At 43.7% G+C, this 141,312-nt stretch overlaps 5 protein-coding genes across 11 annotated transcripts; 4 read left to right on the plus strand and 1 right to left on the minus strand.

The window, feature by feature from the left end:
- The first annotated feature begins 5,047 nt into the window (after positions 1–5,047).
- LAPTM4A (lysosomal protein transmembrane 4 alpha) lies at positions 5,048–20,138 on the plus strand. Its single transcript, XM_051615982.1, has 7 exons — positions 5,048–5,244; positions 12,674–12,794; positions 15,316–15,392; positions 15,486–15,608; positions 16,736–16,831; positions 18,157–18,255; positions 19,348–20,138. Exons 1-7 carry the CDS (start codon positions 5,146–5,148, stop codon positions 19,420–19,422), a joined length of 690 nt encoding a protein of 229 aa, XP_051471942.1. The 5' UTR covers positions 5,048–5,145; the 3' UTR covers positions 19,423–20,138.
- Positions 20,139–21,214: 1,076 nt separating this feature from the next.
- Positions 21,215–30,885, plus strand: MATN3 (matrilin 3). The gene is made up of 6 exons (XM_051615076.1): positions 21,215–21,350; positions 22,327–22,449; positions 23,698–23,820; positions 24,983–25,102; positions 28,639–28,746; positions 30,712–30,885. The coding sequence occupies exons 1-6, from the start codon at positions 21,215–21,217 to the stop codon at positions 30,765–30,767; spliced, it is 666 nt and encodes a 221-aa protein (XP_051471036.1). The 3' UTR covers positions 30,768–30,885.
- Positions 30,886–34,834: 3,949 nt separating this feature from the next.
- On the plus strand, positions 34,835–79,208 carry WDR35 (WD repeat domain 35). Of its 3 annotated transcripts, XM_051615950.1 has the most exons (28): positions 34,835–34,951; positions 35,543–35,660; positions 36,473–36,544; positions 38,338–38,430; positions 40,123–40,251; positions 40,365–40,498; positions 41,392–41,557; positions 41,654–41,799; positions 43,735–43,860; positions 46,911–47,096; positions 48,070–48,102; positions 50,211–50,271; positions 60,162–60,306; positions 61,481–61,550; positions 62,800–62,853; positions 64,579–64,688; positions 65,547–65,757; positions 66,314–66,394; positions 66,526–66,662; positions 67,655–67,858; positions 70,413–70,559; positions 71,667–71,799; positions 72,638–72,748; positions 74,334–74,498; positions 75,498–75,638; positions 76,878–77,034; positions 77,637–77,877; positions 78,979–79,208. In XM_051615950.1, exons 1-28 carry the CDS (start codon positions 34,928–34,930, stop codon positions 79,127–79,129), a joined length of 3,546 nt encoding a protein of 1,181 aa, XP_051471910.1. In that variant the 5' UTR covers positions 34,835–34,927; the 3' UTR covers positions 79,130–79,208. The 3 variants fall into 3 exon arrangements, with proteins under 3 accessions (XP_051471910.1, XP_051471911.1, XP_051471912.1); XM_051615951.1 differs by lacking the exon at positions 48,070–48,102; XM_051615952.1 differs by lacking the exon at positions 38,338–38,430.
- Positions 79,209–80,609: 1,401 nt separating this feature from the next.
- TTC32 (tetratricopeptide repeat domain 32) lies at positions 80,610–83,152 on the plus strand. Its single transcript, XM_051615991.1, has 3 exons — positions 80,610–80,819; positions 80,914–81,074; positions 82,670–83,152. The coding sequence occupies exons 1-3, from the start codon at positions 80,713–80,715 to the stop codon at positions 82,795–82,797; spliced, it is 396 nt and encodes a 131-aa protein (XP_051471951.1). The 5' UTR covers positions 80,610–80,712; the 3' UTR covers positions 82,798–83,152.
- Positions 83,153–87,227: 4,075 nt separating this feature from the next.
- On the minus strand, positions 87,228–105,638 carry LOC127383295 (uncharacterized). 5 transcript variants are annotated; one of them, XM_051615959.1, is made up of 23 exons: positions 105,183–105,637; positions 105,028–105,086; positions 104,800–104,892; positions 102,994–103,121; positions 100,440–100,586; positions 99,212–99,283; positions 98,086–98,253; positions 97,898–97,994; positions 96,840–97,057; positions 95,558–95,711; positions 94,006–94,214; positions 92,672–92,789; positions 91,594–91,799; positions 90,880–90,997; positions 90,632–90,798; positions 90,421–90,521; positions 90,206–90,327; positions 90,037–90,087; positions 89,758–89,941; positions 89,552–89,675; positions 88,446–88,542; positions 88,133–88,225; positions 87,228–87,634 (listed from the first exon to the last, which is right to left on the minus strand). In XM_051615959.1, the coding sequence occupies exons 1-22, from the start codon at positions 105,554–105,556 to the stop codon at positions 88,152–88,154; spliced, it is 3,081 nt and encodes a 1,026-aa protein (XP_051471919.1). In that variant the 5' UTR covers positions 105,557–105,637; the 3' UTR covers positions 87,228–87,634; positions 88,133–88,151. The 5 variants fall into 5 exon arrangements, with proteins under 5 accessions (XP_051471919.1, XP_051471917.1, XP_051471920.1 ...); XM_051615957.1 differs by having other exon boundaries at positions 88,133–88,234; positions 105,183–105,636; XM_051615958.1 differs by lacking the exon at positions 87,228–87,634 and adding an exon at positions 87,749–87,846 and having other exon boundaries at positions 88,133–88,234; positions 105,183–105,635.
- Between the last annotated feature and the right edge of the window lie 35,674 nt (positions 105,639–141,312).

Here is a 141,312-nt window from a genome sequence, read left to right on the forward strand (position 1 = left end):
TGAGGGACTACTTTAAACTTGGTGAACTTCTGTTTCTGTCAAACTTGGATGTCTGTGTCCATGTTCTGTTTTCCTTTGGTGGTGGTGGCGAGTGCTGTAAGTTGCAGAGACTTGATGAAGCACTTCTGGCCCCATCAGCTGCCTGTCACTACGTTCCTCCTGGAAACCTCTGCTGACGTCCCACGCTGCAAACCCACTCAAAGAGCTAATGTGTACAGAAATAACAATTACCAGAAGGTAATTCCTCCTTCTTCCCTGAGCTGGGGGTGTTTAGGTCCTCAGGCTCCTTCTCTTCACCCTGCCAAGGTTCATGGAGAGGCAAGGGCTGGTAGAGAGCTGGGAGGGGAAGACTACCAGTAAGTGCAGGACATGTCCCATTTCCAGCACTCACTTTCAGTCATGTGAAAGTACTGAGATATCTGACCTTGAAAAGTACCATTTTAGCTGGAGGAAAATGCTCTGTGTAATTCTTGAGATGTTTTCATGGCTCTCCAGCTGAATGAAGGCTGATACCAGTGAACCAGGGCCCTTTTTAGTTGAGCAGATTTTGATTCTCTAAATGAATGCAAGAATTTTTATTCAGTGCTTGATATTCAGGAAGCCTGACCATCCAGCAAGTAACCCAGAAACACAGTTTTGTGCTAATACAAGTTTTATGTCATGCTGTCATATTTTAGCTGCTTTTCTAACCCTGACTTTCTGATCCATCTGGTACAAGTTAAAAGGTTTGGAATGGGGTTAAAATGACTGTTGCTGGTAAAGGATCATTGTTAACAGAAATCAGCTAGAACAAAAAGTACAGAAGCTTGGAATGTTACATTAGGAATCTCAAAGTGATGCTGATTACCACAAATAACCACAAAATTAATCATGATACATTCCTATTACTTTCTTATCTCTTTTACAAGATAGCCCTGAATCTCTGGATTAGCTTGTTATCTTCTAACAGAATCCATTTTGGAGGGAAAGGCTGGTGAAATTCATTACTGCTGACTGAGGATATCTAGGATTTCACTGTATGAGTCACCAACAGGAAAGTTTCCCTCCTGACTAATTTATTTTAGGTTTTTCCCTCCCTCATTCATATGTTAATGCTTTGCTTTTACTGAGTACATTCTTACCTTTTTAAGGAAGCAAAAAGCCAATCCATGCTCTCAGCCCAGATATTTTTCACATTTTCTGTACCAGTTCTATTGATTTTTCTAAATTCTGTTGAAGGGATCTGGTGTTACATATTGCAGTATCTATGTAAAGACATTTGTTTCTCTGGGATGCTGAAAAAAACCTTTCTTTTTTTGTTGTTTGTTTTTAATTTAAAAATAATTGTTCAGTGTGGAAAATAACCAAGTCTGAGAAGCAAGGTCACTTTTCCTTTTAAATTTTATAATGCAGAGTAGCATGGGGTGAAGTTACAGAAAAAAATTACAGAGGTAGCTTGTTACTGCCCTCATAGTCAAGAGCCTTCCATTTGGGATGGAAGAGCTCCAACATGTCCTGCATGGCACTGTTTATTCCCTGGCAAAGAAGGAACTGGACAGGAGACTTGCTTGATGTTCCTGTCACTTTCACCAGCCTTTGTGGGGTTGGTCAAATCAGCTCACCTGACTGTGCCTCAGTTTTCCCAAGCCCAAACAAGACAGTGTTTTCATGATCAAGGGGTAGGAACCCTGCCCATGGAGGGTGTGTACAACGCTCAGGTCAGCAGATGCTGAAGCAGGAAAGCACCTCATCTTCCATGAGCACCCTGGCAACAGCTCAGCACATGCAGAGAAGGAATGATTACAGCAGTTAAGTCTAAACCAACACCTTTTGGCCGAGGATAGACTGAAGAATGGCACAAAAGGGAGAGCCTGTGGAATTGGAGAGATCAGTGTAAATCAGTCTTAGCCTGAATTGTTTTGACAACTTACAAGTGTTGAATGTACCTTTCGGATGAAGTGGAAGGAGAATGCAACCTGGCCTGTTGTTTCCATGATCCTAGCTGTTCTGCTTTCACATGTGTTTTTATATTATTCTCAAAGACGATTATTCAAAAATAGTAATTTGCCTTTGGTAAAACAACGCCGTGCTCTCTCAAGACAGAGATTCAAATCTCCTGTCTAGACACAGAGTTTGAAAACCCTAATGAGGAACATCATGATACTGAAACTCCTTCCCTCCCTACCTGCTGAGAGGGAAGGAGTTAAGTGTCTTGCCGGTAAAGGAATCTGAATCATTCTTTTGCAGCTGCTTCTGACTTGCAGATATGAGTGGGGCTTTCTGCTCTGGAAGTGGATGATTTGCTTCCAAGATGTCAAGGTTGTTTTCCTATTTGGGAAGAAAAGTTTATCACCAGTGCTCTCTGTCTCTCTGGTGGTTTGCCTTGGCTGCCGTAACTGTAAGCTGAGCTCTTCAGAAATTTTCATATATTTAGCCTTACAAATCCTCTCTGAACTAGGAAAAAGGAGAGAATTAAGGCTCAGAGAGAATGAAGTGTCTTGCCTGAGGTCACCTGGGCTACTTATGGCATGGAAGAACTGGAATCTTTCACAGAGTAAGGACTAAAATCATTAACCTAGCCTCTCTTCCCCCAAGTACAGAAACCAATGCAATCATTCTCAAAGTACTCATTTAACTTTTTTTTTTTTCTTTTCTTTTTTCTTTTTTTGAAGGGAAGAGAAAGTGAAGAAGTTTGTTATGCCCGCTCAATAGTTCCACATCAGTCTCTCCTGCTGTGGAAAGCTGCTTTGTGATATTAAATGACACTCCCATTATTCTTCCTAGTATCTTTGTTGTCTGCAGCTCAAGGGAATTGCCTCAATTTATATTCTCAGCCTGGCTGGCGAAGATATGAACACTTAATTAAGATTTCTCTCATTTCATGAAAATAGCCCTGACCCTGAAGATCGGAGCCTGACTTGAGAGCTGCCAGTGACCCTGGTGAAAGCCAAGTGTCCAACTTGACCTTAGTTGGAACACTCTCCCTCACAAACCATTTCAGCTGAGAATGGCATCTAGGTGTTTCCAAGTGGGTGTCCCAACTCAAGTGAGAGGAGGCTCTTGCTCTCTCTTCTGACCCACTCCAGTCCTGTGAACTCCTCTTTCACACAGGGATAGACCAACAGCCTCTCAGCTCCCCAGGAACTGCACCAATCCAGGAAACAGTTGGACTAGGCTTCCCAACGTGCCATCTGTGAGAAAACTCATCTTTTAAATGACTGATTACAACAAAACACGCCTCCCGTCTCTATTTATTTCCATGCCCGCATGTATATTGATTAAAATTAGTCTGGTTTTGCTACATTAAATCAGAGTGTTGGTAATTAAGCATCTGTGCACAGGGCTGAGAACACTAGGAGCACTGAAGGAGCAAACAATAGTTCATAATAGGATCATTAGAGCAGTCTGAGCAGCACTTACAGCATGTTTATTCAAAAATGAAATATGCCCTAAGGAAAAAAAAAAATCACCAATTATGGAACACACGGGACTTAAAAAGGTCAGATTTAAAGCCTTTGAGGAAATAATTTCAAACAACTCAGCAGCAGCTCGTGTTTAAAAATAGACTAAGTAGCTAATAGAATAAAATGTGTTAATTGCAGGATCTGGAATAAATCAAGAGGACGAGGACAGTCATTACCTCCTCACAGTTCAGAGTGAAAAAAAATAATAAATCAGTGTTAATACTGACATACATCCTCGTGTGTGTATTTGCACAGCAAAGACTGATGGTTCTGTGATTGTCTCGAACTGGCGGTCGGCAGCCAAGAAGGAAATACTTGCAGCTGCCCCGGGGACAAAATAAACGCTGTCTCTCCGGATCAACAGCTGGGCTGCCCTTTGGGGCCAGGGAAAGGTGACGGGCCCTGCTCCAGAGGGGAGCGGATCTCAGGTCTCCGCGGTGGAGCAGCCTCTTGTCACATGCAGACCCCAGAGCCACGCGGGGATTTACACGCGCTGCTCGCCCATCATAGAATCATAGAATCATAAAATCATAGAATCCTAGGGGTTGGAAGGGACCTCGAAAGATCATCTAGTCCAACCCCCCTGCCAGAGCAGGGTCACCCAGAGCACATCACACAGGAAGGCATCCAGGCGGGTTTTAAATGTCTCCAGAGAAGGAGACTCCACAACCTCCCTGGGCAGCCTGTCCCAGGGCTCTGTCACTCTCACAGTAAAACAGATTTTACCTGATATTCACATTGAACCTCCTATGCTCCAATTTGATCCCATTACCCCTTGTCCTATCACTGGTCATCACTGAGAAGAGCCTAACTCCATCTTCTTGACACTCACCCTTTACGTATTTGTAACCATGGATGAGGTCACCCCTCAGTCTCCTTTTCTCCAAGCTCAAGAGACCCAGCTCCCTCAGCCTTTCCTCATAAGGGAGATGTTCCACTCCCTTCATCATCTTTGTGGCTCTGCGCTGGACTCTCTCAAGCAGTTCCCTGTCCTTCTTGAACTGAGGGGCCCAGAACTGGACACAATACTCCAGATGCAGCCTCACCAAGGCAGAACAGAGGGGGAGGAGAACCTCTCTTGACCTACTAACCACCCCCTTTCTAATGCACCCCAGGAGGCCACTGGCCTTCTTGGCCACAAGGGCCCATTGCTGGCTCATGGCCATCCTCCTGCCCACCAGGACCCTTAACACGCGTTTTCCGGCAGCTGCCCGCGGGACCGATGGAGCGTGGCTCCCCGCCCGCCGACAGGGACCCTGGCGCACGAACCAGAAACAGCGGCAACCGCTGCGGGCTCCAACCTCTTCCGTTTACCCTCTCACCTCACCCCCTCTCAGCACCAAGCGCGAAACATTAACGCTTGCACCCGAGGAAGGGCTGCGGAGGAGCCGCGCCGAGGGCTTCAGCCGCACCTGAGGGGCGGGGCACGGCGCGCCGCGGCGCTCTGATTGGCCGCCGCCGCCGCCAATCTCCCGTTGCCGCGGCAACGCGCCCGCCCCGCCCTCCCGCCGACACCCCCCCCCCCTTCCCTCCCCCCTCTCCCCCCGCTGCCGGGCTCTGATTGGTCAGAGCGGCGGTGACGCGCGCGCGGGGGTTGGGCAGCCCGGCGCTGGAGGAGAAGCGGCTGCAGAGGGCGGGCGGCGGGCCTGGGGGCGGGAGCTGCGCGTCGCCGCCGCCGCCGAGTCGTACCGCCACCAGCACCATGACGTTCAAGCGGAGTCGGGACCGCTTCTACAGTACCCGCTGTTGCGGCTGCTGCCATGTGCGGACCGGCACCATTATCCTGGGCACCTGGTACATGGTGAGAGCCCGGCGCGGGGGGCAGCCGGCGGCGCTGAGGGGGCGGCGATTGGGGCGTGTGCGCGGCGCGCATGCGCGGGAGCTGGGCCGTTGCCCGGGGGGGGCTCTTGAAGGGGCCGGGGGGGGCTCTTGAGGGGGCCTGGGGGGGCTGCTGAGGGGGCCTGTGGCGCTTCAAGGGGCCTGGGGGGCACTTGAGGCGGCCTGGGGGGCTGCTGAAGGGGCCTGGGGGGCTGCTGAGGCGGCCTGAGGGCTCTTGAGGGGGCCTGGGGGGCTGCTGAGGCGGCCTGAGGGCTCTTGAGGGGGTCTGGGGGTGCTGCTGAGGGGGCCTGTGGCTCTTCAGGGGACCTGTGGGGCTGCTGAGGGGGCCTGGGGGGCTCTTGAGGGGGCCTGGGGGGCTGCTGAGGGGGCCTGAGGGCTCTTGAGGGGGCCTGGGGGGGCTGCTGAGGGGGCCTGTGGCTCTTCAGGGGACCTGGGGGGCTGCTGAGGGGGCCTGGGAGGCACTTGAGGCGGCCTGGGGGGCTGCTGAGGCGGCCTGAGGGCTCTTGAGGGGGCCTGGGGGGGCTGCTGAGGGGGCCTGGGGGGGGCTGCTGAGGGGGCCTGAGGGCTCTTGAGGGGGCCTGGAGCTGCTGAGGGGGCCGCGGACCCAGCCCCCTCTCCCCGCCGGCCGAGTTGGTGTCCTTCGGGAGGCAGCTGTCGTCGTGCCAGCCGTCGCCACTGCTCCCTGTGCTCCGGGCAGGAGTTCTCTGGAGTCACCCACCCTCCTTCCTTCCCTGTTTCGGCCTCCCCAAACCCTTGGCGGCCTCCCTTCTTCTGGTTAAAAAAATAAAACGATGGGAGACTTTGGGGCACTTTAACTTGCGTCTCTGAGGGTTTCTGTGCCTGTTCCTTTTCTTAGGTAGGAGGAGTAGCGATTTTCCTGTGTTTCAAACAGTACTGAGTGTGTCCTTGGTAGGAGACGAGCTGCCAACATTTGGGGAGACTGGACTTTGGGGTGTGTCGAGGACAGGATGATAAGATGTGGTTGCTCTGAGTAGTATGTAACCTCTGGGGGGAAGGTTAAGATCTTAAAAACGAACATGGCTTCAGCTTGTTGAAGAGCTGTGTGGAAAGGGAAGTTCCTGGTTATTTGGGTACTCTGTGTTCTCAACGCAGTGCTGGAGGAGCGATAGAAACAGGTCTTGTTTCCAAAACACCTCTTGTTTTCTGACTGGTGGATGTTTTTGCTCAGAGCGCTGTGGTGATGAAGCTGAAATGTTAAAAGATAGTTTTGAACTGGAGTAAAGTGGAAATGTGAAAACAGTATTAGCAAATTGAGGCCTGAAGCCATAACTTCTCTTAGTTCCCTTAAAGGGAGGGGAGCTGAGTTCCCCTTTATTGAAGTCACTTCCTGATCTTTCCTTCCCTTTACCCTGATGGGCAGTAAAAATGTGAGGATAGTTTAGAAGCATTGCATTGTAGCTCCCTGAAGCTGTAACCAAAGTCAATATTCTTCCTTCACCCTTCCCCAGATTGTAAAAATAGAATTTTTATGACTTGATGTAAAGGAGCCATGCAGAGAAACTGCTTTTATGGGCACAGGGTTACAAGTTGGGAGAGTTTATCTTAAGCAAGTAAGGGGGGACCCTTTTTATCTTTTCTTTTTTTTTTTCCTTCTTCTATTTTCATCTTGGTCCTTCCATTGTCCAAAAAAAAATCTCTGGAGAGAGGAATGGGAGAAAAAGCAAGGTATGGGGGTGGGAAGTGTAACTCTAGGAAAAGGATTATTTTTTTTCTTTTTCAAAAAGAAATTGGAGAAAAATGTCTTGGCTTTGATGAAGTTCTGCTGTTAGGTCATGTAAAATAGAAAAGTCTTCTGCAGTATTGAACATCAGACTTTTTCTGGAAACCTGCAAAACTTAAAGAAGTTTTACCCTGTGCTGATGGAAGGAGATCACGAATATGCTTCTGATACCTCAAGTAAAAGCATCAATTGTTAACAGTAAGGAGACAATCACCCCTGTTACAGAACAAATGCACCTTCCTGCCTTCCCCACTTTCGTTTCCTGTTAGCTAGGAGTATCTAGAAATCCAGGAACTGGGTGGGGGCAGTGGGCAGGGATGTGCTTTCCCTGGCCACAAACTGTGCTCCTTGCAGCTTCTGCCTCGTGCTGTGCTTGTGTTTCATCTTGTTGCCTGGATGCAGCATCTCTTCCTCCTTTCTTTGTGCAAATATCTGAAGCTCTTCTGGCTGGTGAAAAGTTGGAGGGTGATGGATGAGGCTGCTGGCTTCAGAGCTGGTCTCCTTTAACTGAATGGATTCAGGCTGCTCGAGGGGGGAAATATACTTGAATTCAGGGTGAGCGGGTGCATGCAAAGTACATCATAGCTGCGTTTTTCTATAGACTGTATCAAACACTTTGTTAAACTATTACGCATTGAACATCTTTATCCAGTTCTCAGCTGTCAGCTGGAAAAATGTGTTAGCTCTTGAGTCTGACAGCTGTGAGCTGTTTGAGCTGAAATAAGGTCTTACCATGAAGTCTTAAGTGGTCTTGCCTCATGCTTCAAATGAGAATTCAACTATAATTCCTACCCTCTGAAGGCAAAGTACAATTTGGACAGTGAAAATGAAACCTATCTTTCTACTGACAAACTTTAAAAAAAAATATTAAACAGCCTAGGGCATGTCAGGTTGTTTAATCACATTAATTAACACACTGTTTAAGTATATCACTAACTTCAGATACTAGCTTGTGATACATATTTCTAAGTGAATTTAATAATCTGCACTTGTAAGTTACAGTGGAAAAAATAATAATAACTTGGTGGTGCTTGTTTGTTTGTTTGTAGTTGTTTTTGTTTGGTGTTGGGGTTTTTATTTTCGAGGGAGGTACCTTTTTGGTGAGGAGGAATGCTTTGTTCAACAATTGTGTGACTGAGTCTTGGTCAGCCTGTATTTACACTGTGTTCTTGCGCTGTGCAGTCGTGAAGGAATTTGATACCAAACAAAATGGAGTCTTGTAGCAATCTACTCCAGATGTTTTAGTAAGATAAGAGCTTTGGCTATTGAATACATGTGCATTACTCTTATGTAACTGTTTCTTTAGGCATTCTCCTGTTCCTTTCTTATTTGTATACACTTAAATTTTGCATCTAATTAACTTATCTCCTTACTAAAGCAGTTACATCACTATCCTTGTGTACTTAAGGAGAGAACAAGGACGAGATCTTCTAAAATATCTGATGCTGTCTGATCAAACTGCCTCTTTCAGGCATGGTTCAGTCAGCATGCTGCTGATAAAGAGATAAAACTGTATTTGCCAGAAGATGAATTAAGAACACTTCTAGGGGACTTGTACTCGAGTTCCAGGACTAATGTAGTTTGGCTTACTCTGCAACACCCACTACTGTTCTGTGTAGGAAGGAAAAAGAAACCTATTCCTAGCTCCGTAATTGCAAACGTGTGGCTTTGAAGTTTGTTTCTTCTTGTAACTTTTGTATTGGGCACAGCTAACCAGAAGCACCAACACTGCACTGGCAAAAAGCAGAGCAGGGTTCAGTAAACAGTCTAAAAGTAATAGCATTGTTTTGGAGGGAGTGGCTGTTCGGTGCTAGCAGCAAACTTCAGTAATGGAGGCAAAATGATGCAACTGCTCCTGGTTAGCAGGGGGGTGAGGATCATCTCTGAAGTTGTTCATTCACTGCACAAGACTTCCAGAAATGAAGGAATATAACTGGTCTCAATCTAATCTTGACAGTGCTGGAAGCTCTGAAATATGCTGTTTAAAATTATTATTTTTAGTTTTTTATTATTGCTGTATAATAATAATTAAACAAAGAATGAAAACCCCATCTTGGTTTGTTTCTTCGGGAATGTGTTTAAGGAAAAACACTGAAAGTTAGAGGAAGATGAGCAAGTGTAGTAGTTCAAGGCAATTTCCCTCTCCTTTCCCACTCATAAAAATAAGGAAATGATGAGTAGGAATTCTTGTTTCTTTCCACGATTTGTAGTCACTCAGTGCTTGAGGAAACGTAGACTTCATGTTCAGGCCTCCAGAGACATGAAGCACTTAGATGATTAGCTATTAAATGTATACCATGGAGATAAACCTCACTAATTAAAAAGCTAATGCTTGTTATAGTCCCACAGTCTTTTGAGTTCTGGTTGTATGGGGAGGCAGTATTTCTGTTACCAGTTTGTAATAAAGGCTGATTTGAGTACCAGCTATTGGATTTTTTTAATTTATATAAGCTGCACCAAACTTCTGTTAAGCTCAGTTATCCCAACTATAAAATTAAAATACACTTCTTAAACTACTACAGAACTTTTTTATCTTAATGGAACTATCTTTTGAATAGGAGTTTGCATATGCAGTTTGTAATTTTTGTATGTTTTTTCTTTTTTTTACTTCCTAGTAAAAAGACTAGGATGGGGACTGCTGAGATTTCTGAGCTGTTACCTCTGAGTGGTGCAGTATCCACCGAGTGCTGTCTTTTCAGGGTTGCTGGGGTATTTTTGTTTGGTTGGTTTTGTTTTTTTGGAGGGGGTTGTTACCATCTTTAGATTACACTGGGACTTACCTGTCCTATGCTTTTCCTGACTTTCCTATGGACAATTTATGACATACATTTTATTTGCAGTGAGTATATTTTTTTAAGCTGTGTCTCTGCCTTGCTGTCCAAACCATACTCTTGCTGTCAGTCTCATTGACTGTCAGGTTGAAAAAAGCCTTGTGGTCTTGCTGCTATCAAGCTTCTGTCTAAGAAGAATGGCAGTAGTTAAAATACAGGCCCTGGCTTTGTGCTTAGAAAGAATCCTAATTTGGAGCTCTTGGTAGCTCTTAATTGAAAACCATATGTTGAATATGATGAATTGCTCAGTGGTGTGATACGATTCACAAATAGTAGTAATGGAGTACTGGAAACCCTGGCGTGGTAATTGGCAGAGGTTTGGGTTTGTTATTGTTTGGGTGATTTTTTTTTTTTTTTTAATTAGCATTTTTATTCTGTCTCACTGATCCTAATAGATTGGATTTTGAATTACTCCTAATTTCCTGTTTTCTTTGTGTGCCATTTCAGGTTGAGGAAATGGAGCTCTAATGCTTTGAACTGTGCTTAGTAACTAATGAAATTACTAAGGACTTTTGTATGCTAAATATTAGGACTGTGGATAGGATGAAAATTTTAAAAAGTGACAGATATGGGACCACAGTCTCACAATTCCAAGGCACTGGAGTTCTTCAGTACTTCTGTATTAACACAAGTGCTGCTTGCTCTTTATCTTGAGGTAGATAGCCTATCATGGCAATTAAACTTAGCATTGAAGTAATGCAGTCTTTTGTCCTGAACTTTATCACTATTTAAGTTAAAATGATGACTGTGTATAAACAATGCATGACTTAGCTATATTTGAACGTATATCTGTCTTTTATGAAGTAGAAATCTGTGTTTCAGCTGCCAGATATCTGAACCTTGACCATAGGCCTTTTAAAACCAGTATAGAGCAGGAAGTTATTTTACAAATTGTGGGTTGATACCCCTGATCCCCTCACAGAGGAGGAAACGGGCTTGAAAATACTTTGAGAGCAGAAAGCCAGAGGAGAGAAGGATGAAACAGTAGCAGTGAGAGAATAGTGTTCTATACATACGAACGATGGTGAAGCAAAACAAAAAGATTTTTATCCTAAGTGACAGATGAGCAACTTGGTTGCCCTGTAAGAAGTGTCTTGTGAGGGGTAAAATATGTTCTTTTCCAGGTTAAAGATACTGGTGGCTAAACTTGGTTCTTTATTGCCAGCAGTACTAGTTATTTTATTTTTACATTGGAAGGCATCAAATGGAGGATACAAGTGGCTGAAAGTAGCTGGAGTTTCTACAAAGTTTGCATAATACCTGACAATATGATAATTTTGCTACAGAAAAATCAGCTTTGATTTCACTAAAGGGTTCTTTTTAGCAGAAAGTGTAAGCAAATCTATTGCCCAGGGCATCTCTAAGCCCTAGGTGCGGGGGAACCAAACAAACCAAAAAACCACCCAACAAAACCCTTTATAAAGGCAAAAAAAATAATAACTTGGTAGGAACTGTGAGCCTTAAAAGCCAGCTCTCCTTTTAAATGTTCAAAAGCTTTTTTTCCGTACTGAAAACTTCAGCAATTGTGCATATACTTGTCACTATTACTATCATTGACTCCTGGAACTAGGCCAGCAGAAGAAAAAATACTTGGCAAATACTCTTTAAGTTGTGAGTGAGTTGCAAACCAATTTGTTTTGGTGTTTTTTTGTTCTGGGGTGTTTTTGGGAGGTTGGTTTGTTTGTTTTTTATTTTTCTTTTGAGGCTAATGGTGAAAGGTCCTGCTGGTGGTGATGACCGTACTGAATACTGATTGGAAAATGACTACAGCTTGAAAGTACCCTCATGTTTGGCTTTTTTTTCCCTTTTTGCTGTGCAGCCTTGTTCTTTGGCCGTGTCTCTCCAGATATTAGTAACAGGAACTATGCCCCTGTAAGTCTTGAATACGTTGTAAGTGCCGTGAGGGCAGTTTTGCAGAAGCTTAAACTACTTTTGACTCCTTGAGCTCTTAGTGTTTCTGAAAGCATTTCTGGTATGTACCAAAATGGGTCAACAGAAAGAGTTTTCAGTGGCAGTGTAACTGAGGAGAAAGCCTGATAAGTACACAGCTAGTGCTGGGTGCTTACAAATATGGGGGTTCAACCTTTGCGTGAGATTTCTTTGACTTTACCGAAGCTTGTGTAGCCTTTCCGACAGGGACTGATGAGGTTTTAATGAATGATCTAGGAAGGGGAGGGAGCCTGTTCTCCCTTGCTTGTATTCAATCTACAGCACAGGGGGAAACCACGAAGCTACATCTGAGGAGTAAGAGCTGTACTGGAAGTTTTCCCTCACACTCAGTATTTACTGAGCGATGCTCACACATCCCCTTGCACTGCTTGGCCCCCAGCACCCTTGAAAAGAGTAGGGTGAGTGCCTTACCTGTAGAATGAGTTAACTCTGCCTTTCTATTTGTTGTGGAAAGTGCAAACTCTTTCCACATGTTCCTCATTGTCTCTGTTGCACCTTTTCCTTTCTGACCTCTTAACTTCCCAGTTTTCTGGTTCACAAATTGTTTATTCATCATGTTGCATCAGTTTAATTATGTCATTTGAATCCTTACTAGCCCTCTCCATCCTCCTAATTTGCAGTTATTTAGTTGTGATTTGTTAAAACTAGCAAGCATCCAGTGCTCTTCTGGTTTTTTTGGTAGTGGTTTAGCAAAATCAACTTGAAATTGAATTGTAAAGTGGGTTGGGGGGTGATGTTGGGGTTTTTTTACTTCCATGTATAGGCAAAGCAAAGACTTGACCTGAACTAAAAGATTTCCTGGTGTGTCCTTAAAAAGATCCTAGCTGTTGCACTGTAAATAACCTTTAGGTAACTGTGATCTTTCTCAGGTGGTGAACTTGCTGATGGGCATCTTGTTGACAGTAGAAGTGACTCATCCAAATATGGTGCCAACTGTTGATATCCAGTATGAAGTCATCGGAAATTACTACGCTTCTGAGAGAATGGCTGGTAGGTGGAGAACTGCTGCCTGAGGAGGAAACCAAGCATGCAGTGTCACGGTGTGCTTGCCTTGCACTAGTGTGTAGGATGTGCAGACAGCTTTGAAGTATGGTCAGCTTGTTTCCTGAATTTCTCTTAATTATTCTGGGTTTGAGGTTTTCTACAAGAATTAAAACAACCCTGTAAGCGGAATATTTTATTTCATAGTGCTCCTAAGCATCTTAGTAAGATTTCTAAAGATTTCTTGGCCTTTTATTGTTTGAGAGTTAAAGTATGTGTGAAACATGTCTTAATGCACTTTCTCCATAAACATTTACTACCCTTGATGTGTCAGAAAAACAAAAAGCAGAAAACTATTTTTAAAGGGTTGGTTGTTCGTTGTTGTTTTTGTTTTTTCATTTTTGGTGATCCTTCTAGATTTAAGCAAAGACCTTAAAGCTATTGTGTGGTAGTTTACTAAGAGGAAAACCATACTATTTTTCCAAGAACACTGGAAGAATTGGGATGCCAAGTACTTGAGTGAAACCTAAGTACTTATCTAAGAAGCTTGACATGCAGAAGAAACAGGAGAGGAAGCACATTGACAGGAATTGAACCCCCTTCCACTCTTGTTATAAATGAACTTCTGTCTGTAATGACCAAGTTTCTGAGCTGCTGTATAACTGTAAGCTTAGTGGTTTTAAACACAAGAAATATGTTGTGGGTGGCACTTCTGATGTTTCTCACTGAAGTCTGTTGTATGACACTAAAATTTAGGGAGGGTCAAATCCAGTTCGGAGCAAAGATTAATAGTACAGCACAAATCTGGATTCTGAGACAGTTCTGGCTTACAACCTTCATGCTTGTTCATGACCTGAGTTGAGGATCTGTCAGTTGTGACCTGTGATTCTAAGTCATGCTTGTTAGTAATGAAATAAAAGAGTGGGGACAAGGACCAAATAGTTCATAAAGCCAAGATGCCAAGTAAAATGACAGCAGATACCTGTAAAATGTCCTATGTTTTGTAACAAAAGTTGGTATATCGAGTAGCCTTAAGCTTGTATGACTGAGAGATGCCTCTGAAGATGCTTTCTCCACTCTTAAGCATAAAATGGCTATCACATGCTTTTGACTTCAGTTCTTGTTTCCCATGTTGGAATATGGGCTAGAGGAAGAGGAGACTCGGAGGACCTTTTCACTCTCTACAACTACCTGAAGGGAGGTTGTAGCCAGGTGGGGGCTGGGCTCTTCTCCCAAGCAACTAGTCACAGGACAAGAGGGCCTGGCCTGAAGCTGTTCCAGGGGAGGTTTAGGTTGGATATCAGGAAGCACTTCCTCTTGGAAAGGGTGATCAGACATTGGAATGGCCTGCCCAGGGAAGTGGTGGAGTCACCATCCCTGGAGGTTTTTAAGGAAACACTGGATGTGGCACTTAGTGCCATGGTCTGGCTGATGTGGTGGTGTTGGTCATAGGTTGGACTTGATGGTCTCGGAAGTCTTTTCTAGCTTCAGTAATTCTGGAATTCTATGTGCATGAAGTAATATTACACTTTTAGATTGTGCATGTGGGTATTGTGAGTAACAAATCCTCAGAAGAAAGCAGACCACATGTGTTGGTTATTGCTGAGCCCTTGGGGCTCCTGATCTGTGTAGTGCATTTTGGACATGAGAGGTCCTCCTGCTTCATCCCATCTGTGTGTGGAGATGGTATCTGGTACTGAATTGGGGACGTAAGTGCTTCTAGTGTAGCTTTGCAAATCAGTTGCAGACTAGAAAATTGTGATTCTGGTATCATCTGTTTCAAGCATGGGAACCACAACAGTTTAGCTTCAGTATGACTAAAAACACCAGCTTACCACGCCTGTTAGACTCTCAAGTTGCTTGCTTTCTCTGTGTTTTAAAATGTGCTTGCTGTAATAGAATTAATGTAATCTAACTTGTGGAAAGCAGCTGTTCCTGTGGGATGCGCAAGGGGAATCTTTATCATTCGGTTGCCATGAGTGTCCTGGATTCTGCTACCACTTGGCTTCTGTTCAGCTGCTTTTTATTGTAAATAAGGGGACACCTTCCATGCACTGGCTTCCTGTTTTCTGCAGCGTTACTGAAGGAGCAGTGCTGCTCCTGCTGCCAGTGCCCAACTTACATCATCAAACCGTTTTCAAGTGTACAGGGTTGACACTGAGCTGGCTTCACTTCCCCTTCTTTCCAGTTGTAAGCTTAATCACCCACATACTTCTGGCACTGACACATACTGCAAATCAGCATCATTATATTGCATTACTATCAAATGATGTCAGACGTCTAATTGCTGTGTCTGAGCTTTATCCAGCCTTTTGATTAAGGCAGAGGGATTTTTCCAAACGCCTGCTGGTTTTCTTGAACCAGACCCTTTTCCATTAGAACAGGCCTGAGTTACTCAATTCTGCTGCTGCACAAATGAAACGGTTGAGTGAGAACAGATCATAGTAATAGGTAGAGCTCCTGTACCTGTCAGCTGCAGTGTAACAACTTCAGGAAATGACTGATGCTTTTTGGTTTTCTTTTAATGCAGAAAATGCCTGTGTGCTGTTTGCCATCTCCCTCCTCATGTTCACAATCAGTGCAATGGTGGTGTACGGTGCAATCGCTGTAAGTGTATTTATAGGATGTGGTTTTAAACTTGCTACTTGAATTTTTAACAAAACACCTTACAGGCTGCTGCTTTTATTTTTGTCTTCTTAGCATCGTGTAGGCTGGCTCATCCCATTTTTTTGTTACCAACTCTTTGACTTTGTGCTCAGTTGTCTGGTTGCCATCAGTTCTCTAACCTACTTGCCCAGAATCAAGGATTACCTGGATCAGTTGGTAAGTGTTTGTTCAGCTCGAGTTGATACTTGACATTTGAAATGAAACTGGGGTTTAACTGGATAAGTGACAGAGCTGTAGTTACCTTCTGTGCATAAGGAAGAGGAATTCAGGCTGCAGCAGCCATAGGGGATGACTGCTAGGGTGGTTGTGAGCACGAGAGCTTCTCAGAGGTGGAAGAGCCAAAGGTGTTAATTGCTCCCTAAAAGGAAAACCAGGGAGAGTCAGGAAAGGATTGTGACAGGACCTGTTGGTTTGAACTGTCTGCTATATTTGCACTCCAGACAATCAGGTTGTCCTTTATTTGACCCTTATTTGGTGGAGGAGGGCAAGAAGAATATAGGAAAGGATTAATATGATGTCGGGTCCTACAGCATTATGGGATGGCATCTGAGATTCTGAAGAGTTTCTTTTGATGTTCTTGATGGCTGCTCTTATTTTGCAACAATACCTTCTAAAGAAACTGTAATGGGGTTATCATTAACTGCTTGTGTTTTAATTGCAATGGAAAGAATACACTCAGCAGGGATCACAAGCTCTTTCTGGCTGGTGTTTAGATCTGTTCAAGTAGATGTAAAAAAACAGTCCTTTAAAACAGACAAGGTTGTTGTAGAGAGAGGCTTTGTTACTGTGGTCAGGGAAAGAAAAGAGTCAGAAATTTGCAGAAGCTCTGTTTTGGCTCTTCTGAAGTTCGGGAGCAACTTTTTTTGCTTTCTCCTTTGCACAGATGTACACTGCTGGTTGGACTGACAGGAGGTAATTAATGCTAAGTCCCTGAGGAGTTATCAGGTAGATGACCATAAGTACAAATGCTGTATAAGTACAAAATCTGTATTAGCCTGAGTTTGAGGAAGTGACTAGGGACATAGACAGTATAAGGCTTCTGTGTAGGTAGCCCTCTTCTGAGGAGACCTGTTCTTGCAGGACAGAGGCAGGATACTGTGTTCTGTGGGAGGACAGAGAAGAAACTAGTAGGAAATGGAACTTTTTTGCCTCTGGGGGAGTAGTTGTTGCCAGGGTTTGTTTCATTTGTTGTGAAGTTTGGATGTCCTTCTGTCAGACTTGTGACCATGCAGTGTTTGTGCTCATCTCCTCCCTTTCTCTCCTTTCCCTGTTTTTTTAACTAGCCGGATTTCCCTTACAAAGATGACCTCCTTGCCTTGGACTCCAGCTGTCTCTTGTTTATTGTTCTGGTGTTCTTTGCTTTAGTTATCATCTTAAAGGTAAGTTAAAACTTCAAGTTACGTCTTTTTAATAATTTACTACATTAAGATGTTATCAATCTGAATTAATTCTCAATTCTGATTTAAGCACTCAGCTGACTTCTTTACACTGAGTTCAGAACTTCTTTGAGCAGAGTTGCTCAGTTATGGTATGACTTGAGATTTGCATTCTGAGTACTGGTGTCTTCAACAAAGTTGTTTGTATGCAGGGGGGCATGTTCGTGCAGCTCTGCCCTTCCTGGGTAGGGAGCAGGAATGCACAGACTTCAAATTCCATATTTTTGCATGTGTGGAGATAAATCTGGTATTTGTAATTAGGCTTGTAGTGAAACAACATTGAGTTTTTACATACAAGTTTTCTGAATTTTTAAAATCACTGTGCTTAACAAGCCAGGGTGCACGTTTTGAAAGGAAGATGATGGCAGGAGGAAATGCACAGGTTAATTTAGAGCTGCATCTTTCTTCCTACTGAGGGTGATATTACCAGTTACCTTCTTTTTGATGATCTAAATACAGAAGCATTCATTTAAATTACAAAAACTTGTGCAGACAAAGTATATTAGCGAAATGAGTTGATAATATACATTGGCCATTACAATATTCCTTTATTGCATTCAGACTGAATTTAAGAAAAAAATAATTCATGCAGGTGTTTCACTATTTTTCTGTACTTTCTCTAAGAGGATAGTCTGACTTGAGGGAGTGGAAGCGTGGTACAGTAGAGGATATTTATGTATTGATTGAGAAGCTCAGTACCTTGCAAACTTGCCAACAAAAACTTCAGAGAGCTTAATGTTATACAGATTCATAATAAAAAAAATCTAATCCCCATCAGAACATGATAGTATGTCTTTCTACAGCAGTTAATGTTAATTTAAAGTCCAGGCTACTTTGCTCTACTGCCTTCTCCTCATCACCTTCACACTGTTAGTTGGACAAGTAGTAATTTCAACTCGGGGATGAGTGGGATTGGGCTGTTGGCCTGTCCTCTTCCTGGCATGTGTGGACTGAGACCCACAGAAATATAAGCCAGCTGGGAATTAATTTGATGAGCAGTGCTGAGGGAGATAGAGAGGTTAGTTGGGTGGATCTGTGAATTCTTTTGCTAAAACCTGTGTTGAACCTCTGAGTCACTGTGGAAGCAAAGCTGAACGTGGAACAAGAGGGATGTGGCTACATCTGTGAAGCAGCAACGATTCCTCAGTTATTTATCAACTACATTGATTTATGCTGCTTTTTGTTATATGAATGTAATCCAGCATCTGATTTCTGAATCAGCTAAGGCATATGAGGTCTTTAAAAAGAGAAATCTTGCTTTTTTTCAGGCATATCTAATTAATTGTGTATGGAACTGCTATAAATACATCACCAACAGAAATTTGCCAGAGATAGCTGTGTACCCTGCTTTTGAAGCTCCTCCACAGGTAAAACCTTTTTTTGAGATAACAGAAACTAGCATCATTGAATTTTGAAGTAGAAAACCACCATATCCATATATGTTTACAAGTTTTATCCAATTTTCTGAACAAAGACTGGAAAGATGAAAAAAGCTAAAGCAGCTAATGTTAGGGTAGGCTATTTCTTATAGTGCATGAAATAGGAGGCTTTGTTGGGAAAAGTGACAGAATTGCAGGATGGTGGGGGTTGGAAGGGACCTCTGGAGATCATCTAGTCCAACCCCCCTGCCAGGGCAGGATCCCCTAGAGCAGATCCCACAGGAACACGTTCAGGAGGGTTTGGAATGTCTCCAGGGAAGGAGACCCCACAACCTCCCTGGGCAGCCTGTCCCAGGGCTCTGGTACCCTCAGTAAAGAAGGATTTTCTCATAGTCATGTGAAACCTCCTGTGCTCCAGTTTGTGCCCATTGCCCCTTGTCCTGTCCCTGGACACCCCTGAGCAGAGTCTGGCCCCATCCTCCTGACACCCCTGTAGATACTGATCAGCACTGATCAGATCCCCCCTCAGCCTCCTTGTCTCTCAGCTGAACAGCCTCCCAGCTCCAGCCCCTTCAGCATCTCAGTGCCCTGTGCTGGACTCTCCAGTACCTCCTTGTCCTTCTGGAACTGGGGATTCCAGACCTGCACACAGGGCTCCAGGTGAGGCCTCCCCAGGGCAGAGCAGAGGGGGAGAAGAACCTTGACCTGCTGGCCACGCTCTTCCTAATGCCTCCTAGGATGGCATTGGCCCTCTTGGCTGCAGGAGCACATTGCTGGCTCATGGATGGAAGTCTTTGAATGTTGTTCTTGTAGTAAAATGAAGCTTTCTGATTCCACCAGTCAAAACTTTCCTTGCCACTTTGCAAGAGACACGGTGGAGTGAAGGACCCAGGGTGAAGTTCAGCAGAGCAGCCAACTGCTGCCTTTCACTTCTTCACTAGCTTACTAGAAAAAACAGCACATTCTTAAAAACATTTGCCTGCACCAGAGACTTAAGTTGCTGAAGAGGCCTCTGTTTGTTTTCTGTTTCTTTTTGCTAAATGTTCTGCATTAATCTCATCAAAATGTCTTCTTTTTTAGTATGTTCTGCCAACCTATGAAATGGCAGTGAAGATGCCTGAGAAGGAACCTCCACCTCCCTACATACCTGCCTGAAGCAATTTTCATATTAATAAACATCTGTACCAGCTTCCTGGGGGTTTTGTCTTTTAATCTTGCAAAACTGCTTAAGTAATAGAAATATTCAGGGCTTTAGGAGCAAACTGTTCTGTTTAAAATACGTTTGATATAAACTTACTAAGCAAAACACATCTGGGAGTGATTTTGTTTGCTTTAATTTTTGTTCTCCTTAATGATCTTTCTTTTATTGCCTTAGGGCCTTATACTGCAAGAACTTATGCATGTGACTAACTTGTGGCTTTTAATAATACCAACTGAGCCAATCTGTGATTAAAGTTAGCTACAATTATAAGTGTCTGCAGGATCGTGCCCTTAATTTATATTAATTTTTTTGTAAAGTAGTTCCTAAGGACAATCTGATCGTGCAGCAAAATGACAGTTTGCCTTTTATCCATTTTTTGGGGGAGGGAGAGGGAGTTTGAATGTGGTATAAACGTGACTTTTTTTACTTTGCACTTTTCTCATATGTTACCTTAACCTTTATTGTGTAGGTTTGTTTTTGGTTATCCGGCGTCTTGAAACATGGTATTTGTGGGGAAGAAGTGAGGGTGGCACAGGAGTTGTATCACAGTGTGCTGCAAATGCAAGAAAAATGAATAGAAATGTGGAAGATGGTTGCATGCTTCTAATCTCCTATGTATTTTTGTCTTTGTGATAAATGATACTTCAATAAATCTTTTACAAAATGTTTACCAGTGGCTGTGGTTGTTCTGGTCTGTTGGTGGTTATTTCTAAGTGCTTCAGTGGTCCCATGTCCATGCAGCTTAGTGAACTCTGGCTTCCTACTGATCTCGCCCTGGCTGCGGTGACCCTGGGACGTGGGGCTTGTAATCAGCAGCGCCAACTACTTATTTTTATTTCTATTTTTTAATGGCAAGCTGGCCTTGCTGATCGCTGCATCAACAGAAGTGTGGGCAGCAGGGCCAGGGAGGGGATTGTCCCCTCTGCTCTGGTCAGACGCCACCTGGAGAGCTGTGTCCTGCTCTGGAGCCCCCAGCACAGGAGAGACATGGAGCTGTTGGAGAGGGGCCAGAGAAGGGCCAGGAAGATGATCCAAGGGCTGGAGCAGCTCTGCTCTGGAGACAGGCTGGGAGAGTTGGGGTGTTCAGCCTGGAGAGGAAAAGGCTCCAGGGAGACCTTAGAGCACCTTCCAGTGCCTGAAGGGGCTCCAGGAAAGCTGGGGAGGGGCTTTGTGCAAGGGCTTGTGGTGAGAGGACAAGGGGGAATGGATTAAAACTGGAAGAGGGGAGATGTAGGTGAGACATTAGGAAGAAATTCTTTGCTGTGAGGGTGGTGAGACCCTGGCCCAGGTTGCCCAGGGAAGCTGTGGCTGCCCCATCCCTGGCAGTGTTGAAGGGCAGGTTGGATGGGGCTTGGAGCAACCTGGGCTGGTGGGAGGTGTCCCTGCCCGTGCAGGGGGTTGGTGGATCTAGATGATCTTTAAGGTCCCTTCCAACCTTAACCATTCCATGATTCTATGGTACTAAATGCTTGAAATCTCTCCCTCTTGCCCCCTTTTCACTTAATCTTGTATTTCTGCCACCTCAGGTGGTGAGTTATTTCAGAGCAGTTGTTCCAGTGTCCTTTAGGACCTCTTTCTTCTGGCTGCAGAATGCTGCAAAGGGTGCCTGCAAGTTCTGTGACCGTGACACAGCACTGACAGTTGCCCCTACAGCTCCAGCAACCAGAGCAAGATGTACTTTTGTAAGAGTAAATAATTCATGGCAGTTTCTGTCCTTTGGGATGACTGAAAATGCCTTTTCTGGAGATGCCCTCTGTAGCTGTGAGTGTGTGTGCACTGGGGACCCGCTCCTGCCAGCAGGTCTGCGTGAGCAACAGCAGGTCCTACCTTTGTGATTGCTATGAGGGCTACACTCTCAGTCCAGATAAGAGAACCTGCTCAGGTATTGCTCCTTGGGTAAATGTGTTCAACTAGAAAAAAAAAGTAATGACTTTTTCACACCATAATTTGATTAGAAAAGCTACTTGTGAGCTTGTGTTGAAACAGCAAGCTTATGCATCCTGGGGGGGCATTAAGAAGAGTGTGGCCAGCAGGTCAGGGAGGTTCTCCTTCCCCTCTGCTCTGCCCTGGTGAGGCCTCACCTGGAGCCCTGTGTGCAGTTCTGGAATCCCCAGTTCCAGAAGGACAAGGAGCTACTGGAGAGTCCAGCACAGGGCACTGAGATGCTGAAGGGGCTGGAGCATCTGTCTGTGAGGAAAGGCTGGGAGAGCTGGGGCTGCTCAGCTGAGAGACAAGGAGGCTGAGGGGGGATCTGATCAGTGCTGATCAATATCTACAGGGGTGTCAGGAGGATGGGGCCAGACTCTGCTCAGGGGTGTCCAGGGACAGGACAAGGGGCAATGGGCACAAACTGGAGCACAGGAGGTTTCACCTGACTATGAGAAAATCCTTCTTTACTCTGAGGGTACCAGAGCCCTGGGACAGGCTGCCCAGGGAGGTTGTGGGGTCTCCATCCCTGGAGACATTCCAAACCCTCCTGAACGTGTTCCTGTGGGATCTGCAGTTGGACTAGATGATCTCCAGAGGTCCCTTCCAACCCCAACCATTCTGTGGTTGTGTGATTATGCATCCCCTTCAACAATAATAAATAATTAATACAAGTCTTCTGCAGGTAATACTGAGAACTAGTTTGATTCCATCCCAACCTATTATGCCAACCAGCCCATTCATTTGGGCCAGATGCCAAAACAAGCTCTTCAGATGTAAACACTGTAGATGTATTTTTCTCCCCTATCTTTTATCCTAATTCCCTCAATTACTATTGCCATTTCCGAGCTGATTCCAAAGAGAAATATATTTTAAAATGTCAATATACACCCCATCCCAAACTACTTCTTTCTCTACCATGTGTCTGGCAGCTGTGGACACGTGTGCCTCTGGCAGGCACCAGTGTGACCAGGTCTGTGTGAGTAACAACAGGTCCTATGCCTGTGAATGCTATGAAGGCTACACTCTGAATCCAGACAAGAAAACCTGCTCAGGTAAGAATTAAAGGCTACTTTAATATATGAAACTCGTGGAGACATGGACATGTTTTCTGTGAGATACCTTTGTTGTTTCTAATAGAAAAATTGCTTACAGACATCAACACTTAATTGAGAGTTCACCTGTACACGTTCCCCTTGGCTCCAGTAACAGTAAAATTGCATTTTCCTTTAAACATGTTGACTACAAAAATGCAATTTGGCACTTTCCTACCACTTTATGGTCTTCGTGGTACTTCATAAAGATCACTTAGTCTCTGGGACAGAATGAACTTGTTCCAGAGATGCCCACCAGCACCGTGTCTCCATCGGGCAGTGAGTGCCACTAGTCCATAAATAACTTAAAACCTTATGATGCTCCCCTGTCCTCTCCATCTCTCCTGTCAAAACTCTTTTTTTCTCTTTACAGCTTGATGCTTCTGCTTCCAAGCTGTGCAGGGATCTGCAACATAGCAACCCCAGCCTTACACCAGCACCAGCACCAGCTTCTTGAATTATCACCCTGAAAATTTAGCCTATTCTATAAACTTCCCCTCCTCCCCCCAGCACTTCTCTGGAGTTGAGTCTTTAAACCCAGACATTGTGAGCAGCATCAGCCTCAGGGTAGCATTTTTATACCAGGTGAGTGCATCCCTCCCTCTGAGAGCACGTCAGCTTTCTTCTTTCTGAAGTTCTCACTCTTCTTGTCTCTGGAGAGAGAACACAATCTTCTGGCGCTCCTGCCTTTTTGGGTTTTTTTTGTCTCTTTGCTTCTCATCTCCCTGGGCTTCACACCTCCTTGCCATTGAATAGCACTTCTATCTCTCATGCCTGCCTTTCTGTGCCTGCCTTCAGCTCATGGATGAGACTAGGGAGTTCAGTTTCAAAATCCCCACAGTTCATGCTGATGTGGCAGGAAAACAACTTCTGCCTTGACAACGTGGCAGGTTACTGCTTATCTCAGTTTGGTGGTTTAGCTTCATTCTTCCTGGGAATATTTGGAGCTGCCAGAATTGCTGGTGAAAATCAGATTGCATGAGATGTGCTATAGTAATGTCTTGGAGTCCAGTTATCTGCCTCCTCCATTAAATAATTAGCAACTGAATTCAGTTGTCTGCAGCCTAATAATATGATGTAATAGAGCACTGCTTGAATCTTAATTTGAATTCTAACTGAATTGGGCTAATAAACATGAATGCATTTAAAATGCTTGAGTGTCTGGGAGGGGTTAAATAGGTTGCTTCTCTGAAACCTGGTTCACCACAGCCATGGACATGTGCACACCTGGAAGGCACGACTGTGCACAAGTCTGTCTGAGCAATGATGGATCCTACAGCTGTGGCTGCTTTGAAGGATACACTCTGAACCCAGATCAGAAGACTTGCTCAGGTAAGACCTGCTCAATGAAATACTGTGTTTGGCTAAAAACAAGTAGTTTTTAAAAAGTAGGTTAATTGATGTTATTTTTCTGACAAATTGTCCAAGAGTTTCTCTACAACTGCTGAAAACACAGTGCAACTTTTTTTTTTCTTCTGTGTTCCCAGCAATAATTTGAGACCTGTGCATCACAGGTGTGATCACTTCCTGGTGCATGTGTATGGACTTAAAAAATACTCCAGCCTAAGAGCTCTAGAGGTTGGAGGAAAATGTTCTTCCCCAGGGCTGGTCTCTTGTGGGGAACAGAAGCTCAGATGTAGCTGGTATTAAAGGATGTACATATAAGTATATTATACCTACAATGAATATGTATTCTATAGTATCTTGATTAGGATTTGAATCTTTCCTTCCTTCCTTCCTTCCTTCCTTCCTTCCTTCCTTCCTTCCTTCCTTCCTTCCTTCCTTCCTTCCTTCCTTCCTTCCTTCCTTCCTTCCTTCCTTCCTTCCTTCCTTCCTTCCTTCCTTCCTTCCTTCCTTCCTTTCCTTCCCTCTATCTCTCTCTCTCTCCCTCTCTCTTTCCCTGTGATTTTCTGCACCTCTGTACTGCAAAGATACCCAAATATAGGAACTCCTCATCTTGCCCTTCAGAGATGACATGTTACATTTGGCAGCAAACATGAGCCTCACACATCAAGTACCCACTCTGTAACTGGCAGTGGATGCCACGTTTCTCATAATTTTTCTAGCAGCCACGTATACTCTTCTGTTTATGGTCTTTTCACCCCATAAAACAGTGTCTTATCCAACTCATTTAGAGCTGAAATAAAGCCAAATGCTCTCTTAAAACCTAGATATTTGTTCTCTGAAATTCCTTTGGATAATTATATTGTAACTGGGTCACTGCTAGTTCAGTTCCTGTTGCAATCTGTTACAACTGCAAAAAAAAAAGTGTTGCCAGTGTTCCAGAAATCATATTAATTTAGTCATGTTGATAGCCAGAAACAAACACACTCTGTATATCCTACCACAGCTAATCGTGTGCTGACGTGCAATAAAAACACCCTGGTTTGGATCCAAATGAAGAGATATTTGCAAACGGGAATTACTAACATCAACTAAAGTGAAGTTTGGGTATTGATTAGTATTCTTCTGTCTCCTCAAATGGCTTCCTCAGCTGTGAACATGTGTTCCCCTGGAAGGCACGAGTGTGAGCAGCTCTGCCTGAGGGATGATCTGTTCTGTGCCTGCGGCTGCTACCAAGGCTACACCCTCAATCCAGACAAGACTTGCTCAAGTAAGAGCAGATTGCTGTTGCCTGTCCCCTGCATACCCTCCCCAGCTAAGCATGTGTCTTGAAACAGCTCTCACGAGCAGGATAATGTATTTGGATCTGTTTGAGAAACTTTCCTTACATGATAGAATCATAGAATGGTGAAGGTTGGAAGGGATCTTAAGGGTCCCAACTTCCCTGCCATGAGCAGGGACACCTCCCACCAGACCAAGTTGTTCTGAGCCCCATCCAGCCTGGCCTTCAACACCTCCAGGGATGGGGCAGCCACAACCTCCCTGGGCAACCCGTTCCAAATCCTCACCACCCTTATAGTAAAGAATTTCTTCCTGATGTCCAAGCTAAATCTCCCCTCTCTCAGTTTAAAACCATCACCCCTTGTCCTCTCGCTCCCTGCCCTTGTCCCAGGCCCCTCCCCAGCTTTCCCGTAGCCCCTTCAGGCACTGGAAGGTGCTCTAAGGTCTCCCCAGAGTGAGAGGGGAACAGAACTCTGTTAGAAGAACTGCTGCAGTGCTAAACCAGACCTTCTTGTCCACTCCTCTGAGCTGAGTGGAGCAGGCATTAACTCACCAGCTGCTGTCCCTTCACATGGGCATTAGTGGCATCACCTGTTGGCAGAACCTCTGCACCATTTGATGTAGAGTCATAAGTAAAGTCGGGCTGGAAGGGACCTCAAGAAGTACCTAGTGTGATCTCTGGTTCAGAGCAGGAATAACTTGCCACTGCACCAAGTGGCTAAGAACCCTATGGAAGAGCAAAGTTATAAACTAGGTGGATACAGCTGAACACCATCTGCAAACCCAGTAGTGTTTGTAGGTTTGGACTTAAACATAAATGCAGTGTAAAAACACAAGCCTAGCATGTTTTGTGTGACTTGCTAAGCATCCCAGTGAAAATGGGAGTACCCAAGATTTTGAATACCAAATATTGGAAGACTCTGAATTTCACAGAAGGACTGTAGAAGGCTTCAGGATACCCTCTGGCAGTTGCCAAAGTTGGTTGGAAAAGTAATTTCACTAAACCAGACATAATCCAATGAGGATCTGTATCCATCATTGGAGAACTGAAATGCAAACATGAGAACTTAACTGGAGTTGGTTGGAAACCAGTTGTGTTGGTGTGATATTTTGAACTGGCCTTCCTCCAGCTGAACCCTGAACAGCTCCTCTTTGTACATCAACCATGAAGCCAGCAGGATGTTGCAGAGAAGGGAGCTGAACAAATACAGATTCAGTGGAATCAAGCAGACATCAGCTTCAACATTGGCTCTACGACCAAAAAAAATCTGCACTGCTAGAAGTGAATCTGTTCATAGCTGTTTTTTTTTCAGTGAAACACTGAGTGAACAGCCTTCTGAAACTGATATATTTTGCTCATTTTTCTGTAATTCAAGCAGCCATCAGTACCCTTGAGGAATGGAAATATCAAAGATGTGATTGATAAGGAAAAAGAGAAACCAAAGCAATTCAGAAAAAAAAAAAAAAAGAAATTGAATCCAAGTATAATGTTCCTATTGTTTTACTGTTTTATGCTCACATCATTTGTTTGGCATTGATCATGTCTGCATTTATATAGCTACAGAAATAATTTAATAATCTGCTGTTGGTGCATTTGCAAGTAATACAGGAGCACATGTATGAAGTGACAGGTATTACATACAAGTAGTCCTTCCTGGTGACTTACTGAAAGAGTATTTTGCAAAGGTGCATGCCCTCTTAAGGAGGCTCTGCCTTTGGAAGCTTCTTCTTCTGGTCTCAGCCCTAGATGTTAACCTCACTGCAGTGGCAGTGCTTCAGGAGGTGGTGAGATGTTTGTTCTTAGCCTGCAGCAAGCCTGCAGCTTGCATCAACTCCTGTTGTCTTCATGGGGCTGGTGAGGTTAACTTGCCTTTCATGCAGCTCAGGACTCACAGCCACCAGCTGATGCCTGACATGTTGTTGTACAACCATTCAATGATCCTCTTTCTGAGCCCTTTGTGATCATCCCTGGTTTTGTGGTGCATTGTGGAGAAAAAGGAATTCTTGTGGACAGCTGAGCTCGTCCCTGGTATGTCTGGGAGAGGGAGGGCAAGACCTAGAACAGGTCTTGTGATTCAGTTGAATCACTGCAGAGTTTGGCAATGCTTGTTTCCTCTTTCCTAAGAGACAGATGAGTTCTACCAGATTCAAATTCATCTGGGCCCATTTGAACATTATTTCTCCCTTCATCCATATTCATACATTGGAATGGCCTTGAGTTCACACCTCTGGATGAATCAAAAATGACACTCCCTGTGCATGCACATTACCAAAGTTCAAACCCAGAGGACTTGTGAGGTGATACACATTGACAATTCAGCTGAACCTTTGTTGCTTAGTATTTAACATGAATACACATGTTCCTGCTTTCATTCCTGTTTCATTTACCTAGTGGTAAATTCGATTCTTCTAAGTCCTTCCCAAGCTAAGACTCAGGTATCTAAATTCCACCCACATCTCAGAAACTGATGCAAACTGACCAATATCTGATACTGACTGTCTTTTTATGTGTCTAAAATTGGCTTCCAAAACTACTGGATGCTGAACTTCAGATTAATGAATTCTCAGCTGTGTGTTTGGGAGTGAAGGGTACTCCAAATGCCATCACAAGCCAGCTTTGACAGGGCAGCAACCTTGGTTTTGTATAAATATATAGATTTAGAGTCTATTTAGATACATTTATATATAAGGACGAAATTCTTTACTGTGAGGGTGGTGAGACCCTGGCCCAGGTTGCCCAGGGAAGCTTTGGATGCCCCATCCCTGGAAGCGTTCAAGGTCAGGTTGGATGTGGCCTGGAGCAACCTGGTCTGGTGTCCGTGGCATGGGGGGGTTGCAACTAGATGATCTTTAAAGGTCCCTTGCAACCAAAACGTTGTTATGATTCTATCATTCTTCTGAAGAGAAGCTCAACTCGTCAGTCATTGCCTTCGATACAGCTTATTGAACAGGCTCTGCTGGCAGCCATGCCCGTGGCCTTCCCGTGTGGACAGTCTGGTGGTGGAAGCACTGCTTGTGAGGTGGAGAGCTGGGCTGCAGGTCCTTCTCAGTCTGCAGCACTTGAACACACTCATTTTACTTCTCAGGGTGGGCGACATTTTGGGGTGGGGGATATTCTGGATGAGAGGGAAGGGGAAGATTTACTGTGGTCTAATGATTAGAGTTGGTGGGGGAGGCTGGTTGGTCCCCGTGCCCAGGCCTCTTTTCATATATTGCTCAATAACAGTCTCATTTGAAGAGCCCAGAAGGTCCAGGTAGGCAGGTGAGGAGCCCCCTGCTTGGCCTCCTCCCCAGTTGGAGCCAAGCCTTCCCTTGGCTGTCCTGTTTCTGGGCTGTGACACTCGTGTCTCAGCCTGAACACCAGCCCCTGCTCACTCCATCCCTCCCTCCTGACTGCCCTGGGTTGCAGTGCTTGCTGCAGCCTCACAGCACAGGTTCAACTCCTGTTGCAGAACCAAGCCTTTTCCTGGGATTCAAATGTTCAACAGTTGGCATAAATACTCTAAATGCTGGTTTCTCTCTTAGGAGCCATCACGAGCAGTCTCACCACAAGTGAAGAATCCTGCAAGTGTGAAGCCATCGCTGCCCTGCAGGACTCGGTCACCTCACGCCTGGAAGCTCTGTCCACAAAACATATCCTTTTTCTTACATGATCTTCTGCATCCAGCTCTTTACTGGTACTTCAGAGGTAGCTGTTTGGACAAAAGCCAAGGAAGGGACATCCCTCCCAACAGAAAGTATTTTCATGTTGATTTTAGAAACATTAAGAAGCAAAACTTTGGTTGTTGCAAGTACCATTATGCTTCCGCATGCCACTGGAGGGCTTCAGTGTCACGACACAGACCCCCTAGGTTATATCTGCTAGGGGCATAATTCATAACTCTTCCAGATGGCTTTTGCTCTTACAGAAAAAGCTCAGCCTTCCTGTTATGTCCCCAGATTTTCGTGACAGCTTCCCAGGCAGTGTGACAACAGGCTGTTAGCTGCGGTGTCCCTCTGCATCCTCTGCATCAGGCACTGTCCTGTGGAGCAACTTTCATGCATCATTCTTCTTCCCCCTGCAGATGTGCTAGGCTATCGATATCCAGCTGCTGGGATGGAGCTGTGAGGCAGGGTGCTGAGGCTGGAGGCACAGGGCAAGCTGGAGGGCTGTGGGACATCCAAGGTGGCAGCTATTCCCGCTGGAATGTGGTGGCTTCATTTGCTGCAGAGCTGTGCCTGTGGCAGGGAAGAGAAGTGTGGTTGACACTTGGGTTGGACATTGCACAAACATGTGGAAGAGAAATAAACAAAGAAAAGAGAAAGTGGTGAACTCTGTGGTACCACAGCAAACCTGGAGGCTGGAATAAATGCCCACAGATGGCTCAGCAGGAGCTAATGACTCCAAGTTAAAGCTGGACAAGCTGTGATTCAGCAGAAGGCACCATTTTTAGAAGTGAGAGTGGCTGATCACTGGGACAATTTACCAAGATTTTAATCACTGGAAATGTTTGAGACTGCATACTTTATTTCTCCTGTAAAAGGTGCTCCTGTTCAAACAGGAATTAATCTGGGGGAGCACTTTGTCTGTGGTTGTCATATTACTGGATATTAGAAAAAAATGTCTTCACAGCAAGAGTGGTGAGGCCTTGGAACAGGCTGCCCAGGGAGGTGCTGGAGGCACCATCCCTGGAGGTGTTCCAAAAAGGGGTAGACATGGTGTTTCCTAAGATGGTTTAGTGGTTAGGGGTTGCAGGGTGGATGGTTGGACTTGATGATCTTGAAGGTCTTTTCTCACCTCGAAGATTCTATGATTCTATGAAGAACAGGATATTTAGGATTAATCAAAGAAGGAGAGCAAAGTAGGAGATAAGTAAGTTCTATATTTTAACTCATCATTTTTACAGAAAAAGCATGTTTTCAGTTCACCAAAGTTTCTGAAAGCTTCTTTCAAGGACACATGACTTTCCTAATTAGTGAATAAATTCAAAATTATTTTTAGAAGGTCTAATTGCAAATCTCTCTTCTAACTGAGTGCCTGGAGTTCAGTTTATCTGCCCGGGAAAGGTGAAAAGAAGATTCTCATTTTTCCTTGGACTATAATATATAATTCCAGGAAATCTAAGTTGTTAAAACTGAACACAAAATATAATTAAACCTGTCATGTCATCTTAATAGTAGCATGTCCTTCAGGGAACCATCTTTCTGCCTGAAAGAGCAAATGTTAAGCAAGAAAATGTGGTGGTTTCCAGTTAAAAATGTACTTTATTACAAAGAACTGAGGCTTTCTTTCGAAGTTATTCTTTGGTTTGCAATTTTTTGCAAATTTGGTTTCCCTACCATCCTTTCCAGACAAGCTGGAAAAAGCAGTGGATTCAATCACCTGCTGCTCCTCAGCCCTGAATGTCACTTGGTCTAAGTCCTTCTAAGAAAGCAGGGTTGTTGAGATCATTTGGGAAGTTGCCAGACCTTGAAGTTTCCAAGACATTTCAAAATCTCTGCTCCAAGCACCTACTGACCTATTTAGAGCAGAGTTTGTTGAAAATGCAGCAATGAGAAAGGCTATCAATAAACCAAACACAACAGCCACTGGTTTTAGTGTCCTTAACAACTGACCACTAGATGAAGTGTCTGAGAAGCTGCAGGGGTTCCAAGGCAGACACCAGGTGGTCTGAGCTACCACTCCACTTAATTCTAACAGAATCTTTCAGAAGCAATCCTCTTTGCTGTGCTCAGCAAGCTTTGTTTTGGTGCACAGCTTACAAAACAGCAGCTGGCTTGTCACTATTGACAAATGTCATGGAGATTTCAGGAGGACAACAGTCTTGAAAAGACAGGGACCCTGAGGATCTTCATGTACTGTCACTTTACAACCATAAAGCCACCTATGCCTGCTGTGCTTCAGTTTGTGCTACAGGTTGTACAGCAGGTACTGCTTTGCTGCTGTAATTGCATTTTTATACTCTTATTTAAAAGTAAATACCCCTCCCAAAAATGAATGGATGCAGTGTGTCACATGATACAAAGCTGTGAAATGGCAAGGCAGAGTAAAAAATGTGCCCATGCCCTCTGCCCATGAAATGGGAAAGTGATCTGGAGTCTTGTAACTTATTTTAATAAACTACAGTATGATGTGCACACTGATGTTTTGGGTTTGTTTTTTTTATTGTATGCAACTTAAAGGATGTGTGTTATGAAATAAAAGGTTTAACACAAACAGGAAAACAAGACCTTGAAGATAGAGGAGGCATAATTGGAAGAAATCTACACAATTAAAAAGGGTACTAGCCCCAAGTCACCTAGTTGGGAAAAGTTGCTTTTAAAACCTACAAGTCCTTTTAAATATAGATAAAATGTTTACTAGTAAATTCAAGGATTAATAATGTTGTTTAACATGCCAAAGGATGACAGACGTCCTCCAATTTAAGGTCTTTATCCTGCAAAATTTACTTATGGCATTAGCAAGTCATTCCTCTTGTCATACCACAGATTTACTGAGTCTATTTGTGTCACTTGGGCTTGTAGGATAAAACACACAAGCTAACAACTCAAAAATTTGTTAAAGGAATCCACTTGTTTTGCACACGTGGCATTTATAATCATCCACATGCTTTGGAAACCATATTTAAATAGATTTGAAGATGTAATAAAATTAATTCATTTTAAAAAATCATTGAAATATCCAACCTACTTGAGCTTTGCAATATAATTACAAAAAATAGGATGTTGAGGACATAGTACAGTGACACCTGTGCTTGTGTCATACCCTGCAAATAAAAGGTGCAGGTGGTTGCATGGGAAGTTGGTGGGAGGAAGTTCAGTTCTCGTGCTCACTGCACAGCTGGTGAGACTGCAGATGTGACTATACAGTGATGGACAGTGGGACTGGGTGTATCCTCAGCAAGTTTGCTGACCAGAAGAGATATAGACCTGTTGGAGAGGGTCCAGAGAAGGGCCACAAACATGATCCAAGGGCTGGAGCAGCTCTACTCTGGAGACAGGATGAGAGAGTTGGGGTGTTCAGCCTAGAGAAGGCTCCAGGGAGACCTTAGAGCACCTTCCAGTGCCTGAAGGGGCACCAGGAAAGCTGGGGAGGGGCTTTTCACCAGAGAGGGCAGTGATAGGAAAAGGGGTGATGGTTTTAAACTGAAAGAGTGCAGATTTAGGTTAGACATCAGGAAGAAATTCTTCCCCATGAGGGTGGTGAGACCCTGGCCCAGGCTCCCCAGGGAGGGTGTGGCTGCCCCATCCCTGGCAGTGTTGAAGGGCAGGTTGGATGGGGCTTGGAGCAGCCTGGGCTGGTGGGAGGTGTCCCTGCCCATGCAGGGGGGTTGGAACTGGATGATCTTTAAGGTCCCTTCCAACCTTCACCATTCTGTGATTCTATCATTCTATGATTCTATTATTAGGACATTAAATAGCCCAGGTAAACATGGGACACAGCTTCACCAAGGGCTAAAAATGAGAGTATAAACTCTCCAAGACAGCTGGATTGATCTGTGGTTGATATTTTGTGCTATGTACGCACTGGTATTACTTTGTTGCAGTTCAATCAAAGTTAGCATGGGCCAACCTAGCTGTGCTACACTTGCTCCCTCAAAGTGCTGTGCATGCATTCTTTTTTCTCTAAGCCATAGAGCTTTATATCCAGCACTTTACTTTGCTTACTTTCGTGTCCTCTGCTTAGACATGGGTATTACACAAGGATTTACAGGACCAGAGTATGCTTTGGCCTCCAAAATGGTAAGAATAAACAAGTTGTAAATCTGATACAAGCCTTTTCAACTTCTTGGCAATAGGGAGTGGATTTCCCATTTACACCAAGGCCAGCTGCCAGATGAGATGGATCATTTTATATGATAGTAGAAAATTGTCCTGGAGGCCAGATGTCTCTTGCAAGCTGTCAAGGCTTTGTTTCATGTGTTGGTATCCATACTCCATTTTATGTTACAAATGACAGCATTTACATTCAGTTCTTCTGAGCAATTATCTTGCTGCTCCTTGTGGGCACCAGGTAAAAGAACACCATGACTTACGGATTGAGTCTTTTTATTAAATATAGATGTACTTGTTAATTATTGGGACAGCAGAACTTTAATGTGAAGAATTGTTATGAAAATAACTATATTTGGATGGTCTTTTAAAATTATCTTGTTCTGCATAGAGTATTTGAGTTGGATGGGGCCTACAGTGATCCTCTGGTCTAACTGCATGACCACAGGCATTTTCTAAATTACTTTCAGCTATCTTCTTTAGCTCTAAAATGCTTCCAGGGGTTCAGCCAGCTTTGCTTTGTAGCTCTGTCTTACTTATGTGCTTTTAAGTTGGCATCAGTCAAAAACCTGGATGCCCAGTCCTCCTCACTGTTCCATCTTCATGTACCTTCAGTTAAATGATGGGCTGATAACCTGTGGCTGTTGTTTCTCTGCATTTCCAGACAGCCTCTCTGAGAAAAGGGGGAACAAGCTAAACTTGACAAAACGCAGGTTTGAGAACTTGGCTAGGTCATGATCCTCCTTTGACACTGAACAAATTGCTCATATTTCAGTGTCTGTGTTGTGGATAATTGCCTGGGGGAGGGCTTAGCTGCTCTGCAAGTGAGGGGGGGGCCCTGAGAAACCGTCAGGGTTTAGGGCTGGGCTGGCAATTAAACCAGTGACAGATGCTCCTCATTAACCCCTCTCCCTTCCCCTGTAGGGAAAGGAGAGAGAATAAGGGGGAGAGACTTAGAGGCTGGAAATGGAACTAGACAGCTTTAATCCAGCAATAATGATGAAAAAGAAAAGAACGAAATATATACAAATAATACCAATATATACAAAAGTGGTATCACCTTCTCCCCCCCAGCAACGCTCACATCATCCCTGAGGCTGCAGGGCAGGCCCTGGGAAAGCCATGGATGGGGCTACTGGAGCCAGTGGCAGATGGGAGCTGGATACTGGAATGCATGGATTCAGGAAGGTGCAGATCAGGATTGAAGGCAGAAGAAAGGACCAAGTCCTCTCAGGACCCTGGCCATAGAGGAAGAGAGCTTGACCAGGGGAGGTTCAGACTGGACATTATGAACCATTTCTTCACAGCAAGAGTGGTCAGACCCTGGAACAGGCTGCCCAGGGAGGTGGTGGAGTCCCCATCCCTGGAGGTGTGTAAGGGTTGTTTGGATGTTGTGTTGGTGGATCTGGTTTAGGGGAGAACTTTGTAGAGTAGGGGTGATGGTTGGACTGGGTGATCCCGAGGGGCTTTTCCAACCTGAACGGTTCTGTGATTCTATGATCCTGCAACGCTCCCAGGCCCTTTCCCTCTGGACAGCCTCCCAGCCACTCCCCCCCACGCCTGCAGCGTTACCTGCGATCCAACACGGCAAGCACCGCGCGGAAAACACTCTTGCGACTCACAAGCTCTTCCGATTCCCCTCCCTCTAGAAGCGGAGCCACCTCCACCCATAAACCACGGCTGCTTTCTACACGAGCCCCACCGCCCAGGGCGGTGCCGGGGCGGGCAAGGCCCCTAGGCCCGCCTCCCCGCGCAGGGGCCCGGTCCGCCCGCCTCGGAGGCGGGCAGGGAAGCGGGGAGAGAGCCGGGGAGGCGGGCAGGGGATAGGGAGAGAGCCGGGGAGGCGGGCAGGGAGGCAGGCAGGGCAAGAGGCAGAGGAGGGAGCCCCGCGGCCTGACGCCAGCAGCAATGGCGGCCCTTCCGCCTTCCCCCGGAAGTGGCGGCCGGAAGCGGCGGTTGCCATGGTGAGGCGGTTGCCAGGGCGCGGCAGTTGCCAGGGAGGCCGCGCTGGGCCTGAGGCAGCGCTGCGGGCCCGGGAGCCTGGCCCGCCTGCTCCTCCGGGATGTTCATCTACCTGTGCAAGAAGGTGCTGCTGGGGCACGGCGGGGGGGGGGAGTCGGGGCGGCCGGGGGCAGGCGGAGATCCCGTTTCCAGCCGGCGGGACGGGGAGCGCGGAGGCCTCGGGCGCTGCGGGGAGCCTCGGGGCACTCGCTGCGGCCTCTGCGGCTTCTCTGCTCCTTGCTGGGCTGCCCTGCGCCGTCCTGCCCGCTCCCTCCCGGCCCGGGCTTGGGGTCACTTGGGGCTGCAGCTGGGGGCTGGGCAGCCCCTCGCCCCGGAGCCCTGGGGCAGACGCAGCTCCTCAGCTGGAGCCCAGCTCCTGGCTAGGCCCGCTTCGCTGGGGTTTCTCTCACCTGCTTTCTTGCTCATGGCACCTTCTCTGCGCGCCTTTGAAGATGTCACGCGGTTATAATTTACTCCGTGCGTTAAAGAGTCCTCTCAAGTGTTGTGTTAAAACTTCCACTAGTGATTGTACTTCTTTTACATGCACTGAGCTGTTGGTAGAAATAAGTTTACCTTCTTTGCTGTGATAGGTGCCTCTGAGACCTTCAAATACACTGTTGTAAAATGAAACACGATCCGTACAACTGTGTGGAGACACAAAATGTTTCTGTTTCAGATTGCCATTCCTGGTAACATTCAATTAAGATGTCTTTCCTGGAATAAGGATCAAGGTTACATAGCCTGTGGTGGAGAGGATGGGTTACTGAAAGTTTTAAAATTGGAAACACAGACAGGTAAATGAGTCTTTTAATTTGTTTTCAAAAGAAAAAAAAAATCCACAATTCTGAAAGCATAGCTCCTTTTACAGGTGACCTGGTGACATTGCTTGTGTTCACAGTCTGGGCATAGTTGTGCATTTGCATAAACACTGAACATGCTGCCACTTTCTTTTGAACATACTTTTCCTCCAGGTTGTCCTACATGGGACACATGAAATTCAACCATCTGTAACATCTGCTGAAGTTCTTTTCAGTGCTGCTTTTTGGTTGTGTTTGGGTTTTTTTGGTTTTTTTTTTGTTTTTTTTTCAGGGCACATGTTTAATTCTTGTTCTTTGTGTATAGACTTTCAGTTTATTTTTGAATGTATTTCATCATTCCTTGATTTTGTTTGCATGTTCTCTACCATCTTCATTACTTTAGGGACAAATCTGTGTGTTTGTGTTTTTTTTAATTAATATGTTCCAAGAAAAGCCAAATTCATATATTTTCAAATCCTTTTAAACCTTGTCCTGCACATAACAAAATGTGATAACCATGTTGTTTTTTTTTTTCATTGTTGCTGTTGTGGGTTTGTTGGTTTTGTTGTTGGGTTTTTTTCCCCCAAAACCTGCTAGGCCATAAAAAAACCACACAGATTTGAGTGACAGGTGTGAATTGCAAACAGGTTGAACTGAGGGGTGGGAAATTTAAAATTTGCAGTTAAAATTGACATACTTTTAGGGGAATAATTTTATGCAAATAGTGATTAGAACTGCAGCATTGATAGAGAGACAGTAATGTGTGTGCTTTCTTAGGTTTATTTTATAGCTGTTTTTCTTATTTTTAGATGAAGCAAAAATAAAGGGACTTGCAGCTCCCAGCAATCTCTCTGTGAATCAAACTCTTGAAGGTCATAGTGGTAAGTGTCACTGGGCATTGAAAGTACTTTTGATTTGAATAAAAAAATACAGCAGTTTCCTAAGTTGGTAAGAGTAATTTTGCTGTAACTGGTCATTATAAGCTTGAAATAAAGGGTCAGTATTTGGACCAGTGCTGTTCAACACCTTTGTTGGAGACATGGACAGTGGGATTGAGTGTCTCCTCAGCAGGTTTGCTGATGACACCAAGCTGTGTGGAGTAGCTGACACCCTAGGGGGAAGGGATGCCATCCAGAGGGACCTTGACAGGCTGGAGAGGAGGGCCAGTGCCAACCTCATGAAGTTCAACCAGGCCAAGTGCAAGGTCCTGCACCCGGGTTAGCACAGTCCCAGGCACAAATCCAGGCTGTGGGGAGAAGGGCTGGAGAGCAGCCCTGAGGAGAAAGACTTGAGGGTGGGAGGAGATGAGAAGCTGGACATGAGCCCCCAGTGAGCACTGGAGCCCAGAGGGGCAACTGTGTCCTGGGCTGCATCAACAGAAGTGTGGGCAGCAGGGCCAGGGAGGGGATTCTGCCCCTCTGCTCTGGTCAGACCCCACCTGGAGAGCTGTGTCCAGCTCTGGAGCCCTGAGCACAGGAGAGACATGGAGCTGTTGGAGAGGGTCCAGAGAAGGGCCACGAAGATGATGGGAGGGCTGGAGCAGCTCTGCTCTGGAGACAGGCTGGGAGAGTTGGGGTGTTCAGCCTGGAGAAGAGAAGGCTCCAGGGAGACCTTAGAGCACCTTCCAGTGCCTGAAGGGGCTCCAGGAAAGCTGGGGGGGGATGTTTTTTTGCAAGGGCTTGTAGTGAGAGGACAAGGGGAAATGGATTAAAACTGGAAGAAAGGAGATTCAGGTTAGACATCTGGAAGAAATTCTTCACTATGAGGGTAGGAAGGCACTGGAATAGATTGCCCAGGGAGGTTGTGGCTGCCCCATCCCTGGCAGTGTTGAAGGGCAGGTTGGATGGGGCTTGGAGCAACCTGGTCTGGTGGGAGGTGTCCCTGCCCATGCAGGGGTGTTGGAATTAGATGATCATCTTTAAGGTCCCTTCCAACCCAAAGCATCTGATGATAGGATATTTTGAATGGATGACTGTATTTTCGGAATAGATTCCTGTTGCCTGCAAAAATCCCTGACAGGTAGAATATCTTTGATTGCATCTGTTCAGAGAAATTTTCATGTCTGAAATGCTGAAAAATGGAAAGAACACAGAGGAAATGAATGACTAGCAGTGAGGGCATGAAAGAGTGTGATGCTTCACTTGGCCAAGTTCACATCCAGTGCTGAAGTGCTGAAGTAAGATGCTGCTTAGAGATTGTTTCAAGATTTTTCAAGTAACATTAATGAGTAGGATCCCATATGAGGCTGAAGGGCCTGAAGGAGTTGTGTGTAGAGTGCTCTCCTTGGTAATCATGAGGGAGATTTTCTTTTACAACTGCAGCCCTACTGAGGATCAAACTGCTAAGAGGAATTAAAAAACACAACTCCTTGTTTGGTCAGTTTTCTGGACTAACATGTCAGAGGCCATCAGAAACCTCAAGACTGTGATCTGGGTTGTGTGTATTGAAGCAAAGTGCTGAGGAGAATTTGGAGAGGATGTTACTCAAGTGATTGAATACAGAAGCAGAAGGAACCATGTAGTGGAATTTTGAAAGAGGAAAGAAGTGATACAGAAAGGATGTCTAAAAACTAAATCCAAGTCAGCAGGGCAAATTTCTGAAAAGGTCCAGGTAGATAAAGTTGGATGGGGTGGTTTTTATTCATTACACGGTGTAAAAATGTGAATCATTCTAGGTTCTGTGCAAGTGGTGACATGGAATGAACAGTTTGAAAAACTGACCACGAGTGATCAAAATGGACTCATCATTGTGTGGATGCTGTATAAAGGTATTCTACAGGACAAATTTGAGAGGGGATGGTAGTCCATCCTGTGAGAAATCTTTCTGTTTTTTGTTTTTTTTTTTCCCCAGCAATTTCTATGATTCTCTTCCAGACTTCTTACCTTGCAGACTGTCAAGCTCAAAATAGATTTAAAACATTTTTCAAGATTTTATTCTAATGATTGTCTACGTTTTTTGTAGCACAGTCACATATAAAAAGGCATTTGTCCTGCAGAGCTCCCTTGGGAGAAGATACCAGTTCTTAGCCAAATGCTTGGTAAACTGCCCTAAATTTCTTATTTTCTGACCTCTGTTACTCTGTTCCCTTGGAGGAAAATAGTACATTAAATAACAACAACAACAGGAAGCAAGCAGTGCTTCTTTGTGTAGGTTCTGTTTTGGGTTTCATTGTAATATTTAAATAGTTCTGCAAAATGCATCCAGCACAGACATACTGGTAGAACTACAGGAATGTAGCAACCCTACTTAGAACATCAATGAAATACTTTTATAAAAACAATCTTTAAAAATGTTTAATTAAGTCCATGATGTAATATGACTAACCAGTGAATTGCCTGTAATTGGCTTTTATTCTTGATTTTTTCACACGAACATGGACTTCTTTGGTACACTGAAATTCAATTGCAAGTCAGCAAACCTCTTAGTCAAAATAACCACCTTCTGACACGTGCAGGAAAGGAAAAGAAAATAAAGGGTTTTCTTTTTGACATATTTGCTTAATGAAAGATGGAAAAATAATCTCAGCTCAGCTTCTTAGTTCAGGAGTGAAGAGTATCACTTGATTAGTCTTTCTGACTGATATGTGGTGGCTTCCTTCACATAAATCATCTCTTAGTTTTGGAAAAGAACCAGTGAGTTACTTCATACATATTCCTATCAAAGACAGTTGTTCCCTCTGTGTTTCCTAGTTTATTGTCAGTTCTGAAATGAGGTAAGCACAGATCTCTTCCTTTAGAGCCCCTCTCAGACTTTGTCTCCCGTCTTAATTCCTCATGCATCAGGTTCTTTTTGGAAAGAAGTAGCTCACATCTGAGCACTGGATTTGACAGTAGTTATCTCTGTGTATTCTGGGGGACTCTACAACATAGTCTTGCTGGGGTTTTCCTGAAAGGGCAGAACACCTTTGTTTTTAATTCCTTTCCAAGATTTCTGTGGCTTTTTGTTGTGTATGTAACCTACTGTGTCCTGTTTAATTATAAGCAGACCATTCCCAGGTTTCTCCATTTCACTGGACACCTAATTTGATTGCTTGATAACTTTATAAACTATTTTGTGTGTCTGTATTGGATTTGTTTGTTTTTAACAGCTTCAGGAACTCATATTGCTAAGAAATGTTATTATAAGCCTAATTGCATATATTTTTAATTAAGAGTAATTTTACTCTGAATTCAGTGATTAGTGTGTATCTAGAATGCACTAGAGGATTAGGAAAAATTTCTTCCCTGAAAGAGTTGTCAGGCACTGGGACAGGCTGCCCAGGAACTGGTGGAGTCCCCATCCCTGGAGGGATTTAAAAACTGTAGATGTGGTGCTGAGGGACTTGGTTTAGTGGTGGCCTTGGCAGTGCTGGGTTAACAGTTGGACTCTGTGATATTAAAGGTCTTTTCCAACCTAAATGATGCCATGAATCTATGATCAAATCAGAAGTATAACTCAGTTTTTCATTCACTACCACTAGGCACTTGGTGTGAAGAGATGATTAACAACAGAAATAAATCTGTTGTTCGAAGTATGAGCTGGAATGCAGATGGACAGAAGATCTGCATTGTGTATGAAGATGGAGCTGTGATTGTTGGATCCGTGGATGGTAAAGTTTTAAGCCCTACTAGTTACATAGCTTTTCTTTTCAGTATTATGTACATAGTGGCTCTGGTAGGTTCTGTGGTAGGTTTATTAAGCTCAATCCATGTTCTGTTACAGGCAATCGCATCTGGGGCAAGGACTTGAAAGGCACCCACCTGTGCCATGTGGCCTGGTCCTCTGATAGCCAAGTTCTACTTTTTGGGATGGCAAATGGAGAAATTCACATTTATGACAACCAGGGAAATTTTATTGTAAGTTCATGGTGGTATAATAAAGGTATTAACTTCAACAGGCATCAGAACTTACTTCCTCTTAATTTATTTCATGTTTGTTTGTTTAGTTGGAGGACTTCAGTACTGAGAACTGGATAAGGTCTTGAGCACAGTTTTTTTTTAAGATTATGCAATTGCAGCTTTTTAATACTAATTTAGCTACCAAGGAAGAAAGATTTATATTACATATAAAACTAGTCATGGTGTTTCTAGCATGTGCTGTTAATCATTGAAATTCTTTAAAGTATGTTGTTGTCACTCCCCCTGCCCTCCACAGACATGTATAAACAATATGTGTGTTTGTGTGCTTCCGTTCTATCCCTCCTCTCTCCCATCCATAAGTTGCCTAGTAGCCCTCCTGGGACTGATCCAGCTCCACTCTTACCTTCCAGAACAAGCCCTTACCTGTGTTACTAGATGTTCAGGGCTAATTATTACAAAAGCAAACTTACCTTAATTGGTGTTCTTATTTGGACACTTACTTTTTCCAATTACTTGTATTTATTATTAAAGAGACTTTTGTCAAGAAGAAGCTAACAAACTGGTTATTTAAAAAATAAAATAAAATCTTGGTGCCAGGAATGATTTGAATTTATTTTTATTTTTTGCAAACTTCCAGTGCTATTCCTAGTGTGTGTGCACATGTGTGTTTGTGTGGTGTTTTGGTTTTAAGTTACTTTTCAAAGAATGAAAAGAGCAACATTAAAGTACTTCTTTATAGCCCAAATCTGTGTTTTAATCTATCTGATCTGGCTTGGAATAAGGAAGTTTTTCAAACTTCAACATTTTGAGAACGTGAAAATTTTCCTTTTGCAAAGTATCTTGTAAACAGTATTGTATAAAACTTGAAATAATGAACCATTCTTGTCTAGGTGCAAATGAAACTGAGTTGTTTGGTGAATGTAACTGGAGCATTCAGTATTGCTGGGATACATTGGTACCATGGGACAGAAGGCTACATTGAACCAGATTGTCCTTGCCTTGCTGTCTGTTATGACAATGGAAGATGCCAGATAATGAGAGATGAGAACGACCACAGTAAGTACAAAAAGTGTGGTGCTAATTACTGAGCTGCTCTTCACCCAAAACATACACTTGTGTTTACATTCTTAATGTTCGTTTCTTAAAAACTAGATCCTGTTTTGATTGACACTGGTATGAATGTGGTGTGTATTCAGTGGAACCACTGTGGAAGCATCTTGGCTGTGGCAGGCTCCCTGAAAGCAGCTTCTCCAGATAAAGATGTAAACATTGTGCAGTTCTATACTCCATTTGGTGAGGTAAAAATATCTCATATGCTTACATGGGGTTTTTTTATCTTCATATGTTTTATCTGTGTGGTCACTGCTGCTGCAATTTGGGTGCCAAAATGTAGGTGTTTAGTGTGTTTAACATGGCATGAGGTATCTAAGGATATCCATCTAGATCTGGAAACATGACACAGGACCAGGCACCCTTTTAAAACAGCCAGTTAGTGGCTTGCATGAAAATCTGAGTGCGTGTCATTAAATCATAGGATCATAGAATGGTTTTGGTTGGAAGGGACCTTCAAGATCATCTAGTTCCAAACCCCCTGCATGGGCAGGGACACCTCCCACCAGCCCAGGCTGCTCCAAGCCCCATCCAACCTGCCCTTCAACACTTCCAGGGATAGGGTGTCTGCAGCTTCCCTGGGCAACCTAGTCCAGTGTCTCACCACCCTCACACTAAAGAATTTCTTCCTAATGTCTCGTCTAAATCTCCCCTCTTCCAGTTTAAATCACAGAAGTCACAGAAACATCATGGTTGGAAAGGACTTCTGAGATCACTCAGTCCAACCACCAAAAAAAAACCACCCACAAAAAAACCCCTAAAAACCCATGACCTCAGACACAAGAGCATGCCCTCAAGTACCACATTTCACTTTATCTCCTGGAATTCAGAAAATTAGTGTTGGGAGTCAACACAGAAGGAAGTTTTTTCCTTGTACAGAGGAAACAGTTACCAGTCCTGAGGGTAACTGTGCTAAGGGTAGAGTTGTGAGAGGGGCTAAGATCCCACATCCTAGGGGTTTCCGTGGTTGAAAGTGTTAAATGGAACCAAAGGTTTTGGCAGTGCTATGTCCCTGGTTGCTAATGCCCTTCAGATTAACTGAAACAGGTGTTCCAGATTCTGTATCTAGTAAATGCTTCAGATTTTAGAATTGCTTTGTGGTAGTTTTGATATACAAACTTCACCTTACTTCATTTGGACTTGGTATTTGCATCTGATCGAAGGCCCAAAATGGGTACTAAACTGTGTGAGTTCATTGATAATGGTTTATTTAAGCCCAAAGTTATGCCCTCAACAGGAAAGTTAGATCTAGGCATAAGTATGAGTGTTCTGCTCAGTAAAAAGTGATTTTTTTTTTAAAGCCTAAGGTTATTCAAAATCTTACACTATGTAGTAGATTAATGTATCCTTTACTACATACATCTATATTATTTGCAAACAAAAGCTTCTCACAAGCAAGTGCTCTGAGGGATTAAGGTTATAGTTTTTGAAAACATTATTTTTTCCATTTGTTTCCCTTGTTCACTTTCAAACTCCACAACGAAATAAAGATATTTTTTTGCTAGCTCTTAAGTTGCAAATGGGTGTCTCACTGCCTTTCTTAGACTTTTTTTGAAAAGGGGATAGAGAAATGGAAAATATCCTTTGCTCCATGGCAAATTGTGTACCTCTGTAGCTGCTTCATTGTATGCTCTTGACATAGGGTTAGCTATGTGTTTTTATTTGCTTTAACTATTAGCTGTAGTTAAAGGTGTTGTACATCAACTAACTAATCGATTTCCTGGATAAATGGAACTGCTGAGGCATGTCAGGAATCAGCCCTGTTGTGTTTATTTTAGTGGCAACTGAAATGAGGGGTGATTCAAATGACCAACCAAAGGAAGAAATGTTTATACTGTCATTCTCCAACCATTCTTTATAAGTTTGAAATGCCACCAAGTCCTGTTTTTTTCCTTTCTCTCTGACAAAAAAAGATCTGAGACAAGTGAACGATTTTCACGGTAATGCATGTTAAATACCTCCCCCTTTGTTAGCATTTGTTTTGTAACTTAGTAGTCATTATGGATAGTGTAAAGAAGATCCATGTTTGGTTTTCATCAACTATCAGAGCTGTTGTTTCTGTATTTTATAGTGTTTTTCCTAGAATCAATGCAGAATCTTTTTCTTTCCTTGTTTCAAACAAGCATTTACGCACACTGAAGGTTCCTGGCAAACAGATCTCTGCCTTGTCTTGGGAGGGAAGTGGATTGAAAATTGCACTGGCTGTTGATTCTTACATATATTTTGCAAACATTCGTCCAGATTACAAGGTATGTAGTAATGTGGCAGTTCACTGTGTAAGTTTCCTGTTATTTATTCTCTTTCTGGGTTGAAAAAGTAGCTCTCTCTAATATATGAATCAATGCTTATTTTACAATGACTGGACAACACTGCTGATGTGAAGTTATAGTGGAGTGTGAGTGTCTGCTTTGGTGATGCAGTGACTTAGCCATTGCTTTTCCAATGAACTGGGATTTTGTTTTCATAATGAGGAAATGTGTGCTTTGATAATATTAAAAGAATTGGGCGTGATTCTAAATTTGGTAGTAAAAGAGGCTGTTGTGCAGGTGAGGCTCCAGTGTTTTCATTGCTGTTTGGTGAAACTGAGTGGGCTAAAGGATACAGTGGGAATTGCTGGAGCCTGAATTTTTCTGGCATTGTTTTGGTGGTGAATTATTAGTTTGAACCAGGAGAGCTGTGCAGAAACCTGAACAACAGAAATGAATGCAACCTGATAGGCAAGCATCTTACTTATATTTCAATTCCTAATACACTTCTTAGAAGTGTGGATTCAGCTAATTCTAAATAATGTTTTTATCTACTATATGTTTGTTGTGTTTTTTTTTTTAAAGACTTAAAACTATGTCACTTGAATTTACAGTTTAATAACAAATAGTGATGACTGTCCAGTATACAGTATTCTACACTTTTTTCCTCAGTGTAGGATATGTTCTTTAATCATCACTGTGTAACCACTGTGATTAATGAGAGAGACAGGGACTGTAATTTGAGGACCATGCTGCAGCTATATTGAAATGTATTCTTCCACTCAGTTGTGAAAAATCATTGGTCAGGGAGTTATAAACACAGATCTGCTAGGAAGCATTCTCAGATAGTTTGTTGTAAATCTGCTGGAAAAGACTCTGGAAATTTGAGCTGGAAATTAGTCTTGCAGGAAATGCTACCTAATGTTTATTCTGCAAAATGTGTAACAGCTGGAACACAGGCCTATTGCTTTTTCTTAAACTCCTCAGTGTCTGTGAGACCATGAACATTTCAAGATCTGGCACAGATTGCAAATGAATAATGTTTTGAAATCCTAGTTTTAGAAACTGCATGTGTAAGTTCTCTCTCTTTTATTTTTCCTTTCACATAGTTAGAGTGGAAGAAAGCTGTGCTCAAATCAAGTTATTTCTGCAGCAAATAAAATCTTATCTTGTAGTTTTCTGTGTTAAATATTTTAATGGTGAATGATAATACACATTACTACTACCATATTCCTTCTGATTATATCAGCTACTCCCTTTCAGGAACTAGATATTCCAAAAGGTGACAGCCATTAAATAGCAGTGATTCAAAGCTGTCATTAATTTAGGCTGGATTGGAATTAATGACTTGGAGATGAAATGTTGGTATCCATTACCAGTCTACTAAATAATCAGGTTTTTTGTGTTTTTCAATTATTTCCATAGTAAGAGAAAGGGGGATTTGAATTGATGGGACAGTAAAAACTATCAGTTGAGCAGATCTGTTTTTAAAGTAGTCATAGTCTACATGGTATCTTTTTGGAGTTGTAATACTAATTTATACTTACATATAGTTGTAATACTAATCTATAGCTCTAGTAGGATTTCTTCTGGTGTTTAAATCTATTTTGGATTTCAGTTTAAATCCTCCTTGTCCAGCATCCTGTGGTCCTTTGCCACTTACTGAAATCAGTTTTAGAGTTGGAAAACATGATTTATAGTTTACTGACTTGCCACCTCATAACTTACTGCTTTCATATCAATTTTGAATATTCAGAATAGTATAAGCTCCAGTTTGCATCTCTGAGGAGGATCCTGTGGGAAGTGCTCTCGGTTGTCAAAACCTGCCTTTTTCCCAATCCTTTTATTTTTATTTATTTTATCCAAAATAGGTTTGATTTTCTTGAAAATCCAAGTAGGCCACATCAGTTGGGTCATCTTCATTCACATGCCTCTTTCCTCTCTGAAATATAGTAATAAAAAATAATAAATGAATGAGATACAACTTCCAGGGCTAAAAACATGACTATCCAGTGTGTTGATTTATCCATGTCCATCTAACTCCATTATTTATTTTATATATATTTTTTACATATCTACCTTGTGTGAAAGCTGGCTGTGCTGATTTGTGATCTGCAGAATCATAGCAGGTTTTACATCTTCCCCCTCCTGTTCCTCTGGCTGTGCTCCACAGCACTGTGTTGGAATTCCCATGGAACTGCAGTTCCATCGAAACCGTTGGGTTTTGACAGTTAATTACCGTTCAGTTTATAGATTTATAGAGTTTTTTTTACTGATGTTTTAGGTTATCATCTTGGTTTCATTCCATCTGGTGTGGCAACCCTTCTGGCCAGCTCTCCAATGAGCTCTCTCTTCTCTCTCTAGGAAAGGCTGATGCATGGAATTCTGTTAGTTCTTCTACAGTTGCATCATCATCCTTAAGTGGTTTAGTTTAGATCTCAGCTGTCTGTCAGTGTCACCTCCTTTCTGAGATATTTTCTGCTTTATTCTACTTGCTGCATGAATAATTACTTTCTTCTGGGGGGAGGGGAGGTTTTTTCTCATGTTACTAATATGGAAGAAGTGATGTGAGTCATTGTGGTGCTCTAATATAATGGCTTATTTTTGTCTGCTTGAGGAATTGCACAGTTTGATGTGTTGATTATACTTCCCTTGAGAAGTGATCTTTGGGTTTCCAAATCAGTAGTCACAGAGCAAGCATTCTCATGGCAAAACCCGTCATCACAGTGGGTATTTCTATGCTCCTGCTGAACAAGGAAGAAACAAGGGGAAATGAGATCCTGTCACATTTTGAGGTTGATGCTCCAATTCTGGTTTGATAGGTTACTCTATGTGATGGGAAAGCTGCTCTTGCCAGTTTAATGTCATGCAAATAGCTTACTACCCAAGCTGTGTTCACATTCTTTTAATGAACAGGCACATCACTTGGCAGGTAAAGAATATTGAAGACTGATTGTGTGTGTGAAATTAACTCTTTCATAGCTGTGAACAATTGATTATTGATTTCTTATGATTTCTGATAACAAAATTAACGAAATTGTCTCTCTTGGCAGTGGGGTTACTGCTCCAATACGGTTGTTTATGCGTATACCCGACCCGATCGTCCAGAATACTGTGTGGTCTTTTGGGACACAAAAAACAATGAGAAGTATGTGAAATATGTCAAGGGCTTGATCTCCATAACAACTTATGGGGACTTCTGTGTTTTAGCAACTAAAGCAGATGAAAATCAACCTCAGGTAAAGTCTTAATTTTCACTTGAAGCGCTCGGTTCCACGGGTCAGTGCTTTACAGGCAGAATAAGATGAAATGTAAAATACTGAATCTGTTTCAGAGAGTGTTGCTCAGTTGTTATTTGACAGAATGGCACTTGAATAGGCTCAGTGTTTACAAACAAAGAACCCCAACAAACTACAAAAGTAGTAAGAAAAATGTGCAGAATGAAGTAACTGCCTCCATTTTACCTTCTAGGAGCTATTAGTAATTTAATGAAAACTGCAGCCTGCAAGATTAACATTTCTTTAGAAATATTTAGAACAGGTCTGCAAAGAAGAGCTGAAAAGCAGGAGAAGATGAGAGTGGTAACAAATACTTAATCAGTCAGAAGTGGAAAAAAAAAAGAAAAAAGAAGGAATTTTTTAGGTGTTATAAATCCCATGTTACTCCAAACTGCTCAGTTTGTTTATTTACTTATTTTAAATATAGTGCCAAATGATATGATAAATCATAGAATCATAAAGATTGGAAAAGACTTTCAAGATCATGAAGTCCAACCATCAGCCTAAACACTAAACCACTAAAACATCTCCCGAAGCACCAAATCCACCTGTTTTTTGAACACCTCCAGGGATGGTGCCTCCAGCACCTCCCTGGGCAGCCTGTTCCAATGCCTCACCACTCTTTCTGTGAAGAAGTTTTTCCTAATATCCCATCTGAACTTCCCCTGGCACAGCTTGACCCAAATACTTCTGTTCCTTTCATAATTTAATTGGGAGAAGAGGCCAACACCCACCTCACTACAGCCTCCTTTCAGGGAGTTGTAGAGAGCGAGGTCTTCCCTCAGCCTCCTCTTCTCCAGGCTGAACAGCCCCAGCTCCCTCAGCCTCTGAGTGTATGTACAGTTAGGATGATGGTGATAACTGTTACCCATTCTTTTCTTCCTGTGTTCACCTCTGAATTCTCCTCTGTATCACATGTATGTTGCTTCCAAAGGAGGAGCATGAGACGGAGTCAGTTGGTGCGACGGTAACAAAAATGCTTTAGTGCTGTTATGCTTGATTGTGCAATAAATAATGTCCTGTCCCATGGGCTGAAAATGGGGGGTACATGGCCAAAACCATGTGGTGAAATTGAGTGCAATAAAGTGAGATTTTTCTGGGTTGTATTTTTGAAAAAGGAAACAAACACTGGGACTTAGTGGAACTTTCTTGAGCATTGAAAAGTGATTTAATTTTAGCATCAGGAAAGTACAGAGAATAAGCATCTTTCAGTCTCCTTTTGAAATGGCTCTGGTGTAATTATTAACACCGTGGGTGGGAAGCTTTTAGGAGGTGAAGTGAGCAAGCTTATCCTTTGGGTAGCAGTTTGAGTTGCTTTCTGAAAAACAGGTTTGTTTTGCAATAGATTTTGGTCATTGGAATTGTGATTTCAAGGCAGCAAAATGTGCAGCAATAACTGGTGGGGCAAAAAAAGACCAATTTCAGCAGGAACTGTTTAAAGGTGTTGCAAGCAGATGTGAATGTCAGTAAGTTACAGAAGATTTAAGCTTGATACTCATAGCAAGGCTTGAGCTTTCTGCTTGGATTAAATAAGACCATCCAAACCCCTTTGCCCTGTGTAGCTCATACAGCCTCTCTCTTGGACACGGTTGCTCCATCACCCCTTGGCAGTCTCTGATCTACTGATTTAGAGTCTCAGAAATTAGTACAAAGGGCATAAAAGAGAAAATTATTAGAGAGTGAGCGTTGGGACAATTTACCAGAGAAAAATTAATACAAACATTATGGAAACAAATAACAAGTAGTTTAAAAACCCAGGTCTGGTTTTCTACAGAGAGATTGAGGCTTAACATGTTTTTTGGAAGGGATATTTGAGATTGCTGGTGGAGAGTTTAACTCATGAACAAAGTAATACAAATACTATTTTTGAGAGGTATTTATTGTTGGCAGAAGCAGAAAAAATATTTCATTAAAAGAAATCCTTGTTCAGATCTTTTTCTTTGAAAGAAAAATTGTGTTCATATAGTAGCTGAAAACCTAAATTCTGCCATTCTCCTGCAATTAATAAGCCACCAGTCAGGTTAAAGGGATAGTTGCTGTTCCCTGCTACCACAATTACATGAATTGTTCAGGAGGTGAAAGAGCTATAAAAAAGAATTATCTTCCACTTCCTGGAGAGTCAGGATATACCAGCTCTTAGGTGATTCAAGTTTTGGCAACCCTGTATTTTTTTTTATTTTCTCAATCTAAAGACTTTACTGTAAAGTTGCTACTTAATTTCCACACATGGTGTTCAGGTCATCCTTATTTCCCTGTGCAATCATCAAAAAGCTGTTTAATTCTCAATTTAGATCTGAAAAAAAAAAAAATAGATCAGCAGCAACAACGAAGCAGTGGTGTCTAGGCCAATTTTAATTGCATCTTCCTGAGATCAACAGACCAGTCTGAGGTATTTGTGCTATCAGAGCCTTCCCCAGCAGGATCACAAGAAGGGCAAAACTAACAGAGCTCATCAGTTTTGTAGTATTTGTGATACTGCAAGGTGGAGGGATTGTCTTAGTTACAGTTCTCCCCACATGGTACCCCTCTTGGATGTTCAAGATGGAGGCTGCAAAGGCTAGAACAAGGGAGCTACTACCTTCTGGGAGCTACTGAGGGGGTCTGGTGTGGTTCATTAGATCATCCTTTGCACAAACAGCGAGGTCAGACTTGAGTCACTGAGAAATTGCTGGTGTGTTACAGAATCACAGAATGATGCTAGTAAATAATCCCTGTACACGGGGTGCCCCACAGAGCAGAGGGTGAGACACTGTCTTGCTTGTCTACCCTGCTGGTAGGACATCCTGCCCGTTGCATTTTGTCTGGTAGATTTGCTCCTTCATGTAAAGCAGCCAGTCGTGTTCCTGGTTTGTGCTTGGCTTTGTTCATGGTGCTAATGGGCAAAATACCTCATTACTCTCATGCTTATGCTCTTTTATATTCACTGTAGTCATGGTCCCTCTGTGTTCTGTTGCTGACCAGCACTACATGGTGTGAAATGTGGATCATGTGATGCACTTTCACAGCAAACCTTGTATATTTTCCTAATTTAAAAAAAATGTGGTAGTGATGACATTTACTTTTATTTCCATGCAGTATGTGCTGGTTCTCTGCAATTCCATTGGCACTCCCTTGGACCCAAAATATATTGATATTGGTAAGCAACTTGCAATAGTCTTATTCTGTTGTGTTTTCTTTGTAATGAGTTTCTTCTGCAAGTCTGTTGTTCAGTGAAACAGTGTGGTAACACCCCTTGCATCCAAATGTTGTGACCTCCTGTTCTGTGCGTGATTATAACTGATCTTATATTGGCTTCTCACTTTTACTTGGAATCTCCTTAAATGTCATAAACATGTGATCAGGGTTTCCCATGGTGTGAACTGTAATTTCTGTTGGAAATGACCTATTAATTACTCCCTTAACAAAAGCAGTGGCTTATAAAACCAGCCCTATTCCTTGTAAAAATTGAAACTTAAACTGATTATTCCAGTGAATACAAAATATTTACAGTATATGTATTTCTTTAATAAAAATTAGTTTTCCTTTTTTTTTTTTTTTAAATGGATGTTCTTGGTGATTCATATTTTCCTTCACAACAGTGGGAACTCACCTCTTTTTTAAGAAAATATTCTTTTTTGAAGAGGGTCCTGCTTCTCAGAGCACTTGAAATAGTTTGATCTAGGGTTTCATTTAAAAATAACACGTTGCTGCTTCCCAGATCTCTTAAAGATCAATTTCTCATATTTCAGTGTTGATATTATCTTTTCCTTACAATCTTCTTCACAGTTGTTTTATCTAAATAGTTTCAGGTTATAAATTAAAAAACAAATTAAGAAAATAGCCAGTGGATTCTAAGAGAAGGGCAAAAATACCCCCAAATCTTAAACAGACTTGAATTCCAGGCTCTCCCTACTGCTTGTTTACTGCAGGTGTGGTGCAGAACATGGCCAAGTAATTGCAAACCACTGTCTTCTGGGATTTTTACTAGAGCAGAAAAATTGATTTTTCCATTCCAACAGATGAGGGAAGTGCAGAAAAACTGACCAGCTTTTTGATTAATTAGTTCCCTTCTGTTTGTTCTGGTTTTTGCTTTATTTTTTGTTCATTACCCAAATAGATCTAATTTGGATCCCGAAGAGGCACCAACAACCCCATTAGCAGTTGTCTCTTTGAAGCTTGATTCTTTGAGTAGCTTTTCAGTTTTGTTGAAAGTCTAAATTACTTGTATAGCTATTTAAATGGAAGCTCCATACTTATTTTTAGAACCTCCTAGCTGGAAGGATGGTCATATGTAGCAGTAGACATCTAATGTGATCCCCCTGCGTTAGAAAGGTGGGATACACTACAACACTGCTGTGCTCAGTGCTGTAGTAGTTTCTGAGCACACTAAAATACTTACAGGAAAAAAATAATCTGGGCATGGTTGATACAGCAGAGGAGAATAGCCATATTGGAACAGGTTATGGATAAAACCAGATTGTTAATTATAAACCTGAAAAAATTCCTCCCCATTACTAATTGAAAGGTGTCTGCTTAATACGTCTCTATAGCTTTGGAACTTAGATGCTCTTGTTCTGCAGAAATTAGGTTTAATTTTGAATCAAACCAAACCAAATCTTTTCCTTACCTTTGCCAAAAAGAGCTACTATGACAAGAAACCTCATGAGCTTTTTTTTTGTTGTTTTTGTAAATTGCCTCCTAGAGCCAGGGGTTCATGGTTTGGTTTCATCCTCTCTGCAAAAACTAACTTCAATCTAAACTAATCTCATTAGAGTAGTTCCAAGCCACAGTATTAATACTTGGTGTTAATATTAAATGATAAACAAACAGCCATCTGTCTGATAAAATAGATGGAAAAAGTGTCTAGCAAAGTTTTGGTAAGGTAGAAATGATGAGGAAAGTAAGGTGGAGAACTGTAAGACAAGGAGGTAACAACAATTCACAGAAGAACACAGGCAGGAAAAAAATCAGCCAAAGAGCTGAAATATTTGAGATCATAAAGATTATTCTTTTCCTCAACCAGTGCTACTAAACAGTTTTATTATAAATTGTCTAAGTTAGTAGGTGTCATTTCCTAACATTGTTCAGTTTTTCTGTGATAGTCAGACATTAGGAGGAAATTCTTCAGTATGGGGCTGGTGAGACCCTGGCCCAGGTTGCCCAGGGAAGCTGTGGCTGCCCCATCCCTGGAATTGTTGAAGGGCAGGTTGGATGGGGCTCTGAGCAACCTGGTCCGGTGGGAGGTGTCCCTGCCCATGCAGAGGGTTGGGACTGGATGATCTTAAGGTCCCTTGCAACCCAGACCATTCTATGATTCTATGAAATTCATGCCATACATAGTAGATCATAATTAAAATGAAGAGTATCCTGCTCTGATGAATGAGTTTAACTTCTTTGTCCTAGGGAATATGTGTGAAATGTTGTGGTACGTTTTAGTCTGGTACTTTCTGTTCATGTCAGTTGGATGCCCTGTCCCCACCTTTCACGACAGGGGTGGCACATCAGAACCTTAAGGAATAAGGTACCCAGAGAATTCAATACCAAGAATTCTGCAGTGGCCAGAGGGATAAAAAAAAAAAGTCTGCAAAACCTGAGCACTGAAGATGTGGTGGGTGGTAGTGGCGTGGGTGGGATATCTTCTGTGTGCCCCCCTGTCCTGCTCCCCTCCTGATCAGATGTCTCTGCTGTATCTGCCTACTAGTCTCGTGGACTTGACAGGTGGGATTGGGGCGGTAAGAGCACGGATTTGGGGAGTTATAGGGAATAATTAATCTCATTGCTACGGTAGAGATCTAAAATAAGTTCAGTGAATCATTCCTGAAAGGGATCTTTTTGCTCTCCACTGGCTACAAAGAAGCCCAGGGCAACCAGCTCATCTCAGTCAGAAACGTCTAAAATTAGGTGAGACCAGTCCCACTCAAATGGTCAAAATTAGCTGTGCATGTACACCTCTAACTCTGCATTCAAACTCTTCTTTGCATTTTCCAGTGTTCTGTTTATGTGAGCTTTCTAAATCCATCTGTGACAGTTTCATTTAATTGTGTCATAAACAAAGGTATCAGTTGCTTTATCATCCTGCATTACTGCCCATCTCCTGCAGAGGGAAAGAATCTTCTCTAGTGACTGCAAACAGTTAAAGAGAGATGCTGTTTAACTGACAAAGGCTGCTGTTCCAACTGTGTTTGAATTGTGCTGAAGAGATTAAACAATGTAGAAAAAGCTTCTCTTCCTTTAGCTTAACTAAGCTTTCTGCAGCCTATTTCTGTTCCCTCCAGGGTCAGAGGATCAGTTTAGTGCATAGATTTACAATCATCATTCCCAGTGTGAGTTCATTGGTGAAACTGCTGGGCATTATAGCCTCAAACCTCACAGGCAGGCAAATATTTGAGGTTACAAATATTTGCATTTTTGAGTCTTGAAAAATTTCTGAAGTCTCAGTAGTTCAAACACAACAAGCAAGTCTTTCATTGCTGTTTAGTAAACACAAAGATTCAAGCTTGTTTTTAACGTACGCATCTGTAAGACTCCCTTTAAAGTTAGCCCACCAAACTTGCAGAAGGGATTGAGGATGAAAGTGGAAAAGCAAACCCCTATGAATGCAACATTTTTGGAACACATCGTGCTGGTTTTATCATAGTTGCTTTCCTTTTGGGTAACCTTTGAAGATACAACTCTATAGAGCAAGTCGAAATATTTATAACATAAGGTCAGTTTGTATGAGGTGTAGACACTTGTACATAGTCAAGGTCTTAATATACAGCACATCATGCTGTTTAGCCCAGCTGGAGCTTCTTGGCAGTAGAAAGTAGAATTGTTCCAGTTTGACAGGGTGCTGATCTTAAGCAGCTGGCTATCCTTGCTGAGAGAAGACCTTGTAAAACCTTAAAGACGACCTTTCTCTAAGTTCTTTTTAGTTTCCAGTTGGTGCAGCATTTCTAGCAAGATCACTGGCCTTTTGTCCTGTTTATAAAGGAAAACAATCAGCTTTAAATCCATTATCAGGTGAGAGGAATAATCCATAGTTTTAAGATATGAGCAGTACAAAAGTTAAATTACCTCTTACCGAAGGTAAATGGGGGGGTGTTATTGTCTTATGAAAAATATATTACCTGTCTGTGAAATTCTTTTTCTTTCTCTTTGTTTCTACCAAAACAGTTTTTCAGGCTATTGTCTTTTTAGTAATTGTTGCATTGAGTTCTGTCCAGAAAATAAGTTGCTTAGGTAGTTTTTGTTTTGAACTCAGATTTTTGTTCTTGTTTCAGACTTCTATGTGTCCTAGTGGTTTAAAAACACCTAGGTTGTTACTTTATTTGATTTTCATAAAATCTTACCAAAAATGCCTTCTCATACAGTAGGATGTTCCTCAACAGAGCACCTGGTATCTGTGTGCTCCTAACTGCTCTTGACTGCCACTGAGTCTGAACTGTGTTTTTTGACTGGTTGTAATTACTGCAAATTGAATCATAGCATCCCAGGGTTGGAAGAGACCTCTGAAGATCATCAAGTCCAACCCCCCTGTCAGAGCAGGATCACCTAGAGCACATCACACTGGAACGTGTCCAGAAGGGTCTGGAAAGTCTCCAGAGAAGGAGACTCTCTGGGCCTATCCCAGGGCTCCATCACCCTCACAGTAAAGTTTTTCCTCATGTTGAGGTGGAACTTCCTGTGTTGTCACTTGGTGCCATTTCCCCTTGTCCTATCAGAGGGCACCACTGAAAAGAGACTGGCCCATTCTTGACACCCCCCCTGCTGATAGACTGTAATAAGATCCCCTCTCAGTCTTCTTTTCTCCAGACTAAACAGCCCCAGGTCTCTCAGCCTTTCCTTGTTTGACAGATGTTTCAGTCCCTTAATCATCCTTGTAGCCTCTCTTGGACTCCTTCCAGTGTATCCCTGTCCCTCTTGAACTGGGGAGCCCAGAACTGGACATAGTACTCCAGGTGGGGTCTTACTGGGGCAGAGTAGAGGGGAAAAGAATGTCTCTTGACCTGCTGGACACACTGTTCTTAATGCATCCCAGGAGCCTATTTACTCTATAGAACTTGCACTATCTTTGTTCTTTACCAGACTGCCCCTTGTTGGAATGGCAGTCATCTCTGTCTTCACTAAGGATAAAGATCTTACTCCTCCTTGAGACTTTGGTGCCCTGCAGGTTTGTTGGGCTTTTACCTGGCAGGAAATTGATAGAGGAGAAAAAAGATGCTCAGCATCTAGGGATGCTGAGTAGCTGATGAAGCATCTGAACAATGCATCTGAGAATATGTGCAAAGCACAATTTGTACCAATTGTCAATGCATAACATTTTATAAAGTTGCTTCAGCAAAGTGCTATTCATCTCCAAATGACAAAGTGATTGTGACAATGTGCAGTGTTTGATTCACTCCCAAGAGATGTTGGTCTTATGTAGTTGGGCTCTAAGCCAATAGTTCAAAAAGGTCATTAGCTTTCTAATGCTTGCTTCTGCTAATGATGGCAGAAAAGGATTCATCAGTCATTATCTGGTGAAAGGCAATCCCTTCAACTTTCTTTAGATATTGATGGATAGTTACACCTTAAAGCTCTTCCTCACTGTCCCGGTTTGAGCCAGGATTAAGCCAATTTTTCTTTTCACTGATTTTTTTTTTCCTTCAGTAAGCTTTCTTTTAACTCTTTATTTTATCCAAGATCATTTTTCTTCCTGTTTTTCCTGTTCCTTGTTTTTAGGGTCCTTCAAAATAGCTAGTGTTTGCCAGCCCATAAATTAGTCTTCTCCCCATTGTCTAGCATTATTGTGTTCCATCCTAGGAGGGTACAAAAAGTATTGTACACAGTTCAGTCTGTTGTTGTTTGACAGGCTCCAAGGCTTGCTGTCCAAGTCCCTTCTTGAATAACTCCGAACTACAGAAGGTTAAATGTCTTGTTATATAATACCTTTTAATGGAAACACAACAGATGGTATCTGCTAAGAAAATGTCACTCAGGCCGGATTATATCATCTTCTTCCATGTGCTTAGGAGCAGTGACACAGTGAAGTGTTGAGTTATCTTTCACACGTGTGTCTTCACGCCCAGCGAAGTGCATCCAACAGCCTGATCAGCCTCCAGTTGGATTAAAAGCAGAGTGCTGGAGTCATGCCCAGGTGTCTCACCTCCCTTCTGGACACCTTAACAAGGATGACTGAACTACATCTGAAACAGCACTTGGATTGCTTAAAATTGGACCATTTGAAGTAAACTGTAGCTGATTTTTTAGTATTTCTTTGTATTCTGTCAACTGTGGTCATTCATGAGTTGTCCCATGTGATGTTCAGTTGTCCCTGCTGCTGTCTGATTTTTTTCTCCTATTTATGAGCTAACACTTCTAGAGACATTTGAATCAAGCTTTAAAATTCAGTAGATGTTATTGATCAGACTAAGTTCATCCCAGTTTCTCAGGAGCAGCCTGTAACTTGCTTGTATGAAAGCAACAGTTTAGTTGTGTGTCTGTGTCAGACTGCTTCCTTTCCATTGGATTTAGGTGGGATTACTTCTCTGGTGCTTCTATCTCCTATTTCATATATTAGAAACTGTCTCAGCTTTTTCATGCTGTGAAGTATTAAAGTCATGCATTATTTTTTTTATTTTTCCATCCACTATTTTTTAAAGATTAGACATGAGAGCAGGTGTTTTCTATCTGTGTTGAAGCGAGATAGAGTGAGTGTGGATGGAATACAGACATGGCAGAAGGTTATTCCAGATTTCTGGAATTACAAGAAATAAAGTTTCTCTCCTTCAGGGAGGAGGTTTTATGAAGGAACAGTGAAGAGAAATGAGGTGAGGAAAGAAGGGCCAGTGAAGACTTTAAGGGCAGTTGTTTCACATGTTAGCATGTTTGATGGGATGGAGTGTTTAATCCTTTTCAGTATTTGATCACTGAAAAGCAAGTCACCTGTTTAAATTTCTTCCATACGTATTTTCAAGGTCTGAAAATTAAGTATTGAGGTGTTAATACTGCAGTTAGATAGCTGCAAAATCAGTGAGAGGAGCTAGGCACTCTTAAGAAGTCCACGTTTAGTATGGAAAGTTGCTGTGCAGTGGAAATGCTGAGCAGAGGAGGGTCCAAATCTCCTGTCTCCTTCTGACTTACAGTGCTTTTCTGTCTGCTTCATAGTCAGAGCCTGAATTCTCTGCAGGGCACTGATGCCCAGTGGGCAGCACTTATTGCTAAAATAAAGTCCACTGTATAAGATAGGGATTCTAGATCTTCCTCAGCACTTTTCCTAGGAAAGGAAAGGATAAATCCCTTCCTGCTCTGCCTCATCAACAGCCCAAACTTGGAGTGGCTGGGACATCCTTGCCTGGTGTTGAAGCTATGCTTTTATGTAGCCAAGACTGAAAGCATTTTAGGAGCAGAGTGTAGCCCCATGATGAGGGCTCTGAGGTGAGAAAGGGGAACAGAATAGAATGGAATAGTTTGGTTGGAAGGGACCTACAACCATCATCTAGTCCAATGGCCTGACAACTTCAAGGCTGACCAGAAGTTAAAGCATGTTATTAAGGGCATTGTCCAAATGCCTCGTAAACACTGGCAGCCTTGGGGCATCAGCCACCTCTCCAGGAAGCCTGTTCCAGTGTCTGATCACCCTCTCAATAAAGAAATATTTCCTAATGTCCAGTCTAGACTTGGATTTTAGTTTCTTTTTCCGCTGATTTTTCAGTTTGTTTTTGATTGGTGTGTGTTTCCTTGTTTAATGACTGTCCAGTATAAAATGCTGAAGCAATTCTGGAAGAAATCCCATGAGTCCTACCTTTAGGCAGTTGTTAAGCTATACAGGCAATTTTGTGAAAGCATCAGTCCCCACATATGGATACTGCTCTTCCAGATGAGTTATTGAATCCATCTGATCCTGAGGATTGTGCCTTTGTGCTGTGTATCCCTTTCCCTGCAATTTTGCATTTGGCTTAAAATACAATCATAGTTTAGCCAAGTGTTGCAAAAATGGGAATAGTCCATGCTGGCTGCTCCTTCCTGCCCTCTCCAACATTTGTGATTTTTCTCTTTAATCTAACTTTAATTAATCATTTATTTAATTTTCAGGTCAGTTAGATGAGTGAACTGATTCAACTTTCTCTGTGGCCAAGCTACTGCTAGAGCTGATAAACAAGAAGTGGCAGGGAAATGTCTTGGGGTTGGTGTGTGTGTGTTTTTGACAGCAATGACTAGTTTAAGTCTTAGACATGGTCAAAAAATGCCTAATTGGTTGTATGCCTCTGGATGAAGCATAGATGTGTTGCCATCTTGTTGCTGGATCACAACAGAGCTAATGTGAGCATCATTTTTCTCAGATTGGGGTCCTTTGATGAGTGCACCCATTAGTAAGTTTAGGCTCCATGGAAGGTGGGGTCAGATGTGGAGTCAGCTGGTCAGCCTGAGGAATGCCCATGGCTTTAAGCTGTGGATTTGTTTAGCACTGTCTTGGAGTAAAGCGTTTTAAGGTTTAGTACTAAAATGTTGTTATTTTAGCAAGAGGAAACCCTATTCCCTCACAGGTCAGCAGATTCTCATCTTTGATTTTTTCAGGGATAAAAACGTTACTTCTTATGGCATGTAGAGCTGCAAGGTAGTGAAAGAACAGAACAAATACATAGAATTTATTAATTCTGTTAATGAAGCAGAGGAGACTGGATCCCTCAGTTGTCTGTGAATAATTATTGGAATGAATGTGTTATAAGGATGTGAAATGCACTGAGCTGCATATAATGTAAACAACTGTACTGCTCACATGTTAAGCATTATCACTGAGCCTTCCTATCCAGTATTTACATTTATATGAAAAAGTATTCTGCAGCTGTCAGGTAGCTGATATAATCCTCTTGGTTTCAAAGAAAGAAAATCTGTTCAACCCATCTTCCCCCAGCTGTCTCTTGTAGCCCTGCTGTTCTGTATAGCGGGCTTAGAGCTCCCTCCAGAGTTCTGTTCTGTGTTAAATGACAGAAAAGAAATGAGATTCATGATAAAAGAATCAGATTTTTGTGCTCACAGCATCTTAATCTGTATGACTCATTATTTCAGTAACAGTCTGGGCTACAAAATTCTTCTACTTTGCCTGTTTCGTCTGGTGTCATACTGATTTACTTCTAGAATTTGAAGACACTGAGGGATGTATTTAATAGGTTTCTACATTTTTTATGCCTTTTTATTTACATTGACTGGTTTTCAGAAAGATGAATAAAAAGGATTGCAAAAGGGAAAAAAAAATGCACAATACAGTCAAGACAGTGTATGATAAAGAATAGTGTAGTAGTTTTAAGTGCAGATACATTTTTTTTCTTTGTCCACTGAACATTGACAGGAGGAATGAGGTACTCAAGTTCTCCACATATTCCATGTAGGCTTAGGGCTAAACTAAATAAAATGCCCTGCCTTCCTATCTGGTGGTCTTTGGATGCAATAAAGTTTGCTAAATATTTAATTTGCTGCCATGCAGATAAAGAATTATTTGGCCCAGCTATTAAGATACAAACAGTATTTCCAGGTCTTGTCTAAAGTTTGTATACTCTTTTAAGTGGTGCTCATCAAGGAATCTTTTCTATATTGTAAACTTTTGAGTCATCTTCCTTTTCTTTATCTTTGAATAATGACAAAGATGTCAGATATGCAGGTATTACAGACCTTGTTAGAGATTGGAGATATTCCTGAACCCATCATGAACCTGAAAGTTTATCTCAATGTATTTGTCTTCTGCATCAGTGCACAGAAATTTTGCTGAAGGAGAGAAAAGGGAGAAAAGTGTTTATTTTAGAACCAGAACTTAGAAAGAGTTTATCTGTTCTTCTGAACAAGGCCCAACTGAAATTTCATAGTGATTAATGAAAACTGCTGCTGGGTTGTATGTGGTGTAGTTTTTGTTCTGTTGTTTCAGGTTTGTTTGGGTTGTTTTTTTTTTTTTTTCTTCCTTTTTTTCTTTTTTTTTTTTTTTTCTTTTACCCGTGGAGTTATTGTTTCATCCATCTGGGAAAAAGTTGACGAATTATCATCTTGTCCAGTTCTTCCCTCACTAATTTTGCCACCGTTCGGGTTCCACGACAGGGCCGTTGTTTGTCACGATGACCAAAACACACGTGATAGCAGCTTCCAAAGAAGCCTTTTACATCTGGCAGTATCGTGTGGCCAAGAAGCTCACAGCAATGGAGATTAATCAGGTAGCACGGACCAGAAAAGAAGGCAGGGAAAGGTTTGTCTTCAGACTTTGCTGTATTTTTTTCCCTTTCCATTAGTATCGTTCCCGGGGTGATATGTATCCACATGAAAAGGGACTATCAAACCCTGTCAGTGTCCCCAGTGCCTAAAATATGACCTTCTGTCTTCTCCTTTTTCTACTCACTTTCCAGGCCTGTAAGATTAAATACTAAAGAATACTGTTTAGAAATGTGTTTGTTATCCAAACCTCCTAGATGTTTTTGGATCAGTCCCTGGTCAGTGTCTCCATTTGATGACATCGTGCTTCCCTTACAGAGCTCTGTGTCTTTTTTCCCCTCCCCTTTTTCTCTGTCATACTCTTAATTTCTAGGCAGCTCTGTTCCCTCTGATAACTTTAACTGTTTCTTGTGTTTGATTATGTTTTTGACATCTACTCCTGTATGGACTTTTATCCTCTCAGACTAAACAAACCAAAATCAACATTATTTTGCCTCCAAACTGTTTCCTTCCCAGGTGTTCATTAGTGGCATTATCTGTAACCTTCACAAGCTTGCAACTTTGCTATGATTTTCTTTTGTGTTATGTTTTCTTCCATAGAGATGCTTTATCATCTTTCTATAAATCTACCATCTCCTGTCACCATATATCCATAATAATGAGTAATTATTTGTACATTCTGTAATAACTTAGGTTGTTCTAGTACCTGCATGTTCAGGCCTTGGACAAGACTGTAAATCTGATAAAAATACTGGAAAAGTAGATAGTTGTAATTCAGCATAAACTGTGAGTTTAGCATTCTAAAATATTTCCTACTTGGTAAGACAAAAAAGTTATGATGAAGTATTGAACAGAGAATACTTAAGTTTTGAGGACATGAAATTGAAGCTCTTTGTAAATATGGAGAGAGCCTGAGGCAATGTGGAAGTGCATGTTTGAAAAGAGGCAATTGGGGTGGTTGATGGTTTGCAGGAACTTCTTGTTGCAGAATGAAAGATGATATGGGAATAGACCATCAGGGACTGTGATAGTGAAAGCAAGTGCCATACCTCTACATCAGCCCAAAGCAGGGTTATCAAAGGGGATACTGTTGGAACATAAGATCAAGCATAACCTTTGTTCTCTTTTCTAATTGCAATGGTTTCTTCTCCAAGGACTGAAGATACCTATATGCCATAAAAAAATGTTCTTCTAACTTTGCTTTTCTGTAGGATTTATCATATTGATGATAACCCTTCAGGATCTGCAGATGGACACTTGGATTACAGCAGAGCTCTTGAAGTGAGTGGTATTTTCATCTAGTGGTGTCACTGGTAGCTTGAAAGAGAAGTAGCATGGCTGTATTTATTTTCATAGCTTTTCATAAGTAGAAGTGGTCATACTTAAATTTTCTTTTACTTGTACCTTTTTTAGAGGTAATATACATAAAACTGTAGGGAACATAAAAAAGTGTATTCTGGGGCCCAGTATGTAGACACACCTGCTGTCCTCTAAGTGAGAAGCAGCCCTTCTTACTTCAGCATAAGCTTGTTGAAACTCAATTACCTGTGTAATCTTTCTAGTAGTTACAGCCTTTTTAACTCTGTGTGTGTGTTCACATGTGTGTGCCCACTTCTGTACTTTCCAATCTATGTGAAATTAATGACAGGCCTGATGAGTCAGGGACAGTTGGCACCTTGTGTTTTCTGTTCAACACCTGTTACATTTGGGGTTTCTTATTTTTCTGGAGGAGGGGCAAGATTAAAAAGGAAGCTGTTAAGATTATTATTGTTGTGATTCCTGTAACAAAGGTTACTACTACCATAAACCAGCCATTTACTGTATACTGACAGGGTTTGATAGTCCCTTTTCGTGTGGATACATAACACCATTCTTGTATATTTAAAGAAAACTTCTTTCTTTAGCAGCGTATTGTTACTGTTGTATTAAAACTGATGCTGGTATCTCGTGTGGCCAGCAGGAGCAGGGATGTGATTCTCCCCTGTACTCAGCACTGGGGAGGCTTCACCTCCAGTCCTGGGTGCAGCTCTGGGCCCCTCACTGCAAGAAGGGTCTGGAGGTGCTGGGGCAGGGCCAGAGGAGACAACGAGGCTGGGGAAGGGACTGGAGGGAAAGTCTCATAGGGATGGGCTGAGGGAGCTCGGGTTGTTTAGCCTGGAGAAGAGGAGACTCGGGGGGACCTTCTCACTCTCTTCAACCACCTGAAGGGAGGGTGTAGCCAGGTGGGGACTGGGCTTTTTTACCAGGCAACCAGTGACAGGACAAGAGGGCCTGAAGCTGCTCCAGGGGAGGTTTAGGTTGGATATCAGGAAACACTTCCTCATGGAAAGGGTGATCAGACATTGGGAGGGACTGCCCAGGGAAGTGGTGGAGTCACCATCCCTGGAGGTGTTTAAGGAAAGACTGGATGTGGCACTTAGTGCCATGGTCTGGAGATGTGGTGGTGTTGGTCACAGGCTGGACTTGATGATCTCAGAGGTCTTTTCCAGCCTCAATAATTCTGGGATTCTGTGTGATTCTATCCTTTCAGGCAACAAGAGATCCAATTTGTGCAATAACAGCATCGGATAAGGTACTTCTTGTGGTAAGTTACGTGATTAAAGTAGCTTCTAATTGCCTCTTCTAATTGTGCTTGAAGGCAGGAGATTCTTCTGCCATGTATTTGTAAGCAGTCATAATTTGTAGGCATTTCTGAAGTTAGAGTTTATACAGATAAAATCTCTTTCTGGACATTTTCAAAGATAACATTAACAGGTTCTTCTGTTAACTTGGACTCTTTCTTCAGGAGGGCTAATTTACTCAGTGCTTACAATTTAAGTAGAGACTAGTTGCTTGAAATAGTATTGATATGTAGGGTTTGATAAAGTCCAGGTCAGGACTTAATTCTGTAATCTGAGTTCTGGGAAATCTCTTCTAGGCTGTAGATAAATGCAGAAAGATTTACAAAGTTTTTCTGTTTACTTATTAATGGTATAATGCATGATGGTAGATGATACCACATATATGTAGTATCTCATATCCATATCAATATGTTTATAGATCAGACATATGTATAAGGTCTTATGCCAAACAGCTGGTGCATTTTTTTTTCCAATCTGAAAAGAGTGATCTCATCTGATGAACATACAGGTGGGCTTCAAAATAAACTAAGCAAGCAGAACAAAGGCAGAAAAAGAACATGTTTCTTCATTTTATCCATCTTCTCAAGATCTTGATGTTTACTCCAGTGTTTTTTAATTTTTTTGTTACATCCTTTGACTGGATTTTACAAAATCAGTGGGTCACAGGAAAAAACATGAATGAAAAAACTGTGACTAATTAATCAGTGAATCTGATTAAAAGGAAGGGAATGAGAGAAAATGCCTCTGAGCCTGGATAACTGTGCTGAAGCTGAATTCATATTGCAGTGGTTAGATTTTCTAACACTTCTGACCAAACCTGCTTTTCAGTTTATAGGGTAATACAGATGTAAAATGTCCAAGATGAAAGGTGATCTTAGGAGTTGCTCTGGGGGGAGAGGAGGAAAGGAATGAAGTCTGAACTACCTTAAAGTTTAATATTTGACTCATTTCCAGCGTCAGGGTTAAACAGTAGGTAAAATAAGCTGGATATGTTGTTTGGTCTACAGAAACACCACAAGGAGGTTGTGGCAGTGATCATTTCAGTCCAGGGATGTCAAACTCATTTTAGACTGCTGGCCTGGTAGTGTCTTGACACAGGGCATGGTGTGTCATTTGGCAAAAGAAAGAGAAACCACAGTGGTACTTGGATTTGTTTGCTGTTAGTCAAGCCTTTAAATAACTAGTATACTTTAGAGCATTTACTTTTCAAGCTAGCTCAGGTCTTGAAATAACTAGTGAGACTTGTCAGTGTGCAGGGAGCAGTACCTGAACACATCTGTACTAGTTCAGACCTGAGCTGGTGCTGTCACATGGCCCTGTTTGGGTGTGTTTACCAGCATAGGACAGGGATCTTTCCACTCATCTTTTTGGTTATGTGGATCATGTCTGAAGGTTCATTGGGGAACTGTCAGGCTCCTCAAACTGTTCTGTGGGCTGCATATGGACTATGGCTTTTCATTTTAACACGCCTGATCTAAGCAGACCTGTAAATTGCAGCATCCTAAAAGCATCTTGTTCAAGTAGCAGAATTTGGACCTTTGAGGGTGATGACATCTCCCCTTCTCCACTTCGGCTCTGTCACTTACCTAAAAAACACTTCTTGTCTAGGAAAGCATATGAACAAAACCTTTCTAAAGAGCTGATTGATGGAAAAATTCTTTGAATAAGCAAGCATTGCTCTTCTCTAGGGAAGAGAATCTGGCACTATCCAGAGGTACAGTCTTCCCAGCGTTGGAATAGTACAGAGGTACTCACTGAACTGTCGTGCACATCAGCTGTCTTTGAACTGCAACTCCAGGTAAGTTACAGATCTGCTTCTAATCCAGGTGTGTGATTTTATAACAAAACACTACAAGTAGAGGAATTCTATGATTCTATGTACTAATTTGACTTTAATATAAACTATGTATTAATTTTAGTCATTATTAATGGTTGCTCAACCATTTGTTTATTACTAGTTACTTCTATTTGGTCAGTCATCAGAGATTGCTCTGAGAGAATGTGTTAGTAATGCTCTCTTATGTTTTCAACATAAGAAAAGTTTTGGCCAGGGGCAGAACCTGCAGTGTATTCAACTTGATGTCTGAAGCACTGAGGATCTTCAAAATGCTGGATGAAAAATAGGCATATTTCTGAACTTTATGAACTGTAGGAGAAGATGAAAAACTGCTTCCTAGAGAATCACCATCGAATCATAGAATGGTTCGGGTTGCAAGGGACCTTAAAGATCATCTAGTTCCCACCCCCCTGCATGGGTAGGGACACCTCCCACCAGACCAGGCTGCTCCAAGCCCCATCCAGCCTGCCCTTCAACACTGCCAGGGATGGGGCAGCCACAGCTTCTCTGGGCAACCTGGGCCAGTGTCTCATCACCCTCACACTAAAGAATTTTCTCCTAATGTCTGACCTAAATCTCCCCTCTTCCAGTTTTAATCCATTTCCCCTTGTCCTCTCACTACAACCTCTTGTAAAAAGTCCCATGTCTCTGGTCTCTGCTGTGCAGATAAATGAAAATCTCTGAATCAATGGAATGACACTGCTATTAGATTAGAGGGAAATTTGGCCTGAGTGTGCCAGTTTAGGGAACTGTTTCAGATTTACAACTTTGAATGTTATTATTTAGCTGTCTTATTTTTCTCCCTTTGTTTCTTTGCAGTCGTGTTGCTATCATAGACCTTTCAGGTATTTTGACTGTCTTTGACTTGGATGCCCGGGCAGTGGACAGTACAGGACAGCAAGTCATGGGAGAGCAGCTGAAACTGGAACGCAAAGACGTCTGGGATATGAAATGGGCCAAAGATAACCCAGATTTGTTTGCAATGATGGAGAAAACAAGAATGTATGTTTTCAGAAACTTGGATCCGGAGGTAAATATTAACGTACAGAAACTACTCATTTTACAAATTCACTAGTAAGTTAATGGCTCTATGTTGAGTAGTATTATTCTTGTGGTTACTGTTCAATTAGGTGAGTCTTTACAGAAATAAGCAAGCTCCTGGAAATCTCAAAATCTTGTCAGCTCTAATGTGGGAGTATTGTTTAGGAACAAGTAAAATTAACTCTTAGTCCTGGAAAGAGAAAAATGCTGTCATACTTTTCTTAAAGGTATGAGATGTTTTCCAGAGCATATTTTTTGTATGCTTTGGACAATATAAACACAATTTATTGAAGATATTTATAAAACTCCATTCAGTTTAACCTAATATTGGTGTTCCTTTATCACTTTTTCATAATTTAGTTATAGAAAACATGAATATTTTTAATTATGTCTCTGTATATGGAATTATCAATGTTAATGATTTTAGTATTTGTTTCCTGTTGGAAATGCAATTAAATCCTAGTTTGGAGAAGAATAAAGTCTCTTTATGTATACTTAATAGACAGAGTACAAGTTAATTCCTTTGTAATTTATTTAACTTGAAGGAGCCTATACAAACTTCTGGATATATTTGCCACTTTGAAGATTTAGAAATCAAATCTGTTCTTCTGGATGAAATATTGAAGGTAAGTATAATTAATTTTACTTTGTAGGAAAAGCTGGTGTCTGTCTTAATGATTTGAACAGTAGATACCTATGTTGGATGAAAATAAAGGTGACATGGAATAAAAATATGGGTTTTTATCCATTCTTTTAGAATCCTGAACATCCTAACAAAGATTACATCATCAATTTTGAGATTCGGTCATTACGAGACAGTCGAGCATTGATTGAAAAAGTTGGCATTGAGGAATCTTCCCAGTTTATAGAAGACAATCCACATCCTAGACTTTGGTAAAATCTCCATACAAGCCAACTGTGTTGAAAATTCTTTTGTATTCTTTTCCTGTAATTTATGTTACTTTGTATTTTCTTCCTGTTCAGATCTAATATTAAAGGACAAAGCTTCAAATCAGTATACACTTGAAACAGAATCATTTAAGGAAAAAAAAAGGTCACAGTACTTTCCTGCAATCAGAAGGGCTGCTATTCTGAGCAGGTCTCTTCCTTGGGCTGAAGCACCTCCCAAGAGTATCCCAGCATTGAGGAAATGCTCAAAGAGAGCCTTGCACTCCCCTGCTAGCCTGGCTCCCCTACCTCTTTTGCAACTGGTTTGTTTGGGCAGTTTCAAGCTGTGTGGCTTTATGGTTTCTCAGAAGGCAAGAAAGTGAGGGTTTTGGAATTCATGTTTCATTCATGCTGAGCCAGTGTTCAAGCAGCCACCTTAAAAAAAGGATTTGGGGTTAGTGCTTCCACAGGCTCCTACCCTTATTTTTGCAAAAACTTCTAGCACTCATTCAAGCATCTGATGGACTTAGGTTGGCCTGAAGGTAGAAACTCTCTTATTTGTAGAGTTAACCAGTGGGTCAGTGCCAGTATGAGGTTTCCCAAGCTGCCCTGCTCTCCCAGACTGCTGTCCTAACTGGACTAGGAACATCCAGATGGATTTGAAGGATAGCTTACTCTTCATGGCCTTCAGACTGAGGCTGCCATCAACCTCAAAGTTATTATGTATGCAGAGGTAGAAATCTCTAAATGCAACTGCATTGAGACCCGGTGCACATTTCACATAGGACAACTGTAATACTCAAACCCTGCCCATTCCTTCCAAGGCAGTGTCCCTTTTAACAGCTGAAAAAAAAAGAATATTAGCAATTATTTGAACATCTTTCCCTAAGCAAGTAAGATTAGTTATTAAACAATCCAATTGCTGTAACTTGAATGTTGTCTTTAAATAATGAGTAGTGAAATGGCTTTTCCACCTATCATGCTTGTTTTTCACACAGGCGTCTCCTGGCTGAAGCTGCTCTCCAGAAGCTGGATCTGGAAACTGCTGAACAAGCTTTTGTACGTTGCAAAGATTATCAAGGGATTAAGTTTGTGAAGCATCTGGGCAACCTGCAGAGCGAGTCGATGAAGCAAGCAGAAGTGGCAGCCTATTTTAGCAGATTTGAGGAAGCTGAAAGAATGTATCTGGATATGGACAGAAGGTAATTGCATGTTATCACCTCAGCAGCAAAAAAATTCCTTCATAAGGAATGGCTGAATCATAGAATCTGCGGGGTTGGAAGGGACCCATCAGGATCATCGAGTCCAACTCCTGTCTCTGTGTAGGGCACCCCAGGAATCACACCATGTGCCAGAGAGCATCATCCAAATGCTTCTTGAATTCAGGCAGGCTCGGTGCTGTGACCACTTTCCTGGGAGCTTGTTCCAGTGCTCAACCACCCTCTGGGTGAAAAACCTTCTCCTGATATCCAACCTAAACCTCCCCTGATGCAGCTTCCTGCCATTGCCCCAAGTCCTGTCACTGGTCACAGGAGTGAAGAGATCAGGACCTGCCCCATCTCTTCTCTCCTGAGGAAGCCATAGGCTGCAGTGAGGTCACCCCTCAGCCTCCTCTTCTCCAAGCTGAATAATCCAAGTGACCTCAGCTGCTCCTCTTAAGTCATCCCCTCCAGACCCTTCACCATCCTCGTGGCTCTCCTTTGGACACTCTCCAATAGCTTGATACCCTTTTTATATTGTGGTGCCCAAAACTGCAGGCAGTGTTCAAGGTGAGGCTGCACCAGTGCAGAGTAGAGCAGGACAATCACCTCCCTTGTCTGGCTGGCAATGCTCTGCTTCTAAATGTACATCAGCACATTGCAAACCTTGCAAAACCTCAGCTGCTCCAGGTAGTGCTGTGTTTCATAGATGTTTTTTGCAAGTATTTTGACAGTATTTCAACTGGGATTCAAAAAGTACAAACAAACAACCTTAACTCATGTTTAATTTATGTACTGTTGCTCTTAGCTAGTAGCCAAGGACACATTCTCTCCAATTACATACAAAACCAACAGAGTTTTTAATGAACTGTCATCTCTGGAGAGACAGAAAGGACTCTGGATTAAATTGTAGACCAGTCAATGGAATTTTTACTCAGGAATGAAAACAAACAAAGCAAAAGTACAATATTACTGGGAAACACAAACTAATTAGCTGGTTTTTAATGAAAAAGGATAATGAGAGATAATAAGCAGCAGTTGTGTGATGTAGCCTGTAGGTGGTGGTCAGACATGGAGCAGCATGAATCACTTATGCACATGTGACATTTTTTAAGCTTTGATTCATGGAGCTATGAAGAAAAGTAAGGAATTATGGAAAAACAAAAAAAAAATCTTCTTTCATGCTGTTAAGATGGAGAAACCCTCCTCTTCCCCAGTAAGAAGATAGGGGGGAAGGCAGGAGCTGGGGAGAGATGCATGGTAGAGCCTGGTAATGGAAAACCTCCTTGCACACAATTAATTAACCCATGGAAGTATGCTGATTTGGAGAGCTGGACTGCCTCCTAAGCACTTCAGTTGCACTGCAGCACTGATTTTTAGACATGGGGTGTTCCTTTCCACATGGCTGAAGAGAAATGTGGCTGTTATAGAACTGCAGAAGACAAGAGACTTAATTTTTTTTCCACTTGTTTCTCCAAAGCATTGTATTCTCCAGCTACAAGATTATGGGAATTCTCTATTGACCTTATGGGTCTCCTCACCATTAGAAAAATCTTGATAAGAACCTACCGTAAATCAGGCTGAAAGAAATCAATTTTTTAAATACAATTCACAACTATTTAGCTGACTGCACTAACTTGCTATTGCCTTCCTTAACTCACTTGTAAGTTTACAGGATTTTCAAAAGAAGTATTTATATAGCTCACCCATTTATTTTCTGTGCACCTGCAGAATTACTTCTATATGACAAAAAATTATTAGATCTCAGTTTTAGCTGCCATTATTCATATTCCTTGCTCCTTGGGCTTTCCCCTCATCTTCCTTCTGCTTTTAGCCTTTTGCAGCTTCTGCCATCTCTTGATTGCCATCAATAAGCAATGAAAGATAAAGAATGTTTAAAGATATGAGGAACCGTGAAGTACCAGCAGCCCAACTGTCCTGCCAGCTGCTTGTTTAACTCCTCACACAGCAGCATGGCTCATAGGGAAGCACAGACATAGAATCATAGAATCACAGAATGGTCTCAGTTGGAAAGACCTTAAAGACTGTCTAGTTCCCACCCCCCTGCCATGGGCAGGGACACCTCTCACCAGACCAGCTTGCTCCAAGCCCCATCCAACCTGGCCTTGAACACTTCCAGGGATGGGGCAGCCACAGCTTCCCTGGGCAACCTGTGCCAGTGTCTCACCACTCTCATACTAAAGAATTTCTTTCTAATGTCTCACCTAAATCTCCCCTCTATCCAACTTGAAACCAATCCCTCTTGTCCTCTCAGTACACACCCTTGTGAAAAGCCCCTCCCCAGTTTTCCTGTAGCCCCTTTAGGCACTGGAAGGCAGCAGTGAGGTCTCCTTGGAGACTTTATGTGACCTGTGAGCTCTCTTGAGTACTTGCTTTTATGGAATACTGTTTGAACTGTAAACAATATACCTGGGATCATTGCAATACTTATGCTGCAGTTTATGAACATGGCAATACTTTTAAATGTTTTTATTGATATTTTTTTAAGCTATTTTATTGTCTTTGACTTTTTCCTGTTATTTTCTGCTTATACTAGAGATCTTGCCATTGGACTACGGATAAAACTGGGAGATGGGTTTAGAGTACTGCAGCTTTTAAGGACTGGCTCAGGTGATTCAGATGATGCCCTTCTTGAACAAGCATACAATGCTATTGGAGATTACTTTGCAGATCGTCAGAAATGGTACGTTCTGTAGAAGAACTAGTAAGAAGGAATACAAAGGCAATGATAAAACTGATGACAAGACTTAATGTATGAGTAGGGACAGACATTGAGAAAGTCAGGATGGAATCCATGGATAATTTTGCAATGATGAGATTAAGCTCAGACCTTTATAGTTCCACTGCTGCACGTACCTTTAAATAGAGAGGTGTTGCTGAACTGTCTCAAGAATGAAGTTGTATTAGGGTGGATATAAAAGCATTACATTAAATAAAATCAGTAAAAAAGAAGTAGGAGAAAATTATTAAACATCAGTGAATTTCAAAATTAACCACAAAGTTTCTAAAATGCTTAAACCCACAAATATTTGACAAGGTCCAGAGTTCTGTCTTACCTGAATCTGTCACCAGCTGTTGCCTAAACTGGGCACCCAGAAAGGTTTTAAGAACAGTGCACACATGTAATGGTATTTCTCCAGAAGACATTTTGCAGTCAGGTACTTACTGAGCCAGAAGTGACATCTTCATAGTTAATAACTTGCAGAGAAGTTTTTTGTTCATGAACTTTTTCATTGCCTCTAAGCCCATGTGAGCTTTTAGCATCTCATAAAGCTCCACAACTCCACTATACGTTGCAGTTACCCAGACTAAATTGTCACGAAGAACTTGGGTCCTAAAGCAGTTGAAAGCTTGAGATTAGTTTTTTAAAGTTGATTTTTAGATGCTTTAGGTAACTTTGGAGAATGGCCTTGGAGATCTTAGTGCTTATGTTCTATAGATATGGAAGCACAATAGTAAAGGCCTTTTCTGAAAGTTCATTTTAAGTTGTTGTCCATTGACAGCCATGATCTGTGCAGATGTGGGAATACAGTTTTAAGATTCTGTGATTTCCTAACCTTATGCTAGTTAAGATAATCAATCTTGCTACTACCTCAGTATAATGATCTCTGCAAATTAAAACTTTTCGCGTGTTTTAGAAAAACAATGTAATTGTAGCTACAAAAGCTCTCTCAAGCAAGTTACCTGTTTAAAGTAATTTTAAACTTACAAATGCAAAAGGCTTGCACAGTGAGAAGCTTTGCTTGTGGTTCTATATCGGAAGCCACCACATGTATTTTTTTCTCCTTAGGTTAAATGCTGTTCAGTATTATGTACAAGGACGAAACCAGGAACGTTTAGCTGAATGTTACTACATGCTAGAGGACTACCAAGGACTGGAGAACCTAGCTAACTCATTGCCAGAGAACAACAAACTGCTCCCTGTAAGCAAAAAACACCTTTATTTTTTGTTGTCTTATGATTAACTATTGATATAAAATTTCCCATCTTGAGAGAGCTAAGAGAGTAGGAATGCAGGATCTGACCTTAGGCATAAAGGTGTTAACTTTGGTGTTGATCTCCAGTGTTACTGTTGTCTTCATACTCCATCATTCTTCCTTTCCCTTATTGTCCAAGTTCCCCAAAGACCTGATTATTCATCACACTTTATGACCACATGACTAAGTCATAATTTACTGTTTCCCTCCCCAAATTGTGGCATTTCTCTCTAAAATAGCTACACTTAACTGAGAAGTCACTTCTCATGGCTGGCCACTTCGTTTAGCTTTCATGTTGTTGTCCAGTCTACACTGGGTTTTTTATCCCAGATTCTTCCTGGTTGCTATCCCTGGTTTAACCTCTCATCATACCTCTAGTGGGAATGCTGATTTAAAATGAAATTTGAAGATACTCTGCTGAAAGGAGGGAAAGTAGGTGGTGTAGCCTGAAATGACCCACTAAATAACAGCTAATTTAAAACTATTATATGATTGTTTAATCCAAAATGCTTGAAAAATGCAAAATAAAATGTAATGCCATTTTCAGTGGCAAGACATAATACTTTTATTTTTAACCTCTTTCTAACAGCAGAGTTTTGTGAAATACTCTAAATACTCAAGTTTTAAAGATTGACACCAGCCTGTATTGTCTCCACAGAATCCCTGAGGCAAATGAGCCTTTCCCTCCAACTTCTTGGGGTTAAATTAAACAAGAACGTAATTAGCAGATTGGCAAAACCAAAACCTCAGAGTGAATTTAACGTGGTGCTGATGCTTTTTGCAGGATATAGCTTATATGTTTGTAAGAGTGGGGATGTGTGAACAAGCTGTGTCTGCCTTCCTGAAGTGTAATCGCCCAAAGGATGCGGTAGATACCTGTGTGCATCTCAACCAGGTAAACCACCAGTCGATAATCTCCTTTACCCATACCAACTTAGCAGCGACATTTCTATCCTAATGCCCAGTTAAATACAAGGCCTTGTTAGGTGTCTGATAGTTTGTCGTGGTTTCTAGAAGATTGATACTTCGTTGCTCAAGGCACTTATCTGAAATGAAGGTTAGACCATCGGAGAGGCAAAGCTGTTCAGCAGTGCTCCTGCTGGCGTGTGTGGTGGGAAGCACGCTCGGCATACTGACATTGCTGAGCTTTGTAGAGCCGGGCTGTGCTGCCTCCTGGTGGGAAGGGAGGAAGATTGCAGAGCTTCTGGCTGCTGGTTTTCCACATCCCCCCGCCTTCCCTGTACAGCTGCAAATGGATTTGTGGGTGTGGTAGGATATCTCCCCAGTTCAAGAAGGACAAGGAGCTACTGGAGAGAGTCCAGCACAGGGCACTGAGATGCTGAAGGGGCTGGAGCATCTGCCTGTGAGGAAAGGCTGGGAGAGCTGGGGCTGCTCAGCTGAGAGACAAGGAGGCTGAGGGGGGATCTGATCAGTGCTAATCAATATCTACAGAGGTGTCAGGAGGATGGGGCCAGACTCTGCTCAGGGGTGTCCAGGGACAGGACAAGGGGCAATGGGCACAAACTGGAGCACAGGAGGTTTCACCTGACTATGAGAAAATCCTTCCTTACTCTGACGGTACCAGAGCCCTGGGACAGGCTGCCCAGGGAGATTGTGGAGTCTCCTTCCCTGGAGACATTCCAAACCCTCCTGAACGTGTTCCTGTGGGATCTGCTCTAGGGGATTCTGCTTTAGCAGGGGGGTTGGACTAGATGATCTCCAGAGGTCCTTTCCAACCCCCACTATTCTGTGAAAAGAATTGGTCTGAAAAATGATCTATATGTTTACAGCTAGAGCTGTTCCCCAGTATGACTTATCTGTGCAAACAGTTGTGTGAACACAATTAAGAGAGAAACTGAGGATGGCTGTTAGAAACTTGATGTGTGGGAATGGCAGGACTGGCTAGTGCTGGCTTTATGTAAAAAATTCCCTAGTTTATGGATCTGAAGGGCTATGGGATTCAGCCAAGTTTCTCAGTCCTGCCAGACTTTTGATCTGGAGCAAACACAGTAGCCAAAATGCTGAAGATCCAGAAAATTCACAGACAAAATGAGGTGTACAGAAAGACAAGTAAAGTTGAGGGGTTTTTTGTGCCTTCAGTTTATGGGATGAAGTCCTCTGTTAGCCATATTTTTGACAGTCTGAGTTCTAGTAACATCAGAAGTGTTGAAATCCACATGTTCAGCTGTGAGCAGCAAGGAAGTGATTTTGCAAAGCTTTTACCAAAGCAGAAGCAACTGCTTTGTATGTGGTTTTGGAGAGAGGTCCAGCATTTGTTTCACAGGCCTGCTGTACCACATGATTGGCAATGATGTTAGCATTTGTATTCTCTTGCTTTTTCCTTTAATTTTATAGTAGCCTGGTTCTAAAAGGTCATGAAGTGTTGCACACAAACGTTGCAGACTATTCATGGTTAAGCAGCTTGTTCTGTGAATGGATTTGTAAAAACAAGGTTAATAATTGTCTGCTTTCATTTCTAGTGGGATAAAGCTGTGGAGCTGGCTAAAAATCACAATATGAAAGAGATTGGATCCCTGTTAGCCAGATATGCAAGTTATTTACTGAAAAACAGTAAGATCTTTGATGCTATAGAACTCTATCGTAAAGCAAATTATTTCTTTGAAGCTGCTAAGCTGATGTTCAAGGTATGGCAGGTTTTAATTTCATGTCAAATAACTGGGGTTTTGCACTTGCTTTTATTATTTCCATGCTACTTTTATTTTCTTGGGGTTATTTTATTGTAAAGACCATCCAGGCAATAAGCAGCTGTCATTATACAGGATACTGCAGAGATGAATCCAACTCTAAAGTTCAGGCATCTCTGTCTGAAATAGTCCTCTGCAGCCAGTGGAGAGGAGACTTGCAGGACACAAGCCACCAGATTTGAGACTTTCACTTCAGAATAAGATGAACTGCACCTCAGAGAAGGTCCTGTTGCCCTGCATTGCCTAGTAAAGGAGTATAGCAGACTGGCCTGGGTGCAATATCCAGATTATTTGAGGTGTTGTGTGGATTAGTTTTCTCTCCTTTATTTTAAAAAATAACAATGTCATTAACTGGAAGTTGAATTTTGGTATTTCTTGTGTTGGTTTCTTCAGTTAGAAACTCCTGTGGTGTGCTTGTAAGATGAAGATGTTGCTTAGATTTGGTTTGGCTGCAGAGATTTCTGTACAGAGCTTATAAAGTCTGTAAGAGTGATATGTAATTTTCACAGGAAATATATATATATATAAAAATATGTTTCTTTCAAAGGCCATTCTTTTTAATCTGGGAAAACCACCAGACCTTATTGAAAGCTATGTATCTTTTAAGCTTCACTGAATAAAAATCACTATTTCTTAGTTTGTTTTTATATTAAGTCAATACATGATACAGAGTTACACACATTTATCCTTCCCAAGAATCTGGCTTTATGGACTTGTTAGCTAAATAAATACAGAAAAATGTGCATTCTTCACTTTGACATTTTCATTTGTAGTTCTGTTTGCAGTCTAAATTATTACATTCAAATACAGAATTGTTTTTTTGGCATGATTTCCTGGGTTTGTACAAGCATGCAATGGTCCAGGAGAATGAAGCAACTCTTCCAATACATTTTTTAAGAAGAAATCTACATTAAATTTCTTGGTTTTGTTTTTTTTAAGGTTGCAGATGAAGAGGCAAAGAAAAGGACCAAGCCTCTGCGAGTTAAAAAGCTTTATGTATTAGCAGCCTTACTTACAGTGCAATGCCATGAACAAATGCAGAATGCACAAAGGGGAAAAGTGAAAGGAAAAACTTCAGAGGTAGAGTGTTGTGTGTGGGTTTTTTTGTTCCTCTTTCTGAATTCCAGTCTGTGCTCCCTAGTCAGAATAAATAAAGCTGTCTTCATGTAAGGTTAATATTTTTTTCATTAACCCTTTTTTTTTCCTGCTAGGAACCAAGCTTTACTTAAAGCAAGTCTTCCATGACAACATATTGTATAAAACTATTTTTAAAAAATATTTAAATCGTATATCTTAATTAATATTTTTCTTCCAAAGTTTAATGTGTTTTTTTCAATGTTTTAACAATGAAAATCAAACCTAAGGTGCTGCATATTTTTTTTTCCCCTGTCATTTAGGAGTCAGTATCAATCCCAAAGAGAGATCTGGGATTGGAAATGGTCCAGGGAAGGGTCATGAAGATGATCTGAGGGCTGGAGCAGCTCTGCTCTGGAGACAGGCTGGGAGAGTTGGGGTGTTCAGCCTGGAGAAGAGAAGGCTCCAGGGAGACCTTAGAGCAGCTTCCAGTGCCTGAAGGGGCTCCAGGAAAGCTGGGGAGGGACTTGGGACAAGGGCAGGGAGGGATGGGATGAGAGGGATGGATGAAAACTGGGAGAGGGAGATTGAGGTGAGACATCAGGAAGAAATTCTTCCCCATGAGGGCAGGAAGGCACTGGCCCAGGTTTCCCAGGGAAGCTGTGGCTGCCCCATCCCTGGCAGTGTTGAAGGGCAGGTTGGATGGGGCTTGTGCAGCCTGGTCTGGTGGGAGGTGTCCCTGCCCATGCAGGGGGGTTGGAACCTGATGATCCTTAAGATCCCTTCCAACCTTCACCAGTCTATGATTCTATGATGCTATGATTAAGCTATGCTGGCTGTCATTCAGCAGGGAGCTGGCTCCAGATTTGGGGGAAGCAAACGGAAGATTATTTTTTTTCTGCTCACACTTTCATCTTCATATGTACAAATGAAAGACTTTAAACAGAGTTTTAAGAGATCTGGTGTTGAAATGCCATATGTATCCAAACTATGAACCAGTCTGCTGATGTGCACAGAATATATTTGTACACACGTATATGCCATTTATCTTTGAAAATCTGCACCACATGTTCTGCCTGTGCACTGCAGAAAATGCCCATCAGTGTTCACTTTAGGACCACGTGTTTACATTTTCCCTCGTTAACATAGTGGTGTAATCACCAAGGACAGAGAAATTCTTGTCATATATCCCCATTTCCTGCTGTTTTGGATAAAAATTTACTTGTGATACTGCTTGGTTTTCAGACTGCTTCAGCTTTGGCTGGTTTGCTAGAAGAAGATGTTCTTTCTTCATCGTACCGCTTTGCAGACAACCCCTGGCGAGGAGCTGAGGCCTACCATTTTTTCATACTTGCTCAGAGACAGCTCTATAAAGGTTCTGTAGATGCAGCACTTAAAACAGGTAGAACTTGATTTTTCACCCTGCAAAGAATTAATTTTACAGACCTGCACAGAACATAATTTCATGTTGGCACATTTTTCTGCTAGATCCATGGAATTTAAAACAAAACCATAGGTTGAATGGAATGTGGCAGCAGTCAGGATACCTGGGAAGTATTTTCTTAGAGACAGTGCAAATCTAACTTGCCAAATATGACCTGGTTAAATTGGAGAATCTCTGTAGATGCTTTGTTGACTGTTTTGTTTAAATTAACATCACACCTCCCTGAAGAGCTTCATAAAAATTGCGTGGGAGTTAGAGAAGCAAATAGTGCCCTAATGCTTTGTCTGAGTAATGAAGATTCATCTCAGTTCCTTCCAACGTGTTTGAAAAAAAAGGCTCAAAAAGAACACACTAATTTCTCAATCAAATGCTCCTATTTTTAGTTTTTAAAAAGTGTTGACCAAGAATGCTTCATAGTCATGTCTATGAAAATACTTTGGTCCATTGTGTCCTGTTTATAAGATGAATATTGTCTGCTAGTAGCAAACATTTCATCCAGGTGCTAGCACTTACCAGAAGACTTGTCATCATTTCCTTGGATTTTTTTCTTTTTTCCTTAGCTCTTCATTTGCAAGATTATGAAGACATTATCCCTGCAGTTGAAATCTATTCCCTTTTGGCACTCTGTGCATGTGCAAACAGAGCATTTGATATTTGTTCAAAAGCTTTTGCTAAACTAGAATCCTTGGAAACTCTTAATCCAGAGCAGAGGCAACAGTATGAAGAGCTTGGTCTGGAGATATTCACAAGACATTGTCCGAAGTCTAACAAAAAAACTGATATGGATTATGTTCTTGAGAGGTGGGTTTATATTTACATGGTACTATAATAGTACTAGCTTCTTTTTTTTTCTGCTGTTTTCTGTATTTTGGAGCTTAGCAGGTTTTCTGTGTGACCGAGTTAACGTTGTGTTTGCTGCTTAAACTGGATATTGGGTGTGATGCAGGTGGTAACCAGTTTGCAGAAAGGGTAATTCAACATTGTTTTGTTTGGGAGAATAGACACTGGCTGCAGTTAAAGAACTGGGCATAATAAAGATAACACTTCATCTTAATCTGAAGCACATCTCCACAGAGCACAGGAGTTTGAAGACCTCTGGTAAGCTGCCATGTGCCATTAAAGTAATAATGTTACTGTTTGCATCACCACTGGGGTGTGATGCAAATGTTAAAAAGTGAATGATTCACCCTTATTAACCAACAAGTCTCCAGTGTTTTGTGAATTCCCTAAATATACATGGTGTGAGAAGATGAGTATGTCAAGTGAAGGAGTTAGAATATGAAGGGCATGCTTCAGGGAAGTCCTGGGAGTGGCTGTACCCACAGTGGTGTCTTTGACCATAGTGCTGTTTCCTGTCGGCAGCATGGAATCTGAGAGTGTGGCAATTGATTGGGAATCAATTTTCTTCTTAATAAATAGGATTTTAACCTGTCAGGTTTGATTTTTACTGTGCAGAAGGACAGAATCTCACTAGTGGCTTTCATGTTGACCCCAGAGGCATAAATAATAACAGTACTGCAGGTGTCTAATTGGACCTTACCTTTCTGTGGCCTTCACTGCTTATTTTCACTTCATCTTTTGGATCTGATGATCTTGATTTGTGGCCAAGATGGTTCTGGGGGTTTGCATTCTGTCACGTGAAGATTTTACATACTTGGCTGTGTTAACAGTGAAGTGTTACAGGATTTAATAACTCCTGATCAAAAAGTGGTGCCCATCTGAACAGAGAAGCAGTATTTTACAGATGAGCATCACAACTTCTGTAACCAGCTGCAGGCACACAGGATTCATGCTGTTTTGGAAGTTTCTACAAAACAAATCTTGGTTGGTGTTTTAAAACCATGTTTTTATTCTTTGAGCCTTACTGACTTTCTTTTTTTTCTTTTCTTTTTTCCCCTTTAGTAGTGGAGATGGAAAAGTTCCTGTATGTGTTGCAACAGGAGAACCTATCCTGGAGTATCAATTCTGGATGTGCAGCGTGTGCAAGCACTGCATGAAAGCCAGAGAAGCAAGCAATTACAACTTCTGTTGTCTGTGCCACAGTACAGCATAGCAGAGGATCAAGGACTTCTTATGCCCCTCTCTGTTGTGTCACTAAAAATACTCTATAAAAGGTTATCTATATTTTAAAATACGACTCGGGTACTAAATTGTAACAGACAGTGCCACTATTAGAGAAAAAAACCCAGAAAACTCACAAGAGAAACCTTTACTGGTTCCACTCTTGTGAAAAAACCACTGTGTGATGATTCATTTTTTTTTAGTTCCATCTTTTAACAAATTTTTAAGGTAAAATAATTCTTTTTCTCATTGTAAATTGAGTCTGGTTTCAAACCCATGCAGATTTCATGTACCTTGATCTTAGGGCCTTTTACTGTGAGGAACCTCCACTTTGTTTTTGTAATTCTGTGGGAAATGACTGGGCTTTCTCAAGCCCACCACAGCACTCAGGGTCTCACCCACATGTAGCAATCTGTGCTGTTAGTCTGCATCTGGGTTCCTGAGCTCTGGTGACGTCTTCAGCTGGTTAAGGAAACCTCTGTGGACCTTCCAACTGGCATTTTGTAATGAGTGATTTTGTTTTTTAAGTAGCTCGAAGGGAGCAGCTGACATCTGCTGAACACGTTTCAAGAGCTGAGCTCTCATCCTCATCGCACACAAAGGCTTAAGGAGCTCTGGATTATGTAGAGCTGTGTGGTTTGATTGCTGGATTTCAGCCTCTTGTCTGAAGTGCTGCAGGTCCTTGCTCCAGCCCGATGCCATAAAATCTGGCTGGAGAAACGCAGCCACTCGTTGCTGTGGTCCCCGGGTGAATCCTGCAGGTCTGGGATATATCTGCTCATTGATTTGCAAACAGCCATAGGAAGCATAGAACCAAGAAGGCTGGAAAAGGCCTTTGAGATCATCAACTCCACCTGTCCACCCTCCACCCCCATGACCACTCAGCTGTTTCTTGAGGGGCCATTTGGAAACCCCTCCAGCCACGGTGCCTCCACCACACACAGAATCATAGAATCTCAGGGGTTGGGAGGGAGCTGGGAAGATCACCCAGTCCAACCCCCCTGCTAGAGCAGGGTCACCCAGAGCACATCACACAGGAACGTGTCCAGGGAGGTTTGAATGTCTGCAGAGAAGGAGACTCCCCAGCCTCTCTGGGCAGCCTGTCCCAGGGCTCTGTCACTCTCACAGGAAAGAAATTTTTCCTGATATTCACATTGAACCTCCTGTGTTCCAGTTTGCACCCATTGCCCCTTGTCCTATCACTGGACATCACTGAACAAAGCCTGGCTCTGTCCTCCTGACACTCACCTTTAACATATCTGTAAACACTGATGAGGTCGCCCCTCAGTCTGCTTTTCTCCAAGCTCAAGAGACCCAGCTCCCTCAGCCTTTCCTCATCAGGGAGATGTTCCACTCCCTTAGTCATCTTTGTAGCTCTGCCCTGAACTCCCTCAAGCAGTTCCCTGCCCTTCCTGAACTGAGGGGCCTAAACCTGGGCACAACACTCCAGACGCGGCCTCACCAGGGCAGAACAGAGGGGGAGGAGAACCTCCCCGGGCAGCCCGTTCCCAGGCTTCCCCGCTCTCGCCCCGAGGACGCGTCCCCTCCTCTCCCCTCGGCACCTCCCCGGGCGCCATGGAGCCCGAGGCGCTGCTGGCGGCGGCGGGGCGGCTGCTGGCGGCGGGGCGGCTGCCGGCGGCCGAGCAGCTCTACAGCCGCTTCATCGCCCGCTGCCCCGCAGGGTAGGTGCCCGGGGACTGGGGGGCGAGGGGAGCGGGGCGAGGGGAGGGGACCCGCCCTCATCCCCCCCCGCTCTGCCCCGCACGCTTCCCGCAGCGCCGGGCTGCCGCTCGCCACCGCGCTCAACAACCGCGGGCACAGCCGGTACCTGCGCGTGGAGTTCGCCGCCGCCATGGAGGATTACGCGGCCGCCATCCGCTGCCAGCCCGCCTTCGCCGTGCCCTACTACAACCGCGGCCTGGTGCTCTACCGGCTGGGTACGGGGCTGGGGGGGTGTGCGTGTGTGTGTGTCTGTGTGTGTCTGTGTGTCTGTGTGTGTGTGTGTGTGTGTCTGTGTGTGTCTGTGTGTGTCTGTGTGCCTGTCTGTGTGTGTCTGTGTGCCTGTCTGTGTGCCTGTCTGTGTGCCTGTCTGTGTGTGTCTGTGTGTGTCTGTGTGCCTGTCTGTGTGCCTGTCTGTGTGTGTCTGTGTGTGTCTGTGTGTGTGTGTCTGTGTGTGTGTGTCTGTGTCTGTGTGTGTCTGTGTGTGTCTGTGTGCCTGTCTGTGTGCCTGTCTGTGTGTGTCTGTGTGTGTCTGTGTGTGTGTGTCTGTGTGTGTGTGTCTGTGTCTGTGTGTGTCTGTGTGTGTCTGTGTGCCTGTCTGTGTGCCTGTCTGTGTGTGTCTGTGTGTGTCTGTGTGTGTGTGTCTGTGTGTGTGTGTCTGTGTCTGTGTGTGTCTGTGTGTGTCTGTATGCCTGTCTGTGTGCCTGTCTGTGTGTGTCTGTGTGTGTCTGTGTGTGTCTGTGTGCCTGTGTGCCTGTCTGTGTGTGTCTGTGTGTGTCTGTGTGTGTCTGTGTGCCTGTCTGTGTGTCTGTGTGTGTGTGTCTGTGTGTGTGTGTCTGTGTGTGTGTGTGTGTGTCTGTGTGTGTGTGTGTGTGTCTGTGTGTGTGTGTGTCTGTGTGTGTGTGTGTGTGTCTGTGTGTGTGTGTGTCTGTGTGTGTGTGTGTCTGTGTGTGTGTGTGTGTGTCTGTGTGTGTGTGTGTCTGTGTGTGTGTGTGTCTGTCTGTCTGTGTGTGTGTCTGTCTGTGTGTGTGTCTGTGTGTCTGTGTGTGTCTGTGTGTCTGTGTCTGTGTGTGTGTCTGTGTGTGTCTGTGTGTGTCTGTGTGTGTGTGTGTGTGTGTGTCTGTGTGTGTGTGTGTGTGTCTGTGTGTGTGTGTCTGTGTGTGTCTGTGTGTCTGTGTGTGTCTGTGTGTGTCTATGTGTGTCTGTCTGTGTGTCTATGTGTGTGTGTTTGTCTGTGTGTGTCTGTGTCTGTGTGTGTCTATGTGTGTCTGTGTGTGTCTATGTGTGTGTGTCTGTGCTCCCGCCTGGGGGCCAGGGGAAGGGCCGGCAGCCTCCTCGGGGGCCCCGGGGGGTCCGGAGTTTGCACCTGCCGTCAGCCGGGGACACCCCTGTGCCTCTTGGTGTTGGCAAAACCCAGGAGCTGGGGGGCTGGGGAGAGCGCCAGGCGAGGGGAGCCCGCCCGGGGCTCTGGGCTGTGTGCCTGCGTGCCAGGGATCGGGCAGCCTGGCTGTGAGCTGCCTGGCTGATGGGCAGTAAGCTGGCGGAATGCAGCCTGAAGCCCGGCTTAGGTCCAAAAATAGGCACTCAGGCTCTGCCTCTGAAGACCTTTGGACTCCTGCTTGGGCCTGTGGAGAATCCAAAGGGGGGTCCCCTGAGTACAGCTGCCACTTCTTGCTAGTGAAAGTATTAGGAGGCATCCTTTCAGCTGTGGTTTGTGAGCTGGAGCAGGTACACAAAGATAACACTTTCTCCCTTTCTTTTCTGTTTATTTTTGTTGTGTTGTTTTGTTTGTTTTTCTTTTTTTCTGGGACAGGATGCTTCGATGAGGCCATGAAAGATTTCAGGAAAGCATTAGAGTTAAACCCCCAGTTCGAAGATGCTGCACTGAGTCTGAAGCAGGCTATTCTTGACAAAGAAGAAAAACAAAAGCGAGGTTACTGAAAATGCAGCTAAAGGGATGAAAATGTTGTGCTAAACACGTGATTTTCCGAATGGATGGGTAAAACAGGATCATTTACATCTGCTATCTTACTGAAGAAACCTCATTCCTGGGCAAATGAGCTAACAATGGAAGAATGAACTATTTTTAGTTTTCATTAGTGTTGAGGAAAACTATCATGTTAGATGTCTGTGAGATACTTGTACAGATTTTGTGCAGAAGCACTTGGTGTGGGAAGTTCAGTTAGCAGCAAGTGAAGTCTCTAGTTCTGTTGAAACTGTTGCTGTGCTCTTACAGATTGTTGTAAACAGGTTTTCATGGGGAAGAAAAACTTAAGTAAAACATTTAAATACTTTATATGGGAGCTTGTGAGAAGTACAGTGATTTACTTATAATAGTGTTTGCCCACATTTAAGTGTAAGTTGGATAGAACCTAGCAGTGCAGTGTTTCCCTTGAGGTGCAGTGTTTCCCTTGAGATGCTGTGGTGACTGGTTTTTTTCCCCCACTTTGGAGTGTTTATATGAAAACCACTTAACAGAAATGATGAGACTTGCAGGAGGAATGTGGTGTTAAGAATTCAGTTCTTCCTGTGCTCATTCACTCCTAGGGGTAGTTGCAAATTCCCTAAACAGGTAGGAAGAAGTAATAATTATTTGTAATCCCATTGTAAAAGTGTTGCACAGATTAATAACTGAATGAATAAAAATGAATGTGTGCTTTTTAATCTCATGATTGTAAAGAGCTTATGACAGAGGATGTTGTTGGGCTATGAACAGTAGGATTTGTGGCTCTCTACTTTTTAATGAAAAGGTAGATTTTTTAAAAAAACTACAATGTGAAGTCAGTCTGATTGAACTGGCTGTGAATATCTGGGCAGCTTCACTTCTCACAAGGTAGGAAGGAGTGCTGCTGAAATCTAGAAATCATTGATAAGAAACACCTTGGCATGTTCACAGCAATACAAGTTATAATAAAAGATTCTTTGATTACCCACATGAGCATTAGGATTTTTAAATAATAAATTATGCTAATGACAGTTCTTCTGGTGAGTTTGTCTGTGGATGATCCTGGAGCCTGCACAAGTGCAGGGCTCACTGAAGGTCCTTTGGCATAAATCATGAGAACATCTTCCCCAGGAGCCTTGCTGAGATCTCCTCCTGCTTTGGGATGAAGCTGCAGCAGCCACAATGAGCAAATTTGGAGCACAGGGCTGAGAAAATGCTGCGTGGACCTCATGCTCCGTGGCACTTGGTAGGAGCAATTTTGGCTGGTTGGAATTATTTACAGTTTGGAAAGCAGGTTGTGGTGTCATAACTGACAGTTTTTTAAAAAAAAGTTCAACTTTGGACTTGCCTGCATATACGAAGTACGTGTTTGGCTTCTGTTTTTATGTCTTAGTGCTCTGTCTCTGAAACAACGTTGACCATTGAAGGAGCTGGCACATTTCATGCTGCCTTCATCTTAAAAATGGAGAACTGCCAGCTCTTGGTTGATGGTGAGAAGGTGAGTTAGAACCTCTTCCTGGCTTACCATGCTAAGAACATAAAAAAGACAGGATGAGCAGTTGAAAGCCCACAAGCTTTTAATTTGAGAGGAGGCATCTCAGATGTTCTGCACAGAACACTGTTTAAGTGACAGGATGCAGTTAAAAGAGATGAACAGCAAATAAGTATTGTGGAAAACAAAGATGCTAGTAATAATATCCCTCCTCCTTCCCAGCTTGTGTTGTTTTGTGAATGTTGCTCAGTTACTTCTAATGCATTCACTTTTGGCACATAAATATTTCACTGGACTGGGAGCAGTTTTAGAGCAGATCCTCCACAGCATTTCTTTGTCTCTCCTGTAAAAAGATGAAGTGTCCTGGTGCATTTTGGCAAAAACTGGATTTCTTTCAAGGTAGTTTTGGCCAGAAGGGTTCTCACACACATTTTCCCCTTTCACCTGCATGCACAATTTGCTCGGTTCTCTGGCTTTCCATCACAAGACTAGTTGGAGTTTTTGGTCTGAAATGATGAAATAAACAGCATTGTGTGGTGTTCTTCCCCTCAGGCCTGTTGAAAGGGTATAACCCCCTGTTATTCATATAAAAAAAGCCCAGACTTGAAGAGGAGGATGTATTTAGCAACCTCCCCTTTTCCTGCAGTTTTTCCTGTTCATAATCCTTTAGCAAATTAAAAGTCTTCATGGAGAGTAGTTAAAATTCTTTTTATGTAGTGTTCCCTTTTGAAATTCAGATGGCCTCTCAGCTTGTCAAATGAGCAGGGCAGTGCAGAGGTGCTGGGGTTTGCACCTTCCCTGGGCTTCAGGGGTTGTCCCTGCTAGGAAATGACAAACCTGTGTAGAGGGTCTGGGTCACTCCTGGCTGTCCCTCTCCCTCAGCCTCACCGAGTAGTTGCTGGTCTCAGTTATGGAACAGCACCAGCAAGTCCAGCAGGTGCTTGCTGCTCATGTATGTCTCCTGCCTCTTTACTCTGGCCAGAAATGTTTCAGACATGAATAATTCGCAGCCTCTTTCCCAAGGTTTCCTGCCTATAAACCTCTCCCAGAGCCCTTGTGCTCCTTCCTTCACACAGCCTCCTCTGGCACCCTCCTTCACGCTGGAGCCCTCACTGCGCTCTCAGGGTGAACGTTACTGTGTTCCCTGTAGCTGGGATTAATTATGCAAGGAGTTACAGGGTTCTCACCTGCTGATTCAGCTCTAAGCTTACAAAAACCACATCATTTCCTCAGGACATTACAGAATGGGTTTGTTGTGGTTTGTTTTTTTTTTTTTTTTAATTCAGTACTGGAACAAGTCTCCAAGATCTTACTTGCTGATTGAACAAGACAAAGAATAATATCATCGCCCTGTGCTTTTCCCTAGTACCCTGTTTGTCCTTCTGCTCACGCAGGAGGAGGAGTTGTCACACCACTTCCAGCATTGCAAGGCCTTCCCCTTGCTTTTGCAGAAAGGTGGGAAAAGATGACAAAATCCCAGCTTACACAGAGCAGCACGAGGGGTGTTTCATAGACGTTTAGTGTGAGGTGCAGTGTGGGGAACAAGGAGGGCCAAGGAAAGCTGTGGCGTGTTGAGGGGAAAGAGCTGGGCTGTCAAGTGGCCAGAGTATGTCCCTCTTCCATGTGCTCTTCTGACTGAGCAACAGAGGTAAGTCAGTGTTAGAAACCTGAATGTCTTTGGCTGTCACAACTGAGGACTGCACTGTGCACTGTCCTTTCAGTAGGTAACCTCGGTAAAACGTAAATTGGTAGTGAAAGGTGCTCTATTCAAATTTGGTGGGGAATGTATCAATCAAGCTCAGCTAACCCTAACACACTCGTGTGACTCAGTGTAAAAACCATCATCTGCCATGAGCTGCAGCCAAGGGGGAGGAAGCCAAGGATGTGGAAACTCTCTGGCTTGTCTGCGAGAAGGTGGGAACCTGAAATCCTTGTTGAAATGGGAAAGCAGTCTGTCTCACTTTCTTCCTTTCACTCCCAGGTCTCCCTATTTGCTGGGTAGTGGAGTGGATGGGTATGGAACACTGCTGGACCCATGCTTGGCTTTCCAGAGCAAGAGGGAAAAGATCTGGGATATTCCACTTGCTGCAGGCAAGTATACCTGGATCTGCTCTGCTAGACTGCAGAGTGAGCAAACCTTAGTGACACCCCAGGCCTGGTCTCACCTGAGTGGAACTAGGCAGTGTCCTGTGAGCTCTGGGAGAAGAACTAGCCATCATTATTTAACCTTCATCCCAGTTGACAACTTTCAGAAGTTTTCCTAAACTAACGAGTTTGTTACTGATAACATTAAAAAGGGGGAATGTGATCTCTTGGAAAGCCTGTGGGAGCAGTGAGGGGGCTTGGCTGCAGTGTTGGCTGCGGGCAGCAGAGAGCACTGCTCATGCAGCGGAGGGGAAGGCATCTCGAGGGGGTCTTGGGATCCCAGCGCCCTCCCTTTTCACAGCACTTAGCCCTTCAGTGCTGGAGAGCAGCAGAGATGCTGCCCCCTCCTCACTGCTGCTCACCACCCTCTCCTGCTGCAGCCACGCCTGCACTTACACCGTAGGCACATCTCAGAGTGGACACAGGTGGTCCTGTGGTTTGTCCTTGGTCTCTAGGAAATAATAATAATAATAATAAGGCTTTCTGTGGCCACAGAAAACAAGATTCCAGGTAAGTTGTCCTTTCTAGTCACATTCGAGCATCTGTCCTCTCCCATGGTGTCGAGTTAGCCTTTTCCATACAGGGGGCAGGTGAGAGGAAAGTGAGGAACTAACAGGTTTCAGAGATGCAATGTTATAGACAAAAAAATCTACATGAAAGGGGGAAAAAAAGGATGCCTTTGTGGTGCATGTGGAAGAGGCCCCAAGTAGCAGATTGCTTGGCTCTTTGAAGCCGAGGTTGGTACACCAGCTGGTGGTTGTTGCACGGTAGCAAGGAGATGTTCTGCACTGACATTACTTTGTATTTTTATTTGACTTTTCAGGTTTACACTTTACATTCACATGGGAGGATTAGCAGCCACTTTATGAAGTATTACAAGAAGCAGCCATAATCAGGGCTGGAATAGTTTTAGTGATCTGTAAGTCCATGTTTCAACAGCTGGAAGAGACAAGAAGTGTTACTTTGCAGTCTTGGGTTGTTTTCTGTTTTCTTTTTTAGCCACTTCAGAGAGAGGTTACAGGTGACTAGATTTACTAGTCCTGTGAGCAGGATTAGCACTCTCTGGTGGTGTGGTGCTGTCCTGAGGCCTGTCTGGTCTTTTCAGGCGAGATAGTTGTGGTGGTCACTGAAAGAGGTAGCTCCTGTGTCTAGCTGCACTATTTAGAAAGCAGCCAGCACAGCAGAGCCTTTAGGTGCTGTTGGAGACACACAAACAGTGAAGTGAGGAGGGAGGCTGGAGATCTGGTTCTCCAATAGCAGATGAAGTTACAGGGTAAGCTGTAGCAGTTTGGAGGACGTGAGCCCTTCAGAACAATTTGGCATGCGGCAGTGACTTGTGCCGTGCTGTTTTGTTTTCTAAAATTTTGGAGCCGTTTGCTTTCAGACGGGGGGCAGTCCAGTTGAAAACCTGTTGAAATAGTATCTGGTTTCAAAACTGCCTGCTACAGCCCAACTCCAGCATGCCCTGCTCTGCTGCTGGCATCTTCTGCAGAGCCGTGCCACCTGTGTTTGGCTTGGCATGTACCTCTCCTTCCTCCCTCTCTTACAAGCTCATGCTTAGACTGAGGGACTTCAAACCCCTTCTGTTCCCTAGTTCTTGTCCCAGAACTTACAGTTCTAAGGTCTGGTCTAAGGCCTGTGCCACAGGGCATGGTGACCTCTCTAGGTGAGTACCCAGGGCCTGGTGTGCTTACCAGATCCAGTTTACATGCGTCATCTTCCATCTGGATCAGCAATCCAGATTGGTCCAGCACGGACGTAGCCCTGGAGACTGGCTGAAGAGTGACCTGGAAAAGCTGAGAATGACATGCAGGGTGTGTGTGCAGTTTGTAAAGAATACATGCACACTGCTCAGGGGGTGCTAAGGTGTTAAAGTGTGCAATAAAGGTGATCTTACACAGTCCGGGTTAGAGCCATTTCAGATGCCAAAACCAAAGGTCCTAAATCTCTTAAAAAAAAACACATCAGGAGTACTTTGCAATGGTTCTTGTTCTCCTGAACACCTACCCTTCCTCTCCCTGCTTGAGCTGCACTGTCCTCTGCAGGGGCTGCCAGGTGGTATGTTGGTAGGAGAGCATGCTGCCACCAAACAGTGCACATAGACCTGAGAAGAAAAAGTGCCACTTGGTCCAGATCAAATCTTGCTTTGCAGAGCAGCATTTTGTCTTCTGTCTGCCTTTTGCAGGCTGCAGCTGATTAGACTTAGGCTTGTCTGAACACTTGCCTGTGGCACCTTCTAGCAGAACCTGCCTTGAATATCAAATTTGGTGTCAAAGGAGCCCTCAGGCAGTTTGGTAACTGAGAGGCTGGGACAGGAGAAGTTAAAACGTCACGAGCTGCAGTGAGATTATCTATCAAAGCTGGACAGAAACTGCATCTAGTGCTAGATGCAGCTGCACACTTAGGAAGCAGCACAAGCCAGAATCGCATCATGTTTGTGTCTAACAAGTTCATGGGTTGAACTGCTTAGGAAAGGCCATGTCAAAAAATTAAGTGGTTACTTAAGCTGCCCAGGCAGGGGTATTGCTAAGGCTTCTATCAGTAAACATGCCAGAGTCCACTCAGCTGGGTGCACTAGGAGCAGAGCACCCTCAGGTGACTGTCCTGAGTTTTCTTCACTCTTCTTAGACCTGTTGGAGGAGGACAGAACCTCAAAAGTGTAAGACCAAACTCACAGATTTCTGTTTCTCTGCCCATTGGGCTGGTATCTGAGGAGATTGTTGACTGGCTGGGACAGATGTGAGACAACAGAGCTGAACTTCATGTGGATATGACAGCATATAAAAGTTGTCTTTTCTGTTCTAGACATTTGAGCTTAAGTGCTGCAAATCTAATCTAATACAAAGTCAGAAACACCAGATAAAAATCATATTTACCTACCAAACTCTTTTGTTTACTCCAACCAGTCCAATCTGAAGTCACTAAAACTGTGTCACAGAGTAGATTTGAGAAGAGAACTACATTAAAGCCGTGCACCAGTCAGGCTACTTGGCTTGAGCTCTGGCCAGGTCTTAAGTCTGTGAAGTGTCTAACTCAGCTATTTTAAAAATGATCTTAAGAAGTTCAGAGGATACGGTCCCTGAGCAGGAGGGGAGCCTTTCACTTCATCTTACCTGTTCCAGTGGCTGTGCCAGGCTCCTCACTGCCAACCTTTTAAAATGAGAAGGGTGTCTCACCCTGGGGCTAACAGCTACTGGAGAGAATTCTGCAACATACTCGCTGCCATTAATCTCACACCTATTTGAGAGAGGAGATCAACAGAACTAGAAGAAATGAAGGCTCTGCTGATGAGCACATTGGTAATTCAGTGACTACTTGCCCATCCACAGTGATGTTCCATCTTGGAGTGCTGTTGAAGTCTAGAGACCTGGTTACCCAGCAGTTTTCCAGGTATAACTCAGTGCTGGGGCTTTCATCTTTCAGCTCCACCTCGAGAAACACAGGCTCCACAGGTCTCTTGAGTATTGCCATGTTGGGCTTGTAGAATTCCATGAAAGTTTCATCTCAAGAAAATGTCAGGGGGTTTTGTTGTTGTTTAATTTTACTTAAAATAGAACTTGCTTGGAAATTTTCTGGTCTCTTTTAGGAGGAGACTTACCTTTGGACACTCTTGAAACTGCAGTCAGGGTTTGTCTTGCCCTTCTGTTTACTTCAGGAAGGGAAATGTTAGGGAGTTTCTTTAGTAGGAGGCAGGGCATGTCTTAACAATTGAATTTAAAACTGAAAGAGTCAGAGAAGTTTAAAAGTGGAGGAGGAGAATTGCCTACCTGCAAGGTTGGATCTTGGTACCATGGTGCCAGAGCCAAAGGGAGGTGAGGTGGATGGATCACTAGCAAAGGCACCAAGGACCAGGGTCTCTTTGGCTCGATAGTAGCACAAGACTGTTAGTCTGTTAAGAGGAGAAAGGGTAGTTTTCGTGTTCACTTCCACTTTCTAGCAGTTGTACCAAAGTGAGCAATGTCAAAGAGCAAGTAACGTCTACCTGTAGTCTGGATCTCTTGTGATTGTTGGTGTGCTCTGTCCTGGAAGAGTCTCTTTCTCATAAGAAATTTCGTTTTCGTAAAGAATGTGATCACCTTCCAACTGTGCAATATGGGAAGCTCATTAAAAACTCAGTCTTCCTCAGGAGCTGGGGCAGGGGAAAAAGAAAATACAGGGGGAGAGACTTCCAGCAGATGTATCTAAGGGCTTACCCTTACTGAAGTGCCACAGGTGGTGACATGGAACTTGAAGAAGGCGTGTTCTTCATTATAGTCTCTAGGCTTGCAAGAGCTATCCCTTAGTTTGGTTTTACTCATATCAATGGCAGGAACTGTCTTCATTTGGGCAGATACCATTATGGTACCATCTGGGTGGCATACTGAGAAAATCAGAGAGTTGGTGATAAACTCAAGGAAAGAATCATAGATCTTTGTATTGATTGATCAGTTGTATAACTTACTTATAAATGATGAAGGATTAAAACTGCAGCTAACGGAGAACATCTGTAAGGTCTCCATAGTTCTCACTTTCCTTAGGGCAACATCAAACCTTGCTTTAATTTTCTGAAAGGACACTTCCTGTGAAGGAGGTGATGGAAGAGGTCTCCTGTTAAGGCACGTGATCCATATGTGCAAAGTTCTGCTCTTTAGCTTGTGCCTCTTGAATACTAAAGTCACAAGAGTTAACTCAGTGTGAAAACCTGAGCCTGATGCAACATGGGGGAAGAAGTTTTCTTTTGTGAATTAATTGATCGCTGTGACAGAGATAAATTTTGGCTGATTATTGTAGAATAGTTTGGATGTGTCTTACAGCATCAATTTCCCCCTGCCATGTCTTAACATTTCTACAAAACGTTCTTTTAAAAGAGCTTCTTTCATAAAAGCTGTATTGAAATATTGTTTCTGGCCCAGTGCAGATGGGACATTTTGCCTCATCTTACTAAAAATACTGAGGACTTTGTTTGTGAAGACCTGGTGCTTATCTTTTAGAGACAACTGAGCCCTGCGGGTTGCATAGTAGATGGCATTACCACAAGGGTCCATGTCTGATGCCTCTTGTCCTCCTTGCACTGCCTTAGATTCCTGGATGTTTTAAAACTACAGCACTACAAACTGTGGCTGTGTGAGCAAAGAGTCCTATGTCCTTCAAAGGACTGCTGTAAGGTTCCATGTACCTCATAGATAATTCCCACAGCAAACAGAGGTATTTGCAAGATCAGGTGTGTAGAGTTGGTAGCTGCAAGATACCCATTGGTAAGGGCAATGTGCCGGTTCAGGAGCTTGTTACCAAGATAGAGATTCCAATACTGGTGCAAGCCAAAAGTAGGGATGGCTAGATACAGGTTTTCCTCATCACAGTAACCAGCTGCTTCTGGTAGTTCTGCAGGAAGAATGTGGGATGAAGAGTTAGCAATGAAGGAACAATGTTTGACCCAGGCAGGGATTTCTGTCATGGATAGTTTGGCACTGGCTCTGCAGCAGCTCTGCTATGTGCATGCTGGCATCCTCTGCAGGGCTTTGGCTGTGCTGCGGATGGAGCACTTCACCACCAGTGGGACTGGGAATCCTCATGCTTTAGCAGTGGCCTGCCAGCTTGCTTCCAGGACTACTCCCTGTTTTAGTAAGGCAAGCTGAGCTATGCAGGTAAATACATGATTTTGGTCAGTCTGCTTTGGGTTAAGCCCAGAGCTATTTCAAAGCGAAAACAAGACAGTCAGGAGATTGTCACCTTTGTGGCATCCAAAATCTAAGAAGTTTGAGAAAATACCAATCAAACTTTATGACTGTTTCAATAACCTGCTAACCACAGCTCTTAGTGGCTGATTGTCTCCTCACAGAAATGCTGTCTTTGGACTTCACAGCAATGTGCTTGAGTCAGTTGAGTTCCGCCCTGGACGCAGAGGCAGAATTGCATTTGAGGACAAACTGAAACTCGTAGCAATGTCTGAAAGTTTTGCCAGTAGATGTATGTTCAAGTTATGAGGCATCTTGTTCTCTGAGTTGGCAAGCCAGCCCCTTCTACACACTAATTTTTATTGCTCCCAGTGTCTCGAGGGCAGACTGTCTTGCCAGTATGCAGAAGAGCTGCCATCAGAAAAGCAGCAGGTTGGCTGTGTTGCCAAGAATGAGCTATTGAAGGGTGGGGTTTTCCCAAAAGCTCTCATCCTCAGTCTAGTGCTGTTCTCACTGGAGTCGATGAAAACCTGATCTGTGCTCGTGATGCAAACCAGGTAATGTCAGGGGAAACCTTACCAATATCAGCAACCACACACTCCACCTGTGCCAGATGATAATAGGGTGTCATCTCCGGGCCCACACTCATCGTGTAGTTAATGAGGAGGGTGTATATTGTTTCATTTCTATTCACATACTGAAAGAAAGAGAAGAGTAAGGCTGCAGTAGCAATGGCTTCCAAAACAGACAGGCATGTATATCCTGAGCAGCAGTAAATAATTATTCCAACACCCTCCTCTCCCCTGCAAATAGCTCAGCCTCCAAAAACATCACTTCAGTTGGCCTGAAACTTATTCAGAGATCTGGACTGGATTCAGCAGCTCTTTCAGCCAAACACAAATGTGGAGAATGTAGTGCCTGTTCAGAAAATGGAGGCGGCAATGAACACAGTGGTGTTTCCTCTGTAGCCCTCTGGTGAAAGAGCTCATAGGGGGACATCCAGGTCCCACTCCTTATTCTTCTTTCCTCCAAGTGTGGGCTGAGCCCAGGAGAGTAAGTAGTCGGTAAAACAGGAGGTGTGAGGAGATGCTCTGAGAGATCCCTCTTAAGATCCTCATTTACTTCACTAAAAGTGCTCCCAAAGCAAAACCTGCTGTTCAACCTGAAAGAAATACTTCTGGAAATTTTTGGCTCGCTTTGATCCTTAATGCAATTTAGTTGTGGTTTGACTGCAGCCTGGAACTATTTGTACAAGTCCTCATCCTGTGCGTTCACAGCGTTGTTCCTTGTGACAGAAAATAGCATCACAGGATGGAAAGGGTGGCAGAGGACTTGCAGTTATGCACCCTCCCTCTGAAACGAGAGGTTGAATTCCCTCTGTGAGTTTATACTTTTCACAAATATTTAGACTGCAAATGGTCTGAAGCTTAACAAAACCACGTTTCCAATCCCCCGTGCATGCTCGCAGGGTGCACGGCCTGCACCAGCGGTCAAATGGCTCTGCACCAACTCGGAAATTGCTCAGGAATGACTGGATGTTGGTAACTGGTGTTTGCATGGTTGCAGGAACCCATTTATTTTTCCAAGGCACTCCTGTTTCGAGGGACAGCGTTTGAGAGAGATTTGACAAACTTCTCCCTGCTGGGTGTGCGCATGGACACCATGCTGACAGACACCTAAGGAAGCCTTATTTCATGCCATCAAATCACACGTGCTGCTGCCTGTCTCCTAGAGACCTAGGGAGAGCAAGGTGGGGACACGCGACCTTCTAATCTTGATTCAGATGAGCTCAGAGTCCTTGACTCCTTTAAGACTGACTAATCAACAATTGTTAATAGAAGCCAGACTGCATTCTGCAAAGGGACTGCCCTACCTGCTCCACTCAGCTGCTGAAGTGACCTGCTGGATCTTACCTCCTTTAGAACATAGGGGTGATCAAAAGAGACTTCCAGGATAAATCCTTTCGTTCTGTTAGAAAAGGGAGTTTCGTAAATCTTCAACCTGTGGTGCTGGGCTTCCCTCAGGGTAAATGGCACATTTCCTATAGTGATTGCCACCAGAGAGACATCGGGGAGAAAGTGTCCAAAGGCAACATTAAATAGCCTTTCCTCTGGCAGAGTATCTGCAGGGAGAGAACATTGAATTACTGCTGATGTGGATCAAGTAACAAAGGCTGTTGGGGTGGCCTCCCATTCAAGTTCCAGGAAACTTAGCCAACAGGCAATTCTTTAATGGCTGATTAATGAGTGTTTGTGTTCTAGTTAGATCTCAAATACTCTGAGTACATGAGAATTGCTTCAAGCTGCAGGAGATTAACAACAAATACACACAACTTTATAGAAAGTGGGTCCACTGACTTTCTAGAGGTGCACTAAGATGTGTGGTGACTTTCCTATAAAGAGATCTGGAATCTAGTTCAGCCACAGAAAACATGGGAAAATGATCAAAGTGTATGCTAAGACATTCCCTTTTCATTCTATATCAGTTCTCCAGACAGCTCCAAAGATCTTTAGTGTCTTAATGCATTGGAACATATCACTAAACTGCACCACTGGTTGGCACAATCATTTCAGTATGCTCCCAAGATAACAACTGCAGGCAGTTTGAGGGAGAAAATGCCATCAATCAGTGCTGTCCTCAGACAGTTTTTCTCCTCAATATGATAATTTAACAACACAACATCCACTGCTCCCTGGAAAAAAATTTGGATGTTAATGTGAAAGAAATGTTTACGTTCTTATCAGCAATTTATAATTTTCTTTTCACCCCACAATGATGGGTGATAAATGGTGCCTTCATTAAGGCTAAAGGCTTAGATTTTTTTGGTAGTACCTTGAATCTTAACTTTGGCTAGCAAATTGGAAGTGGGAATTGAGAACATTCTGGTGAATATAGGTTTGTGGCAGAGCTCAGATCACAGAATCACAGAATTGTCATGGTTGGAAAGGACCTCAAAGATCACTGAGTCCAACCATCAACAGAAAAAAACCCAAAAAACAAACCAAAACAACCCCACAAAACCCCACAACCTCAGCCACTAGAGCATGTCCTGAAGTGCCACATCTACATGTTTCTTGAATATGTCCAGGGATTGTGACTCCACCACCTCCCTGGGCAGCCTGTTCCAGTGCCTGACCACTCTTTCAGGGAAGAAATTTTTCCTAATATCCAATCTAAACCTCCCCTGGTGCAACTTCAGGCCATCTCCTCTGGTCCTATCGTTCTTTACTTGGGAGAAGAAGCCAAGACCCACCTCCCTACAACCTCCTTTCAGGTAGTTGTAGAGGGCAATGAAATTTCCCCTCAGCCTCCTTTTCTTCAGCCTAAACATTCCCAGTTCCTTCAGCTGCTCCTTGTATGACTTTTTCTCTAGACCCTTCACCAGCCTGGTTGCTCTCCTATGGAATAATATGTAACACAGCAAAAGCAAGAGATTGGTAAAATTCAATGAGAGGAATGACTTACTGTTGATAACAGTTGGTATTTGTGGCATGAAAGGTGTGGTTATGGATCTGATGACAGTATACTTCGTGGTTTGCCAATCTGCATCTGTCCACGTGTGCTCCAAGAACAAGTCAATACTGTAAATTACTCCATAAACACCACCAGATATGGAGCTCTAGGGGGTAAAATTTGTCATTTAGTCTTAATTCTCAAAAGCTCAATAGTGGAATTTAACCTGAATATGGTTAATATTCTTACCCTAGAAAGAGAAAATGGTATTCCAGGACAGTTTGGGATGCAGTTTGCTAGGGGAGCTTGTCTGTGTGTTTTTTCTTGCTTGGCCCATTTGTGTCATTCATGTTTGGCTCAAGTACTGCAGAGATTCTCAATAAGGAAGTATTAGGTTTGGGAGGGTGTTTTTACAATGCCTGGACTACCAGTCATGTCTCTCATTCTGTCCCATTTCACTCTGAAAGTTTGTCAGTATTTCCAGGAGTGCTTCAGACCAAGTGTGTGGGATGTCACGATATACATAGAGATGTGAGTGTCCACTGATGCACACAGAAGTGAACTTCTGAAGGGGATAAGTCAAAATCACACCAGTGTCATCTTCACAAATGGAACTGGTAAAGAGCCCTGTGAGAATATTGCCAGCTGCTTTCTAAATGTCCCAGGTCAGGCTGGATGGAGTTTTGAGCAACCTGATCTAGTGAAAGATGTTCCTGCCCATTGCCAGGGGGTTGGACTAGATCTTTAAAGGCGCCTTCCAACCCACACCGTTCTATTCTGTTCTACTGAACATTTATTTTGATGCTGCTTCTGTACTTGTAGACTATAGATTGACAAGGAATATGCTGTGTCAAAGGAGGTGGCTGCACCCAAACTACATGCTGGGAACCTGTCCCATGCTAACTCATGCTGTCTGTTTGGAAATTGTTTAGGAAATTACTCCTTCATCCAGATGTCCTTGACCCAAACCAGAAGTTTACCAGGACTAGTTTCATAATGTAACAACATAGACAATTGAACTCCAGTGCCCAGGTGTCCTTCACTCTGAATTTATGAGTGTATCTTATAGATTGTTAACAAAAGACAGTCTCTTGCTTCTGTCATGTTTTGTAACCAGAGATATTTCATTTCTGAGTGTTTTCAAAACACAGAGAAGCGTCTAGATCTTCCAATATTTCTTGTATCACAGAATTTTAAGCAGCAGCCAATCGCTATTTGGACTGATCATGATTTAGAAACATCTTCCACGGAACAGGCCCCCAAGTTTATTAGTGTGTGACAGGCTCATACTAACCCTTAACTTGCCTCCTTCTGCTCCAATGGGGATAGTTATTCCGATGTGTGTCTCGTTGTGCTCCAGTAAGTAGTTCTTCTCCTCCGGTTTTGCTATGACTCGACCATCAACTCCCATTAAAATGTTTTTAGACATAAAGGTGGATTCTTGGACCACTAGTGTGGGGATAGCTCTTGGCACAGTCCATGTTAGTGTAGTGTCAGTGAAACTGATGCCATCTGTTAAGGTAGAGAGATAGTTCCAGAAGACTGGTTAATTACCAGTCAGTCTTCACTCGGGCTCCTCTTCACCAGGTTACCTTTGCACATTTCACTAATGAAAGACCTTGTAGGATATTAGCCAACTAACTGCTGTTTTGTGACAGAAACCCTGGCACTCCAAGTAGACTTGAATCACCAGTTTCAGGTGACAGTTTATCCTAAAGAACTGACAGTCATGCTTCTCAGCTACCTGCTCTCCTGTCCTGGTCCCAGGAGCTTTGCCTTACTGGCAAAAGAAATGGAGCACAGAGCCTCCTGTTTGGACCTTCTCCTTGAAATATTGGCTCCAAGATCATGACAACTTAAAACCTCCTGCATTAATCCATTACATTAACACTGCTCTGTGAGAGACAGAAGGTGCAGCCACCACTGTTCTGCAGAAAGCCAGGTTAGCTCTGTCTCTCCAGATAAAAGGTCTAGATGAGTCCCAAGGGTGCAAAGCTCCATCCTCTGCGTGGAGTTATGTGACAGTGGAGAGCCAAGACTGTGGGGTTAGTCCCCAGGAGGCTTCTTGGCCCTTCTGTAGCAGTTTTACTTCTCTCCTGCTCCCTGTACCTAACAGGGGGACTTGAGAAACCAGAGACAAGGCATGACGCTGCAGTGGAACACAAGTCCTGTAGCATCACAGCAGGGAACATGTTTGTCTGGGATTAAAGCCATGGAGTCTCAGCTCATGCTGCTCTGAGAACAGCTTGTAAACCTCTTCTCTTACAGAGTAAGTCACAGGGAAATGGGGAGACTGTGTTTTCTGCTAGGTCCTAGGCGGTTATTTCTGGAGAACAGGGAAGAAATCCTTACCAACAGGACAGGAGACAGTTGTGTCAATCAGCAGAAGCAGCCACCGCTGCCTGTACATGGAAGTGGAAGTCACCATGTTCATATTTACACCACTGACCTGTTGGGATGCAGGACAAAAGGAGGGCTGATGCTTGAGGGAGGCAATGGCAACAGCACAGTTTTGTGTCTGGTTGAGAGCAAGAACTCACCACGCTGAGGGCAGACTCGTTGCTGTGGTAGGGCGCGCGGAGGTACACCCGGGACAGGCTGTTATTGAAGCTGTAGCCCAGTTTTGTTGCATCACTTACTGTTATTCTCTTTCTCCCTGAGGGAGAAACAAACATCAGCTGCCACTGCTGGTATGCGATGTTCTGAGTCTGCAAGAGAGAGAGGAGCTGTGTCAGATGGAAGCCCACCAGAGCCTCTTAAAAAAACAATGATATTGTGGCACCTTTTTTCCTACTAGAAGCTAGAGTAACTGGAGTGGCACTGGACACTACTAATTCACCCCAGGCAAGAAAACCCCTTGATTTATATAAATATAAGGAATCCTATAACTCTTGAAGGTATTTTTACAGATAGTCTTATGGCAGCCCTGGAAGGAGCTTAGACTGGTGGCCTTGAACAAATCCCCTTGGACAAAATGCCTGTGCTGTTAATAAAATGATTGCCTTTGTGTCTCGGGATTGCTGGAGCAGCCCTGAGGCCAAATGACAATCTGCTTTTTGTAGCATGTGTCCATATTGTGTCAAATATAATGTCTGTACTGCTCTAGAACAGTGTCCTGAAATGATAACCATATGGGAGGAGAGTCAAAAGGAAAAATGGGCATAAGGAGCAAGTAAGACATGAGGAAAGTAGGACAAGCATGTCTATTTACCCCTAATACTTTCCAGCCTCAAATAATTTTCATCTTAGGGACTCCTGACCTATCTGTAGCTTCTTTGTATTTTCTATGTCTTATTGGATATGTCCTCGGTCATCTTTTCCAGTCTCCTCTCAAGATCAAGCAAGATTTTAGCAGCTCCAACATCTTCTGGCAAGGAGTTTGACAGATTCACTACCCATTGTGTGAAGAACCACCTACCTTTGTTTGTCTTGAACTCAGTTTCCACTAAAGTAACAAGCACATGGCTCTGTTCTCCCACCTAAAATATCTTTTTGCAGTCTAGAGCTCTATGAAAACTTGAGAGGTTTTTCAGTACTTGATGGTATCATTGCCATGTCCCTTTTTTTTTTTTTTTTGTCAGAGATGGAGCTATGCCCGTAGGATGACTCGTGGGACTAGTCAGTAGAGTTAGGCTAGGAACTGTTGGGAATGACTCCTCTTCATACCTCTGGCAGGGCAGACAGCCAGGCCACGGTGTAGTCATTTGAAACTGCAGGGACATCTGTCTTCACTGACACCTGGGGACACAGAGGAGAGTCTTTGGGAACAAACAAATCTTCACCATTATTACAGGCACTGGGAGCAGAGAGATGGCTTTCAGATTTCTTCTCTGGTGTCTGTCAGGGTTTAGCAAGTTACATTCACTGGGAGTTATTAGAGTGTTTCCAAAGGGGTTCTTGATGGTGGCAATTTCTGTGGCATTAAAATGAAAGTTAAAGCCGTGACATTTATGGTGGTGCATGTACAGCAGGGGGAATACTTTGTGTATAACCAGGTAAATCAAAAGTCCTGGTTTGTATCTGGTAAGCTGTAAACTAGATCCCACTCTAGAGACTTTCAGGGGCATCTAGGTCTCCAGTAGTTTTAGGGAAGCAAGCTGTTGGCTTTCACAGGGCCGTGTCCCTCTTCCCATGCAGGCTGAACACCTGAAACTGCAGGATCCTCACTACCTGAGGTAGATGCTCCGGTGTAAATCTTGCCAGCATGTGCTGCAGTGAGGTGGGTTCTGGATGCTGAGTTTGGAGTCAGTGTTTGCCCCAGACACCTGTACCATGGTTGAAGTGTGTTGCAACACCCAGACATGGCTGCACAGCCTCAAGTCCTAGCAGGAGAAATATGCTTTCTTCATCCTGCCTGTTGCAGGTGCATACAAAAACAGTGAAGTTTGTTTTGTTCAGGGTCTTAACTCTACAGTGGTGTGTAGGTGCTGGTAGCAGGCTGGACAACCAAACTATACCACCCAGCCAGAGGCAGGTTCTGTCTCATGATGACATCCTCTGAGTTGTGTGACACAGGAGGGGTGCAGCTCTGCAAACTTTAGGTTTTATTATTTCAGTTACAAGGATGACATTCTCACAGATGCTGCAGCACCTTGCAGCATAAAGGTACCTTCATGAGCTCAGCAGGAGTGCCCTGCCTGGCTGCAGGTTTTCTTGCAGTGGCTTGACCTACATCATCTGTACACTTAACTGAATTTCACTGCATGCAGAATACCCATGATATGTAAATGTGTTCCTAATAAGCATCTGCAGTTAGACCCTCTGCTGAATATCCACAGGCTGCTATTATGCCTGGTTCACAGTGTGAAATCAGCTTCTGATAGGAATTTGTGAAGGTTGTCATGCCCGGTAGGGAGTTTGGGTGTAGCTTTGCCTTCAGTGGGAAAGCTTTTACCTCCATGTAGTTTTCTTCACATACGATTTCTCTTGAAGCCCACGAAGGGTAGGAGCAGTACATAGGGTAGGTGTAGGTGACAGCTGCCCTCATGCTTGAAAACGAAGAGACCTTGATGTTCACAGTCAGTGAAAACAGCTCATCTGCCTGGGAAGAAAAACAGGCATTTGAGCAGAGAGTGTGGAAGATCCAGGGGGGGGCTGCATGGGACTGACTACCCCAGTGTCCTGCTTCTGACAGTGTTTTTTATAATGAGGAGGACAGGTTGAGAGCTGTAGTGATGGTTCCTCCAGCAGACCACCCTCTCTTAGATGGCTTTTGTGCAAGGGCTTTCTGAGCCAAAGATATTGCCTCAGTACTTGCAGCCTTTGCCTCTGATCACACCTCAGCACTGCTCTGGCCACAGTATTAAGGAGCAGCTTAGTCAGGGATAAATCTGACCTGCCTCACCATGGGGTTCACCTTCCTCCCATTCATGACTGTTATGTGCCTCCTCATGGAGAGAAAGTGCTGGAGCTTTTAGTTTGCTGTAGGTAGCTTAGATCTGTCTTAAAAGTGCTGTTCAGTGTCTGTCTTAACTAGCTTCACCAAGAGCTCCTCTTGGTCCTTCAGCATTCCGGGAGCCACACGTGAATCCATGAGCTGTGCTTCCATCTGACATGGATGTAGGTTTTTTCTACAGAAAAAGGCAAAACCTTTCCAGAGAAATTTCCAGTCTGGAAATCCTGGTCATGGCACAGCACACCATTCACCCCCCATTCTTGTTAGCATAACCTCTGCCTGTAAAGTTTTACCTTATTTTTTCTGTGGGGCTTCCAGGATCAACCAGACTAAACACGGACAAGCAACAAAGTTTCTGCTCTGATATGCTCTGTTTCTAGGCACACACACTGCATCTCAACTATCATTTAGAAATCAGAAATCCAGGCTAAACTTTTGCACAAATTTTAGGAAGGGGTGAATCACCTTCCGGAGATGCCAGTTTCTGTGCAGTGACTATTGTGGAAGCCTAAACAACTAGTTTAGACTAGACATTATCTTTTAGATGGCTAAAGTTACGTGATACAAATCTGGGTCTAATAGATGTGTGTGATCTACGTCCCTAGGCATGTGTTAACAGGCACATTACCACACAAATTAAGCCAGGAAATGGTCTGCCAGAATCACTCCGCAAATGTTGCTCTTTGAAGCAGATGCCTACTTCTTTCCAGAGAGGCTTTCAAGAAACTCGCTGGCAAATGAGCAGTTACAAGGATATGCTTGAGAACTGGCAGCTAGTCAGCAGCACTAGGCTAAGTGTCATTTCATGGAGAGAGGAAATCCCATGCCAGTTGCACTGCACAAACCTCATCCTGGAGAGCCATTGCCTGCCCATTCCTACACACCGTCAACACTGACTCCTTGAGGTCATTGTTGAGTTCTCAAAACATGCCACTGTCTTCTGGTTTGGTGGGTTTTTTGGTAGTGGGGGAAGAGGCCTGGGGGTGGCTCCAGTGAGAAGCTGAGAAGCTCCCCCTGCTCCAAACCCAGCCAAGGAGCCATTAGAGGGACAATAGATGCCCCTCTGTGATTAACATACAAAAGAACTGAGATAAGAGCTGAGCAGAGAAGGGCTTGGGAGAGAAGAGCTGAGCTGGAGAGGGAGAGCAATGCTGGTGGATGGTGAGGAAGAAGGGGCAGAAGGTGCCCAAGCAGAAGTTTCCCTGCAGCCCATGGCGAGATGGCAGCTGTGCCCCTGCATCCATGGAGGAACCTGGTGGAACATTCCCTGAAGGTGCCAGGAGGGGTGAACTTGGCCACTGGACTTGGATGTTGGGGCCAGAGGATTTGCTGCCAGTGGACTCTGATTATGCAGCTTTGGAAGCCCCCGGGCCAGGGGAGTTTGTTCCCAAAGCAGCCGTGACTCTGTGGGAAGCCCAGGCTGGAGCAGCTCCAGGCCTGGTGGGAAGGACTCATGGAGGAGAGGCTGGTGGAGGACTCTGCCATGGGAGGGACCCCGTGGGGAAGCAGGGCAGGACTGTAAGGAATCCTTCTTCCTGAGGAGGAAGGAGCAGCAGGAACCACCAGCCTGTGACCTGACTCTAAACCCCATCCCCATCCCCTGTGCCGCTGGGGGGGAAGGAGGGAGAGAAACCAGGAACAAAGGGGTTTGGGCAGGAAGAAGGGAGGGGTGGGGTAACATATGCAAGCCCCGCTCTGTGTGTGTCTGTGTCCTGGGTGTGTGTGATTGGTGTGAAATTAAATTATTATTTTTCCCCAAGTTGAGTCTGTTTTGCCTGGGACCTCAATCGGTGAAGATCCCTCCTTGTCCTTTGTCTCGACCCAGGAGCTTTGTCCTCCTCATCCCAGAGTGTGTGTGTGGGGAGTTGAGTGAGCAGCCGTGGGGCTGTTCCTTTGTTGTCCTGTTGGGCCCAAACCATGACATTAATGGCAAGCCAGGCAGGAGAGAGACAAGGAACCATGACACACTGGGATGCCATATGATATCCCAATCTTGTCCTCTTGGACAGGACGTGCTGTCTGAAGTGTTTTCCAGCCCGTCTCTGGGTCTTACCTCGTTGGCCACGTGGCAGCCAAGCACTGATGCTCGGAAGACAGGGTTGCCCCACACGTCTTCTGACAGGACGTAGCCACAGCGAGATGCAAGTTTCTCATCCAGCAGAACGGGGCCAGCGTAAGGATCTACAAAAAAAAATAGATTGATGTGTGGGTTGGAAAGCTCAGGACAAGTCACAGGGCAGAGTGGTGCTTCATGCAGGTCTCCTCTGGAAAGAGGTCCAGATGGGTTGGGTGTTCTCCAGCAACGTGTGCTGTTAAGGAGCTGGCAAAGCTGTGCTGGTATGGGTTAGAGTACATGAGACAGTCTGGCACGTCTCAAGCTCGCCCACATTAGGTTCATTTTAATGCCCATTTCTTTGTATCCAGAAGCTTGTGCCACAGCCACCATGAAGTACTATTATGGAGTTTCTCTGAGGCATCACATACATTTCTCCGACCCTGATTTTACTCCCTAGAAAAGAGTTAGGGGCTATTAAACCCAACAATTCCTAAAAATCCTGAAGCTGTGATAACCTGCTGCTTGCTTCAGTCAAAGGCTGCAGTCACGGACCTATTCTGGATGGGACTTTTACAAATTGGGCAGGTTTGCTGCTCACCTCTGCTTGGCCAGGTGCTGGGTGCTGTTAAACCTACAGGGGAGGCAAGTAACAGGCACAATGGGAGCTGGCTGCTCTCAGCTCTTAATGCTGGTAGAGTTAGTAACATCATATTCTGTTAATTATCTGCACTCTGATTAAGAGACTATTTCAGTCTTGGGTTAGACACAAGAATTTGTACAAATAGATAGGGTTTAACTAGCTGCTATTGTACTTTCTTGATTTGTCTGTCATCTTTATATTTCGAACAGTACTAATGACTGCTGTTTCAGTAGATGTTTTCTTGCAGCCAGGATAGACTAAGGAGATAAGCTAGAAGAATTTTGGAAGAAGAAGGAAGAGCTTTTATGAAGCCAGCTGATAGAGCTGGAAGAAACAAACAACCTTTTAATGCCTGAAGCCTGGCCTGTTTTTTCCAGCGATATCAGTTGCTCTCACAAATGCTATCACTTCTCCTCACACCCTTGCTGTGCTTGACTTTTTCAGTTCTGCTTCCAAATCAACAGAAAAAAACCCAAATCCAGAAAAAAGCGGACTGATCTCAACAGAAAGAAATCTGGTTTGGGGTGAAATCACATGCTTTGTTCAATCTGCTGCGAACCTTTTCTGGTTTTCATTTTGGTTAAGTAGGTTTTTGTTTTCCTCAGCAAAATGAAAGCCCTTCTTTCAATATGAAATAGGGTATTTAACTGCCACTGCAATGTTAAATAAAAAATAAATAATAATTGAAAAAACCCCCCCACACCTTTCATTGCTGCAGCACTCACTCGGCCCCTGTTGTGAGTGTGTTTTCTGGGTATTATTACCCAGCCTACATTGCTGATGCCATTTGTGCTGTCCAGGACATATCCAAGCTGCAGTGTCACCCTTCTGTCCTCACTAGATGTGTGTAATGGCTCAGCAGAGGAGAGAATGAAAGCCAAATGTCAGCCCTTTCTCCTCAGACCATCCTTTCTCCAGTCCCCAGCATATTAGTTGTAAGGGGCAAAGGGGACCGTGGCTGTAGGTAGAAGCTTTTCTCATCTGTGAAGATATTGGTCAACCCGTGGTGTGGGAGGCCAGGACTATTTACAAGGATTTTCTGCAAAGTTTTTGGGATCAGTTACCAATTCCTGTGTAGATGACAGCATCATCCAGATCACACTGTGATCACTTAGGTGATTCCTCAGCTTTCATGGTACCCAGGGCAGCCACTTGTGACTCACCATTGATTTCCAGCTGGAAGAACTTCCCCTGGAGCAAGAGTTTATTCAGTTTCATCCAAAAAATCCTGGAGCGGCAACTGCTCTCTACAAAACCTGGTGGGAGCACATATAGAGCAGATGAGCCAGTGAGACTGGAAGGCAGAGAAAAGGCACATCTTGTTACAAGCAAAATAACAAGAGTTCTTATCCTTGCCTCTCCCCACTATCCTTTTATCATGTTTCACCAACCTGGGGGAGCCACCTGTCTCCCTTGTCCCAGCCAGAACAGCAAGAAAAGCAGCCAGATCCTGCAGTATAAGGACACAAACAAATGATGGGATGAACAGAGAAAAAAAAGCTCAAGATGGAGAATGCAACCAAAGCAGCAACCAAAGTATGATTACCTGCATAGCCAGTAACCCACAGCCTCCATCTGTCCCCAGAGACCTGTGCATGGGCAGCCAAGTAAAGTACAACTGACCCAGCTGTGGAGAATGATCTTGGCCAGACCCAGGAGGAAAGGTAGAGCTGACCTTTCACAACAGAGAGGTTGTGCTGTCTTCTCCAGACCTTGTATCTCAATCTGCTGCTTTTGCAGAGGGAAGCCTGGGGTGAATCCTGCAGTGCTCTCCAACGTTATCTGAGGTTCTGGCAGCAAGAGGCAACCTCCCTCTGGCTGGGAGGGCACAGCACTGTTCTGCCTGGTATTGGCGAGGTCAGATACTGCTGCTGAGCCTAATTTTAGTGACTGCAGCAGAGGGTGCTCAGTACTCTCCATCAGCCCCTGGGAAGTAATCTCATTCCTTACAATCTAGTTGGGTAGCTTTGACTTCAGGTCTTCAGAGCACATGAAACATTTCGCTGGAGTTATTTTAATTGGGTCTACACAGGAAATACATTTTTGTTTCTGTGAAATGTCCCAGTGACCCAGCCATGCCAGAGATAACAGCAGTTCTTTGGCAGCTGCACATTTTGCTTTTGTGGATCCAGTTAGGTTGCCCTTTGATTTGTTTGATTATTGGAGACTGTTTTGGTGAAAACATCTTGTTTTTTAGAAGTGCTGTGATATCTCTGGATCAGTCAGACCATGTGCAGGTCTTTAAATTGCCTGGGAAGGGAAAGTGGTTGCACCTGGCGGGAGCTGTGGCTCTGGGATTTCAAGTGGCCCAGGAAGCAGAAAGGCTGAGAGGTTTGGTGAGCTGAAGGTACAGCTTGTTTGGCATGGATGGGCTATGGTGGGGTGAGATGTACAAGGCATTTAGGTTGATATTTTAGCCATTAAGACCCAGGGCTCAACCTCCTTTTGGTCCCTCTTTTTGGGTGTTACCCAATGGGTGTTGCCTTACTTTGGTTCACATCCACGGGCAGAGTTGTGCTGTAGAAATGGGATTGTTTTTACATATACTTCACGTTGCCTCGGGATAAACAAAAGCCAGTGGTCACAGCCACTCACAAGACACAGAGCAACCAGTGCCATTTCCTCCTCTGTCCCCTCTCTCAGAGGACCTCTGTGGTAACAGCAGAGCCCATACCACTGCCCTGCCAGACACACTCTACACAGCCAGGAGCTGGTGGCAACACTTGTGTGAGCACTCTGGAGTGAAGCCCTGGGGCTTTAGCAATCTCCTATTTAATGTTCTTTGGCCACAAGACCCTTTCTTATTCAGCGGGAGCTGAAGTCCAACTTTGGCAACAAACTTATGAGCCCAGGCAGGACTTGCTGCATGTTCCTGGCCTGTGTTAACTCTGTGTCCCCAGGCTCAGAGTGACTCTTCATTGAATCCAGCTGGGGCTGGAATTCGGCTGGAAATGGCGGTGCTCAGATACCACAGTGATGAGTGTGGTGTAACAAGGAGATTTTGAATTTTGAGTGAAAGCTTCAGTATATTTGGATAGCAAACGGTTCCAATTTTGATAAGCCACTTCCAAGAGCCATGTAGCATCTCTCCGAGATACTGAGAGTCAAGGTCTGAGGGAGCCATGTTTGAGACAGCGTGGTTGCAATTTATTAATGAAGAGCCAACCATCAGGACAGGTACACGACTGCAATTAGCTGCCTTCTTTGCACAAGCAGTGGGGAGATACATTTCCAGATCTTTTGACAACTCCGAGCATCACGATTACTCTGGTTCTGGCATCAAGCGCGGTTCTAAATGTGGCAGAAATGGCTTTGCATGTGACAGTAATTGTGGTCAGCGTGCAATAGCCAACTCTTGGCCTTAGTGTCAACCAAGCAAAGCAAACCAAGCCCAGGTCAAGTGCTTTTGGCTTCCAAGGATCACTTAAGTGCTGCGGAAACATTGTTAGCAGTGGGCGGCTGGAAGCATCGGCTGCTTGTGGTCTCTAAAGTCCCTCTGGTACTCATTATAAAGGTAAGGGGGATAAGCTTGTGCATTCCAGGTTATTGGATTTGTCTACTCGGTTTTCCTTGCTGTTTTGCCTTCACGGGAGCACCCATCTCAGTGTTCTTGTAGGGTAACAAACAGCTGCTGCATTTCAACATTGAGGTGATGGTGTTCTGTGGTGGATAAGATGATTCATGGCTTGGGTTCTTTCGAGCTGAAAGGTACCGTGTGAATGTCATGTTTTGGTTTCTCTTTTTTTTTTTTTTTCCTGCATGGGTTTGGAACTGGGTTTTGTATTATATAATGTGACTGAAAGTTTAAAACTGGCCACTGGGAGCAGCAGGCATACAGCGCCCCTCCCAGTGAGGCTTGCTTTGAGCTGTGGAAAAAGGCTCCAGCCCTTTGAGTTATGGTGTTTGTCTTTCTGTTGTTCTGTAGCACTGAAATCCCCGAGTTACCTGAATGCTACAGAGAAAGCCTTTTCCATTTTTCTGCCCCAAGTCTTCTACTTACAACCTTATTTTCCCAATGGGTTAAAACTCAAGGAAGGGTTTATTTATTTATTTTTTTTTCACTAGGGTCCATGTGATAATCTTAAGTAAGCTTTATAGTTTGATGCTTAGTCTGAGTGTGAGACAGAGTAAAATGGCAGCCATTATTGGATAAAAATAACTAATGAACAATGGGAAAGAAAAGGGGGCAAAGTCTGTTATTAATGTACCAAAAGCAGAACCTTTGCTTGTATAGGGTTGGGAGAAGCCAAGATAAAGAATCCCTGTTCTCCTCTTGAAGCTGCAGAGCTGGTAAATCTGAAATAGAGGTAGAAATATTGGTTTGTCAGTATTCCTAAATCTAGAAATATCTGCCCAAGAAGGTGACCTAAGATGTGACACTAGGCAATTTTCAAGAAGCAGATGCTAGAGGAGATATTTCTTAATGCTAAAAGCTATGCCTTGTAGTAAGCTGAGAATTAGGTATCCAGGTTGTGGGTCCAGCAGATGAGAAATGAGAACAGTGCCAACCTTTACCTCTGAGAAATATTTCCTCAGGGCGTGTGTCTGTGAGACAGAGAGTTGCAAGTGACTTCCAGCTGCAGGGTAACACTCCTGCTCTGGGTTTGGTCACCTTGGCATGGACGTGTGCCTGAGCTCTGCTCCCACCTGCACGTGCCAGGAGCTGGTAAGCGCAGTCAAAGGGCTTTAACATCCCCAGGGAAAAGAGGGTATGGGGGTAGCTGGGGTTTAACTTCATCCCATACCACAGGGTAACCCCACCTGACGCAACTGAAATGCTCTGTCAGTTTTTGTATCCACACGCCGTGTTTCGGAGGGCTGAGGCCTTACTCTTGTGTGCAGATGGTGCAAAGGAAAATACTCCCTGTAAGGAACAGCTATAGAATAATCAGCTCAAAGAGGTAGTTTCTTCCTACCCCCAGGAGCCAGTAGTTGGCTTATGCTCTTATTACCCTTATGTGAGGGTTTACATTCCTTGTTTGTTATTATAAAATTATTATTATTATTGTCTGTATAATGTGTGTTTAGAAAGTGTCCTTGTGTTTATGCCATTTTTATCTTTGAAACATGCCACACTCAAATTCATGTGAATTCCAAAAAGCAATACTTGCTATCGTTGCATGCCACTAAATCATTCAAGTGGTGGAAGAAGCACAAATAAGCAGACCTGTATGATGATGGGCTTCTAGTTTCTTTTTTTTTTTTAATGTCCTATTGGTGTTAATTTCTGAGTGCCTGTAATGTTTGTGTTCACTGCAACCCAACAATAGAACTTTGTTTTTGTTCTTTGTGTAAATTGAAAACATCTGTTCTCTTTATATGAAAAGTTGTTTTTTAAAAGAAGCTGGTCTGATCTAACTAAATACCAATGCTGTGTCCACAATGAGTTACTATTAATATTTGGGAAAGGCAACCATCCAAAGCAAGTGTAATGTCAAATCACTGGCGGGAGTGCATATTTATTGCTCGAAGTGACAGATAAAAATGCAGAGGTTACAAAAACAAAATTCTTGTGGATGACTAATGATGCATATATATGCCCCCAATGCCCCATCACCACATTTACCATTGGCAGGGTGTTCTCCACCACCTCCATCTCCCCAGGATTAATTGACAAGAGGCTGGTAGCTTGCCACCCTCCCTGGAGGAGCAATGCTGCTCCCACCTTCCCTCTGGCAGACCCTGCATGGAGTGACCTTCCGGGTGTGCTGGAATCTGATCTATCTATGTAATTTGTCTGAATTTTACCCCATCTTGCTCTGGTATTTGACTGCATGGGATTATTTTCTGCCAAAGGCGTGTGATTTTTTTTTCTGTGCAGGTGAGGAAGTGGAGCACCCACTGTGTGTTGCTGTAGGAGCTCTGATGCAGGCGTGACTCTGGTCTTCTGAGTTGCCTGTAAAGTCCTGGTGTGACGGAGCTGCCAGCTGATGACAGGAGTCTGTCATCGTTCTCATGAGGAGCAGTCCTGCAGTCAGCAGCAGCCTGGCTGAAGTAGCTGGAGGTCTTTTCAGAGGAAAAAAAAATATACTATTTGTCATGAACACTGGTGGCAGAATTGAAATCTCAGAGGTTCAGCACTCTACCTGCCCAGGTGGCTATGTAGCCTTGTCACTAATGTGCTCAAACGACACAGAGATGATGAAATTATCCTCACAGGCAGCAATCTTGGGAAGGAAATACACCTAATTGACATTTTTTGATGAAGGGTCTGATTCAAAAAAGCATCTCTGTTGTGTGCAGCTGGTAAGCCTTTGCCTAAATCTCATTTATTTCAGTCAGATTTACACACAAGAGGAGAAGGGAGGAGACCCTACCTGCCCAGGGAGGTTGTGGAGTCTCCTTCTCTGGAGACCTGCCTGGGTGAAATCCCAGGAATGTGCTCCAGGGGATCCTGCTTTAGCAGGGGAGTTGCACTGGATGATGTCTAGAGGTTCCTTCCAACTCTGACAATTCCATGATTCCATGAAAACCCTTCCCCTGGGCAGGCAGAACCCAGACCTGCTTCTCCACTTCCTGCTTCCTGCAGTGTCCTATGCCAAGGGTGCCCAGCCTTTCACTGGCAAGAACCAAGAAAAAAAAAAGCTTGGCTGTGTTAAAGGATTGTGTTGATATGTTTATTGCAGTCAGTGCCACAACAGATGTCCACCCATTATAGGTGTAACTTCCCAGCTCCATTCAAAGATGCCCCATCCTAATGTGTCTTTCCCTCTCCTGTTCCCCTGCAGGGGAGCCCTGTGCTCCTTGCTTTCCCTTACCCTTTTCCTGCTATCAAGACAGGCTGAGAGTTGGGCCGTTCAGCCTGGAGAAGAGAAGGCTCCAGGGAGACCTTAGAGCACCTTCCAGTGCCTGAAGGGGCTCCAGGAAAGATGGAGAGGGGCTTTTCATCTTTTCATCAAGATAGTGATAGGACAAGGGGTAATGGTTTTAAAATGAAAGAGGGGAGATTTAGGTTAGATAGTAGGAAGAAATTCTTCACTAGAAGGGTGGTGAGGAACTAGAATGGGTTGCCCAGGGAGGCTGTTGATGCCCATCCCTGGAGGTTTTTAAGGCCAGGTTGGATGAGGTTTTGTGCAACCTGGTCTAGTGGTTCCCTGCTCATGGCAGGGGGGTTGGAACTTGATGATCTTTAAGGTCCCTTCCAACCTTAATTGTTCCATGATTCCCTGACTGTCCCTGATACCTGTCACCTCCATCCCTTTCCACAGCATCTCCCCTCTCTCTCCACCTCATACTGCAGTGTCCCCCTGTCCCTCCAGGGGTGCTGGCTGTGGGCAGGCAGCTGCCTCCCATGGAAGCCAACTATCATCAGCTGGTTGGTGGTATTTTGCCTCTATCTCAGGCACCCAGGGCTGCCTCCAGGATCCAGCTGAGTGCAGATCTTGCTGAGTCACATTTTCACCACAAAAAGGCTCATGTGCTTTCTCAGAGTCATGCAGTCATAGGCACGGCTTGGCCAGAGAGGAGGAGACAGCTCTCACCCTGAAGCTCATCCAGGAATCCTGGCAAGAAGTCGCTTTTAGTTTCCTATCTCGGGTTACCACAGCTTGGGTTAGGACGACAAAAGCTTGGAATCCCTGGCAGGCTGATGCTGTACATCTGTCTAAGATGACAGCCAGCGTGGACAACCATGGGCTTCGGCCCATGACCAGTAAGAAGCACTTTGTTCCTTGCTGAGCAGCTGTCATGAACAGTGATCTGTGAGGTTCCTTCCCAGTTTCGCTTGGTGGTTTGCGCGGTCGCTCTCTTCTCTGGTGAGATCTCCACGCTTGCCTGCTTGGCTGTGGAGGTGAGTTGCTGCTCGGCCTCACCAGCTAGTTGTACTCATCACTTTGCTGTCAGAGAGGCACCTGCTGTTTCCCTCAGCCTGATGAGCCACAGCCCCCCACATCCCCACGGCCAGGAGCTGGCCTAGGGACAACTGCACTTGTTTCATCTGTAAAATGGGACCAGCACTTGCTCCCTGGGATGGTTGCGAGTGATTAGCAGTGCATGTTTGCAGGGTGACTTGAGGGGAGCTGGTAACTCACCACCCTCTGTCTACCAGTCTGTTTGGGAAGAGGATCTGTGGAGTCCCTGCCTCATATTACTGGCAGCTTACGTGGCCTTTCTAGAGGCAGAAAGTGGTGGATTAAATTGGTGCTGCACTAGAGGAACTGGGTCTTTGTGTTTCGCAGGACCTGTCAGACTTAACTGTCCTCTCAGTAGCACCTGGCTCTAGTGGCCCACAGCAAGGGGGGGAACAAGGTGTGAAGCCACATGAAGTGTCCTCTTTTGTTCCCTGGAGAGTTCAGTGGCTGTTGGAAACAACTTGGATGCTGATTGTCTCCCGTTATCCAGCTTGATTTTATGCACGATGCTGCTGTCACCTGCAGCCATGACAGTTTTGGTGCAGGGGCAGCACAACAGCTGCCTCAGCTGGCCAAATTTCAAAAAGCAGCATTAGAAGCAATAATTGTCCATGGCTTTGAGGCTCCTTTACCCCCTCTTTGCCCTCCTGGCAGTGCAGCCCTAGTGGCAGCCACGGTGTGGCTGGGACCCTTGGGCAGAGCAGCAGTGCTGCCCCTCAGCTGGTTGGGGTGGCAATTGGTGGTACAGGCTCAGACCACCTGCAAGCCCCCTGCCCACCCACCAGGCAGCTGGATCAGACCCTGTGCAGACCCTGCTCTCCAACCCCTTCCCAAATGCATTCTCACCTCCCTAGGCCACCACAGACAGAACTGCAGGTCTTTGCCTTCCACCGGTGCTTTCCCTCCTGCTGTGGGTGTTTTTTGCCCCTGTTCCCATTAGGTGTCTCCCTTTTCCTCCTTATGAAGCAGCTGGAGCTCTGTGGATTGTGGCCACCATCATCCCTCACGCACTGGGATGAGCTGGGGGGCTCAGGGTGTCCCTTTCCCTCTGTGGGCAGTGACAAAGCCCCAAGTATCCATATGACTTATTTTGCAGCTCCATCAGACCCACCTAGATGGAGCGTCAGGCTGAGCCCAGATTTCCTGGTAGTGTGAAAGAAGGGCTTAGAGAAGGACTGTTGCCTTGTTGCAGCTCCTATCTGCTGTCCCAGTTTGGGACCTAGGATGTTCCCGTGTGTTACAGATGCATGAAGAAAACACAGGTAAAGAGGGACATCTGATAGCAAGGTATGCACAAATGTGCCTGCCCCTGTCCCTGGGTCCTCACATGTGAAATGGTGGCAATGATGTTTCTGAGCCTTTATGCGGGGACAAAAAAGGCCCTTTTAGCATCTGGATGGCTGGGAGGCTTCTGCCTTTTCTTTCTGCAGCTGATTTCAGACCCTACCTCTGCTCTGATCAGTTTGGGTCCCTATGTAGCCCCTGGGAGACCCCATGGAGCTATCAAAAACTATTCAAGTTTTGTGCATCTTGATGCTGGACACAAGTTTCCCCTGATCCAATCTTCTTTGGTGCTCAGAGTACAGCAGGTTGTGAAGGCAGCAGCACTGCAGCACCCTGCATGCTGCACCATTCAGAGGTGATCCAGCCCCTGCCATGGCTTGTTCTTCATCTGCAAAGCACCTTGCACAGGGATTTATATGGCACTGTAAGTTTTGGAGTTTATAGTATAATTCTATTTATTTATTTATTTATTAGTTCAGGGCCAGGGCTCCTGTTGTTGGCAGTGCTGTTAGTTCAGCTGTCACACTAAGCAGACTTTTGTCCCAGATGCAGCTGTATCTATAATCTTTGGGATAGATTGGCTTATTTAAACAGCATGTAGCTTATGGTCTTTGTGGCTTGGGCAACTTACTGGAGGTCACACAGCAGATACTGGGAAAGAGTCCAGATCTCCTGCTTCTGATCCCTGTGGTCGTACTTTTGCAATTGGTTCCTCCACCCCAGATCAACATGAATGTCCCCAGGCAAGAGAGGTAACACAGCTGTAGCCAGGCTAGGGAGATGTGGAATGCAAGGTGGCTGAAAAGCTGGCTGGATTGCTGGGCTTGGAGGGGACTGGTTGATGAGCTGAAGGCTGGCTGGTGGTCAGTGCTGAGTTCCTCAGCTGCTGAGGCTGGGATGGGGAGTGTTCAACACCTCCACCAGTGCCTCAGGTGATGGGATGACAGACACTTCTGTGGATGATGCCAAGCTGAGGGGAGCTCTGAGTGTGCTGAAGGTTTGACTGCTATTCAGAGAGATGTGGCAAACTGAAGAAATGGGCCTAGGAAGCCCAACCAAAAGGAATACAGACTCCTGGGATGGAGTAATCCCCTGCATCAGTACTGGCAATGGAGTGACTGCTAGGAAGCAGCTTTGCAGAAAAGGACCTAGTGGTCCTGGTTGATGCCAAATGGGACAGAAGTCCACTGTGTGCTCCTGTGGCAACGAGGCTGCTGTGCACTAGGCTGTACTAGGCAAAGCACAGCCAGCAGGTTGAGGAAAATTATTATTCCTTTCTGTTTGTCACCTTCTGTGTCCAGTTTTGGCTCCCTGGTACAAGAATGACATGGACAAACTGGGAGCTGGAACACATGATGAGGTAGGAGGAGAGGCTGAGACATCTGGGTTTGCTCAGCCTGAGGAACAGGGGCAGAGGGGATCTCTCACTGTTGCACCCACTGCCTAAAGGGTGGCAGAGAAGATAGAACTGGACTCTTCTCCAGTGTTTATGGCAAAAGGACAGGAGGCAATAATCACAATCAGCAGCAAGGGAAATCCTGACTGAATATAAGGAAAAGAAATCACAATCAGTCATTAACCACAGGCATAATTGCCCCAAGAGACTGGACAATCATCATCCCTGAAGATTTTCAAAACATGACTGAACAAAGCCCTGAGCAACCTGATCTAACTTTGAAGCTCTGAAGCACAAGTTTTGACCAGATGACTTCCAGAGGTCTCTTCCAACCTAATTTATTCCATGACTCTACAATAGCTGGAGACCTTTGGTATAAATCCCATTGTGTTCCTGGGCAAACTGAACTGAACCCTTTTTCAGAATTATTTTCACAGACACACCTTGCATGTATCAAAAAAAGAGGGGGGGAAAAAAAAGTCCAATCCTGAGTGGAAAAATTGAGGCAAAACAAAGTGCAAGAGCTGCACAAAAACTTCAGTGTCTCGAAGCTGCTGGTTGCTGCTCATATTGGCATGAGAGGAAGCAGAAAGTGGATGAAGTGCAAGGACAAACAATTTAAGGCATTCTGCTAGCAGAGTGTCCTGTCATCCTCCTGCTTCCCAACGTGATGGTGATCCAATCTGCTCAGTCTTGGATGAGGCTCCAAGCTCTGAATCACTTTGACTCCTTTCCTCTCGCTACAATGATCACACATAGAAAACAGACATGACTGAGAGAGACTTGGGCCAGTTTATAAAAAGGAAAATCACTTTTCAACACAACCCTCCACGGGAAAGGATTGTTTGGTTTTGTCACTTAACAAACACCCTGATGGCCAGATGAGAAACATACATGTCAAGCTGAGTCTCCTTCCTCAAGTCTAAGGGTTCAGGACACTCTAGTTGGAGTAAAAAGGTGGTGGTAGCCTTGAGGTGGGGTCTGTCTCTTGATGACCTTCCTCCCATGTGGCCCCCAGTCATGTTTCAGTACCAAGATGCTGGAAACAATTGACAAAGGTATCTTCCCTGCTGCCAGAAAAGTGCATCAACAAGGTAATTTCTATGTGGCATGAAACATTTTGTATTAGAAGAATATTAAGGCTGCAAAGTGAACCTTTCACTGTGATGAAATAAAAACTCCGTTCTCTCATTAGTATGAAGGAGAACATGCTTAATGGTTGTTGGCTCCTGTGTACATGGGAAATGGACCCTGGGCTAGATCAGTCTGGTAACAGAGCAAGTGGTCAGTGAATGGTGCTTGGGTGGAAGGTCTCAGGACACATCTCTATTGGTATTTGAAACTGTGCCAGGGCACAGGTCACTTGCACACTTCTGCCATAGGCAAATTTGGGCACTTCACACTTCCCAGGTACAGTCTGAGAGTGAGCACAGACAGGCAGGAGATCTGTGGTGAGACCTATGAGTGTTTAATGGTGTGGTTACAAGCAGAGAAAGCTTAAGTTTACTAGTGTAAATGCATTCCTGTGCTTGGCTCCTTGCCCTGCTTGTCCCTGTGCCTTACAACTCATCCTCAGCTTCATCACATCTTCCTGGACCTCTGCCTTCTCACCAGCGTGTTTCAGCCCTGCCTGCTCCCATCCCACAGTGTGTCCTTGCCCAATGCAATCTGCATTGATCCCACTTTCCCTCTGATCCCTGGCTTTGTTCCATTCCTTCTCTTGGATGTGGTTGAGATAATCTCCTTGACTTACAGGCTTTCCCTGTGTTCTTCAGTCATGATCTTGCTTCACCTCTTAACACATTCATTACTCCTGTGGTGCCTGACCTGATTTTGCCTTAATTTTTGCCACTGATTCCAGACAGACCCAACTAGTAGGCAGATCTTGTTATAGCAAAGCTGTTTTCCCAGGGCTGCAAATCAGAGAAACACCTGAGTATGTCCTTAAGTCTGTCCCCCTTGGTGTGCTTAGACATGTGCTCCTCCTCCTGAGCAAGGAGGATGCCTGTTGCTGGGAGAGGAGGGATTGCTGAGGGGGTTGATTTAGGTTCCTGAGCAATGTGGAACTGTTCAGAGCCTGGGCAGGACTGATGTTAAGTCCCAAATGAAAACAGCAATTTGTCAGCAGTGTTGTTGTTGTGGCCCAGACTGCTGAAAAGCCAGAAGTGACATAGATAAAGAGACCAATAACTAGAGGTCAAGGGGATCTAAGTAGTAAAATGCAGGGGGAAAAAAAAAAAAAAGGAGGGAGGTTTTACTAGGATGAGCCCAGTCTATGTTCAGGGGTAACCCGTCCCAGAAATTGGTGATGTGGCACAACCTGGGGAAAATGGGTTTGGAGGCAACTATGCCTGAAGCTGGAATTAACACCAGCTCAGTCAAGGTTGCTCTTACTTGCACTTAATATCACACTGAATCCAAGATTTGCATCAAAACTGTTTCAGCTGTGTTGGCCAGACTTGGAGACCTCGATAATCACTATTTCATTCTTTGCACCTTTGGAGTTGGCCTTTTGTAGTTAGAGGTTGTTTTGCTTTGCTCTTGTGCAATATGCCCTTACCTCTTCCCCCACCCCCCAAATTAGCATAGAACAAAATTTCAGAGTAATTTTTGGGGAAGTTTGAGAATATTCTCTGTGCTGGAGGGAGTTCACATGAAGCTGCAGCAGCTCAGTTCCATTGGCAAGGGAGAAATCAGTGTAATTACTGGTCACGGTCCCTCTGTCTCTGGGATTAGGGCATGTTCAAGCAGGGACAGGTAGTTAGCAGCCCCATGGTGAGCAAGGACAGCTTCAAGCAGTAATTACAACCATTTCTGACTCCTTTCACCTAAAGGAACTGAGCTGCTACTGCCTCTTGCCTTGCTCCCTTCAGAGCCTTTGGCATTTGCTTGGGCAGTGCCATGTGGAAGTTCTGCTCATTACACACATGTCAGATAATCCCACTTTAATGAGCCAAACCCATGGACTGCAGAAGGGCTGCTCGTGTGCTTCAACTTCTGTGTGTATCCGTGCAGCGCTTGACTGGGCTTGACCTTCAGTTCCCACCATGGAGATTGATGGGAAATCTCTTCAGAGGGTTAAAAAAATAGTGAAGCGCATGTCTAGCAGGATTTAATTCCAGGCTTAAATAAAATAAGCACTGTTATAAAAAGCATCTTCGGCAAAATCCATGACCCAGATGTGCCGCTTTTCTTGAAGTGCTTCTATTCCTGGATCCATCCTGCTGAGCTGTAGGAAACTTGTTGAAGCACCTAAGAAAGTACCTCCTCGGGTCTCACTCCCACAGAGGTCAACAGAGAGAGCCCAAGTCCTCCAGACATTGCATCCCAACTTAGCTGAGCTCTGCTCTGGAAGTGCAGATTATTCAGCCTGGAGAAGAGAAGGCTCCAGGGAGACCTCAGAGCACCTTCCAGTGCCTGAAGGGGCTCCAGGAAAGCTGGGGAGGGGCTTTTCACCAGAGAGGGCAGTGATAAGACAAGGGGTGATGGTTTTAAACTGAAAGAGGGGAGATTTAGCTCAGACATCAGGAAGAAATTCTTCCCCATGAAGGTAGGAAGGCACTGGCCCAGGTTGCCCAGGGAAGCTGTGGCTGCCCCATCCCTGGCAGTGTTGAAGGGCAGGTTGGATGAGGCTTGTGCAGCCTGGTCTGGTGGGAGGTGTCCCTGCCCATGCAGGGGGGTTGGAACCCGATGATCTCTAAGGTCCCTTCCAACCTTCACCATTCTGTGATTCTATGATTCTAAGTGGAGATGAGGCTTGTCTTTCTTCTAGGACCATACTGGATATTTATAGTGACTGGTCTCCAAAACTAGCTTTGGTTAAGTCCCTAAAATGGGGGAGAAGGGGATGCCCTCAGGTCTTAATGTCTAAGAACCACCTAGAAGCTTATTGCTAAATCCCTTGCACCTAAAACTCTGCCTGGCCTGGAACTGGTTGTTCAAGGTTGCCGAACTGGTCGGTCCTTCTCCTGCTGCAGCTCCTTGTGTGGGTCCTGAACCAGAGCCACGGGCTGGAGTGGGGCTGGGGGGGACTGCAGCCATCTGTCCTGTGTGCCCAGAGCTGTGAGATCAGAGTCTGAGCATCCACATTCTCCTCGCCGAGCAGTTTGCACGACACGTACCAACCGGATTATTTTCAGCGAGGAATCACGTATCACGCAGCAAGTTAAAAAGGCAAAAAACTTGCCCTTCAGGAAAAAAAAACCAAAAACCAAACCACAAAAAACCCCTGATCACGTTTATCCGCAACAAAAAGGTAGAAAATAACCTCAAGGGTTAAATCTGATGAATACAGAACACTGCATGTACTCTAACTCAAGATATTCACCGCGGTCGTTGAAATCTCTCTCGCGCAGCGTTTTAAAAGACATTAACATTTTTTAGAGCAATCTTTCCCCAGCTATTCTGAATTAATAACTATTTACACTATAAGCTATTGTAAAAGATATGTACATAACATACTTCTTTGAAGATATGCACTGGGTAACTTGGAATAAATCCTACCTCATTTCATACAGATTTTGTGAGACGTGTAGAAAAATGAGAGTCCTGAAAAACCTGGAAAGAATTCAAATCTGATGAAAAACAAAAATATTACATATGATTAAATTTTCCAACCAGTTTTAATAAATACACCGATATTTAAACCAGAGCAAAACAGAATAGTGAGGTATGTCAACATTTTTCAAGGGTTCTAATCATTTTTCAGAACATGAATCCTGCACATACATATATATCCTATTACCAGTGTTCCTTTTTCTTCTAAAAATGGTTGTAAAGTAATTGAAAATTGAAAACAGTATTGGAACATGCTGTTAGAAGGTATTAGAACACCTAAATCCCCTTAACTACAATCAGAATAAAGTGGAGATCACTATAATGATCAAGTGATTAAGAAAACTAACTTAAACACAGCACGTAATTAATTTTTTCTTAATAGCGGGGATGTGAAAAGCCAAAATTAAAACATTTTCAATATGAGAGTGAAATTTTGTTAGTAAGATCAGTAATATATTTGCCTTTTAAAGTCCATATCACATGCAAAATATTCTAAAAATCCGCATTTTTTAAAATCCTGATTTTTCTTTTTTTTTCAACAGTTGAGCAGCTTTTCAGTCCTTCATTCTTCGTGCAAGTTTTTAAGAGGCAATACCTGAACTTCTGGAAATCTTTCCTTATCTATTTCAGAGCACTCTTCCCAGACTGTCACTCGTACTTTAAAAAATTGAAACAGAGTTGAAATAGGGAAATCAAAGCAAAACAGAAAAGAAACTGAAACATGAGTCTGTTCAGCTGCAACACAGCCTGTCTGTTAAAGGAGATCTGAACACTAATCTCATTGTTGATTTACATCAAAATTCCTTTAACTTTTGCCTGAGTCTTCACTGAAGCTGTTCAAACCAGTTTGCAAATGTAGATTGAAGGAGCAATTTATACCATTATCTTGACAGGCAGCTCAATCAGGATAATTCATTGAAAATATCTATTTAAAACTCATCATAGTGGCAGAGCACTGAATGCTTTCCTTTTTCAAAGAAGTATGGATCGTTTACTAAGGAAATGGGAAATTGAAACACATTTTTTTTTTAAAGTTTTGTTTTCTAGGAAACAGATGTACTTAAGGTCTGACCAGCTTTCTTTGCACTGATGTGATAATGTGTGATGCTTTCCGAGTTGTGAATCAGCCTTTTTAAAGGAATCTATAAAAACTACTTGCAAGCTGTAAGGGTCACATTTTGAATAAATAAATGTTTACCATGTTATGGTAAGAGAAACCGTGTCCAGAAAAGCAGAGCTTTATTATGACTTTAAGACACAGTTCAGTAAATCAGCTTAACAAGCAGTTAAGTAGATGAACAATTCCATTAAGTGAAATGTAGAACAAGCTCCATCTCTGCAGTGAAGCTCAGATGTCTAAATCAGGAATCATTCCAGATATGAAGAAATAAGATGCTCACTGTCAGAGACCTGCATTCCCACATGCCTCAAATTGAGGTCCTGGATAGGAGCTATCTGAAACGTCCCTTACCTACTAACTTCAGGGGTAGATTTTTCCTGGGGGTTTTACTGCTCAGGAGGCCTTATTTGCAGTTCTTAGTCAGGTGGATCTTCTCATCACCTTGTAACATCAGGAAGGGCTAGCAGGTTTACAACTTCCTACAGCAAGGCAGGGTCCTTAAGCCTTGAGCAGACTGGACCTTTTGCAGGGGTGAAGCTTTTGCCAGACTGTGAAGGCTGCTCTCTAGGCAAAACCCGAGGGGCTGGCAGTGAGAAGCAGAAAGAATTTTTATGAAATATGTTAGTGAAGAACAGAAGGCTGCTAAAAGTGACTTCTGTGTATTGCTGGGAAAGGGAAACCCTGATTGTCTGCTAAACCTGTAGTGACTAAGAGGACAGAAGTCTTTTTTTTACAGAAAGTGCCCAAATATTTTGCAGACAGGAGTCCTCTGAAGGAGTTAAGGTTTTGCAATTTCAATAACAAAACTGAGGCACAGAAACAATTTCTTTTCCTAGTAACACAGAGGCAGCCAGTGTAGAAAGATTCCTGATCTCTGGTTCTATACCACATCTACACTGGGAAATGTTCTCATGGCTTCTTCTTTCCTTGTGGACTTAGTAACATATTTCTATCTCATAATGAATAGATACCAATGATATTTTAAAATATACTAGGGAAGAAAATAGTCCTGTTAGCCTGAAACTGCCATTTCAGTAAAAACATCTTTATATTTTTGGTTTGCATGTAAAAACACTGGATGGTTTAATGGCAAAAGTGTAGACAAAAGGAAATTATTTTGAAAGCATTTTCATAAATGCATTGACAACTAGACCTAGAGAAGAAGCAAGGATCTTGGGGGGCAAGAGGCTCTCCTTGTGTCCAGTGGGACACTTGGTTCCAGCATGTTTGCCTGGAGACTCAGAATGTGCCTTTACTCTGGAAGCTCAGCCTCTTTCGGAGGAAGTTTTAATTGTATAAGGGCTGTTTAAATCTTTTCAATTCAAAGGGTTACAATTCAGCCCAGAATTAAAATTATGAGTTTTCCAAACAGTGAGATACAATGACAGAAACTGCACAGCAGCACTGGAGAATAAATACACGTGTTTCAGGCCGATAAGCATCAGGGTACAAACCGAGTATGAAGATAATTTATATTTGTTTTTCTTTGGCTATTATGAACTTTGATGATTTTCGTTCTAATTTAATAGCACAATAAATCATTTTTATGAAAGTCATGCTCTTTAATTGCTTCCTTGTTAAAATGTGAGCTAATTGTCCTTGGTCTTGGAATAAGACGTCGGGATAAATAAAATACTGTTCCGAATAACCCAAGACTCTTAAGTTGCAGCAAAGTGCAAATGTCAGAACAGCCTGTTGGTGTGTTCCTTGCTGGAAATGATGAACACGAAAAGCACTGGTGTGTGTTGGTTGTGGCTGGTGGGTAAAGGGCTATGGCTGAAGAAATTGGAATGCAACCTCTGACAACCTTTGCCTTTTCTGACTGTAGCAACGACTGACACCAACAGCCCACATATCTAGGCAGGCCTGGACACCTGCACTGAACATGGTGGTGCTACCCTCTCCCAAACGTAACAATTTCTGTAGAGAAAGAGTTTTGCTGCTCGAAATCTCCTGTGCCTGCTCCTTGGGAATAACACCAAAGAATACCTTATAAATGAAGTATGCTTCCCATTAGGGATTACAGCATCATTTGATCAAAGTCCACTGGAAATAGCTCTTGGCAGCCCAGGCGTTCTCTGTAACTCTTCACTCTCTTCAGTCTGATTGGCAAAGTTGGGAAAAGCAAAGCTGACTTGAGGGCTGGAGGAGAGAAGGACACACCAGGGCTTTTATTGCTGGTTTTGTTGTCTTTCTCCTTGGTTTAAGGAATGGCTGTGTGAAATTGGTTTTTCAGATGCAAGGAAAACATTGGCAAAGAGCTTACTCTTCTGTGGAGCTGATCGTGCCCTACATGCTGGCTTAACTTGTACCAAGTAATGCAACACAGGCATCACTTAAACAATTTTTGGCAACTCTGGTGAAATATATTGTCATCAGCTGTAGAGCACCGACACACTTGATAGAGTTAAAGAATGTTTGGAAGACTTCAAGCTCTCTCTGGTTTGAGTTTGAACAAAATCTGGGCAATCAAAATGTCTACCTGGCAGCTCACAAGAGATACTTCATGTTCATTTTTTTGTAGTTAAACTATCTATCTGCCCTGATGTGCAAGGCTATGAATTTGTATACATTTTTATATAGTCTATTTCCATTGTAAATTACCCATAAATTAGATGCAGACATTTAGGCACCTCAGAGGGGTTTTTCAATCTCTATTTTGGTATTAGGGATAGATATTGCTGAGTTTTGTACATTGGTTCCTCTCTTGAGAAGATCAATGCTTGCAACTGGGAGAGGAATACATCACTCCATTGCCTCTTCTTCCCATTCTGTGAGCTATAAATCACAACATCTAAAAAGATGACATACTGCTGGAGTGACATAATTTATGGCTTTTCTTTGAATACTGCACAGCAGCTGACAAATGTAAATTGATCCTGACAAAACCTCAATGAGTTATTATGCAGCTAAACATGTCCTCCATAGAGATGGCAAAACACGAGGGATATGATTTATAAAAAAAACCTCCATACCCCAAAGTACTCCCTCCCCAAATGCATTGTAAATGTAGTTTCATAGATTTGAGTCTGTCTTCATGCTGCACAGAAATCTATAAAACCTTTAAGACCAAAGGCAGAGATAAATGAAGAAGAGAGTAGGTCTCTCCTGTATTGTGGCTGCTGCTTCAGTGGTTGGTCTTCAGTGCAAGAAAAACAGAGACCATTTCATGGGACTTTTTCTTCATCCTAGCTAGTTTGAACACAGAGATGTATACATGTTCACTTTCCTCCATCAGTGGAGAAGATGAAATCCTACCCCTCCCACCCCTCACTGGAAAACTGTCCCATTGTTAATGTATGAGCCATTCCATATTTTTTTTGTTCTGAAGTGGTAAAAATATGGGTCTAAAAGCACACTACAGAATGGAGGACAGGAGTTCTTCCCTGCAGAAGCAGGTCCTAGAAGAATATCTCTGAGAGGTCTTCAGGCCTCTTTCACCCTTTTTCTCTCCAGACACACATGTTCCAGTTCATTTTACTTTTATTTCCTTTTTGTGAGTATAATGTGCAGATTACACAGCTGCCTTTTTGGTTATTAAACGGGTCTTTATAGCTTAAATATCTCTCATGTCTGTGTATATAACGGTCCCAACATGTTTATGACAGGTTATGTCATTGGTTCCCTTGTTAGGGAAACGTACAAAGCTTCTCCATTAGCTTGAGAGGCCTGGGAATTTTGTGCATCCTGTTCTTTTTGCTGTATGTCAGTGCTGGGCAGATTGCCATTATACCTCTGTGCATAATTCACTGGTTAGGAGCAGGCGAGTGTGTCTCCCTCTAATGTGTGGCTCCAACAACAACCTGCTCATTCCCCAAAGCCAACAAAGGCAGTCCTGCCAATTCCTGTGATTTTATTGTGAGTCCCTTGACATTTGGTGTATGCCTTAAAAACACACAGCTCCTGGAGTTCAGATGAATGCATAAGAACCTCAGCTTTCATTTGAAAAATAACATGAAGTAACATATTCTGAGCCTTCCTGTTGTGAAAGTGTTTGGAAGTGGACCCCAGTGGTTAAAACCCTAGAAAGTAAGTGCAATCACCCCCAAATGTGTTATAAAAATCATATCTCATGGTGTGATTTTTATTTAAAGACAAGCTCATAAGTATGGGAGCCTCTTTATAGCTTCTGGGTGGCTCAAGCTGGCAATGTAAGAGATGATGTTCCTGTTCAAGTGCTGCACTTTTGCTCTTTTGATGCTGAAATTCCCATGCTTGATTCCCAGTGACAGACAGAGTGCTGATCTCTGCACAGCTCTGGGCTTTGTCTCATCTGCAGCCAGCAGTCTTGGGCCAGCCTGTGGAACTGAAATCCAGGTGTGTCGCACTTAGTCAAGGACAATCTGCTGCAGGAGCTAAGCAGATTTCTCCCTGGTTACACCTGTGTGGTTCAGAGAGACCTCAGCTCCTTTCGTCTCAGCTTCAGAAGCCACACAACCCTGTCAACACACCAATGCTCTCCAGTTAACATATCCTGCTTTGCAGCATGGCAGGTGGTTTAGGCACTCTGCTACACTGATACAGCTTCCAGACAGAAGCTGGGTTGCATCTGGTCAGCTGGGAATCTGGGGTAGAGCACGTTGGCCTGTCCACATCACTATAAATAGACTTACCTTAACAGCACCTGGGGAACTGCTTCTTCATGGTTAAACTGCCAAAACGAGGCCCTTTGCCAACGCAGCACAAGGCTGTGGTTTCTAACACTCTGTACCTGCAAGAGTTCGACAACTGCTGGGCAAAAGTGGAGCATCCCATGTGTGAATGACACATTGGCCTTGTAAATATCCATCCATGCATGTATCTGTAAGTGACCTCTTACCTGGTGTGGACTCAGTGATCACAGTCCTGTCATCAGAAATTGGCACCTGTAGCAACTTCAGCACTGGTTGGTGATACTTACTGCTCTAGTTCCTGATATTCTTCATCTTGCTGCCTTTTCCCATCCTTCTCCTCCTTGGGTTGAGCCAATACCTGTCATCCCATATGGGCAAATCTGGCAGCTCCAGGGGATGGGTAACAAGATCTGCAATATATTTTTCTAACTGTGTCATCTGGCTTATAGGAGAACTCTGGCTTAGCTGTACTGCCAGTACTGGAACGATTCTGGAGCCGTCTCCTAGTCAAATGGTTGTGGAGCTGGCTGGCTTGCTTTGTTTTCCTGGACAGTATATTGTCTATTTTTTTTTTTTTTTTAAAATATATAGATATATATTATTCCCTTTTCACTGTGAGAAATGTGGTCCATATGAAACATCTGACATCAAGGCCTTGTTTTAAATTCCTTCTGCAGTCTGTGTGCTTGGTCTCTGAAGATAAAGGAAAGTCCTTTTCCAGTGGCTCTGTATGTTCTTGTTGTAGCTGGGAAGGGAATTCTAGGAACTACCTGTGTCTCTGTGAACATCTGAGCTCTGAGAATGAGAGTAGATTTCCTTGCTTGCAAAATCCCAGCTGTGGCTAATGACTATAATGGAGCACATTTTCTTGCGAACGTTAATAACTCCTGTGCACATTGTCCACATTTTGCAACCATATTTTCAAACCACTGCATGTTTTTCAGAGGACAGCTGCTCGAGGGAAGCCTCTCTTGCTACCACATGCTGGCACTTGGTCATACAGGTCTGCATTTGATTTAAAGAGTAGAAATATAACAGAACTGGTGGCCTAGCGCTACAAAAATCAACAACCAAATCAACCAACTAGCTGTTATCGATCTTAGTTTCCCCCAACATGGTATTAGACTACAGCATTCCTTGGGCTGAAGGGAATGAAGGGTTCATTTTTGAGTACTTGCCATGGTGCATCTGTCAGTATTTGCCACTGACTTTCCCTCATTGCAGCCATCTGTAACCCTCCTGAACAAACTCATGTGCAGCACCGTGTTTAATGTGCCTCAAAGAAAGGGGAACATGTAATAATTATTTTAAAATAAACACCAAAGGGACAAGTACTGTGTTCTTTGGCTTAATTCATATGTGGATGAAATCATTGCTCTGAATAGGCCTGCCAATGTCTTGTTTCAAAGTCTGAGCCTTGGAGGAGGCCTGCAAGCATTGAATGAAGTGTTGGCCATCCCTCCTTCCCTCCTTCCCTTCTCCCACTGTGCTCCCCGCTCCCCGCAGCCCAGTGAGCCCAAACCGCAGCACTGCAGCCCCACGGCCTTCCTTCCTTCCTTCCTTCCTTCCTTCCTTCCTTCCTTCCTTCCTTCCTTCCTTCCTTCCTTCCTTCCTTCCTTCCTTCCTTCCTTCCTTCCTTCCTTCCTTCCTTCCTTCCTTCCTTCCTTCCTTCCTTCCTTCCTTCCTTCCTTCCTTCCTTCCTTCCTTCCTTCCTTCCTTCCTTCCTTCCTTCCTTCCTCTGGGCAAAGGAAGGATTGCTGTTTGTGTGATGTTCAATCTGGACATGATGACCTCTGCATGTCCTGTCCAGGCCTGTGTTCCTGTGCTGCCCATGTCAGGACAGAGGACCAGGGACCTGACAAGGGCATTTACCACCTCTTGGCAGTCACTGTCCAGTTTAATTTTTAATTACCTCCGAGGCCAATCTCAAGATATTGCCAATGCCCTCGGAGGGAGTTGCATCAGCCTGTATCAGAAATCACAGTGGAAACTCAAACTTTGCTTTGGCATTGGTTCTGAGGAACATTTTTAAACTTTAGTATAATTTAGATGAGACCCTGTAATTGACTTGTGTATTTTTTTTTAATTTTTTTTATTTAATTTCCAAATCAATTATTTGTGTTCTCTGAAACGGTGACCATCTTGCCAAATAGTACATACACTGTTTATTTATTGTTTATAGCAAAATCTGCAAAACCTTCTCCCACGCAGAGGACCCATGTAGGACTCCATAATCCCCCACCTACCAACCGTGGAAGGAAATGGGCTCCCTCTTGCCTGTCTGCACCGGGCTGGCTTTCCCCTGTTAGCACCGTTGCCTCAGCACTGGACCAGAGCAATTCACCCCAAGGAAGGCTGCACCAGCACCAGGAACGTTCACAGACAGACCATCCTGCACTTAGACAGCACAGGGTTAGGACACAAACCACTTGCAAGACTCACAGACGTTGCAGCACCATGATGCTAATCCAGTGAGCACCATCCTGAGCAGATGTCTGCTCTGTAGTTGCCTGTGTGTGTGTTAACACTAGCAGGTGGATGGGCTGAGCCTGCACGTACGTGTGCAGGGGTGTGGGGGGGACAAGGGGTGGGAAAGAGGGTGGTTTTCTTGGTGCTGACATTTTGATGTGCAGTAGCCTCTGATGGAAGGCGTCGTTTCCCCTGGAGAGGGACCTGATCAATCGCAGCGGGCTGAGCTCTACCTACCTAGTCTTAGCCATGTTAGTCGGTGGCTAGGGAGGAAATTGTTACTCTCCAGCCTGAGTGAAGTGAGTCATGAAAGAAGCCAAGATGCTGGCTAAAGAGCCTGTGTGATTTTGATACAATGTTCACTATGTCTTGGAAGAGCTATTTTAAGAAGAATTTGGCCGGAATCCTCGACTTTTGATTATTCTTTTTGCCTTCTCCTTGCATTTTACTGTTTCCCTGTAGCATGTTCTAAACGTTGTGTCTTGATTTATATCTGTAAATAAATCTCCTTATTTATGAAGATGTAATGTCCCTGGGGTCCAGGAGGCCCCAGCCATTCCATGTAACTGAAAGAGACGTTACCTAAGTGGACCATGAATCAGAAGTGGGGCAGACAGGGAGAACTATTTTTACCAACCCGCTTGACTCGCAAGGAGGTCTGCCCAAAAGGCAAGTGGGGGCAGCTGGTTGGGGGGACTGGGAAGGTGCAAGGAATTATACCCTGGGGTATCATTTTGGAGTGTTACAAGGTGCTTGGGCTGTGCTGAATGATGGGATAGGGGGAGGAAGCAGGAGAGACAGCGGGAAAGCTTTTTGTGTGATATCTAAGCACTAGCCAGGGCACTCTTGACAGAGGAAGAAAGGTAGAAACTGATGGCAGCTGATAAGATGAATAAATTACTTTTTGTTCCTCTATTGTCAGCGCAACCTGACTGTGTGCATGTAGCAGTTTAGGTGAGGTGGGTCATGGTGGAATTACCAAGCAGCTTTTCTCTGAAAAGTCTCTCCTCGTGGGCTTCCCTTCCATTCCTCCACTGCCCCTCTGATGCCATGAAATAAAGCCTAGTGTTAATGATCCCACTTCTGGCCAGTGTCTGCAGACAAGTGATGTTTTCAGTCCATATGTCTGGGTGGGAAGCTTACAGAACATTTCTGCTTCTCTTGGGAGGAAAAGGCTACCATTTTCTGGGTGGGTTCTGGTTGGAGAGGTGTGGTGTGATCTGCAGTAACTCCAGGTTGTGAGGAGTGAAAGTATCTGTGACCCACCTTTATCTCTGTTTGTGGCCTTTTTTGGCAGAGTAGAAGCCTTGCCCTAATGAGTATAATTTCCTTTGCTTTCACTGGGATATTTCACAGATTAGGGATCAAAAGTATTTTCTTGCTTATTATTATTTTTTAAATTGGGCTTTATTTTTCAGGAATTTGTTTTGCTTATTTATCTTGGTAATAATACCCTTTTAGCTCTTCTCAGTGAACTGAAGATGAAGAATGGCTTTATGTACTTCTACAGATAGTTTTCAGAGCCTGTTGTTGGAATAATCCTGAACTATAATTAGAAAAGAAACTGTCTTGGAAATGGCATTTTCTCATTGAAAGTATCTGCTCTGAGTTTTTTTGAAAGGCTAACTTATTACTGTCTGTGACTACTAAAGATAATGTGTTTATTTTAGTGAACTAACACATGTTCTACTAGAATGTTCTGTTTGAAAACATTTTAATATACTTTTTCCTTTAAAGGTTATAATTTCATGGGAAGTTTATATACAAAAAGTGCAAAGATTTGAGTAAAAGCAGGAAATACTGGAGGTGAGAAACTGCCGTTTCAGGCCACCCTCATGTCCTCACTTGGGCCTGAACCCACCTCTGTGTCCTGCTGTAGCCCCAGAGTTCCCACCTCAGCCTGCATCCCTGTGCCACAATAGGACACATGGTGCCTTGGGATACACAATCTGAGCAGTTATTACCATGAAACAAGCAGCATAACATTTAAAAATTAAAATGTTTTTTATCGGTTTTTCTTTTTTTCCCCACAAAAGGCAAAACTTTTGCAAAAAGGGGGGTGGGGAGAGAATGGAGTAGGTAGGAGACTGACTGAATTCCTCAACATGTCACTTCAACACATTTATCAGCTTAGTAATAGTGACAATGTCTTATTACTAGTAGTGAGGTAAGTGGCAGAAAGCAGCCAATACAGTTATCAACTCCCTGGAGGAGTTTGGAGAGTGACAAAGAAGAGAACTCATCTTTCATCTTGCACATAGACCAAATAAGATATGCAGTCACAGAAAGAAACAGAGCACACAACAAGCCAGTCTTTGTCAGCTGTCTAATTATAGCTCCAGCAAACTAACTAGCCAGCAACATGCAGTCCTCATTAAATCTGCTGTGCACAGAACTCATCGTGAGGGTCCGGAGGAGCTGGGATGGTGAGGGGCTGGAGAGAAATCATGCAGGGGAAAAATGAGCTGAGGAGCAGAACCTCTCTGTGGTCCTGCATCTTTGGGGCTTGAAGAACTGAAACACTAATATTAGCAGGATCTGTCCTTTTTTTTTTCTTTTCTTTTCAATTCAGCTTATGAGTCACTCAGGGATGCTAAGAACAATTCAGCTATTCTCTGTGATACTTTTGAAGTGCTTTCCTGCTGAAAACGTCCCTTCCCACCTTTTTATGATTGTTTTTCCTTGCTTTGGCCTCTTTTAAGTAGCTTTGTTCCCTGGTAGAAGATGGAGCTGACTGTCAAAACACATAAATCAATAGACAAACCTTCCAGGCCTTTAATACAAAATAATGCTGGTTGCATGTCGGCAGCTGCAGTCACACCAACAGGACTAAAATCAGCAGGTAAATACATGATAAAACTGGCCAAAATGGCTGGGAGGTGTCCCCCAGTGGCCACGTTAGTAGGAGGACTCAGGGACTACTGGAAAATACCTTGAAATCCAGGGTACAGGACTTTCTGATAGCTATTTTTTTAAACATATGAACAGTGCATTTGCTTTTGCTTCTTTCCACGTGTCTGTTCTCTCTTAGGATTCTCCTGTGGAGAAAATCCCTTCCTGAACTCTTGCTATGATCATCTGTCTTCTGCTTCACTTCTGATCATCTGCAAACCAGACCCTTAAGCTACATTAACGGGTTGATGCAGTGGCAATAGCTGAATGATGCAGGAATAGATCAGGTCAGCATTTTCCTCCCGAAACGGCTCTCCGGTGAATCACGGGTTTAAAAAATAATGAAAACTTCCGCAGAGAAAAAAACACCCCATGTTCTCCTTGGGCTTGGGAATGTTTAAAGGCAACCTGAAAAGAATCGCCTGGATTTTTCTCCAGAAAGCAAACAACAGCTTGCAGGCAGCTGCCACCAGGACGGAGGGCTCTGGCTGTGCAGAAGTAGGCAGCATGGGGAGGCTGCTGCTGAGGAGGGGAACCAGCTCCTCTCTGCTCCTGCCTCCTGCTCCACCACCTCCTTCCTGGGTTTGCCAGGTCAACAGTGAGGGCTGGAGGGAAGGGCTCCATCCACTGCCCTGTTGCCTTTCTCGTTAGGAGCCTGACAGCCACCACTTCTAGACTCAAAGCCTTCAGCTTTAAATTGGGGGATTCTAAACATCCTAAATGTGTAACTCTGAGGGGTAGTATGTGCAAGCCTGTCACGTGGAGCTAGAGGGCATCCACCGGAGCCTTTGGGTCCAGAAAGGCATACATGCACAAAATGCAAGATTAATGACTGATTATTTGCTCCTATTTAGCCTCAAAGGCCAGTGTGAAGGTGTTTAAGGGCTGAATTCATTCTTAGCTGTGCACTGAAGTTGACAGAGTTAGACCACGACTGTGCTTGGCAGCGTTTCCATATCCTGCAATTCAGCATGGAATATGTAATCATCTGACAGAGGGTTCAGTATGTTTAGTCGTATAACTGCTAGAACAGATAAAGGATCAGCCAGGCAAACAGTGAAATATGAAAACGGTTCTCGTAAAAACATCCCAGCCTCGGGGCGTGCATCTGCCAAGACTACTCCGTGGTGACATGAATGGACATAGCATTTAACTACTCTCCAAGAGAAGAGAGGATTACAAGGAGGTGGGGAAAGCAGAAGAAGCCAGAACAATCCTGCCAACAACAGCAGGTTGCAATACTTAATCTCAGTGCTTGTGCCAATGCGCTTCGAAGCTGCTGTTGTTTTTATGAGGAAAAATGCAGAAAAGACTAATCTGTGTATTTATGTCTGTCTGGAAATGTTATAAGTGCCGTGTGGTCATTCTGATTCCAGAACCAATGGGGTCAGTATTCCCAGGATGGGGAGATGTGGACAGGGTGCCAGAACTCAGCAGCTACACGTGGGTCCGAAAGCAGAGAGAGTGAGTAAATGGAGGCATTTGGTGAAGTGGGAGACAAACCAGGAACTCTACCCACATTTCCAATTTTCTGGGGCTGTTTCAGCTCAATGTGACAAATCGCATGCCCTTGAGAAGTTCGTCTTCAGTCCTCTCATAACGGGTTTTCCTATGGTACAATTAATTTGCTCATTTGTTTTTTGGTATGTCTGTAACTGAAAGTGTTATTTTGTGACAGTTCATGCTAGTGAGACATGCTGGAGCAAGCATCTGTGTGCCAGAAGTTTTAATGAGCACATAGAACAAGTGCAATAAAGGGCCAGTGGTACATGAGCTTCCTTCCATGCCAGTATCTCCCTGTGGTTGCCAGGATAATGTTATTTAGTATAAGGGACTGAGGCTTACTAATTAATCTTTCTGTTCCCAGTTGCAATAGAGCATAGAATGAAATAATACCATGGGTTTGTAATGGTGGCTCCTGTGGCTTGGTCTGTGGTCCCAGGTCATTCTTTTGGCAGTGACAGCAGAAGTCACCAAGTGGGTGCTGCCTGTGGGCACTGGGACCTGTGCACAGGGCACAGGCACGTGGCGAGGGTTGTCAGCCAGCACTGGTGTAGGGCAGGGTTGTGTGACAGGTATCTGTGTCCTGTTCCTGTTCCCTACCTACAGTGGCTACCACGGGCTGCTGGGGGAGCAGGTGCTTTGGTGTCAGGTTGTGTCACTGGCCGCAGAGCAAGAGGGAAGCGGGTTTTCCACTGGCTGCTTGAAAGATCTGCAGGAGTGGATTTGGATTCATCGGGACGTGTGCTCCCTGAGGAGGGTGGAGGAATAACACAGATGATTTGCTACTACTTCGTACTACTCTTTGGTTACACAAAACCATAATGCACTGATCTGTCTTTCCTGTCTGATCCTGCCATGGCAGTCTCCATGCTGTCTAAGGGTGTGTTTGATAGTGTGTCTCTGGTGGTTTGTAAAGTTTTGCTTTAATCCAGCTAAAGCTTAGCTCTGTTTGACTGGTAGAAGACAGTGACACGTAGGAGTAAGGCTTCTTTGCCTTTCTTTGTTGGGTAGGACAGATATTTGGCAGCTGAATTTCCCAGGGACCTAGGGATTAAAGTGAACCTTGAGTGTCTCTCTTACTTAAAAGTCTCTGTCACTCCAAACTTCAGATTTTTCTTCTATATAAGCTATAAACTACTGCAGGGAAGAAACATTTTCCAGATGACGGTGCTCCATAAACGGTGTTTTAGGATGTTGGTTATCTGGGGTGGGAGTTGCACATCTCTGCAATACTAATGGAATATCTTTTGACAATGAAATGTTATTTCGGAGAGAAATGAAATGTGTGTGGACAAGTAAGAAGGTGAAAATTAGCACAATCCTTGTCTAGAACAGGTTTATCTGACCTTCAAGAAAGGTTTCTTGGTGAAATGGGCTAAACCTGGGCTAACCTGAGCCTCAAATGGTTTTCTTCCATTAGATGCATCTATAAAAGCTTTGTTTTAATGGCTTTATATCTGTTCATGTTCCTACAGGGTTTTTTTAAGGAGTGGGATTTCCACCATCGCAGTGTCATATTTTGATGTTTGTGACTCAAGTTTGTGACCTCTCAGATCCAAATCTGACTGTTTCACCTGATAGCCTCACATGGCAAAAACAAGGTTTCAAAAATGTCCTGTGCTAATGGGAGTTTCAGCTGAGGTGGAAGACCAAAGCACTTTCTTTGGAAATGGGGTAAATAACAAGGAAAATGAATATTCAGCAGCATAGGCGCCTCAAATACAGATTCCCAAATGTTTTGCTGTAATTTCCCTTGATAATTCTGTGGAAGCCAACTTTTCCTCATGTTCTCTGGGATCAGATCTCTCGAAGATATGGGACAGAGAGAAGGAGAAACTGGCCTTCAGGTTAAAAAAAACCCACCCAAACAGGTCAAGCAACAAATAAACAAGCTTTGTGCTCTTGTGCTCAGATGCTGATCCTGTGTACCTGCAGCTGTAGTATCATATGAAGTTTATCAGAGGGGTTGGAACACTCATGCTGGTGTCCTTGCCAAATTTCTCCTGGACAAGTGACTATCCATCTTCCTAAATCCTCTTGGCAGTTTCTGCTGTAGAAAGAAAGAAGGTTTGCCATGTGCTGAGGCCCTGGTCTGTACTTCGGTCTGGGCTCATGCCCTGTCTCTATGCAGGGTCCCTGTCTGGGAGGGTCAGCGTTGAGATGTTCTGCAGGTCAGTTGTCCACAGGGTTGATAGGCTGGGGTGGGTGATCAGGGAATGAATTATGGAGAGGCTTGAAGTCTCTTTGGTGAGGTGGGCCTTAGCAGATAGATAAAAGTCTTCCTCAGCCTTCCTGTTGTAGACACCTTTGTGCTGTCACCTCAATAGCTCCAGCCCTCTCTTCTTGTTGTTTTTTTTTTTTTTTCCTTACAGGCAGTTGCATTTCACAAACATTAAGGATGGGTGAAATGACTCCTGCAAGCATGTAGCACAAAAGAGTTGTACGAGTGCCACAGTACACGGCAGAAATGGGAGTCATAAATCACCATTAACATCTGCTGCAAAACGTGTCTGTGCCCCAGCAGCTGTAGGTTACTCTGTCAGAGCACTTGACACAATACCCATGATTGGTGTTGTTTGGTACTTTTGGGACACGAGTCCATGAAGACTGAGGCTGCTAATGGCTGCTTGAACAGGCATGTCAGTTTTGGCTTAATGAATTTGTTAATATCAAGCAACTTTCTCCCTCCAAACAATGGTGTTGGTAATTCACAAGCTGTTATTCTTGGAGCCCCACTTTAACAAAAGCCAGCCTCTCTGTCTGAATGTTGCTGCTTTCCCATTTTATTGCAGAAATTACACAAAAATATTTGGCTTGTCTCATGAGGGCTTGACAATACAGTATATATTGCTGAAAATGTGTCATCGCATTATTCCTAAAAAAATAAACTCTTGTGTTTTTTTTTCCTTGTCCATTGGCATTTTGCTAGTGCAGACTGGGGAATATGGGATGTCTGTGTAACTTGTCTAATAATACAAAACAAATGATATGGGTGTAATGCTGGTGTTATCAGGGCTGCATGGATCATTCCTCTGCACTTAGGCTTGTTTTCCTCCCTCTTTAGGTCTATAGGTTGAGACTGCTGTTGACATCTGCAGTTGCAGAGGCCCTAGGAACACAGGGTTTGATCTCCTTGAATTTCCTTATTAATCCATGTGCTAGATCATGTAATTTGTTTTGCAGGAGGCCTTTAAGGCCAGGAAAGCTTATTGTGGTTATCTAATCTGACCTGTTTCATTATGGAGGTCACTGAATAGCCCCCACAGGATTTCCTGCAGCTGGGAGAGCGTACTTGAAGAGAGGTTTCCATCCTGATCAGAGATGGCTGAAGGCTTTTTGGCTGTGTAGGCAAAATTTCGTTTCAGGGCAGCAGCTTGTCAGAGAAGGGCTGGAAGGGGCCAGGGGATTTTAGGAGATGGGGATGAGGATGCTGGGATGGGTCAGGAGGATTCCAGTAGGCATGTGTGAGATCAGTGAGCTCTTGGAGAGCATGAGTGTCAAACAGGCTTTGGAACAATCACAGAGGGCTGCAAAGAAGATATGGAAGTGATAAAGGTTATTTTTTGGCAGGTGTATGGGATTCAAGAGGAGGTCATAGGATCAGGTGGTTTGACGTAGAAGCTTTTCAGGCAGGAGATGGAGAAGAAAGGTCACGGTTTCCAGAGAGGAGATGGAAGCGATGGAACTTTTTGGGTGAGGTCTGAGTGGGGGCAGGAAGAACTTGAGAGACATAGGAAGTTGGAGGGGACTGTCACTTGAGGCAGGGATCCCTCTGCTTCCCCTCTCACTCCATCAAAGTGAGACTTTCCTTTTCACCCCAGCTGTGCCCCACCACTAATCACAATCCTTCCTTTGGAGCAAGATCAGGGCATTACCCTGGCATCCAGCTGTGCTGTGGCTCAGAGGGATCTCCCCCTCTTTTCCAGCACTGCATGAGAAGGCAGCTTGTGGATCCCCCCCTTCCACTGCTCGGGGCTCATCCCTGCTCACCCACTGCTGTGACTGGGCTCTGATCTTAAATATAAGCCACACAAGTGGTGGAGAGTCTCCCAAGGCTCTTGGTAAGTCATTTCAATGAGTGTTGTGAAAAATACACACTGCTTTCCTAGGTTGAATCTCTTTGCTGTCAGAAGCGTGGGAGAAAAAGAGATGGAGCAGAAGAGAAGTGCAAAGTTGTGCAAGGCTGGTCGACTGCTGGAAAAATGGATGGCAAAGAGGGCTTTTCTCTAGACACAAGGTTAGAAACACAGGGCAGAAGAAAAGAGGAAAAGCTGACATGAATTGGATTAGGCAGCTAACGAAGGATTAAAGCAATATATTATATTGCTACTGTGGAGAGAAAAAAATACCTTCCTCCCTGAGATGAGAGATGAGGAAAGAAGTGGATATTTGTTCAGTGTAGAGTGCAAAAAGCTGATGGTTGTCTTGGTGGAAAACAGGATCATTGGCACTGTGAGGGGGAGAGTGTGGATGAGTTAAGACTTTCAAACTCAGACTGAAGATTTATAAACTGTTCTTGTTAAAGGAAAGGAGAAATTTGCTTTGATAAACAGAATTTGTCAAATATATGATATTTTGCATCCTGTTTGGTATTCTCTCCTTGACACTGGCCCAGACCTGATTTTTTTCAGAGAAAAATTGGTGTGTTTCGTGTAACACACACAGGGAGTAGCTCACTCTTGTGGATGGGAGTCAGGCCACACACATGGACACCTAAATCCAATTTTGTTTGCTGACAGCCTCTAATCCAGTCATTGGCTGTGCACTCTTTTTTTTTTTTTTTTTGTTCACTATCCATGCTGCTTGCCCCCTGACTGGAAGCAGATTGAGGGCATCAAGGGCTTTCTGGGGACCATTCATTTCATGGCACAGAGCAAACCTCACAGACTGAGGGGGCAAGAAGAGACAAGCTAGACAACATTGTTTGTTGATTGCTGGACTGAGCAAGTAAGAGCAAAGCCTTATCAACTTAGAAATATAAGAGAACAAAGTAAGATGTTTGTGTGACTGCTTACCTGGTTTGTTACTAGCAGTGAAATACAGAGATGTCATTTTCTAAATGGAAATTAAACTCAAAATGGCTCTTTTATTTTTTCTCTCCCTCTCCCTTCTGTTGAAAGCTGATCCAGGACCTGGGAGAATATTTGCACAGCTCCATCCTTCAGGAAATCTGCTGCTGGTGGGAGTGTGTTTCCATCCATGGCTAAAGGAAGGGGTGTTATGGAGAAACCAGGTGGTCCCAGGTGAGGAGTTGGGGTCTGGTAAGATACTTGGGGTGTGCATGGGGCCAGTTCACATCTGGATGCACTAGGTGGCAGGGTCTGCCCGTGGCAGTGGGGATGGTGTGTGCCTGGGACAGAGCAGCAGGTGGAGAGCATATTTCCTCAGAGATGCCAAAAGCCACTCCAAAAGATCTCTACCTAAAGGTGGTGTGCAATTCATGATCGAATGCAAAGCAGCCTGCTCCAGATAGCTCACTGGTGAGCAAGAGATTAACACTGAGTTGATTGGAAAGGAAAAAGGGGAGTTTTGCTGTTTAAAACGTCTATGAGCCTTGTCTTCAGGTAGAAAGTAAACACCATGGGAAACAGATTGGTGGCCTCTTCCTCTACCCTTTGGTATTCAATAAATTTGAAAAGAAAATGCTTCTTCAGCCTTGGGCAGGTGGGGATTCATGTTTGCTCTCCTATCCTGCACTTGGTCTGACAGAAACTGCGTTTGACTCTGGCTTGGAAACTGTGCTCAAGAGCAGCAAAATGCAGGTGTGTGCAAAGAGAGGGCCTGGTGTAAGCTGCTTTTATGGGCCAAAGACATTGACTGACAAAAATATGAAGTTTGAGAATAGCCATAAACCTGACCACAGTATTTGAATGTGCTTACCCTGAAAGCGTACTTTGGTAAGGAGGCAGCTCCTGTTTTTCTCCACTGTAAAGCACTGTGGTTTTCAGCTTCTCTGCAGTTGCAACAGGTCACACGTTAGTTATACCTTTTGCAGATGAGACCCATGCCCCTGCTGGGAAAGTTTTAGAGATCAAGTTGCAAAAGCTTGAAAACCACCAGTGTTGTTGTAGACTTCTTGCTTTAAACTGCAGAGGCATAAGCATAAGAAACAGACCCAAACCAAAATGAGTGTCTTCACCCTTTGTCCCTCTGAGGGACTCTGAAAGGTCTCATTTTAGTAAACTGAAGAGACAAGTAGCATGAATCCAACCTGGCATTTTTCATTTTGGGCAACGACTAAATGTACTTAGGTCATGACTTCACAGGAACTGCAGTTGTTTGGCTCCTCTCTGAAAAGCAAATAGTTAAAATAAAAATATTGGCAGGTGGTGGACAAGACTCAGACACACTGTACCTTTATGTATTTTTTCTGAAGAATCCATCTATGAAAAGGCAGGGTTGCTTTTTCCCAGTGCTAAATTTGCAGAGTACACTTTCTGTTTCATGTAGGTTCCAGTGCAAATTGTCTCACTCTTTTCCATAGAAGCCTCTGGTTTATTGGCCTTGTTACTTGTAATTAATTTTGTCTGTCATCATCTGATTCCTCTTCCCACATCACTTGCTGCTTATACCACTGAAATTACAGCCATTGTTCAATGTTCAATTGCTAATCTACAAAATATTGAGAAAAAGAATGATTTCCCCTTCAAATTCTGTCCCAACCAAAACCCGTGTTTTCTTTGATATACTTGGACTGACAAATAAAATCACAGGTAAGAAAAATAAACCTGTGAATACTTTTGCCAGGTGAGCGAAGGAGGAAAGTAAAGCTGCCCTGTTCCCTGCTTTTCTCTTCTTGTACCTAAAAAGGAAACTTTTAGAGGGCTGTAATTCAGTGGAAGCAACTCGTGGCATCTAGTCAAAGGGGGCAATGTTTATTGCCCTGCCTATATTTGAGGACCAGAGAAAGAAACTATCAAAGAGAGGGACCTCAGCTTCCTGAGATGTTGTGGAGCCAGCTATGGTGGTTGCTTTTGCTGAGGAATGGAGTGGGGGCTGCATTCCTGATTGTCCTCATGTGGTGCAGGCAGAGTTGGGGATTGCTGCTTCCCCCTGAACCCTGAGTCCCTGCACAGCAGCTCCAGCACATGCCAAGGGCCTGATGGCTGCACTCGGGGATCATGCAGGTCCCTCAGGTCATGCCCTGAGTCCTGAGTGCTTCCAGCATGGTGAGCTTTTACTGCCTGGAGTCCATGAAAATGCCTTTGTAAAAATAGGCATCACATTTGGGCAACTTTCCAAAGTAAGGGCAAGGCAAACCTTCCAGAGCTGAAGACCTGCATTTCAGCTGTGTGTGACCACTTGGACGTTAACTCTGCTCCTCTGGATTTTTCACTGCTTCACTAGATCCTCCTTTTTTTGGCAATGATCTGCTGTTTCCTCTGTGCTTACCTTGGTTAGTCATGCTTCCTTTTCTTCTATTGGCTGATTCCACTTCCCCCACCTCCTCCTGCCCATGTTTTTTCATCCCATCTTTCCTCTGGTGCCTTACCAAGAGCCTTTGCCAGTTCAAGTGCTGCCTTCATCAGCAACGCCCAACACTCCTCTTGCCTCCTTCCAGCTGATGAGCCACGAAGAGTTCAAGGCAAGACTGGGAATGGCAGTCCAAGTGCACCAGCAAAACACATACAACTAGCACATCTGAATCAGTGAACAGTTTTAACACCAAACTCTGGCTTCAGGAACGAGAGAGCTTGGGTAATTACAGGAGATGGTGTTTTTGGCAGCAGAGGGGAATGAGATCTAGTCAGAGCTTTCCAGGTGCTTACCACATACAGCTTTATTTCCAAGGGCTCTGTGAGAGGAAGACACTGAGGAGGGAACGTGGGCAGCCCAGTGATGCATATCCTGTCTACAGGGGGACAAGCATCATTTTCTAGCCCATGTTTACCTCTCTATCAAGTTGAGGGAGCAGCTTGCTGCCCCAAGAGTAGCCTGAGCTGGTATCCAAATAGAGCAGGTAGACTTTCCTCTGGTAAATGCTTCTTTGTTTCCAGCAATGGTTCCACCAGACACCAGTCAGCCTTGACTGAGCTGAGTTCACTTAGCAAGTACCTCAACTCAATCACTTGTTTTTGGTTTGTCTGAGAAAAAAAGAGAAAAAAAAAAAAAAAGAGGGAGAGAGAAAAAGAAATCCCAGGAAAAGTGAACATTTCTGAGAATGATGGTTGTTTGCTATTTCACTTTAATTTTATATGAACTATTTAGGTTGGCTACAGCAGAGCTGCCAGGTGGCTAAACATGCCGAGTGAGTGTGGTCAGTGCTTGGGACAAGCACTGTGCTCGAGGCATCCAAAAAATTACTCCTGACCTTCATTTAGTCTGCCAATCACTGCAGGCTGCCCTTACATCACATTTTTCACTAGCCAGTAACAGATTCATAGAAGTTAGGGATGGAAAAGACCTGTTAGGTCACATGGTCTGGTTCCCCCCCTCGCTCCCCTCCGCTCCCTGAAGGTCAGCCCAGGGCTGTTCCCTACAGTGTGTTTTCTAGAGCTTTGTCCTGTCTTATTTGAAATGACTTAAGTGTTTGGGCTGCCAGCAGTTCCCTCTGGGAGCCTATTCCACAGTCTAATGGGCTTCATTGTTAATTTTTTCCTGATTTTCAGCCTAAAACATCCCTTTGCTGGTTTTGTCCCATTACCCACTTGCACCACCCTCAACAGTTCCTCTGCTTCCTCCTCGCTAGCAGCATTGCAATCCACTCTGCTAAAGCACCCGTGAGCTGGGGATCCAAAAGCCTTGTGCAAAAAAGCAGATGCTATTTCTTTTATGGCCACAGCAAAAAGAAGTTAAGGAGCTGGGAGACAAAGTGAGTGATGACTAGAACCAGACACGGAACTCACATCTCCTAACTTGTTTTGTGGCCTTTGGAGATAAAGGCCTGTTCTCACCTCTCCAGTCAAATTTATACGCAGGGAGTTGAAAATATGCAGAGAAGAGGAGGGTGGAGTAGAGGTTTTGATCCTAATCACAGCAATCCCAGGACACTTCAGTTTATTGGTGGCTGGGAAGAAAGCTCAGTGCGTTTTTCTACTCCATCACCTTCTCCCAGAAAGATTTCTCATTGAAGTTTGGACGTAGCAATACCCAGGGCATTTGTTTGGAATAGAATGAGGCAGCTTGCCAAGTATATTCTGACTAGATAATGTCCCAAACCGAATTTCTGGATGTAAACAGATACCATAATAGACTGACTCCAGCTCCAAGATTCACAGCTGAGCCTTGTCTCTAATGATACATTGAACCAAAATTCCAGCTCCAAACAGGCACGGTATCAGATAAGGATTTTTGATCCTTGGGCCTCTGTCTGGTCAAAGAAGAGATGCTTTCTCAAATACACTTCATCAAGTGCTTTTTGAAATTACTCAGACCTATTAGACCAGGTCTTATTGCCTGGGAGACCTTTGCACAGGTGCTTGCTGTGTCAAGTTGAATGGTAATTCTATGATAATGCAATCTTAGTTTAATTGTAGCTCTTGTATTAAAGCTCTTTGAAGCAATCTGATGTGGCATGAGCCCAACCTGCAAGGTCCCTTGAGGACTGGGCCCTCAGAAAGTAGAGATGGAAGAGACCTACAGGATTAGCTCATCCTGTTCATTCCCCCGCCAATACAAGTCTGTTCCCCACGGTACATTTTCCAGTGCTGTGTCCAGACTGATCTTATTTTTAAATGATTCATATGATAGGGCTTCCTCCAGTTCCATTGGTGACTGGATGATTGCCAGGACACTTTTTTTCCCCCCTTACTTTGACTTTGTGTCTTTGGATTCATCCCGAATTTTGAGCTGTGCAATTTGTACTGAGCATTAACTGGCAGTCGAGTGAGTAACTGCAGAGAAAACTTCAAGGACTTTATGCTGGTTTCTTGAGGCAAACAAATCCCTGACAGAAGCCAAGAAGGGTGTTGTTTCAGAGAGACTGGGCTGTCAGTGAAAGTTGCTTGTGAAGGACAGATGCGGGTTGCTTTGAAAACACACATCCAAGCCTT

This window comes from Apus apus, chromosome 3, assembly GCF_020740795.1.
Source record: "Apus apus isolate bApuApu2 chromosome 3, bApuApu2.pri.cur, whole genome shotgun sequence".
Classification (NCBI taxonomy): Eukaryota; Metazoa; Chordata; class Aves; order Apodiformes; family Apodidae; genus Apus; species Apus apus.

Coding starts and splice junctions, on each gene's coding strand:
- TTC32 (XM_051615991.1), top strand. CDS start 80,713: ATGGAGCCCGAGGCGCTGCTGGCGGCGGCGGGGCGGCTGCTGGCGGCG. Junction 80,820..80,913: donor ATCGCCCGCTGCCCCGCAGG/GTAGGTGCCCGG, acceptor CGCTTCCCGCAG/CGCCGGGCTGCCGCTCGCCA. Junction 81,075..82,669: donor CCTGGTGCTCTACCGGCTGG/GTACGGGGCTGG, acceptor TTTCTGGGACAG/GATGCTTCGATGAGGCCATG.
- WDR35 (XM_051615950.1), top strand. CDS start 34,928: ATGTTCATCTACCTGTGCAAGAAG. Junction 38,431..40,122: donor TGTGTGGATGCTGTATAAAG/GTATTCTACAGG, acceptor CACTACCACTAG/GCACTTGGTGTGAAGAGATG. Junction 60,307..61,480: donor AGAAAAGAAGGCAGGGAAAG/GTTTGTCTTCAG, acceptor GCTTTTCTGTAG/GATTTATCATATTGATGATA.
- LOC127383295 (XM_051615956.1), bottom strand. CDS start 105,556: ATGGAGAGTACTGAGCACCCTCTGCTGCAGTCACTAAAATTAGGCTCA. Junction 91,800..92,671: donor GTGTGTGGTTGCTGATATTG/GTAAGGTTTCCC, acceptor TTCTTCCTGCAG/AACTACCAGAAGCAGCTGGT. Junction 88,235..89,551: donor TGGCACAGCCACTGGAACAG/GTAAGATGAAGT, acceptor TGTCATTCTCAG/CTTTTCCAGGTCACTCTTCA.
- MATN3 (XM_051615076.1), top strand. CDS start 21,215: ATGCCCTCTGTAGCTGTGAGTGTGTGTGCACTGGGGACCCGCTCCTGC. Junction 23,821..24,982: donor AGATCAGAAGACTTGCTCAG/GTAAGACCTGCT, acceptor TGGCTTCCTCAG/CTGTGAACATGTGTTCCCCT. Junction 25,103..28,638: donor TCCAGACAAGACTTGCTCAA/GTAAGAGCAGAT, acceptor TTTCTCTCTTAG/GAGCCATCACGAGCAGTCTC.
- LAPTM4A (XM_051615982.1), top strand. CDS start 5,146: ATGACGTTCAAGCGGAGTCGGGACCGCTTCTACAGTACCCGCTGTTGC. Junction 5,245..12,673: donor TCCTGGGCACCTGGTACATG/GTGAGAGCCCGG, acceptor GATCTTTCTCAG/GTGGTGAACTTGCTGATGGG. Junction 15,393..15,485: donor TGGTGTACGGTGCAATCGCT/GTAAGTGTATTT, acceptor TTGTCTTCTTAG/CATCGTGTAGGCTGGCTCAT.